At 38.9% G+C, this 105,854-nt stretch overlaps 7 protein-coding genes, 1 long non-coding RNA gene and 2 pseudogenes across 12 annotated transcripts; 7 read left to right on the top strand and 3 right to left on the bottom strand.

Annotated features, from left to right (window-relative positions):
* Positions 1 to 4,252: 4,252 nt before the first annotated feature.
* Positions 4,253 to 10,621, top strand: LOC144667183 (uncharacterized). Of its 2 annotated transcripts, none has more exons than XM_078528600.1 (2): positions 4,253 to 9,149; positions 9,651 to 10,621. In XM_078528600.1, exon 1 carries the CDS (start codon positions 4,300 to 4,302, stop codon positions 6,019 to 6,021), a length of 1,722 nt encoding a protein of 573 aa, XP_078384726.1. In that variant the 5' UTR covers positions 4,253 to 4,299; the 3' UTR covers positions 6,022 to 9,149; positions 9,651 to 10,621. The 2 variants fall into 2 exon arrangements, with proteins under 2 accessions (XP_078384726.1, XP_078384719.1); XM_078528593.1 differs by having other exon boundaries at positions 9,647 to 10,621.
* Positions 10,622 to 17,473: 6,852 nt separating this feature from the next.
* Positions 17,474 to 19,335, bottom strand: LOC144650463 (uncharacterized protein KIAA1958-like; annotated as a pseudogene).
* Positions 19,336 to 27,338: 8,003 nt separating this feature from the next.
* Positions 27,339 to 30,228, top strand: LOC144667177 (octopamine receptor beta-2R-like). Its single transcript, XM_078528582.1, has one exon. It carries the CDS (start codon positions 28,061 to 28,063, stop codon positions 29,057 to 29,059), a length of 999 nt encoding a protein of 332 aa, XP_078384708.1. The 5' UTR covers positions 27,339 to 28,060; the 3' UTR covers positions 29,060 to 30,228.
* A 6,048-nt stretch (positions 30,229 to 36,276) lies between these two features.
* On the top strand, positions 36,277 to 37,419 carry LOC144650458 (uncharacterized). The gene is made up of 2 exons (XR_013570110.1): positions 36,277 to 36,685; positions 37,118 to 37,419. It is a non-coding gene; the product is annotated as an uncharacterized LOC144650458 (long non-coding RNA).
* Positions 37,420 to 42,933: 5,514 nt separating this feature from the next.
* LOC144628219 (octopamine receptor beta-2R-like) lies at positions 42,934 to 45,818 on the top strand. The gene has a single exon (XM_078486290.1). It carries the CDS (start codon positions 43,391 to 43,393, stop codon positions 44,387 to 44,389), a length of 999 nt encoding a protein of 332 aa, XP_078342416.1. The 5' UTR covers positions 42,934 to 43,390; the 3' UTR covers positions 44,390 to 45,818.
* Positions 45,819 to 47,748: 1,930 nt separating this feature from the next.
* On the bottom strand, positions 47,749 to 57,936 carry LOC144627913 (outer dynein arm-docking complex subunit 3-like). 2 transcript variants are annotated; one of them, XM_078485945.1, is made up of 13 exons: positions 57,756 to 57,936; positions 57,373 to 57,494; positions 56,703 to 56,783; positions 55,946 to 56,125; positions 53,180 to 53,530; positions 52,612 to 52,648; positions 51,588 to 51,793; positions 51,135 to 51,193; positions 50,646 to 50,699; positions 50,405 to 50,507; positions 49,079 to 49,234; positions 48,440 to 48,527; positions 47,749 to 47,998 (listed from the first exon to the last, which is right to left on the bottom strand). In XM_078485945.1, exons 1-13 carry the CDS (start codon positions 57,820 to 57,822, stop codon positions 47,868 to 47,870), a joined length of 1,635 nt encoding a protein of 544 aa, XP_078342071.1. In that variant the 5' UTR covers positions 57,823 to 57,936; the 3' UTR covers positions 47,749 to 47,867. The 2 variants fall into 2 exon arrangements, with proteins under 2 accessions (XP_078342071.1, XP_078342065.1); XM_078485939.1 differs by having other exon boundaries at positions 51,588 to 51,796; positions 57,756 to 57,935.
* Positions 57,937 to 58,041: 105 nt separating this feature from the next.
* On the top strand, positions 58,042 to 65,832 carry LOC144628435 (uncharacterized). 2 transcript variants are annotated; one of them, XM_078486535.1, is made up of 7 exons: positions 58,042 to 58,219; positions 58,405 to 58,497; positions 61,181 to 61,217; positions 61,722 to 61,840; positions 62,685 to 62,776; positions 63,522 to 63,597; positions 65,696 to 65,832. In XM_078486535.1, the coding sequence occupies exons 1-6, from the start codon at positions 58,164 to 58,166 to the stop codon at positions 63,584 to 63,586; spliced, it is 462 nt and encodes a 153-aa protein (XP_078342661.1). In that variant the 5' UTR covers positions 58,042 to 58,163; the 3' UTR covers positions 63,587 to 63,597; positions 65,696 to 65,832. The 2 variants fall into 2 exon arrangements, with proteins under 2 accessions (XP_078342661.1, XP_078342655.1); XM_078486529.1 differs by lacking the exon at positions 65,696 to 65,832 and having other exon boundaries at positions 63,522 to 63,651.
* Positions 63,487 to 71,122, bottom strand: LOC144628189 (uncharacterized). Its single transcript, XM_078486256.1, has 9 exons — positions 70,757 to 71,122; positions 69,587 to 69,656; positions 69,123 to 69,230; positions 68,934 to 69,007; positions 68,464 to 68,512; positions 67,624 to 67,676; positions 66,681 to 66,753; positions 66,282 to 66,438; positions 63,487 to 65,967 (listed from the first exon to the last, which is right to left on the bottom strand). Exons 1-9 carry the CDS (start codon positions 70,964 to 70,966, stop codon positions 65,682 to 65,684), a joined length of 1,080 nt encoding a protein of 359 aa, XP_078342382.1. The 5' UTR covers positions 70,967 to 71,122; the 3' UTR covers positions 63,487 to 65,681.
* A 5,622-nt stretch (positions 71,123 to 76,744) lies between these two features.
* On the top strand, positions 76,745 to 79,782 carry LOC144650448 (uncharacterized). Its single transcript, XM_078510137.1, has 2 exons — positions 76,745 to 76,872; positions 79,048 to 79,782. Exons 1-2 carry the CDS (start codon positions 76,865 to 76,867, stop codon positions 79,667 to 79,669), a joined length of 630 nt encoding a protein of 209 aa, XP_078366263.1. The 5' UTR covers positions 76,745 to 76,864; the 3' UTR covers positions 79,670 to 79,782.
* An 8,113-nt stretch (positions 79,783 to 87,895) lies between these two features.
* On the top strand, positions 87,896 to 93,662 carry LOC144667172 (uncharacterized; annotated as a pseudogene). The gene is made up of 3 exons (XR_013573290.1): positions 87,896 to 90,321; positions 90,777 to 90,986; positions 92,431 to 93,662. The product of XR_013573290.1 is annotated as an uncharacterized LOC144667172 (transcript).
* The last annotated feature ends 12,192 nt before the right edge of the window (positions 93,663 to 105,854 follow it).

Below are 105,854 nucleotides of genomic sequence, written 5' to 3'. Positions count from 1 at the left end.
AACGGAAGTAAATCGAGAAAGTTGAACTATTTCTAACACAGTATCGACGGAACTGGAGCTGGTGTTTATCGAAGCAACAAAAGTAACAAAAACGTTCTGCAGTTACCAAAAGAGAGAGTTAACAAAAGAGCGTTTAGTGTTTTGATTTCCTTCAGTCTCTTCCTTGAGCATACTGCTATATTGGTTTTAAATCAAAGATCTTGTTTGCCTTCCAGGATTCCGCCTGTGAAGACTGCGTGCGTTTGTCAGTTGTTGTTTTGCAGACGACGGCGAAGAAATTTGCATAATGCACAACGCACGGACAAGCTATTGTTCTGTTGATAAAACATTTTGTTTGGCAACTTTCGTATATTTCAGAGGCTTCTCGCTGACAGCGCATCTTTTCATGATAGATTGCATGTTTTCGAGCAAATAATTTTTTCCTCGTCAAATGGCGGTAATATTAATTAAGACGTTAAAGGCCACACCGGTCAACTCTATTCATCGATATTCAAAAGGTGTAATTAGCATTTCGGCGACTCAGCTCGTGCACACAATTCACGTGCACACAATTGTACAATTCCTTTTTATCAGCCAAACAACAACGCATAATGTTCAAATTCTGCGTTATTAGTTATTATTTTAAACTAGTAATACGTGACTCGCAGGGCCTCGCGAAGCTCTGGGTTATTGTTGCCTAGTAACGGACAAAATACAGTAGACAGAATACAAACAGAAACTGAAGAACAACGAACTGCACGATTACAGAGACTTCGACAAAATACCGCGGACAGAATACAAACAGCAACTGAACAACAACGAACTGCACGATTACAAGACTTCGACAAAATACCGGGGATAGAATACAAACAGAAACTGAAGAATATACTAAAAAGAACAAATTGTGTATCGCCATACAGCTACGATTTTTGCCCCCGCAGGGTTTTGGCCCAGAGGCCAAAACCCGAGGAGGCACCCTAGGACTCCCCGCGTGTATACATACAAGGACAAAGAATATTTGTTGAAAAAGTAAGAAATGTGTTTGTAATGGGCGAAGCGTTCTCGATTTGACAAAACTAGGCGCGCACGGTCGTGACGGGTAATATTTTAGCAAGCGCGCACGGTGGTGTCGGGTACTTGCAACCACGAGGTCGCGTTTGGTCACCTTCGCGTTTCGAGCTTCGCCATCTGCTAGCAGCGTTTTGTTTTCCGGTTTTGGCCTACGCGGGTTCACAGATTTGTTCGAGCGGTTTCTCTGCTTTGGTTGTGTTAAGTGATATTTGAAGCAAATGTTAATAATACGTCGAAAGATTTCGAGCAATTGGTTTCGTGTTCTTGGCTACGTGCCGGCTACCTGTGTTCCAAGCGTTACATTTGTAAGGTTTGCTTTCGGAGGTTTGTTGTATCGTATACATCTTACAAGTTACAACGAGTAATAAACAAACGCGTGAACTTTGTCATGTAGTACAAGATACAACGTAATTCGTATCGCTAACAAACTGTCAGATTATTTGATCCAAAGAGTGGGTTGTTTTCTCGAATCTTTGAATGTGCCATATTTTGTTACTCGTGGAATTTTTTAGGCTTTTTGGCCTGGAAATTATTGTAAGTTTATTTTGAATGTTATAAGCCCGGGAATAAGCTTGTGTGTTGTCATCACGAATAATGTGTTATGTGTTATTTCCGCTAGGTGTTATTTCCGCGCGCTAGGTAATATAATTCGACTTGAACTTGTGAATATTTTTAGGACGCAACGGTGTCACACAACAAGAAATTCCGCATGACACAGTAAAAAAGAAGCCTAATTGTGCAGTCCATCGGCATTAATAATTAAAGGCGACAAAAAACAAATTATAAAAAAGCGGGGGCAGCTTTATAGTGAGAACTATTACTAGTAATAAACTACATAGGCCTTTCGACCGTCAAGAAGAACAACGAACTGCACGATTACAGAGACTTCGACAAAATGCCGCGGATAGAATACAAACAGAAACTGAAGACACAAGAAAACAGAGATTACAATTACTGAGACAAAATTATACAGACAGACTTTTAGTAGAATCAACTGAACAGCTACAGGATAGATTACAATTAAGAAGGGAAAGTGATGCAGCGCGCTTACAATTAGAATCGGAGGAGGAGAGAAATATTCGATTACAGTCTGCTCGAGAAAATAGTGCCACGCGTAGACAAAAACAATAATTACAGCAACAGCAACAGGAACTAAACAGAGATGATTATCTTTCCAATGGATGGAGAAATCCCGATCAGCCTTAACATCAGCAACAATGGGTTCAGAACGTAATGGCAAATTTTCATACAACAATGAACAGTTTTCAACATCAGCAGTTTATAGCCTAAATAGGCGTTGAGGGAGTATTATGTGGAAATCAGTGTTATTTTAATCCGAAAAAAAAACCGATAAAAATGAAAGGCTCGGGATTCGCCCCACAAAAAAAAAGGAAAAAAAAAAAACCCTAGCCGGATTCGAACCCCCGCCCTCAGTCCCGAAGATCTGATTTGAAGTTCGACGCCTTACCATTAAGCCACCAGCGCGCGGCGGCCGTGTGACGTCATTTCCGCCACACACCAAGCTCACAAATAAATAAATAAATATATATATATGACCGTAAACTCCACACGAGATTTCATCCCGCCTGAGCCCTTTGAGGGACAAAATTATACACCCCGCTTCGCGAGGAATCAAACACTGTCTGCGATATTCATATTTTCAACCGTAACGGAGATTTGAATGAAAACAGTAGTTCTAGCGAGATTTGTAAGTCAACTATAAATTGAGTTTTCAATCGACCTTGTCCTTGTTATTGTTGTTTTAAAACTCCGTTCAGAATCGACTAGTCGACGCTTAAAGAAAGACCTTTTTTTATTCATGGCCGAGCGTAGCGGGGTGTATAATTTTGTCCCTCAAAGGGCTCAGGCGGGATGAAATCTCGTGTGGAGTTTACGGTCATATATATATATTTATTTATTTATTTGTGAGCTTGGTGTGTGGCGGAAATGACGTCACACGGCCGCCGCGCGCTGGTGGCTTAATGGTATTCATGGCATCTTAATGAGAAGGGAAGAATTAGAAAATAGTTTATGTAGCGCCATATCACGAGTTCTTAGGTGTTTTCCAAAATTAACCTGATACTTTTGAACATTTGACCATGGAAAACAAAAAATGTTTTTCCAGGGTTTCCGGTTTGGTTTACTTCCGGGAAAGATTTTCAGACTTCCGTGTTGATTTCTATTGTTCTGTGAGGACCAGTAGGCAACTGAATTATTATTCAGTTTCCCAGAGTGAGTCCCGGCGACCCTGCCGCTGACCAACCGCTGACGGATCGCGGAGCCGGGGTCACTCTGGGCTCGAGATTGTCTTGTCGGTGACCAGACCCATATTCCCACTCGGCCAACTCGTCGGCCAAGTGTCGTACCCAGTCGCTTCGCTCGATTTTTTTTAGCGGCGCACAATGCATCAAGGGAATAGCGAAGGAAAAGCGTTACTTTTTCTCTCTCTCCTTCCTATCATATCAACCTCTTAGCTCTTCGTTTGCAGCGAAAAAACGAGTAACGACTGGGTACGAGTCGGCCGTGCCATGAATCACGCACCGTTATTAATGGAATGTGTTTACGTCGCAACTTTCCGATCTTTGCGATTATCGTTATTCTCTTGACCTGCCAAATCGAAGACAGTCTTTGCTTTATCTACGATTTTTCGAATATTTTTATAGTTTTGGAGTGAAAAATGAGTAAGCCCCCCTGTGCTTCTTCACTAATTATGATTTTTTATGAGCAGAAATACGGTAAAACATTTTGCAGCGCGGTAAAAACTTCTAAGAAGTTCTTGTTGGATAATTATTTGAGTGTCGAGGGAGTTCCACGCTAGGCACGTATCAGGGTTTTCAAATGAAATGTAAAATGGACCAGATTGTGGTAAACAAAAAAACAAAAAAAAAACATGACCCGTTCGTTTGCTTCAACTTGGTTCATCAGGTTTAGCTTAGGTGAACCAAGTAAAAAGTTGAAGAGCAATTACACGAATCTTAGATACTGAATTTTTTTTACTCATGAAGTGTTAAAATAAGTTAACAGTTGTGGTTAAGGTTTGATAATGTGGAAATCGGTAAACTCACTAAAACACGTATACAGTAATTTGAAAAGATAAACAGTCTTAAAAGGTCGCACACCCGGATGGACCCATGCCAGATTTGTCTGTCCGGTATGCAAAACACGCAACGTATCAATTACATAAATTGTTGGGTTGGCAAGTTTTTATGCAGTGCATGAACCGAAGCGCAAACCATCCCAGACTATACAATGGTGCCGCCGACAACTTCATTCTTCAAAATCAGCCTGGCTGTGCGAGTAGTCATCTTCGTCATCTGCTTAATGGAAAACAGCATCGCTATTTTTATTCTGTACAAGGGCATCAGGAAAGGGAGAAAAACGTTTGCTCGATGCACACTGCTCAGTGTGGCGTGTGCTGATATTTTAAGCGCCCTTCTTGACTACCCGGAAGAGTTTGTCAAGTTTACTCATGGTGATTTCGTTTGGCTCGTTCAAGGTCAGACTGGGGATGTTCTGTGCAAGATTTATGCCTTCCTCGCTCAAATTCCTGGCAAGGTTGTTGTTCTTTGCTTGGTTGCTCTGGCGTGCGACGTGACTAGAAATTTGTCCACCAAAGGACGAAGGGAACACACACGGAAATTCAGCGCAATTTTAATGGTTTTCTTTTGGATCATCGCCGCTGGTCTCTCGGCTATGTACTTTGTAATAAGCAAGGTTGAATACAAATTGTGCAACAGTGATCCTGCTAAGCACGTGGACTACATGAGGGCGTTCATGATAGATTTATTTCACTCCATTGTCTCCTTTATGTTTGTTTTTCCTCCGAACTTGATTCTGATGATTTTAAATCCCATCATCTTACACCGAGTTAGACGCAGAAAAAAGGAACTGATAACTCGTCGAAGACGAAAGCCAACGAGGCCTGGAAGGAACAACGTACGACGCCAACGAAGGCGGACCAGAGGCTTCGTGAAAAACGCCAAAGTTCCGCAATGGACAAAACATATCCAAGAGATGGTTTTGAGCCAAAGCTGTGACATTGTTCTAACAGAGTTCGCTGCCGAAATCAGCAACCCTGAAACCTTGATTGAGATGTCCACAGCTGAAACTAACGGAGGTCTCGACAACAGTGATGTCCATATTGATGCTTCGAGCTGTACCGACCCTGAAACCTTGACTGAGATGTCCTCAGCCGAAACTAACGGAGGTCTCGACAACAGTGATGTCCATATTGATGCTTCGAGCTGTACCGACCCTGAAACCTTGACTGAGATGTCCTCAGCCGAAACTAACGGAGGTCTCGACAACAGTGATGTCCATATTGATGCTTTGAGCTGTACCGAGCCTGAAATCTTGACTGAGATGTCCACAGCCGAAACTAACGAAGCTCTCGGCAGCAGTGATGTCCATATTGATGCTTCGAGCTGTACCGACCCTGAAACCTTGACTGAGATGTCCTCAGCCGAAACTAACGGAGGTCTCGACAACAGTGATGTCCATATTGATGCTTTGAGCTGTACCGAGCCTGAAACCTTGACTGAGATGTCCACAGCCGAAACTAACGAAGCTCTCGGCAGCAGTGACGTCCATATTGATGCTTCGAGCTGTACCGATCAGTCTTCACCAGAGGAAAGTCTCGAAATGACGAAAGAAGAGGCGAAGATCGAAAGTGCAACATCGTTTCTTCTCGTCATCATATCAATTACGTTGTATATTTTGCCGTATGTTTGTGATGGTCCTGAGTGTAGCGAGTATGTGGTTTTTGCCATTCAGATCGCGGTGAACATCTATGCGGCTATCAAACCTGGTATTTACGCTATTGCCGATAAGGAATTCAGAGAGAGATACAAACAGTTATCTCCCTTCGCCTGCTGTTGTTTTAGACGGATACGATGCCACACAGTGCCACAACAAGTGGGAACTACAGGCAGTCTTTCTGGCAAAGAACACAGGCAATGTGTAAACACATAAGCTGACCCACGATGATATGCAGTCCTAAGCAGTCAACTCTCATCCAAGGAACATGATCGAAACTGATTTTTGCCCTGGAACAAATCAATAGTCGCAGCAACCATAATCAAAAACTCACTTGCCTACCATGCACATTTCACTTAGTACTGATGAAAGTGTATCGTAAATTAAATTAATTATTTAATTAATATACCACTGCCATGTAACAAAGTTTTGGATTCATTTTTGACATCTTTATGACAACTTTGTGATGGCCTTTGTTGGAACTGGCCAATTAAAATGCAATAGCTGTGAGAGGCAGAGTTGTTTAGGAAAGTAAACATAACAAGTGTACTCGACAAGAACCCATCTTGGTTAGGGTAAGGGGGCTATGCAAGATACAACCTGTCTGATTAGCCAAATGGACACAATTTATTGGCCTCAAAAGTTGAGTTGAGACTTAGGTGTGGATGAAGGTTGCATTACTAAAGAAATGCAACGAGGAGGTTTGAATCTTTTTCTTAGTTTCTACTCTGACAGAGTGTGGGTTATACAAACAAGACACCTTATTTTACGGTGGGGAAGGGGGGTACATGAAGAGACCACCTGTCTTTCTGCAGAGTGGTGGGTCCTGTCTGAGTACAATAGTCTTGACCATAATTTTCCCTTAGTTCCACGTTCGCTTTCTGGCAATAATTAAATTGTCAACTTCGTCTCCCTCACTTCTCGCACATTGATTGGCCCGTTCAAATTAAACGACTGAGCCATCCGAAAGCTGTCAAAAATTAATTAAAAAACTTGTTAACGTGGGTAAAGTCTATGTTCCGGCTTATCCTAGTTTGCATAGCATTAAGCAGTTAGGAGTATTTCTACTTTTCGCTGGATGGGATGCTAGTCCATCGCAGGGTTACCCCAGTATTAAATTCAAATTTGCCAATGTCCGCTTTAAGCTTAAACTAGTGGTAACCACAGGTTAGAAAGTGCGGGCCTAGATGCACCTTCCTTCACCTCCATCTGACAGAAGCGTCGATCAGTTGACAAATGTTATTGACACTTTCTTCGCATTCTAATCGAAAACGTTTCTCAACTTCCTGTTTGAACGACATCATTTTCGGATCCTTTTGCAATTTTGAAGAACCAATTACTTAGGTCACCTCATTTTTACGCTGGCAATTATTCCGACAGGTCGCGAAAATTTCTCAGAAGTGTCGATAAATCGCTTGATAAAGACAATTATTATTCCAAGTAACGCGTCACGCAAGGAATGCACGATTTAATCGAGCACGCGGTGTACACAGGGCGGTGTAATCGAGATGTGATCTTGTTTGGTCGGTGAACTCGCTATGTTGTCAATGTTGTAAGGAATCATTCGTTTTGTCGTGGTTTATCTGTGATACAATCACAGTAAATCTTCTCAAAACCAACGCCTAAACAACGTCGGCCAAACGTAGTTTCCAATCTTCCATGTGACAGAAGGCTTGATCTTATGAGACAAACTGTTGAGATTGACTTAAATTTTGCATTATAATCGCTCTTGAAGAACAGATTTTCAACTTCCGGTGTTTCGACAAACTGTTGTGATTGACACATTTTTCGCATTCTGATCGTTCTTGGTGGAAGAACAAAATTTTCAACTTCCGCTTTGCAGCTAGCCTTTTAGAAACGTGGCGCGCATGTGTTATACGCAATCCGCTGATCACTGTCAAGATTAGGGTTGCGGGCCTCTCTTGGGCCCGCAACTATTCCTTTATTGATAGTGAGTACAAGCGATTGAAATTCACTTTTCTTTTTAATTGCTTCCCCTCATGTATATACACAGTTGTGCGCATAAAATGATTTAAGTGAAAACGTTTAAAAAAGATAAACAGAATGCTTTTTTCAATATCTTCAAAACTGTTGGAGATTACGATAACTTTTTTAAATGGACAATTCGTGCATATGTTTTCTTAGTAGGCAGTCTTCCCTGCGTTTATTAAAACACAAAGTTTGTGTTTTGTGGAAAATTGAAAGGCAGGTTTCGCTTTATTATGAAAGTTCGCTGAATAATGCTTTTTGGCAAAGCTGAAGTATATTTCTGAAGTAAAGAGCTAGAAGTTTGCCATTGATGTTCTACTGCCCAGTTTTGTAATACTTAACATCCAATCAACTAGCTACGTGCGTCAAACATTTATGTTTGAAAAACAGTTAGTCTAATCTTTTATGCATTAAAATGGTCACTTGATCAGCAGTTCATACTTGTCATAATTAAAACTTAAACAAATAAAAACCTAATCGTCGTTTAATTAGAAATTAAATACATTAATGGTCCATTTGCTGTTTATAAGGAGTTGTCGGAGTTCAATGTTAAGACGGTGACGGATTGCCGAACAACACTGGAGTGAAAAATGGATGTTACGACTCCAGCTTACTCGTGGTCTTGGTCAACTGCCCCGACAGAGTTTCCTTTAAATCTTTCCGAAGTGCCAACCATCCCGGACTATAGTTACACGATGCCATTGGTGCCGCCGACAGAGGAACCCAGTATTTTCCACACCAGAATCAGCCTGGCTGTTCGAGTTGTTCTCTTTGTCATTTGCTTAATTGAAAACAGCATCGCTATTTTCATTCTGTGCAAGAGCATCAGGAAAGGAAGAAAAACTTTTGCTCGATACACATTGATCAGTGTGGCCTTTGCAGATATTTTAAGCGCAATCGTTTACTACCCGGCACAGTTTGTCTGGTTTTCTCATGGTGAATACGTTTGGCTCGTTCAAGGTCAAGCTGGAGATGTTCTGTGTAAGATTTATGCCTTCCTCGCTCAAATTCCTTTCAAGGTTCTTGTTTTTTGCTTGGTTGCTTTAGCGTGCGATGTGACCAGGAATTTGTCCACTAAAGGGCGGAGAGAACACACACGACAGTTCAGCGCAATTTTAATACTTGTCTTTTGGCTAATCGCTACAGGCTTGTCGTCCATGCACATTGTAATAAGCAAGGTTGAATTTAATATGTGCGTCGTTGATCCAGTCAAATATGAGACGGCGGTCATGATGAATTTAATTCACTCCTACATGCTTGTGATACCCGCTAACTCGATTCTTGCGATTCTAAATCTCGTCATCTATTGCCGAGTTTGGCGAAGAAAAAAGGAAATAACTCGTCGCGAACGAGAGGTAAGGAGGGCTTGAAGAAATTTTTTCATCTTTAATAAAGAAAGAAGCTTTAACATGTAGTTTTTTTTTTTAATTTTGGGTTTTTTTTATCTGGAATATTGTAAGTGGAACCGTTTTTAGCGGAGCTCCCCCGCGACCCGAAGTGCCGCGGAGCGGGGGCCCCATAACAATTGAAAAAGGACAATCATGAACGCATTGAAATAGGAAAAGACATAGAAATAGGAAAACCATGCACCTAGGTTTTCATGTATGGTCATCAAGGCTAGCGGCAAGGATCGCAGGCGCGGGCGCGTGGTCGCGTGTTTTTTTTTTTAAGTTTCTTTAAGTTGACCGCTGACTAGGTAACGGGTTTGCCATTAGATCACAGACTCAAGTCCTATTTTTTTCTGTCTGTGATCAGTCAATTTAGGTTTACTTGAAGGGCAAAGTAAATTTTTAAGGCTTGGCTAAATCTATTTAATAGTTTTACTTAGAGCGCCACGAATTTACTTACTTAGAAAGTACGACGCCAGAGGAAGCGGACCAGAGACGAGACTGACGCCGAAGTTCAGCAGTTGGCAGAGGAAGCCCAGGAGATTCTGTCGAGCAAAAGCTATCAGCCTGGTGAAGAAAATTTCTCTTCAAGCAGTGCCGATCAGTCTGCACTGGAGAAAAGCTTCGATATGACACGAGAAGAGGCAAATATAGAAAGAGCAACATCATTTCTTCTCGTCATCTTATCAACAATGTTCTTAATTTTGCCTTATATTTGTGACGATCCTGGGTGCAGCGAGTACGTATTCTTTGCCATTCAGATCGCGGTGAACATCTATGCAGCCGTCAAACCTGGTATTTACGCTATTACTGATAAGGAATTCAGAGAGAGATACAAACAGTTATCTCCCTTCGCCTGTTGTTGTTTTAGGCGGATAAGATGCTACATAGTGCCGCAACAAGTGGAAACTAGAAACAGTCAATCTTACCGAGAAACCAGTGTGTGAACATCCTGAAGCTTACCCACCGATGGAGTGGGTACACTATCGAGCTCGGTTGTTCATTTTACTACCATGCACATTTCACTTGGGAATGCTGAAGGTGGATCGCAAAATAAGTAGGCTCTGAATAGCATGCAACATCGATACCAAGTTGAGGATGTTGTAAATAAAGGTGACGGGCCTACACGACTCCTATGTTCGTGACATTTGTACCTTTGCCGATCTATGTTAAGTTAGGTCTTTCGACCTTATTTACTTCTGACTTCTTTCTGAGGGTACTGTTTTTATTTGGAGGTTTATGTATTGAATAGAGCCGTAAGGTTGTGGCCAAGGAACTAGAACTGATTTAAAACTAGCTTAGCAATAAAATACCACTGGAAACTAGACACAATCAGGCTTCCACAAGCCACTTTTAAAATAAACACCACGCAATGCATGCAGAAGCGATGACGATTCACGAGGGGGTCTCATAATTTTCAGGATATTTGTCAAAAAATAAAAAAAAAGTAGCTGACAACTTCTGTGTTAAATGATTGTTCAACAAAAGCTGCGTTATCTTGTAGCGTAACTTCCGATATACGACATACGATACTTCTCGCAAGCGAGCAAGGTCAACGTAGTTGTTTACACAAACCCTTTGTATTAAAAGAATGTATAAATTAATTTCTTTTATGAATCTAATAGAACTCATCAAATATAATTTGTCTCTTTCGTTTATACTTTGTATAGGTCCTTTATAGCTGCACGGGAGTATTTTGATTTGTGTTCTACGCCGCGATTTCTTGTTGAGTTAAACTTGATTTCTGTTCACGAAACATTTATTCCTGTTGTTAGTTCCCAGTTCTATTCGGTCGACCGCGCGCAACAGAACAGTCCATCGCCTCATGGCATTAAGCGTTTTAACTTCATCGTCATCGCTTAACCCTCGGACGTACAAGCAAACTCATACCCCACTAAACCTCGTTCCCAGGGCTTTTCCCTTGGGGCTGAGTAGGGTGTATTTTATGTTGCAGTTTAAATTCCAAAATAACAAGGGAAAAGCCCTGGGAACGAGGTTGACCGACCGGTTGACCCCCACCATCGTACAGGGGGAGGGGGGGGATGGAACCCCACCCCAGAGTTTTCGTTCTATTAATGCGCAGCGAAATTATTTTGAACTGAGTAGAAACCCTCACAAGACCATAATTTTTGTTCGCTGTGAGGTCATTAGAGCTTTGGATCCGCCATGTTGGATTTCACCATTTTCTTAGAAAGTCACAAAATAACGGAAATTGATGCAAAATCAAGCCAGAATGCGCAAGGAATGTTAAAATAAACAAATCGTACAATTGTGTTTCAAAAAAAAAACTGGAAAAAATAAAAAAATGTTAAAAATGACGATTTTTGGCCAGCCTTTAATTTTCCGGGCCTCGGCGCATTAAAAGAGAAGTTCATTCCAAAATGACACTCTTTTTTCTTCACACCAACGGAAAGGTAATACAAAGATATGTTTTTAACCAAAAGTTCAGCTTCCAAAGAGTATTCAAACGCTATGAAATCCTTGTCTGAAGTAGTCCAAAACTTGAGAGCCGGCCGCAGCCACCTTGGAATAACTTAGCTGCCTAACATAACATAACATAACATGAACTTTATTTCAACTCGAATTGTAGAGTAGCCTGAAAAAGGCTAATATCTTCGAGAAACAAAAATTGTAAAAATGAAAATTTACATTTAAAATCCATTTACATCTATTTACATGAGGAAAAAAAAAAAAATGTTAAAATATACCATTATGCCTGAAAGGAGATTCCTTTTAGGAGTCTTTTAAAACCAGTTAAAGTAGGTTCAGATCTTACATTATTAGGTAAGGAGTTCCAGGCCTTAGATGCTGGTGATGTACTTGGAACTGAGCGGTAAAAAAAGCCAAAAAAAATGACAGTAAGGCGATTTTCTTAGTCTCAGGACCAACTGCTTTCACTGTAGTTTATAAACACAATAGCTATGAAAACAGCAGATAAAATATTTATAAAATACACGAGTAAATGTCAAATAGACCAGGATTTGAATAGCTGCTTATAGAAATGGTTATCTGTTTTAATCTTTTGTTACTGTTAAATTTTCTTGAGATCTTTAGTAATGTTTAAGTAAAAGTAAATTTACCTTAATGTACCATTTTGTTGTCATAATGTCGCCATAAAGTTAATAGTATTTCAAAAGGTATGTTTGCTGTTGTTTCTGTAAAGTCAAACAAAAAATTTACTATGATATTCTTTTGACGCCTAAATGAATTAAATAATTGCACTGGTTTTTCAGACTCTTTGGCAAGGAAAGTGAAGACTCTGCATTGTTAGGATCCTCGGAGTATCTTGGGTGCTTGATCATTATAGTTTTCTTTTCCCCACCCCACATGTCCCTTGATCTTGTCGCAATTCTCTTATTTGACACTTAAAGTACACGGGTAAATGCCAACTGGACCAGCATTAGAATAGCTGTCTATAGAAATGGTTTTCCATTTTAATCATCTGCTACTGTTAATTTTTCTTTAGATGTTTTATGTTTTAGTGCAAGAAAATTTACTTTGGTGTGTCATTTTGTTGTCATAACGTCGCTATGAAGTTAGCGGTACTTCGGCAGTGTATTTTAGTCGAATTCATGTGCTTCAGTCGATAAAACTTTAGAAAACCGCGGAAGGGATGGGTAGGGGTTAACAATATTTACAAGCATGCGTTATAGATTAGCTCAAAGCATTGTAAAGACCCTAAAAATACTCGCCATAAATTCAGGGATTGCAACTGAAAAAGGAGTAATTCTTCCCTTAAAAGCAATTCTTAATTGTCCACACTTTTAAACAAACTTAGCTTGATTAAACACTTTTTCTTTTGTGTCCATTAAGCACATTATTTTTTAAAAGCGGTAACTCTTTACTCCACTCACGAAATTAAACAATCTTAATGGCTCTGAAGTTACTATTGTTAGCGGCTACTAAATTTTAGCGATTTTAGCGAGTTAAACGAAAATCGCTAAATTTAGTACTCGCTAAAATTTGTCTCGGTCAAATTTAATACTCGACTAAATAGACCTCATTAAACAACTTGATTGCGATAACAATTTAATTGACCCAACACTGTTCCTAGGGGTACGTCATACGGCATATTTTGAACAAATGTTCATCATCAGAGAGGTCAACTATGATATGTCGGAAAAAATCAAATGCCCCGAGCGGGATTCGATCCCACGACACCCCGATCTCATAGACGGTGCTGTAACCACTGAACTACCGAGGCAACCACAGTGGAATATTTGCTACAAAGGAAACATCGATTACCAGACATTTGCTCCCAGGCCTCTCGGACTGGGAATTACTGGGCCTGGGAGCAAATGTCTGGTAATCGATGTTTCGTTATATGCATATCAGAGTAGACCTCTCTGATGATGAACAACACTGTTCCTGTTTTCATGAATTTTCAGTTGGGAATGAATTCAGAACAAGGAAGATGAATATCGCAGCAATCATGCTGCTAACTGCGTTGACCCACCGCACTTGCCCAATGAGCTTGTCGTGATTCTCTACTATACTCTCATTTGACAATTTTGTGAAAACTTCTACTAAAAACAACAACAATCAATCAATCGATGAATCGATCGATCGATCAATCAATCAATCATTTATTTACCCGCTAGAAGTTAGTTCGAAATACGTACGAGCCGATAAAAAAATGAAAAATATAATTCATATAACGACACAAAAACACAAACGACTTTGCAACAGATTAGACTAGGTCAAGACATATATCTTAATAAGAGATTTATTACACGACTGGAAACTTTGTGTAGTGAGAATTACTACCTAGTAGATGTCGTGGAAAACAATGTGCGGCAAAACTTTTACGCGCGCTAAAAAAGTTATAATTATTTCTGTGTAAGCCGGGTCATTTCATTTTCAAAGCAAAAATCTTGCGCTTAATCGCCCGGGAATTAGCGCGGGATCATCAGGGACAAAACCCGGTCCGATACTTGGAAAATATCGGCCCTCGCGGGACCGGAAATAAAGTAATCTGATTGGCTGATTTAGTTATTGGCCCTCGGACCGCCTTAGTCGTGTAATAATAGGGCTTATTGCCTGCTTGTCAAATAAGTCGCGGACGGAGAAAGCAACAAGATTGCCACGATATTCATCTTCCTTGTTCTGGATTCACCCACAACTGAAAATGCGTAGAAATTAAACAGCAACAGCGTTGGTTTTATATAGTTATTGCACTCAAGTTGTATTAATGAAGTTTATTTAGTCGTATTTGTATATACTTCAGAGCCATAAAGGTTGTTTAATTTCGTGAGTGGAGTAAAGAGTACCGCTTTAAAAAAAATAATGTCGGCTTAATGGTCACAAAAGAAAGTGTTTAAACAAGATAAATTTGTTTGAAAGTGCGATTTTCCGAAAATTAAAAAAAAAAAAATTGTGCAATAAATAAATGTTCAGTAAAAGAACAAACTGACTTGAAATTGAACGAACATTTTAGTATAATTGCCAGAGAGAACAAAGTTACTTGCATAAAGAATTTTTCAAGTTGACTATGTTTATTTTTTTTATTTGGGATGGGACGGGAGTACCCAGTATTTAAACATAGATTTCTTAGTACCTGCTCGTGTTTCAATTATATCTACTCATCTGCGGAAAACATGGATTTCATTCATGAGTTAAGTGTGAACTCGCGTTACAACTAGGTGAGAACAGATTACTTTAAAGTAACCTTTCAGTTTTATTTACTTTTGCGTAGCCGCTAAACGGTCACTCATACTTATCAAAAAGAATCCTTGTTTCAACCTTATTTTATCTTTACCTTTAAAATAATTTCGGTTAACCGCTGTTGTAAACTTTAAAATTTAGGAAACACGTACACTTTAGAAAAGATATTTATCTAGCTTAAAATCTGCTTTCTATTGTAGCTTATTGCAAAACTGATTGCTTTCCGCAAGAGGTGTTTTCAGCTGCGAAAATGATAATTTTGCCGAAACGAACTACTGTTATTAAGTTGGGAAACATTCGCACTTTTACAGCTCAACCTCACATATTGATTAGTTTTACAGCTCTCATTAAAACCGCTCGCAAGAATTGACACCTCCCATTCATTCTTGCGGCTTCGTTGACTTCGGCTTTGTACGTTTCATTGTCTCGAGCGGGGCGAGAAAGTCTTCTTTAAATTAACGAAATCCTCACTCGATATCCTATCTTGAAATCCCGGCTCGAGATCGACCTCGAAGGATTAAGAAGAGATATATAGGAACCCTTTATTGTCTGAGATATATTTACTGTTTGTTTGTTTTTCTGTCCAGTTTCATATGATAAAGTCGAGCAACCATTCACAAACAATACTGCGCTGATCCTCAGTTTAGTAACACCCCGGAGTCCGATGATAAAGGAAAGTCAAGGTTTTTTTTTTTTCGAAAAAAGTTTTTATCTCTGTTTCTTTTGTCTTGTCAGACATCTCCTGGACTGAATGTGCTAATATTTACTTCTCAATTTATTAATTAATTTATCAATTAAATTATTTAATTGATTAAGTTATTGATATATTAAAAAAGTTCTTTCTTTATTTTATTTATTTTTTTTTTTTGGTATCCGCATTTTGTCATCCGCCTCTTCTTATCCGCCTTTTATCATCCGCCATCCGCCATCCGCCGCCATCCGGTTTACAGAGACCCGATTCAACCATACCAAATTAAAACGAGAAAAATTGCTAAAGCAATATTACAGTGAATGCCACTGACGGATTTTTTCGCGCGTTGCTAATGAAGTGAAAAATCGCTTCCGGTGAATGACACAAGCAATTTAACAGCCAATCAGAAAACCCCTGCGAGAACCCACAAAAACGGCGGCAAATTTGATTAAAATGTCGCAAATTGTCTTAATTTAGTGTTGCAAAAATATAAGCAAAAGAGACACAAAAAGAAAACAACAAAAGAAAGAAAAAAAGAAAGAGACAGTAAAGATGTCGAAGAGTAAGAATATGGTCTAATTCATGTTCGGCAGGGAGCAAACGAAAAGAAAACGGCGTGCCTTGGAGGCTGTACGTAGTCGGTGGTCGCCGCCTTCGCCAGGCAGAAGAGATTTCAATTGCCAAGTAAATTTATTGGCAGAGCAAAAAAGTTCGAGCTCAATAATAGTAGCAAGACATTTAAATTTTGAAATAAAAAAGTGGGGTCACTAGATTCGTTAAGGAGCAGGAAGACCTTGTATATTCCATATATAATTCCTTTGCGAGTACTGCCAAAGTACACGTTTTTAGCGATAATTTATTTTTCAAACATAGGAATTGATCTGTTTTCATTTTACAGAAAGAATTTGATCGCTACACCCAAAGTATGTGAAAAAATTGATAGGTCACCAGACTCGTTTACGAGAAAGCGACAATTAATTTCTCTCGCGGACTAAGCCACATAGAAAAAAGCCGCCATTTTGTTTATGTACGCGCGCTTATTACGCGTAAAATTCTGTGTAGTAAGGATGCGCAATGCAATACAGGGCAATGACCTTAAACCAAATGAAACGCGATCGTGTATGAAAATATACCCAATTTTGCCGAGTTTTACACTGACTACAATTCCTTGGAGTCAAAGTAGCGAACCAAATTCATGAAACATTGACATCAAATAGGCCAGCGCTTATATCTCCTGTTACAGTAGCATGAAGCGACCAGAAGTGATTCCAAAACATCCCCTCTCTCTTGGGAGTTCATTTAGTTTCATATATATCAACAGAATTACCTAAAACTGATACCGTGAACTACATTCTTAAACGGAATAAAAAGAGAAATGAACCACCAACCCTCCCCCCAAATCAAGGATAAATTCGCGCTAAAATCAAAACGCCCAATTTTCAGTTCCATCGTTGAATTGGAGGAGGGGTGATCTTCATTTTCCATTTCAATTGTCCAAGATTGTAGCTCCTTTAAACTGTCATAAGCGAGCTGTCTGTTGGGGCACACTTAACTGTCTAAAAGCATGGGAGGATATAGAGATTACTTCATGGAAAATGCGCGCGTACGATTTTTGTTCACGAGTTGAGTAGTGTCAGAAAACGAACGAGTGAGCGTAGCGAACGAGTGAGTTTTCTGATACGAATTAACGAGTGAATAAAAATCGTACAAAGCATTTTCCATGCTGTAATATGTTTATTTCATAGGTACTGAGATTTTCTTTTCCGTGCTACTGAGTAGACAAATTTATTTGCAAAAATAACAGAGTCCCAAAAATAAATGACACTGTAAAACCATTCAAGTGCTCAACAACTGAGTCAAAGATCTGCAGCATTCAAAATTTTTTAATTAAGTCAAATGTCTGTTAATAAAGGAAGCCATCAATAACAAAGTTAAGTCAAGAAGATAAATCACAATTTATTTCAGTCAATTTATTTTCCGTCGGTCGCAAACATTTTCGGCGGTACGGTTCTGACATCCGGCTACAGTCTGATCCCGTTCTAGTAAGTCTTATTTGTTTGTCTTTCATTGAACTCCAAGTAATTGACTCCGCTTGCCGTTTTCAGTAGCTTACTCCCCAGCACATATCACGATGTTCTTGGCACCCACGGAGTCCGAAGTGAAGAGTGTTGTTTAGCCAGAGCGTGTTTAGAAGTGCCTCGGGACTACACATACCGAGGAAACCCTTCTCGCACAATATTTTCAACTCTTCGCTTGTCAAAGCTACCGACGCTTTTGGTTTATTTCCTTTTCCTTGCTTTTTTAGCTGCTTTTGTTTAGACTGCAGAACTTTCCTGGTTTTCTCAAACACCAAGTCGTTGATTATGCTTACAGAATAGCTCTTTTTCTTCAGATGTCTTTCGAAGCTAGCCACTAAACTTCGAAGAGAAGTCGGCCGCTCGTATTTATTTCCATCTTTGGTGCGGACGGCAATGATGAATTGGCTGATGTATTCATTCAGCTCAACAGCCGGAATATCTTCTATTTTTCTGTCTTCGTTATCAAAAATCTTTCAAGCAATTTTACATCTCGTTCAGTTTTTTGAGCGGTGTTTTTGTTTTCCTGTTCTAAAATAAATTCTTCAACTGAAGAAACAGAAGCAAACCTTCCCTCGGCCATTTTTCAAAGCGCGGGTTTTCTTGTCGGCAACAGCTGTGTGATGACGTTTCCTTCAATACGTTCATTCATCACCAGTGAAAATTCGTCGCTCGCGTTGCTCATTGGACGAACGATATTTTTTCACAGTGAAATTTTGTCGTTCGTGCTCCTGATTGGCTAAGATCTGAATCAGTACGATTTTTACTCCCTACGATTTTCGTGAGTAAATAGAGATTACTCCATGGAAAATGCGCGCGTACGATTTTTATTCACGAGTTGAGTAGTATCAGAAAACGAACGAGTGAGCGTAGCGAACGAGTGAGTTTTCTGATACAACTTTACGAGTGAAAAAAAATCGTACAAAGCATTTTCCATGGTGTAATTTGTTTTATTTTATAGATACTGAGGTTTTTGAAAAGCAAATTAAATCGCTCGACTTTTTATCAGTTACGCGCGTGTTTAGGAAACCCATTCATCTGCCATAAACTAAAATAGCTAAAACATGTTTGTCTTTCAAAATCACATCTTTACTGAATGAAGTAGCACAAGAAATGAGACGTCAGTTTTATACTCTCACAACTTTTACAGAAACAACTTTTGATAGAAAACGTGACTAAGACTTGTACAAAACTTGCAAGTTCCAGTTCAATGTTTTAACAGAACAAAACAGCGCTAAACGCTGAATAACTCAACGCGAACTCGAGCGAACTTTTACCAAATTAAATTAAGAAAACAGTCTGCCAAAACCAAGGACAAACCTGCAGTGTCTTATAGTCATCATCTGAATCAAAACTCGCTACAATCCCTCGGAGTGAAGACGGCCCGTATTCTTGTCCTTCCTTTGTGCGAATTTACTCAAAGGTTTATTCAACTCGGCAGGAGGAATTTCGGTTATCTCGCTTCGTGTTTATCTTTTTGTTTGAAGAAACGTTGTGACAACAAGGCCGTCTTGTTTCGTTTTCTTTTTAGTGTTTTGGTTTTCCTGTTCTGCAATATAAACGAGTCAGTGGAGCCGTTAAAGACACAAACAAACCTTGAACGTGTCTCTGCCATGTCGCCGGTGTTTACGACGAGAATCAAAATGGCGATACGGTGTTGTTCACAAGTTGTTTTTCGTCGTTCGCGATTGTGATTGGACGAACGACGTTTTTTCACTAGTGAGTTTTCATCGTTTGCCTTTCCTATTGGCTAATGCATTTTACGTATCATTTAGTCTAGTAGGAAGGTGGGGTTCCCATGCACCCATATGATGTATTTTTCTAACTTACATTTTTGTAATCATGAGGACGTCTAGTGAACGAATTTGTATGTTCCCATCGCCAAATGTTGTCCCAAGGCCTCGTTTTTGGGGCCCAGATGGTAACCCTCATGGCGGCCATCTTGGCGGCGATCTTGAATTTTTGACAAAATTCTACAATCAACATCACTTTTGAACTGGACATCAAAAGAGGAAAAAAACCTTTATTTCAGTATATTTTGCTATACAAAATATATGGAGAGCTTCTCGTCACCATATAATGACCCTAGGTCCCGTTTTAGTAGCCTTCATGGCAGCCATTTTGTCGGCCATCTTGGATTTTTGACAAAAGTCTTCAATCGACAATATTGCTTTTAAACTAGACATCAAACAGAGCATTTTCCCTACGAAGAATAAATTGAGAGTGTTATTTTCATAGGACTGGAAAACCGAAAAGAAAAAACAAACCCTTCTTTACAATATTTTGCTATAAAGAATAAATTGAGAGCGTTTGATATGTTTTCTGCATGGATGATATGGCTGTCATGATGGCTTCAATGTTTTCGGGCAGAATAGGGCTTTAGCATATGCCTTTCACTAAAACAACTCAGGAAACCAGTGGTGTCAAGCTGAGCCTCAATTAAGATTTCAGCGTAGTCTGAGCCCCTGCATTTGTTTACATGTCACCATGCCCATATGGATATAATTCATTTCTATTTGGAATGGCCCTGGAATGACTCAAGATATAATGGTTCTTGTACTCATCTGAAAATTTCCAGATCAGGGGAAAGGCAATTATCCAGCCACCAAGATCGAAGGTGTTCTGCACATACGCCTGGCCGACCTACCTGTTGGCGTTCTCTTACCACCTCATGCAGCAGCTTCTTTATCACTGAGAACTCTGTAAAGAGCTGGTTGATGGAAGTGAAATGTTCACTGTTTATGGTGGGTGGAGCAAGCACAGCTCCCTTAAGGAAATTTGGTCCCAACTCGACTGTAGACGTGGATAGGAGCCAAGTGTTCTAGAGTATCAACATTTGGGAGCTTGTTGTGCTCCGTTTAGAGGGTACGATACTGTTTGTATCATGATCCTACTGGTGCTATTCGCAAAATTTAGGCGATGGATGTTTGATGTTTTTTTTTTGTTCATATTTTCCAATTCAAAGTGAACACTTTGTTGCATTTTCCAGTAATAATCTGGGAAGTGAGGGAAGTGGAAACTTCATCTAGGGCCTTGCTGTTTAAAGTTCTCAGCCGAAGTAATAAGTCTCACAGTGCTCAAATTTCCAAAGTATGGTGGTAAGTTGATTACTGCGAGATGGGTCTCGTACAGTTGCACAAAGGAGGATGTGTTTTGAAAACTTCCACTCTACATTCGTTTCAGCATGGAAAATATACTGAAAGGGCAAAAATAGCGACAAGCATGATGTAAAACTACCACAGAAAGTTAAATGAGCTGATAGTAATAGCTGAGCACGTAATAGAATGCCTGGTCAAAACAAAGAACGATACATACAGTCTTTCTCACGCCACTCTACACCTGAATTACCAGAGACGACAAAGCTCAGAAAAAATTCACAAGGTCGGACGGAAGGGAGTGGCTCATCCAATCATTTGCCTTCAAGCTCGTCGACTGGAGGCCACGGAAGTGGTAGTAGCCTCTAGCACCTGTTGGATTGAGCTGTGATGGAGCAGAGCGAAGTCCTTTTACTTGTCTTTTTATCCTGACTGAGTTTATATGTGTAGGCTATACTGAATTGCAACAGTAATGCTGGCGCTGTAGACGCTGTAGACCAGAAGTATGATACAATCTGTCATCTGGATTGACCTTGGCAACGGTGATCAACTCTTGAATAAAAAATGTCATGGCTCTCCAGTCGTTCAAGTTCTTTCAAAATCTCACTTCTGTACACTGCATTAGCGAAGCCAATTATCTGCAACTCTTGAATATGGAAAAGACAAAGATGTAAGCAACCTGTCTTCCTTCTGCCCAATAACGCAATCAAGGACAGCAGTGAACGCCTTCAGATGCACAGACACCTTACGATCTGTATCACGCAGGAAATTGGTTAGATGATTTGCGACAGGATGGGTGGAACTAGGCCTCCATCACAAACAGGTTTTCGTCTTGCACCTTGCAATCTTGGCGGCTATTACTTAGCTCAAGTGCTCGAGGTTCTATCTGTTCTCAGGTGGACTTCTTTAGAGCTTCGTCCTTGTCATTGAACATTGGGAACATGATGAGTTGCTCTGTTTTTCTACACGATTTAAGGTCAAACCTTTCACAGAAAATTTATTCTGGAGGAAACAGCCACAAAGAAGATATGGGTGATGATTTAAAAGTGAAGGGGGTCTTACAGCAGTATCATTTGGTGTTATGCTGCACTTCAGTTGATCATGGTGTTTGGCAAGCATTTGGTAACAGCCCCGGTGATAGCCTATTGCTGCCAAATAAATTTTTTGCACCAGCAAGTCGCTTGTGTCAATTAAGACAGCTTCTCAGTGACATTTTCTCTTGACATTACTGAGTGGTGTAAAGTTGCGATGCTGAATGCCATTAACATTTAACAAAGAAGAGCAGCTTACTCCCTAATTCAGTAGAACATCTTGTCCATCCCCATTAAAACCGGGGATGTCTGGCGGTTGTAACCTTTTTTGAATCTTGAAATTTCAAACTCTAGAGGGTTTTTCATTTTGGAAAATATGAATGCAAATGACCTCAAATCGTCCTTAGAAGCTGCAAGGATTTCAATTGTAAATTATCAGCATTTTTTATGTATCTCGAGTTCAAACTATTAAAATTGTATTAGGGAGCTAAATCCCGGAAAATAACACTGCCAATTGTTTCTTCGTAGAAAAAATGCTCTGTTTGATGTCTAGTTTGAAAGTGACGGTCCATTATAGACTTTTGTGAAGAATCCAAGATGGCCGCCAAAATGGCCGCCATGAAGGTATCCAAAACGTGGCACTGGGACATTATTTGAAGATGGGAAGCTGGAAAATTTCTTTTCTATAGCAAAAGTAATGAAATAAAGCTTGCTTGCCTCTTTTGATGTCCAAATCAAAAGTGACAGTTTATTATAGAATTTTGTCAAAAATCCAAGATGGCCGCCATGAGCGCCAACATGTAGGCCACCAAAACGAGGCCTTGGGACAATATTTCGAGATGGGAACATACAAATTCGTTAACTAGACGTCCTAAGGATTACAAAAATGTAAGTTAGAAAAATACATCATATGGGTGCATGGGAACCCCACCTTCCAACTCGACTAATTTGTACGCAATCGTTTTTTCGTGAGAAAATCTCAGTATCTATGATATAAATCTCAGTACCTATGAAATAAATGAATTTTAGCGCGCGCATATTGGAAGTGCGTCGAGAACCGACTTCCTCCTGGGTCGTCATAGTGGGAAGCAGCTCTCAAATATACGGATGGATGGATGGATAATCTTTATTTAAAACACGGTCAAATTCATCAGCTTACAATACAACAATCAAATTATAATATACAAGAAAGAGGGAAAATATAAAAATGTATGTATGATGTGGTATCTGTGGTTTAATGCATCAGTCAATTGAAACCCCGGCCCCCCGACCCCCGGGACTTAGCGGGGATTTAACGCGTCCAAAGCCGGGATTTAACGCACTTTTAACGGCGCGTTGGCTCCGGTGGTCGGTGGTTTTAACAAAATGTCAGTAGAGCGGGGCCGTGGAGCGGTGATTTAACAGCACGCGATCACCTGATCCGGGGACGGCAGCCGGGATTTAACATAAAGGACTAAATGCTTTTCTCAAAATGTTCGTTCTGAGGAATCCGTTCTTAAAAGTCTCCACGCTTCTTCCTTGATAAAGCCTTTAGCGACGCCTGGGTTTGCATTTAATGTGTTTGCACGATAAAAATAGACTGATTGTACTTGGAATCTGCCACCTTTGTACACTATCGTCTCCAAGAAAGTAGTTTCTGTTTCTGAGATTTCAGCCGTGAATTATATCGTAGGGTGAAAGCTGTTTACCTTAAGATGAAATTCTTCTATTTTGTCTCTTCTTGTGTCCCACATGAGTTTAAAAGACGTCGACAATAAATCGTTTCCAAAGGATAGCCTTATTCTATTTTGTTTTCTATTTTGGCCTTGACATGACAGCAGAAACTGCGCGATTGTCGTGCCCATGGCTGTTTGATGTGCTTATCAGTAAAAGATAATCTTTTCCATTGAATTAGAACGAGCTTTCTTGAAAGACCACACTGAGCATCTCTCTTAAAAACCTGTTAGTTACTGCAACGAAATCAAGATTTTTGTCCGTTTTTTTTCCTGAAAGTCGATTCGGATGCCCCCTCTATGCGGGGCTTTTAACAGACGTCTAGGCCCCTAGGGCGGGGAAATAAGCCGGGTTTTATCACTTGGTAAATGTTAAATTCCCCGGTAAGTCCCGGGGGTCGGGGGGCCGGGGTTTCAATTGACTGATGCATTAGAAAATTATACCGCCTGCTTATTTTTGTGAAGATGAACTATAAGCATCATTGGTTTACAGTGCGACGCGCTTACCGTGGCCACCCAACAAACTTTTTACAAGTATAATTTGGTAATATTATTATTGCCAAGCACGCCTCCTTGCAAAGTTGAATACGATCTCAGTAATGAATACTTGTTGCATCGTATTTATCAACGACACGTAGTGAAAACGCGAAATATTACAAGATAACACTTGTAAAAAAGTTTGTTGGGTGGCCACGGTAAGGCGCGTCGCACTGTAAGATGGTTGAGACCACTACTTAAAACGGATTTCATACAAGTAAGCTAGGTAAATCCTTTTAAGTCTACCTTATTATTACAGACCTCTCAAGTCTCACGATTTTGCCGTGAGACTCACCATTATTATCAATACGCGGCCAAATTGAAAACCGCCCTATTAAAAACACGCACTTTGCGGGCCGCAAATGACCCCTGGCGGGCCGTTAATGCATTAACGGCCCTGCAGCTGATTGGTTCTCGGTTCATCATCCGATTAATTTTAACCAATCAGCGTCGCCGACGCGGGAAAACCATTCGGCAAGTTCAGTTTGAAGCACAAAATTTTTTGATCAACTGAAAGTGGAAGAAAGGTCAAAGCTTTCGAAAATGGAAGAATTCAAAGATTCTAGTCAAAACTCAGATCTGAGAACGGAAGAATTGGATAAAATCGAAGCACGAGCTCAGGCCGAAAATACCAAAAGAGCCACTTCTTGGGGTATAAGGAAATTCGAGAAATGGTGCGAGAAACGACAGCTCAACGTCGATCTGAATTCCGTTACTTCGGCGGACCTCAATGAAGTATTGAGGAAATTTTATGCGAAGGTTAAGTCGGAGAAGGGCCAACCGTTAACCCCTAGTACCCTTACTGGCATCCGAGTAGCGATTCATCGACAATTAACTTCAGCCCTATTCAGCAGGACTAGAAAAATTTTACAAGACAAAGAATTTCTTCCTGCGAACAAGATGTTCGAAGCAAAATGCAAACTGTACACGAAAGAAATGAATCCTAAACCCATGCATAAATCGTCTATAGCAGCTGGAGATATGACGAAGCTACGAGAATATTTTTCTGGAGGTTTAGGTGCAAACAGTGATTGGACGGATCCAGAGCGACTTCTAGAGTTTGTGTGGTTTTCCATCTGCTTCTATTTTGGACGCCGTGGTAGAGAAGGTTGGCGTGAGCTCACCAAGCAGTCGTTCGGCATAAAAAAAGATGACTCAGGAGCACGGTATGTAACTGAAAAGCAAACTGAACAAACAAAGAACTATCAAGGAGGGTCAAAGCAAAAAGACCAAAGTTATTCCGATGTGCGTATGTACGAAAACTCGTCGCCGCTTGATCCCGTTGATCCCGTTGATCCCGTTGGTTCTTTCGAGTTTTACATGTCAGGCTCTGTTTCAAACACCTAACAAGCACTTCAGGAAAGAGGGATCACTATGGTTTCGAAATGAGCCTCTTGGCAAAAACAAGATCGCCAAACTCATGGAAAACATTTCCTTGAAAGCCGAATTGTCAGAAAAATACACGAATCATTGCATTCGTGCCTCCACAGTCACATCTCTGTTTCAGCGCGGCGTCGACGCCAAACAGATTTGCGAGATCACTAAACACAAAGATGAAAGAAGCTTGACTCACTACATTTCTCAAACTTCAAGTGCACAAAAAAGGCATTGCTCCAGGCTCTTGCAAGAAGCGTTTGACGGACATTCGGCCTCAGAAACCTCCCAAGAGTCGCACCGCTCAATAACAAATTCCGAAAGCAGCAACATCGCCGGTGCTAGTGCAATCACTTCAGTTTCTCAGTCACTGCAGGGTCAGTTTCTCTCGCTAGCCCAGCCATATCCAAACTGCACACAGCACATTCAAATCGGAACTTTAAACATTTATCAGAGTGCAGGTCCTTCTCATTCAACAGAAAGCGAAACCGTAAAACGGCGCCGAGTAGTAATCGAAAGTGACAGTGATTAGAAACGTGTACTGACTAAGTGGTTATCCTTGTATTTTCCATCTTTGTATCTTCTATTGTCTATAACTGGATTTTTCTCGAGACGTTTAGCTGTTTTCAGCCTATTTTCTTTCAAACACAGCTAATTTATTGGATTGAATTCGAAGTTAACTTGCGCCGGCAGTTAGATAAATTTGAGTTTATTTGAAGTATTGAGTCAACTTATTCAGAGCAAATTGTTTATTTATTAAAAGCCTCATTAAATTTGTCAGTTTTCTTAATATCATTTGGCCTTGTTTATTGATAATAATGATAATAAAATGCCTTTTTTTCGGGAATATTGTTTATTTGCACCCTTGTAGTGTCATTTGTGGCCCTTGCGCTTCGCGCTCGGGTCACAAATGACACTACGCGGGCGCAAATAAACAATATTCCCTCAAAAAGGCATTTTATTCCCTTATTATTTAGTTCAATCTCACGGTCTCACGATGAAACACAAAAACCTCTCGGTAAACAGTCACAAGCTGTAAGCTATATTTTCCATGTATAATGTCATTTTGGCTTACTAAGGCGATTGTCTTGCAGCAATTTTGTGTAAATCCGTAGGCAGTCGGTTAAGGTATTTCATTTGTTGGTTCGCTAGACACACAATCTATCGTCATATATAGAAGACGCAAGCCGTGAAAATAACGTTACTGTAATTTTTGTGTTGTTAAAGTACTTTACATGGGAAACAAACACTGTGTCTTGACTAGCACCTGGTCTAAGTTATTTTTATCCGTCAGTTGATCAATCGCCCGGTTTATACTGAAAGCTCCCGTTTTTTTTACCTCGATCTCCAGATTTATCGTTTTTTGTGGTTGAGCATGAGAGGTCTGTACATGTATATCTCCGGTGAAGTCACTAACTACATTTGAGCATCACAGGAGACAATGATGAAAGCTCTCATTTGACAGATGGGGTTGTCTTGAAGGTACTAGAAGTGGCTAAATTTAGCAGTTTACCCAAGGCGATTTTCAGATAAAACGCTTAATTAAATAAGCATTTTATTTATCAGAATTAAAGAAGTTGCTAAAAATATTGGGTCCATGTTATGGCGCATAAACAAACAAAATAACTGCGGAAGACAACACCCTAAAACAACAACGAAAAACAGAGAAAGAATGCAGTTCAAATATACGCTTGGCTTTCCAGAAATTTACCTGTTATTCATGTTGAGTGACCGTTCATCTATAGGCATGACAGTTTCTATTATTGCAGAGTTAATTGCGTGTTCAAGGAGTTCCATGCTAGGCACGTGTGTGACATCTGGGTTTTCGAATGAAATTGTAGGATGGAATTTTCTAGTCAGGAGATAATTCTATCTGATATGTCAACAACTTTTTTTACTTTGTGGCTATAAAAGATAATAACCCTATTTTAGTCTGTCTGTGAATGCTCTGTTTAACTCTAGCACGCCGGCGCCACTGGAAGTGGGCTGGCCAGTACAAGTCCAGTTCTCTCTTAAGCAAATCGAAATTCGAGAACTCGGATTTTTAAGGCTATACTGATCTTTACGCCGACCAGACTGTGGTAAACAACAGGACGGAAATATTTCCCATAATCACCCCAAATTCCGATCTAATCGCGAAAAAACAGATGGGCCATTCGTTTGCTCAACCTGGTTCATTCTTATTTAATGCGTTTAGCTAAACTGAGTTAAAAAGTTGAAGAGCAATGACAGGAATCTGGGATACATGTACTGAATTTTTACACACGGAGCGTCGTTTCGTTATGAAATATTTAAATCGGTAAATCTCACAAAGGAACACGTACAAAGCAATTTCAATCCGTGTTGAAAAGATTCATGCGTGAACGGCGTTGTCAAAAAAAAGTTACGTGATGAACAGACTTTAAAGGTCGCACGCCCCGATGTACCCATGACAGATTTAATTGTCCGGTAAAAAACGCAACAAGTCAATTTCATGATTGGCTTGGCGAGTTTCAGTACACTGAATTAGGCTTTCATACTTTGATTGACTAGGACGCGTCGCTCACCCTCTTCGGCAACTTTGCAAGGCACAACTGCAGAAGGAGATTGCATTTCTGCTATATTGAGGCTGAAATCAGAGCAAAGAGAAGAAAACTTTGTTCGTGTAGGAACATTTTTTTAAACCTACAGAGACTTGAAAGGAAAAAGCGGCTATAAAGATGAACAATACTTCTGAGCCTAACTCAAGCGCTACAGGACCTTTCTCCCTCTCAACAAGCTTCGTGTATCCAGTCGCGACATGTCACATATTAATCGTAGCAGTGGCTATCGTTGGAAACCTCATGGTCTGTTACGCTATACTCGCCAACAAGAACCTTCGCAAAATTCCAACAAACCTCTTTATTTTTTCACTGGCATTCTCGGATCTTCTGACAGTCACCATCGCAGTGCCATTTGACATAGAGGGACTTTTTCTAGGAGGGGTCTGGAAACATGGAGAAGTCATGTGCAAGGCCTGGATTACCGTGTACCTCATCACTGTACCCACCTCGATTTTGACCCTTTTGGCTGTCAGCGTTGATCGATACAAGAGCCTCAGTGATCCTCTGAATCGCTTTCGCCGCTGCGGATTCATGACTCGAAACAGAGCTTTGATTATCAGTTTCATAATCTGGCTATACAGTTTGCTGTTCGCTTTACTTCCCATCATGGGCTGGCGAACACACGACAAGTTCGTCTACAACAGCGTCTGTTATTTTCCTTTCACGCCGACTTATTTGACGCTAAGTTCTTCCCTGAATTTTATTTTACCACTGCTAATGGCCTGTGGCATTCATGTCAAGATTTATCGTATGGTGTGTGCGCAACTTAAGTCCTTCCAAAGAAATGAGAACGAGCCTTCCACAAAAGAACGAAAAGTTTATTTCAGAAACGTCCAAGCAGTTAAAACTACCACGATGTTTGTAGGGGCTTTCTTCTTCTGCTGGGTCCCATTCTCCTCAGTCAGCATTGTCGCTGTAGTTTGTGAGCCTTGTGGGTTAAACATCCCGGACGAAGTCAGAGTTCTACTGCTGATGTTCGGTTATCTCAATTCGGCGCTAAATCCCTTTCTTTTCGCGTTCCGCAGTAGACGGTTTAGAGCTGTATATCCGAATATGTTCAGCTCGTTCAGACTTCAGCGTCGTCCAGATGGTACTCAGGCTCCACCCTGCGGATAAAGAAGCCGTCACCATGGTTACCTATTTCAGACGACTCCAGTTCATTCAAACAAGCTGACCATTCTCGACCCCAGAGCTATTGTCTTTCATGCGCAAAAGAGAAGAGCTCTGGGGTCGAGAATGACAAGCTGACGATTTGGAGGAATGCGGCATGCGAGCCAGCTACGCGTTGCACAAGCCGGGAGAAGCATCTGGAGACTCTCTTTAAATAACACTGATTTAATTAGCATAAACACAGCGTGTGTGATCAAAGTCTCATTAACCTTCGCCGCAATAATCTGAAAGGTTGTAAAGGTGAAGGTTTTTGTACAAAATTTTCGATTCGACTTTCGTTATCTTGCCGACATCAAATTTGCGCGACAAAAAAAGGCGACAACTAAAAATTTCGTGTTACATGTATAAGGTATTTATACATCTGTCAAGAGAAAAACGTAAGATTGAGATCAACTGTAAAAAGTAGAGCGATAGATTGTAAAGATCGACCCTCGACAATTAGCTTCACTCTACTGTTGTCTGATAAATTACCCTAATTCTTGCGAGGTTTTAAATTTCAAAAAAATGTTTTAAAAGGTCTGTTTAAAATTCCGCGGAAAAAAATCCGCGTTATGCGGCAATGACCGGCTACCGTATATTTAACAATTATTCCATGAGCGCGCGTTGGATATGAGATGGTAGATAGCTTGGCGATAACTATCTCATATCCAACAAGCGTGAGTGGAATAATTGTTTTATTAAAAACACCATAGATTTACAATATTTGAGCTCCCGAGACCCCGAATGTTCTCGATCGTTGACGCATACACCTACCATTTTTGTGGTCCATGATATATGAGCTCATATACCATTACCTGTTAACCAATCAAAACTCAGGAACTGCAATATACCATTGCTAGTTTTTAATAACATGGCATAGCTAATGATTAATTTCTCTTACCGAGGATAAACTAAACGAAAACGAAGCCCAAGAAAAAATACGAGGCCGAGTTAGCGTAACTCAGATTTCACTCGCCAAGAGACTACTTTGCGGGCACTGTTTACTTACTTTGCCAATTAGCATCATTGTGGGCGTTGTTACTTATCTAAGGTAGCAGGGCCCCGTTGTGCGAAAGCTGATTAACGCTAATCCAGGAAATAAAAGTTAAACAAGGTTTTAATTTCTTTTGTTCAAATGTGTGTGTGATTTTTTAGTTTTGTTTTTTACGCTAATTCTCTAAATAGAATTCTATCAATGTTCTACTACAAATGCTCATGCTGTAGTTTGGCTGAGCATTCGTATAATATATCGTCATTACAGTGCAGTGACTAGATAGTCTGGGAGCAATGGTATTCCCGTGGGAATTTCGTGAAGATTTTTGCCGACTAGTTTAGAAGTGTTAAGGGGGACCTAAGGAACACGATAAATGTTGTCGGCAATCTTGTAGCCCGTGCAAAGGCCTTCGGAGGGGAATTGAAAAACATCGCCTATTTGGCTTAGCATGAAAACGAGGCTCAATGATGAACTTCACAAAAATGTGGTATTTATTGGTATTTTAGAATAACTATTAGCAGTTTCGATTGGCTGAGATGTCCAAAAGAATATCTTAACTGATACGGATAGTCTCGATCACGTGACCATGAAATCGAGGCCCTGCATTTTCTTGTGGTTCAATAAACCTGGAACGGCCCTGTAACCATTGTGCCTCCGTCCCCTCGCCATACAGTTTCCTAGTTATGTCAGTAGGAATCAATGAATATCCCGGCGTTGGGAAATTTAACGAAATTAAAAGGCTTTGCATGGTCTACTGACGCTAGTAAAAACCGTCTTTTCAATAGATGTAACATGTCTACAGACCGTCCCATTCCCCCTTCTCAGATTGTGGCAAGTTTTGTGGGTGAACTTTCTATGCGTCGCCACAGTCGTCCATTCCTCTTCCCTCTTTTTCCATCCGTAACCATCTGGCTGTGGCAAACAGGACTGTATACTCTGTCGTTGTTAAAAGCGATGATCTGGTATTGGGCGCCACAGAGAATTGCTTCCTAAAGTGCACTCTGCGTAGGTGGTAGCCTGTTTGATTGAGCCTGATTCTTTTTGAACATCTACCACATGAGGTCTTTATTATTATGATTCGAGATGCTTGTTCTGAGCAAAAAGTCTGGCAAGCATACTGCTCTATTAGAGCCACTGTCTTCTATTCTGGATACAGCGTCGTTCCAAGACATCACAAAGCATTAATTACGTCCTCAACTGTGTCTCTGGAAGCTTTTCAGCACGCAGGACTATTAGGAAAAAACTTCCAGTTATATTAGCCTGCGTAGTAGCGGGGGTGAATGAGAGGCGGCTGTATTCGCAGGCCACACATAGTGCTGCAATTTTAGCACTGCCAAGAGCGCTAGCAATCGACCCAAGTTCAATTACACGGTGGTTCTGGCCAGTGCCAGTGACTATGAACAGTCTTTGATACCGTCTGACCTATCAAGGTACTACAGTTCTGTCATAGCGTCAACAGCGGGGACTTATAGTTGCAGTTAAGGCCCGCGTCCACATTCATTATGTCATATTCGACATCTTCGTTATTCTGAGTAGCCGTGTTCGTTGTTCGTTCTCTGCTGCGATTCACCTCCGTGCTTGTAAATAATTCCCATTAACGAGCTCTTTGCGGAACAATGGAGCATCATACCGTCGAGTGCAAAAATAGATTGCCCTATCGCTGCCTTGACATCAACCTCAGGTCTGGCTCTTGCATACTATCATTAGTCTTGAAACACGACCACTTTAGCATTGCAAGATACTTTGAGTACCTTCCCGCTGTCTTTCCAAGGAAGAGGTTTGCGTTTATTTGTTCTGGGACCAGCGGTTCACTATGTTCGAGGGAATTCTGTCTTTAGCAAAGATCTTACACCTAAAGTGCCCTATCTCTGTCACTTTATGGTAAAGATCAATCTTCATTGCTTCAGGCATGATCATGACCACTTTGTTTACTACAATTGTAAAGTTCATTAATTTTTTCTTTTAACGGGTCAGCAAAGTTCCGCATTGTGGTCAACAACCGATCAATAACTCTGTCTTCGCGTTGTGAAATAAAAGCTGCATCAGTGAAGACATCCCAGCCATTTGCTTTGCCTTAGGAAAAACTGCTCTAGCACTAAGGTTTAGAGTGATCCCAATAAGTCCTCCTGCAACCTTCATACAACGGTTGATATGATCGAGAGTGGTATCCCATCCTATCGCGGGTTCTTGTTTACCTCCCTGTTACTATTGAAAATTTTCTATAGACCTCAAGGCTTCTTTAGCTAATAACAACGGGTTTTTTTCTACCATTTATTTTCAACCGGTTTTTACTACGTAGACATAAAAAGCAGTCAAGTTTTAAAACACCTAAGAAACAAAAGTTCAATAAATGATTGATTTTCCCCTCTGTCCAGAGCCGAAAGACTCGCACTTCATTCTATTAGGAAATTTTGCAAAATAATGGGCATCTTTGACCACTTATAGTTCACATCCAATAGGTTTCTGTTGCTGCAGTTATTCTTAATTCTAAACTTACTTAATATGTCGAGGTTTTAACAGTTTTAAAACAATATTCGATAGTAATTAATATCTAAGAATCTTAATTCGATATTGGAAATAAATTGTAATACCGTGTAATCAGTTGTTTCAAACTTAGCCAGTCAGGGGAGCTTTTTTTATAAAAAAAGAACTATGGATCCCCGACAGAACCAAGTTATGGATCAAGCCTCGGTTTTATATTTTAACCTATTATTATATTCAGATCGGGCTTTTTTGGACCTAAACTAATAGGATGTATAGTATGTCGAAACATGTATCTCTTGGTATACGTCACTGGGATGACTACTTATACGTCACATCACGTAGCTATCTTGGATCCGCCATCTTGGATTTCAAAATTTTTCCAAAACGCCAAAAAACAACCCAGTATTACTGCAAAGTACTCAAAATCAATAAAACTGTGCTAAAAAAATTGCATTAAAGTTAATTTTCATTAATAGAAACACAAAAATTCCAAATTTGGGAAAACATGCCTGTCAAAATGCCGTTGTCATGGTGATGTCAAGTTTCTGACACAACAATCTATCCTACCGAATTATTCCCGGATAAATTTTAGATAAACTCGCAAAGTTTGGCAGTGTTTGGTTGAATCTTGAAAACGTTATAAGCGTTCAAAGTCAGCGCGAGCGTTAAAAGCCCCCTCCCCCGGGTCTCAATATGGCTAAGTCCTGTGACCAGTATAATCAGTGCAAGCTATAGGATTTTATCTCATAACTTTAAGGACTAGAAAAATTTCGTCCTAAAATACTAAAAACAGCAATATTTCAACCAATTTAGAACTTGCGCGAAGCAATTAAGAGCTTGAGCCTCGTTTTCATGCTGAGCCTCATAGGGCACATTTCAACGCCCCAAACAAACCGTCTGCACGGGTTACAAAAGTGCCGACAACTTGTATCGGGTCCCTTAGGTCCTCCACAACACTTTTACAGTGGTCGGCAAAAATCTTCACGAAATTCCCACGGAACGTTTTTCAGCGACATTTGCTCCTGGACTAAGAGGTCGTCTACAAATTGGGGACGTTTTCTAATTTCTCGTGAAGCTTTCTGTTGGAATGTTGGGTGACTAGCCGTACAAGAGGCACCAGGACTTTTATGTATAGACCACAAATATGTAACAATCTTCTTTATTCGCGGGGCTTCATCAACTACGTCTGACTAGCTAACTTCAACCTCGAAAGTTCGTCAACTATAAAGCTAAATTGTGGACATGTTTTGGGGTCTTGGTGACCTCGGATAACTCGAGACAACTCTGAGACTAAAAACAACAATTAAAAAAGACCTACATGAAAAAACAACATAAAGAGTAAATGGCCAATGACTAATTCGGAAGAACCAAAACTATTAGATTAAGAACACGAAACTATAATCGGAACTTTTATGGGGTCCGCAACTCAAGGTCAGTAGACAAACCCAAACATGACCACCGATGGAAACTATTGTTCAGAGCTAAGAGCTCTTAATAAACTAAGACAAACAGCTTTTAAAAACTCTCTGTGCAGGCTGTCGGGGCCTTGAAATTTCACAAGATCCTCACGGTAGCTACATTCAAAATTAATATAAGCAATTGATCATGAAGTAAAATTACCGAATTTTAAAAATAATATTAAGCTTCATAACAATTCAATTCCCGCGAAGACTAAAAGGACAGTCACTGTTTAATACACGACAGTGCTGGCCTTGATAGAGTAAAAGAGCTGTCTTGTAAGGGATCATGGAAGGAGAGGAGGTACTCGAGCGGGTTTGCACGCTTTTGAGATTGGACCACTGTCAAGATAAGGTTGCGGGCCTTTCTTGGGCCTGCAATAATTGGATTTTGTATTTGAGGGAAATTTAGTAGATTACGTCACGCCGAGCTCCCGCGGTGCCATTTTCGATCATTTCGGAAATGTAGCCTGCAATCCAAATAAGTCGCGGACGGAGAAAGCAACAAGATTACCAGAAGATTACCACATATCAACCTAGTAAATGGCCCAGCTCACAACGAGTCTCTCGTAGCTCAGTTGGTTAGAGCGCCCAACCGGTATCTGGGAGGCCATGGGTTCGATTCCCGTCGGGGAATCAGAATTTTTTCTTTGTCCCATGCTCGTGTCATTGTTGAAAATTAATTTTCATTATTTATCACCGAGCTTAAAATCTACCATCTTTATTATTTACAAGATTACCACGATATTCATCTCTCTTGTTCTGGATTCACCCACAACTGAAAATGCGTAGAAACAGGAACAGTGTTGGTTTTATATAGTTATTGCACTTAAGTTGTATTAATGAAGTTTATTTAGTCGTATTTGTATATACTTTGGAAACATTATGGTTGTTTAATTTCGTGAGTGGAGTGAAGAGTTACCGCTTTTAAAAAATAATGTCGGCTTAATGGTCACAAAAGAAAGTGTTTAAACAAGCTAAATTTGTTTGAAAGTGCGATTTTCCGAAAATTAAAAAAAAAATTGTGAAATAAATAAATGTTCAGTAAAAGAACAAACTGACTTGAAATTGAACGAACATTTGTATTGACAGAAAGAACAAGTTACTAGCATAAAGAATTTTTCAAGTTGACTATGTTTATTTTTTTTTCTTTGGGATGGGACGGGGGTACCCAGTATTTAAACATAGATTTCTTAGTACCTGTTCGTGTTTCAATTATGTCTACTCATCTGCGGAAAACATGGATTTCATTCATGAGTTAAGTGTGAACTCGCGTTACAACTAGGTGAGAACAGATTACTTTAAAGTAACCTTTCAGTTTTATTTACTTTTGCGTAGCCGCTAAACGGTCATTCATACTTATCAAAAAGAATCCTTGTTTCAACCTTATTTTATCTTTACCTTTAAAATAATTTCGGTTAACCGCTGTTGTAAACTTTAAAATTTAAAATTTAGGAAACACGTACACTTTAGAAAAGATATTTATCTAGCTTAAAATCTGCTTTCTATTGTAGCTTATTGCAAAACTGATTGCTTTCCGCAAGAGGTGTTTTCAGCTGCGAAAATGCTAATTTTGCCGAAACGAACTACTGTGGAAACATTCGCACTTTTACAGCTCAACCTCACATATTGATTAGTTTTACAGCTCTCATTAAAACCGCTCGCAAGAATTGACACCTCCCAGTTTCCTTGTTCGCAGCTAAATTGCTTTTTGTTAAATTTCACATAGTTTTTCGTTAATAAACTGCAATCTTTTTCATCAGTGACAAACTTAATAGAAGACATCTGATAACATTCAAAACATAAAAAATTTAGACTTTTTCTTTATTGGACACGTGATCATGGGCGTGGCCCAATGACGTCATATTTGCGTTCTGGACTGAGTAAAAGATTCAACCATACCAAAACGAGAAAAATTGCTAAAGCAATATTACAGTGAATGCCACTGACGGATTTTTTCGCGCGTTACTAAGGAAGTGAAAAATCGCTTCCGGTGAATGACACAAGCATTTTAACAGCCAATCAGAAAACCCCTGCGAGAACCCACTAAAGCGGCGGCAAATTTGATTAAAATGTCGCAAAATGTCTTAAAGAGACACAAAAAGAAAACAACAAAAGAAAGAAAAAAAGAAAGAGACAGTGAAGATGTCGAAGCTTAAGAGTAAGAATATGGTCTAATTCATGTTCGGCAGGAAGCAAACGAAAAGAAAACGGCGTGCCTTGGAGGCTGTACGTAGTCGGTGCACGGCGCTTTCGGGACGGAATTTAAGTTTTTTTCGAGCCCGCGAAACATGAGCAGCGCTATGCGCTGTGATAATGAGATGCAACCTAGCAACACCTAACAACGGGTTTGTTTACTGTTCTGGTGTGGGTAGAGCCTTTGTTTTAAAACCAATCGTATTGTGCCACGTTTAGCCTATTATGAACGGGAAACAACGTGAGAATATCATCGAAGGTTCAAGGTAGTGATGGCCGTCGAAGTTGTTCAATTTCCGTCGCCCGTATTTGAGTTATTCGGCTCTCAAAAATCACTTTGGTGGTATTGCGCGATGCGTAAGGGTGCAAATTTTAAAATCTTATAGTGGATTTCTAGAAGTTTTCCCGATGAAACGAGCAGTTGAGAACAGAAGTTGGAAGGTATAAAGCTTCGTATATCAAGTAAGTGTCTTAGTCCCATTTCGTTTCTTCGCGCTATGATAATTTGTTTGGGAGGCAATTTGAACGCTTATCGCCGCCATATTGCGCTTCTTGTTTCACCGACCGCATCGATCCATGAGAAGTTTAAACTATTTTCTCCCTAAAATGAAGCGATCAAGAGGAGATGATATGTTAGTCGATTTATTGTTTACAAGTTGTGTGTATGGTGGAAGCTCAAATTTATTGTAGTTTATTTAAAACTCTATTCACATCAACGACAAAGAGTATAAATGCGGGGCGGGGATCTTTAAATACACATATGAACGCGTTAACAACATTGTTAAGCCTATATGAATTATTGAATTTTTAACCTTTTACTGTCTTCTAAATTATTAATTATTTGTTGCTCGTGTTGATTTCTCGTTTAGTTGAAGTTTCGCTTCTTTTTCTCAGGAATCATTCCCGTTCTTGGGGTGGACGGCAAGGTGATGATCTTCTATACTGCTTATTACCGGTAAACGGGAAAATGTTGAAGAAAGATGAGCGAATTCATGGTGAATACTTTCTCCTCCTTCGCCGTAAAAGCCCAATGAAAAGCACCTTAAAGCATTTTCGCATATAATTTCTTCCAGCATGTGCATTTTGGAGGAAAGAGGCATCTGGGAATGCCGACCTTTACAAACTCCTTATATCTTGTTGTGTTGATGAGGTAGACAAATTCAGAAATTAAGAGAAATAAAACAAGATTTAACCGATACATGCATCAAAGTTTATTGTGAATGGGCCGCGCTTTTTACCTAACCTATAACTCAGTGTTTTAACCGCTTCGCTGTAATTATATTTAGAGTGGCATCATTAGAATTATAGTCAGAAGAATCTCAAACTTCATTTGATCGCATGAGCTTCAAGGGATGAGGAGGTGCTTCGACCGGTTACGACTCTTTCGACATACATGTCATACATGTAGGCTCTTGATGGTCAGGAGTAGTCTGTGTGCTGTTTGAAGGGTCGGGCAAAACGGTTTTCTTCCCTTTCTTACCTTCTTGGGTCCTCTAACTTTCTTAATTTTAGCCAGAAGCATAAAACACGGTAACAAACCATGCAACTGTCGCCGTAATGTGTCGCCCTTGACGCTGGAACAACCGTTCGGTCGGGATGCGCGCAACACCCGTGTTAAAAATACCGTGGGTGAATTTCGACAACCTCCTTTTGTACGAAGATTTAAAAAAAAAATCAGCCATGAAATCCTTCCCTTTCTGATACAGGAACCTCGAACTCACCGCTCCCTTCGATTTTTGTAGTCTTTTGCCGCATACACGACAAAGGTCTTCAAGGTTTTTTCCGTGAAGCGAAGTCATTGTCAACAGAAATCGAATTTGGTAGTAATATTAAGTTGACTCAAATCTTGATTTCAAGAATTGGGACTACAAATCTCTTTACGGGGCATAATAATATATAGTTTAATGATTCGAAATTAAGATGTGAGATAGTGATGAAAACTTCACAGGTTTCAAAACAACGCTTTAAACTTTGTCCTTTTCCTCTCATGGATGTCCGCCATTACATGGAGTTGTGCAACTACGTGTCAATTTACAATGCTCCGAATTGCGCTAAAACACTCCTATGTCACATTTCTAAGAACTACGTGACCTGTAGATTCTAAATATACTCATTGCGCATAGTTATCTTTCAACACCGTGTACTACGCATTAGTTTTAGGTTAAACACATAAAACAGACCGATTGTGTAATAAGCCGCGTTAGGTATTAACCAGGAGTTAATATACCAGATCCGCCTTCAAGTTAATAATGCGCGGTCGCACAGCTAAGTTCCGATCATTGAGCTTTTGAAAGTGCCGTGGGTGGTCGCCGCCTTCGCCGCCCCCTTCGCCAGGCAGAAGAGATTTCACTTGCCAAGTAAATTTTTTTGCAAAGCAATAAAGTTCGAGCTCAGTAACAGAAGCAACACATACCTACTGGTTTATTACTTTTAGGGAACTTAAATTTTGAAATAAATAAGTGGGGTCACTAGATTCGTTAAGGAGCAGGAAGACCTTGTATATTCCATATAATTCCTTTATAATTCCTTTGCGAGTACTGCCAAAGTACACGTTTTTAGCGATAATTTATTTTTCAAACATAGGAATTGATCTGTTTTCATTTTACAGAAAGAATTTGATTGCTACACCCAAAATATGTGAAAAAATTGATAGGTCATCAGACTCGTTTACGAGAAAGCGACAATTTACTTCTCTCGCGGACTAAGCCACATAGAAAAAAGCCGCCATTTTGTTTATGTACGCGCGCTTATTACGCGTAAAATTCTGCGTAGTAAAGATGCGCAATGCAATACAGGGCAATGACCTTAAACCAAATGAAACGCGATCGTGTATGAAAATATACCCAATTTTGCCGAGTTTTACACTGACTACAATTCCTTGGAGTCAAAGTAGCGAACCAAATTCATGAAACATTGACATCAAATAGGCCAGCGCTTATATCTCCTGTTACAGTAGCATGAAGCGACCAGAAGTGATTCCAAAACATCCCCTCTCTCTTGGGAGTTCTTTAAGTTTCATATATGGGTAAAATCAACAGAATTACCTAAAACTGATACCGTGAACTACATTCTTAAACGGAATAAAAAGAGAAATGAACCACCAACCCTCCCCCCAAATCAAGGATAAATTCGCGCTAAAATCAAAACGCCCCATTTTCAGTTCCATCGTTGAATTGGAGGAGGGGTGATCTTAATTTTCCATTTCAATTGTCCAAGATTGTAGCTCCTTTAAACTGTCATAAGCGAGCTGTCTGTTGGGGGGCACACTTAACTGTCTAAAAGCATGAGAGGATAAAGCTTTTCTCTAATGGATCAGTCACAAGGTATAAAATTTTTAGCGCGCGCATATTGGAAGTGCATCGAGAACCGTCTTCGTCTTGGGTCGACATAGTGGAAAACAAAGAAGTATATGTGCTAGAAGCTCTCGAATGTACGGATGTGGTATCTGTGGTTTAGAAAATTAGACCGCCTGCTTATTTTTTTATGAAGATGAACTATAAGCATGTCTACCTTATTATTACAGACCTCTCAAGTCTCACGATTTTGCCGTGAGACTCACCATTATTTAGTTCAATCTCACGGTCTCACGACAAGACACAAAAATCTCACGATAAACACTCACAAGCTGTAAGGATACAATTTCTTGTATGATACCATTTTTGGCTTACTAAGGCGATTGTCTGGCAGCAATTTTGTGTAAATCCGTAGTCAGACTGGAAGTGGGCTGGCAGTATAAGTCCAGTTCTGTCTTAAGCACATCGAAATTTGAGAACTTGGATTTTTAAGGCTATAAATCTTCACGCCGACCAGACTGTGGTAAACAACAGGACGGAAATATTTCCCATAATCACCCCATATTCCGATCTAATCGCGAAAAAAAAAGATGAGCCATTTGTTTGCTTAACCTGGTTCATTCTTATTTAATGCGTTTAGCTAAACTGAGTTAAAAAGTTGAAGAGCAATGACAGGAATCTGGGATACTGAATTTTTACACACGGAGTGTGGTTTCGTTGTGAAATATTTAAATCGGTAAATCTCACAAAGAAACACGTATAAAAGACCGCCTGCTTATTTTTTTATGAAGATGAACTATAAGCATGTCTACCTTATTATTACAGACCTCTCAAGTCTCACGATTTTGCCGTGAGACTCACCATTATTTAGTTCAATCTCACGGTCTTACGACAAGACACAAAAATCTCACGATAAACACTCACAAGCTGTAAGGATACAATTTCTTGTATGATACCATTTTTGGCTTACTAAGGCGATTGTCTGGCAGCAATTTTGTGTAAATCCGTAGTCAGTTGGTTAAGGTATTTCATTTGTTGGTTCGCTAGACACACAATCTATGGTCATATATAGAAGACGCAAGCCGTGAAAATAACGTTAATTTTTGTGTTGTTAAAGTACTTTACATGGGAAACAAACACTGTGTCTTGACTAGCACCTGGTCTAAGTTAGTTTTGTCCGTCAGTTGATCAATCGCCCGGTTTTTACTGAAAGCTCCCGTTTTTTTTACCTCGATCTCCAGATTTCTCGTTCTTTGTGGTTGAGCATGAGAGGTCTGTACATGTATATCTCCGGTGAAGTCACAGGAGACCGAGGAAATTGGCGATAAAACTATTAACGCAGTCTTTCAATGATGAAAGCTCTCATTTGACAGATGGGGTTGTCTTGAAGGTACTAGAAGTGGCTAAGTTTAGCAGTTTACCCAAGGCGATTTTCAGATAAAACGCTTAATTAAATAAGCATTTTATTTATCAGAATTAAAGTAGTTGCTAAAAATATTGGGTCCATATTATGGCGCATAAACAAACAAATAACTGCGGAAGACAACACCCTAAACAACAACGAAAAACAGAGAAAGAATGCAGTTCAAATATGGCTTCCTAGAAATTTACCTGTTATTCATGTTGAGTGACCGTTCATCTATAGGCATGACAGTTTCTATTATTGGAGAGTTAATTGAGTGTTGAAGTTGTTCTATGCACGTGTGTGACATCAAGGTTTTCGAATGAAATTGTAGGATGGAATTTTCTAGTCAGGAGATAATTCTCTCTGATATGTCAACAACCTTTGTACTTTGTGACTATAAAAGATAATAACCCTATTTTAGTCTGTCTGTGAATACTCTGTTCTAAGGTATCAGTATACCGCAAAATTGACCATTTCAAAGAAAAATATATTTTGGTATTTTCGGATAGATCTCATTAAGACCTTTCATTCAAAAAAAAAATTATGGAAAAAGATTCACTCTACACAGAGTTATGAAGAAAAAACATTTCTTGCCATTAATTATAATTTATATTTTGATATTGATAGCTGTCAACACGTTGTCTAAAGGAGCGCGGCGATGCTACCGTTGCGTGACTATCAGAGTTCATGGTTTTCGACGAGTTGCTTTAGGTGTTTTGCGCGGGCAAACTAATGCATAGTTTTCCAGACGTCAGTGAAGAAAAATTTTCCCATTCCTATCTCAAGTTCGAAGAATGTTGCAAAAACGGGAAAGGACAAAAGATTTGGCAGATGCGCTAGTAGATAGCGACAACGGGTTTTTCGCCGCTTGAAAGGGTAACAGCACGACCTGGAATCACGACCCGCAGTTCCTCGGCTTACTTTGACAACTTTGAATTCTTGTGATTCCACGTTTTCGTTGTTTTTAGAAAATTGTTATAACGCAAGCGGTAGAATATGAGTATGAAATCATGCAACAGTCTGTTTCCGGCCAGAAGCAACATTTGACACCGCTTTGAACAAGTTCTATTGTTAAAGCCAATGAACCTTCATTCTATCGCTCAACGCGTGATCATTTTCACACGTCTTGTGTAATTAATCTCATTACACCGGAAGAACGGCCCAAAATACATTTTCGTTCGTATCTCGAAAACAGAGTTTCGAAGAGAGAGGCGCACATTTTAAGTTCGTTTTCAATGGAGTTTCAACAATTTTCGTTGAAATTTGGCAAGAATGTTGCCCGATAATCGAGCAACAAAACTGTGTCGGCGAATTTTTATTTTTTTCTTCTTTCAAAAGTTATGGCTATTTTAACGCAGAGAATAGTTGTTTCTTACACTCTTGAAGTTTAACTGCGTGTCAAAAACAAACCAGACAAGTAATCAATTTTCCCCGACACAGTTTTTTAGAGAAAGGTGTGAAGAACACATAGCGATGTTGATCGCTTCTTTCCGTTCAAAATTGTCCGGAAACGAACCCGATTTATGAGCCTCGGTACTTTTGGAAAAAACACGCTCTTTTTGGACAACATTAATATTTGAACTTAAAATAAATGTATCTTCGCAATCTACAATTCCTAAGCTTTCAGAAAATATATACTTTGCTGGGGTTTGCTTTAATTAACAGACGGTAAGGCAGCTCCAACGCGCACTGGTCATTTGGGGTATACTGATACCTTAACTCTAGCACGCGCCACTTAGCCAAGCATCAAGACTGGAAGTGGGCTGGCAGTATAAGTCCAGTTCTCTCTTAAGCAAATCGAAATTTGAGAACTTGGATTTTTAAGGCTATAAATCTTCACGCCGACCAGACTGTGGTAAACAACAGGACGGAAATATTTCCCATAATCACCCCATATTCCGATCTAATCGCGAAAAAAAAAGATGAGCCATTTGTTTGCTTAACCTGGTTCATTCTTATTTAATGCGTTTAGCTAAACTGAGTTAAAAAGTTGAAGAGCAATGACAGGAATCTGGGATACTGAATTTTTACACACGGAGTGTGGTTTCGTTGTGAAATATTTAAATCGGTAAATCTCACAAAGAAACACGTATAAAAGAATTTCAATCCGTGTTGAAAAGATTCATGTGTGAACGGCGTTGTTAAAAAAAAAAGTTACGTGATGAACAGTCTTTAAAGGTCGCAGGCCCGGATGGACCCATGACAGATTCATTTGTCCGAAAAAAACGCAACAAGTCAATTTTATGATTGGCTTGGCGAGTTTCAGTACACTGAATTAGGCTTTCATACTTTGATTGACTAGGACGCGTCGCTCACCCTCTTCGGCAACTTTGCAAGGCACAACTGCAGAAGGAGATTGCATTTCTGCTATATTGAGGCTGAAATCAGAGCAAAGAGAAGAAAACTTTGTTCGTGTAGGAACATTTTTTTAAACCTACAGAGAGTTGAAAGGAAAAAGCGGCTATAAAGATGAACAATACTTCTGAGCCTAACTCAAGCGCTACAGGACCTTTCTCCCTCTCAACAAGCTTCGTGTATCCAGTCGCGACATGTCACATATTAATCGTAGCAGTGGCTATCGTTGGAAACCTCATGGTCTGTTACGCTATACTCGCCAACAAGAACCTTCGCAAAATTCCAACAAACCTCTTTATTTTTTCACTGGCATTCTCGGATCTTCTGACAGTCACCATCGCAGTGCCATTTGACATAGAGGGACTTTTTCTAGGAGGGATATGGAAACATGGAGAAGTCATGTGCAAGGCCTGGATTACCGTGTACCTCATCACTGTACCCACCTCGATTTTGACCCTTTTGGCTGTCAGCGTTGATCGATACAAGAGCCTCAGTGATCCTCTGAATCGTTTTCGCCGCTGCAGATTCATGACTCGAAATAGAGCCTTGATTATCAGTTTCATAATCTGGCTATACAGTTTGCTGTTCGCTTTACTTCCCATCATGGGCTGGCGAACACACGACAAGTTCGTCTACGACAGCGTCTGTTATTTTCCTTTCACGCCGACTTATTCGACGCTAAGTTCTTCCCTGAATTTTATTTTACCACTGCTAATGGCCTGTGGCATTCATGTCAAGATTTATCGTATGGTGTGTGCGCAACTTAAGTCCTTCCAAAGCAATGAGAACGAGCCTTCCACAAAAGAACGAAAAGTTTATTTCAGAAACGTCCAAGCAGTTAAAACTACCACGATGTTTGTAGGGGCTTTCTTCTTCTGCTGGGTCCCATTCTCCTCAGTCAGCATTGTCGCTGTAGTTTGTGAGCCTTGTAGGTTAAACATCCCGGACGAAGTCAGAGTTCTACTGCTGATGTTCGGTTATCTCAATTCGGCGCTTAATCCCTTTCTGTTTGCGTTTCGCAGTAGACGCTTTAGAGCTGTATATCCGAATATGTTCAGCTCGTTCAGACTTCAGCGTCGTCCAGATGGTACTCAGGCTCCACCCTGCGGATAAAGAAGCCGTTACCATGGTTACATATTTCAGACGACTCCAGTTCATTCAAACAAGCTGACGATTCGGAGGAATGCGGCATGCGAGCCAGCTACGCGTTGCACAAGCCGGGATAAGCATCTGGAGACTCTCTTTAAATAACACTGAATTAATTAGCATAAACACAGCGTGTGTGATCAAAGTCTCATTAACCTTCGCCGCAATAATTTGAAAGGTTGTAAAGGTGAAGGTTTTTGTACGAAATTTTCGACTCGCGACTTGTAATTGACTTTCGTTATCTTGCCGACATCAAATTTGCGTGCGTAAAAAAAGGCGACAAATAAAAATTTCGTGTTCAGTTACATGTATAAGGTACTTATAAATCTGTCAAGAGAAAAACGTAAGATTGAGATCAACTGTAAAAAGTAGAGCGATAGATTGTAAAGATCGACCCTCGACAATTAGCTACACTCTACTGTTGTCTGATAAATTACCCTAATGTGTTTTATTCTTGCGAGGATTTAATTTTCAAAAAAATGTTTTTAAAGGTCTGTTTAAAATTCCGCGGAAAAAAATTCGCGTTATGCGGCGATGACCAGCTACCGTATATTTAACAATTATTCTATGAGCGCGCGTTGGATATGAGATAGTACGCACCGAGTTGGCTATAACGATCCCATATCCAACAAGCGTGAGTGGAATAATTGTTTTATTAAAAACGCCCAAAGAATTGCAATATTTGAGCTCCCCGGCTATTTTCGTTGACGCGTATTGGCTACCATATTTGTGGTCAATGGTGTATATGGGTTCATATACCATTGTCTGTTAACCAATCAAAACTCAGGAATTGCAATATACCATTGGTAGTTTTTAATAATATGGCATAGCTAATGATTAATTTCTCTTACCGAAGATAAACTTAGGGAAATGGTCAAAACTATTGTACTCAAACAGGACCCACCACTCTGCAAAAAGACAGGTGGTCTCTTTATGTACCAACCCCCCCCTCCCCACCCTAAAAGATGGTGTTTTGTTTATATAGCCTCCACTCTATCAAGAGTAGAAACTAAGAAAAAGATTCAAACCTCCTTGTGCCATTTCTCCAGCAATGCAAGCTTCATGCACACCTAATATGAAAGTCCCAACTTGAATTTTGAGGCCAATAAATTTTGTCCATTTGGCTAATCAGCAAAGCCCCCTACCCCTAAACAAGGTAGGTCCTCGTCGAGTACACTTGTTATGACCACTTCCCTAACGAAAACAAAGCCCAAGAAAAAATGCAAGGCCGAGTTAGCGTAACTTAGATTTCACTCGTGGGCACTGTTTACATCATTTTGGGCGTTGTTGGGCGTTGTTACTTATCTGTGTAGTAGGTAACAGCAACAGCAGGGGCCCTGTCGTGCAAAAGCTGATTAACGCTAATCCAGGAAATAAAAGTTAAACAAGGTTTTAATTTCTTTTGTTCAAATGTGTGTGTTTTGTACTAATTAATTTTTCATGCTGTAGTCTGTCTGAGCCATCGTTCACTGTCTCGTCATTACTGTGCGGTGGCTGGAGGTCCGTCTACAAAGTGGCGACGTTTTGTTGTTTCTCATGAAGCTTCGGAGGAAGATTTAGAAAGATCACTTGATACTTTTGTTGAAATGCTGGGGAACTAGCCGTGGAAGACGCACCAGGGCTCTAGATCACAAATCTGTTCGAAGCAAATATTGTTCGGATATTGTTCAACAACTTGTGTGGGCTGTCGAGCCCTTGAGTCACGAGGCTTTCTCGGTAGCTACAGAATTATAAACAATTGATCATGAAGTAAAATCATTGAATTCTAAAAATAATATTAAGCTTCATAACAATTCAATTCCCGGGAAGACTTAAAGGACAGTCATTGTTTAATGCACGACTTTAAAACTTAAATTGGATTTCGTTGTTTGAAGGAAATTTAGTAGGCTACTATTCCGCGCTCTCGATTTCTATAAGGAGATATCTATTAGGTTAATTTTATGAGATGATATCACCTCATAAGAAAATCTCGAGCTCATAATCTAATTGTCTTCAGGAGAGTTTGAGATTAACTAAAGTTAATCATACTAAAGGGCAATATATAAACAGAAAACCTCACTTAAACGTTGCAAAACTGGAAGCAAAATTCGCATGAATCCGGGTTTTCAGAAAACCTCTAGGATCAGGGTAAAGGAACACTGAATGAAACCGTATGCATGAATTTCCTCCAACGTACAATGTAGTCCATTGTCATTACAGGGTTGCCACTCATTAGACCCCCAAAAATTCCTGACTTTTCCCGGACCTGAAAACAATTTTCACTGACCTTGCATTAGGCGAATTATCAAATAAGCCAAATCCACTTTTACATTTGCTTCAGCTTCTTCTACAGACCATCGATATTCTTCTCTTCATTTTCGATCTCTTTACGTTTTTTACTAGACTGTCTACAGCCCTCTATTTTTTCGTGTTTTTTCGATCGATGAGCGCGCGTTGAGAACGGCCAGAGAACTAGACGCCAGCGCAAGGCGGAAAAAGCATTTTGCGTTAAAAAATATAGAGGCTGTGGACAGTCTAGTTTTTTACGGGATTTTGAACGCATGGCAGTCAAATTCCCTGCCTTGGACAAGAACTAAGATTTCCCCTGACCTTTTGCAAAATTCCTGACTTTTCCTGTTTTTCCCTGACCGTGGCAACCCTGGTCAAGGTGGGAGTTGCCAGAAGATTGTCTCTGTGTAGCAACTAAGATTAAAAGGAATGCATATGGCAATCAAAGGGGGCGAGTTAGGGGCGGCGCATTTTACAAATTATTGGATAAAAAACACACGGCAACCTGTAGAAGCCAGGTAAGGTGACTAAGCGTGGATTTGGGGGACACTTGCAGACAAATTTGGGGCTTTCGAGGCCTTATGGACCTAGTAAGATGTTTGAGCCAGGTTAACTCTTAAGTGAAAAAAAAATAATGTCATATTTTCGTAATCTAAAGCTCAAGCCACTTTCTGTTTTTGAGCCAGGGGAGGAGAAGAGCTTGCGTTGCGCAGCGACCTAAGTAACGGCTGCCCAACGAGGCTTCGAGTTGACTGGAGGGAAACTTAAGCCGTAAGAAAGCTTCACAGTATAAAAATGAAGGTGGCTTAAATCTCTTTAAAGTTGTTCATCCAACTTAAAGCTATCAATTTTAAGCGAACTTAAAAGTTCGCTTAAAATTTTAAGTCTCTTTAAGCAATCTTTAAACATGAGTGTAAAGATTGCGTTAAGCCGAATAAATTCCAAATTTACCCCAGCTTTACTTAAGCTTTACACCAGAGTAAAGTTTTGTTTTCGTGTCGTGAAGGACCTCGCAAGTTAGACAAGGAACTCAAAAGACATGAATAAATCGAGTCCACTTAGTTATAACTTTACTTTATTGGTGGTATAATACAAGAAATAGCCTCTAACGTAGTTAAAATGTAAGCAAATTTTACGAACAGTCCAAATAAAAAGTAACGCAGATTGTAATGAGTGTTCACTGCTTCGTCTTTCTTTTCCCCTTACGAGTTTTATGCTTTTTCGTCTTGGAATCCACTATTTGTTGAGAGTAGCGCTTAATAGCGTTCCTGGAAAGAACGTCTTCATCATCGCCGCTATCCTCGTCATCTGAAAAATAAAGTTTAAATCATGAACAACATGGTACGGAACGACTGTGAGCCGACATCAGCCAAGTTTAGCGACATTTTATGAACGTTACACCACATTCCTACGGGGGCTCACTAACCGCAGCAAAGGTATAATTAATGAAAACGTTTGCGCGAATATTGAAAGATGAAAGAGACCGATTTCTTAAGCCTGGTTTTCATATGATCGTCCCGATCGTCTCTGTCGCTTCAAAAAGTTTGCTCGCTCCAATCACCTCAGACTTTGCAAACGACAGAAGCGACAGAGACGATCGGGGCGATCATATGAGAACCAGCCTTTCAGAGTCATACGTGAACAAAGCGTAGTTACTTTGAGGAAATCGGCATGATCACATGGAAATTTTTTGGAGGGTAAAGCGAGGATAACTCTAAAAGTCAATTTTTCGCTTCGGCCCTAACTTACCGTCATACACGGCGAGTCGATCAGAAGTCATGGGTAGCTTAACTCGGGTGTTGTGTTGTGGCAGCTTGCCCTCCATTGTTGCACGGAACTGCAAAACAACAGGCACAATTAGCTCTTTCCTGTAGTCTCCCCTAGATGAACCAAATGCAGTCAAGTACAGCGGAACCCCGATAATAAGTAGGGGAACACAACCCCGGTACAACAAACGATACTCTTCGGCCCGGCCGAAGTTACTAACAGTAAAATGTATAAAAAACAAACCCCGGTATAACGAACCCTCGATATAACGAACACATTTTCCCAGTCCCTTAGTACTTGGATATATCGGGGTTTTACTGAAGTCGGGTCAAAAGAATGCAGGACATGAATATCTCAAAAAAAGACTATTTGAATGCAAAGTCTTTGTCATACTTGACAAGCATTGAGCACGTTTGAGCAAATTGCTTTTGCTTTCTTTCTTAATCGAGTTCCTGAGAGGTAATAAGTCTATGTATAGGAAGTTATATTCTGGTGGAGATATTTGACACTGAAATCCCTTTTTTACTCTGTAATTACTGACTTTTTTTTCCTGCCCAACAAAATGGCGGCCAAATAACCGCGAAAAACCCACGTTCATTTACCCAAGAATTTGCGCCTTACCTCAGCGTCTTCCATTTCCTTCATGACGTCATTAATATCCTTTCCTCCCAACTCATCCATCAGTTTGAGCAGCTTCTGTTCACAAGTGCCCAGTAAGTCCAGGATGTACTCGTCGGAGGTTGGGGACAACTGAGCTTGAGGCACGTGACCTTTGGGCTAAACAAACGAAAGTTCGACTTCAGTACAAATTGCTCAACATTCATCTCGTAAATACATGTCTATGGCTTATCAAAGCTTTTTTTTAGCCCAGCTATTCGATACTCATGATAGCAAATACCGTCATAAACTATTGCATTTAGGACTGAAAGCAAAAACAAGTAACAACCGCAAAAACAAGTTTCTTTTGCAAATAAATAAATAAATAAATAAAGAATTCTTTAGTATACAGTAAAAACCCGCGTATAAGAACCTAGGTTTTTTTCAAGTTAGCCTAAACACGTTCTTATATAAATGGTATTTAGTGTAAAATTAGGCTAACTAGGTTCTTAATTAGGTTCTTAACTTTTGTTCAAGAAATAAAGTAGAATTTTTAAATGATCTGGTCTTTAATGTCCAATAACAGTATTATTGGAGGCTTCGGTAAGCAAAATACTAAACTATTTTAATCTGATTCTGTTAAAATCAAACCTATACTGTAACCTTCACTATACCTAATTCCCAATAAATCTTGTAAGCAAAACAACATAACATGATAAAATGTCAAAGTTCCTCTTTAAAAACAGACTGTGTTATAAATATATTTTTGGAAGATTTTTTAATTCTATATTTTTGAGATTATTTTTTTCGTTTTTGAAAATAAGAACCTGTTTTAGAATTTTAGCCTAAAATGGTTCTTATGTGAAGGGTGCTTAAAAATGAAATTTTAGCCTAACAGGTTCTTAAATGTTAGGTTCTTATACGCGGGTTTTTACTGTAGCTGGCGTCACGGAAGAACGGGAGAACATACATTGTGCATAACGAGTGATTATCGCGGGAAAATATGTAACGGGTGGCATGTAATGGGTGAAAAGCGCGTGAAAACACGTAAGTGGTGACTAGCGCGGGAGAACGTGTAAGTGTAACTCGTCTCCAGCGCGGGAAAACGTGTAACCGATGTTAAACGCGGGAGAAGTCGCATGCCGGTTCCAGGTTTCTACCTTAAGTTTTGATTGGTTACTTAGGCTATTTGCGTTTGCTGTGGTTGTGATTGACCAGATCTGACAACTTTGGTCTCTGATTAACGACAACTCTAACTACCTTCCAAGATCAAATATTGGTTCATTCTTTTCTTTTCTTTTGCTTTTATTGTCAGTTTTAGAAACCGAGCCACATGCAAAGAGTTCTTACCGCCTTCAGGTGTTGCAGTTTATCAGCCAGATGCTCAATTCCAGCTTTAACGTTAACAAGAGTTTTGTTAGCTCGGTCCTGACGATCCTGTGCATCATTACAACTAAAAAACAAAAAAAGCGAATTAACAACACATAATTACATCATAAAAAAAGAAAAAAAATAACCAGGGAAGCTAATCATATCAAGGCACCTGTGGTTAATGCAAAAAAGTTTCAATTTACAAGTAACTTTTTTTTACCGTTTTTCCTCTTGAGCAAGGCGCTGCTGAAATTCTTCTAGCATTCTCTGTCCACTGTACGATAGAAACACAAAAGGACGTTATTATAATATATTTATTCGTGGTCTATCACGTTTCAAAGCCAGAAACAACAATAAATCATTAGTTAGATCCTTTCTTCCACTGCTTCAGCTAGCTTGTTCATGCATGAGTTGAATTTAAACTACTAGAACTAAAGTGTAAATTTATAAACCTACAGTAGGTAACTTGCACGTAAAACTTTACAATACTTAGCAACACACATTGTCATTGTACATGTAAATACGATATCTTTTGTTCACCATAACCGCCCGATATGACATACATTGTATATATGATGGCTGTGCGTTTTGTACAGCCTTGACAGTCAAATTTGTGAGAACAAAAATAAAAAATCCAAGACGACAATATGAAAGGAAGACTACATGTAAGTCTATAGTATGCAAAAGCATTTAACAAGATTTGTTGTACCTTGACAACTTGGCTTCTCCAGAATACTTCATCTCCTCATACTCCATTCTTAGCTTCTCCTAAAATGCAAATGAATGAAAGAATGGATGAAAAAAAAAGAAAGAAAGGAGGAAAGGACAGAAAGAAGGAAGGAAAAAATATTATAACAAATGTAAATTTGTCAGTTTTACACGAATCAACAAGTTGAGACCTCAAGAAGCTTCAAGAGAGGTGTTTCTCCAGAGGGAGTAGCAAAGCGTTTATGCGTGACCCGTGAAAAGGGCAAAAATTAGACCCTCAGATGTGAAAATAGCTAGAAAAGACAAGCGATTCGTAATTTCTGCTGTTTCAAGTATACGTGACACTTAAGAATTTTGGTTAAAATTTGTGCGTGAAATTGGATCACGGACCACTCTTTGCTACCCTCTCCAGAAAACTAAGAAATCCGAAATGTCCCACCCTTGTTACAAATACCTTTTCTTCCTTCAGCCTCACAAGCATCTTTTCGTTGTTAGTCTTGAGTTGTTCCAAGTGCTTCTGTGTTTCACCCTGAGATAGAAAACGCTGCACCACCTCTTTGATGTCAGACACCCCTGTAGTGTCCTTTATCTTGTTCATGGCCTCCTCATATGTGGTTATCTTGCGTTCTTGTTCCTCCCCAGACAGCACTGCTTTCTGTTCTACTGAAGGACAAGAAAACAAGTTTGGTTTATTTGCTTGCAGGTGAGAATATAGTTTGTTATGACACATAAAGCAATCAACAGACTGAACAGATATAAATAAATTTGAGTCGTCACTACCCTTTTGTTTGTCTGAGAATATTTTAAGTTGTTATATATGCATGTAACATCAAATGAGATTCACTCACATACTGTATTTTCCCACTGATTGTGGCTAGCTTAAGCTGAGATAGTGGAGGAGTGGACATGCAACCTGGGGGGTGGGGGGGGGGGGGCGGTGGCTTCTCCCATATCAGGGCTATATAGCTTTGTGCCACTGTGAAGGGTATGGTTTTCTAGCCATTTTTTCTCAGAAATCAATAGGCTATCATCTACCAGAAAATTGTCTTGACTAGGAATTAACCCTTGGAATTAAACGAACCTCACAAAAATGAAACTACAAATCATTCTGGCAACTTTAAAAGCAACTGTGATAGTGATGAAGTATCTGGAGAATAGCAAGTCATTTTTCTTTTCTAAAAAAGGGTTACAAAATGCAGTAGCTGCACTTGGTCTAGAATTTCCAGAATATTTCCCCCTCCAAAGCTGTGCTCTAGCAGAGTTTGAGTGCCACAGGTGACTTACTTTCGTCTTTGGACGACTTGTATAACTTTGCTATCGTGAAAGCTTTTAAGAGCTGGGCACCCAAGATTTCTTACATATTAGAGCTTTCAAGCACCCTGCAATTATACCTAAAGAACACAGCGCTTCCCTCCCGTTCAAATCCCATTTGAGCAACCTGAATTTTTTCAGTTGCCAGGTTCTAATATGTGACTCACCAGTGAGATCCTCCTGTTGAAGAGAGCTTCTCTGCAGCTGTTGGGCAGATAAACAGAGGATCATCAACACATATTAAATTACATTACATGTACATGCCAACAGTGAATACTTGGAATACAAATTATAAATATTTCATATTTTGGAAATTTGCGGACTTTTTTTGTTTAACGTTTTTAAGTAACCTTTTTTCCTTCAGGATTGTATTGCCATTTAATTTTAACCATTTGAGATAAAGCTGTATGAGCAAAAGGTGTTCAATGCAACCATTTTGATACCTGTACCTCTAAGTCGTAAAGAATGAATTAAATTGCATGCCCTCAAAGTGGTACTTTTAAGTGGTTCTTTTGAAAATTTCCAACATCATTAAAAGAGTTCCTTACTGTACTGTTTCATAGTGTATTTAAAACTGTATGATAGTGTATTGGAGAATTGTTATACTGTAGTTAGTTTTTCCGTTTTTTGTTGTTGTATATCGTCCTAGTTTTACTTGTAACATTTTATTTTGTTTGAATTTTTTTAAAAAAATTAAGTGTTCCTTAACAAACAGCAATAATTTACTCAGATTACCCTTTTTTCAACTTTCTCAGCATGATCTTTCTTCTCTTCTGCTTGTTTCTTATACTGAGCTAATTCCCTTTCTCTTTCCTTTTTCCTCTCATACACGGACTGTTCCAGCTTTGTGAGTTCTGCTTTTGCAGCTTCTCGAGCGATCTGGGCGTCATAGTTCATTGCATTCAGTTCCTTTAGTTCTTCCCTTTGAGCGTGAATGGCTCGCTCAAGATTATTCAGCTGATTAGGCCAGGTGCGACGCTCTTCCTTTAACTGCTCCAACAGACCTTCATAGATTGTTTCAATTTTCTTCGCCTCATTACATTTCAGATTCATTTTGTCCAGACTGTTCTCCAAAGCACGCAGTTTCTAGAACAATTAAATTTTTTTAAATAAATCAGGAATTCAAGAAAGAACTATTACAGTACCGCTCAAAAGTAAGTTACCACCTCTCGTCTCGTTTCTCGCGAGACGAGTTTCTCGTCTCGCGAGACGAGATTCTCGTCTCGCGAGACGAGAAACTCGTCTCGCGAGAATCAACGAGGCGGAAATGTCTGGCATAAATTTCGGCAATTATCTTACGAGAAAACGATTAATCTCTCGCGAGAGTTTTCGCCGTTTTGTCAACTAAAATTCGAAGTTTTTGCCTGATTGGAAAGATTGCTGATTTGTTGGCAACGATCGATTTGTCTTTTTTCACTGGTAAGAAAAGTTCCATTTGAGATGAATGTGTGTGCTAGCGAACTCAAGAGAGCTTTTCAATCGAAAGTCGTCGCTTTGCTGGTCTTTACTATATTCTTTCTATCACAAATGTAAATGGTGAATTAAAGCAACTCAAAAATCGAAAATCAAAAGCAGAGCACTTGCGTTACACTGCAACATCTTCACGGGTTTGTATTAAATGTTGCGTGCGTGCTAGCATGAGTAGCTGTTGAATCGAAACTTGTCGCGTCGCAAAAGAATTTATCTTATCAAAAATGCAAAACGTGAATGAAAGCACCATCAAAAAATATCAGAGGTTAAGACGCCTGTTAAAAGCACTACTCTAGCTTCAAACATGACCCGAAAATGAAGAAAGCGAAATCTTTCTGCCGTCGAGGTTTTCCTGTCTTTAGATCTTTATCTGACGGTGAATCTTCGCCGGTGTGTAAACAAAGGTCACGCTTGTTATAGTTCTTGACCTTTCATCACGCTTGCCGCCGAATCGTGGCTTCGAAATTGTAATGTGAAGTTATGAAAAAGAACACATTTAGTGCGAGCGTTTATTAAAATAAAAGTTTCACAGAAGATTGAGGAATCTTTTTTGCGGGGAATGTGTTATCTTTCGGGCGACGAACGCCGACAAAGTTGTGATTTATGCAAATGTCGGCTTCTAATCAACGAGAAGTTTATTTGCCGTTCAGCTAGATTTTTTACCGATTAGTACTATTTTGAGCGGAATGAAATAGCTCTTTTTCGCTCAATTCTATTTTTGACGCTGGATTCGTAATCAGTGTTACGATTTCTACGGCTCGAGTCCCGCCAACGTGCTCAAACGTCACAAATATAACTACAGTAATTTTACCGCCAACATCGCCGCTCGCGTGTGAAAAATGTTCGCTGGAACTCGTGAAGCAAGTTATAAAGTTTTCCGTGGCTGTAATAGCTTAACATATCGTAAACAAGAAAAAAAAAACCGAAGTCTTCAACGCTAGCAAAACATGGATAAAATTTTCATTTCGACAATGACGAAAGACATGCTGTGTAAATAAACAACTTGTCAATGTTATAATTTTCATTACGTGTAACTACGAATACGGAGTTCGCTTGCAGTTCGCTTGTTCTGTTAAGCCTTTTAAGTTCTTGGTAACGGTTAAATTTCAGTTTGGGATAGCATATGTAACAAGTATTCGAAAGTAGGCTTGTAATGAACCGATCAAATATAATTTCTTTGGCCGCTACAGGGTTCAGACGAAATTTACCGCCAGAAAGTCGTGCAAAGATTGCTCGATAAATTTCGAAGCGTTACTTTACTTGACTGAAAACCGTGATTTAGATAGCCACGGACGAAATGATTTCGATTTAAAACATACAACTTTGAATAAGACTTTTGCTTTGGAATACAAGCGATATTCGGGGAAGAAAGAACTCGCTTGAATGGTCGACATGTCAAACGCACATTTTCTGTTTTCAACCACAGGTAATCTTTGCTAAGCGATGTTCGCTCGCTTCTTTTTTCTACATGTATGGTTAACAATGGGTAATTAAAATCTCGAGAGAAGTTAGAGCCGTGAACTTGCAGTTTTTACAAGCGTCTCGCGAGACGAGTGTCTCGTCTCGAGAGACGAGAATCTCGTCTCGCGAGACGAGAGTCTCGTCTCGCGAGACGAGAATCGCGTCTCGCGAGAGGGTGGTAACTTACTTTTGAGCGGTACTGTAATAAAATTGAAATAAAAGTAACGTTATTATATAACCCATTTCACCTATGACAACATTCTTGTCCCCAGAGCTTCTTGTCCTTCTTAGCTGCCAAAGCCTGTGCATGAGAAACAAGTGGCTCTGGGACACATGATTTGATTGGCTGGATTTTAACAAAAGCATCAGCCAATCAAATTGAGCCGTCTTAAAATCCCTTTGTTTTTTGACAGTTTAAAATGGTTGGCAATAGATTTGAAACTCCCTTGGTTAAAATTATTCCAGCCAATCAAAACATGTGTCCCCAGAGCAACTTGTTTCTTGTGCATAGGCTCCAGGACAAGTGGCTCTGGGGACAAGAACGCTATGGTAATAGTTTTTGTTCAATACCTGTGCTTCAGCTGACTCTCCAGCATCTGTGCTGGACACTTCCTCAGCATCTGTGACCAACTGATTGTACTCAGTCTGCAAAAGTTCCAGTTTCTTCTCACGAGTATTTTTCTGGTGTTTCAAAGCATTCAGCCTCTTCACTGCCTCGCACACTTGTTGGTCCAGTTTTGTGATGGCAGCCTACATTTAAGAGCAGTAAACCATCACAAACTAATACAAGTAAATCAATGACAGGCTTATATGTGTTAAAACAAAATTAAAGTTACAAATCAGTAATTCTGTATAATGTTTCATGATCACTTTGCTAAGCAAGGATTTTTACACAAACACATCAAAATGTCAGTTTTGAAAATTAATGTGTGAGTGGAATTCCTTTTGCAAAATCAGTGAAACTTTGAAACCGTAATGGTAATCCATAACACCTTGTTTAATTTGTTTGTTCATAGGTTTTCTCGTGTCATGTTTCCTCTAGCAGCTAAATTCCGTACTCCACCATAGATAAAACAAATCCTGACCTCTGAGGCCAAAAAAAGTTATATAACTTGCTGAAGGGACGAGTTGCAGGGTTTGTCCCCTTGAGTAGTCACAGACTCTTACTGGTGCCAGTCCAAAAGTCAACGATAATAAAAATTTTGAAAATCTGTGAATCCAGTAAATTTGCTTTGATGTCTAGAAAACAGCCACGTCATGAGCAGAATGACCCAAAACATTAAAATGTTTGGAGACAGGTTTATGTGTGGAGGGAGCATTGCCATACCTTGCCTGACATGCCTCTCATTGCACAATGTCTTTGAGGATCTCTTTCTTTAAATGCATCATCGATTACTTGTTCATCACCCTTAAAGAAAAAGAGTACATAATTTTTTAAATTCGTATCGAAATGCATAGAGGATCCAGGGTGGCGGTTGAAGGAGTTGCACCCCTCCTTCAATGAAAAGTTTGTTTTCTTGACCTCCCTAGAAAACTGTCTCTTTGTCTCTAGAGGTTTCCCACCTACACTGTAATCAAGTTTGCACTGTCCAAGTTTGCACAAAAATTTCAGAGTACACTAAGCCGTATTCACTCCCAAATGAAATTAAAAAAACTAGGGAGTGAAAACACTGAATATTTCTCAAAAGTGTGACTACATTAGTGTTCAGAGGGTGCGAACTCGATTGGGTGCAAAACCTTCATAAAAGCCTCTCTTCATAGCTCATAATATATAATAACCCCATTTCATGGATCAGTCTCAGTCCCTCATATTAATAAGTGGATAGTTTAATAAACATTTATTATGGTGTTTAATAAGAAAGTTTTATAGGAATCATTTCTGTAGCTGTGTACGTCAAACAAAGTACATACATGTATTTTTTTGCTTTGGTTAATCCTAAGCCTTATAACAAACAAGATAGTTTATAAGGATCATGTAGTTACAAGCCTTTACTTACCGCCTTTTTCTTTGCCAAATCGGAGCGCAGACGTTTATTTTTCTCCCTTAATTTAGCGATTGTATCTTTGTTCTTTTTCATAGTCCATTGTGAACTTTCATAGTACGCTTTCCTGTCCCCATCTGAACAGAAAAAATCAATACTAGTAAAAAATATAGTTGAAATAACTCAAATAAAAATCGAGCAGATTGTCAGAAGCTTTTTTAAAAATTGTGTAGTACGATATTAAGAAAAAGATAAAGACCAGTATTAAGTTGTCACAACAGTAAAGTTTAGTCAAGTAATGCAATCATCAGTACTAAACAAATCGTCAGCCAGCCACTTCAAAGTGGACACTAAATCATCACATTCTGCGTAAAATGAGGTCGATCTAAAGAGCTCACCTAAAAGAGCAAGCTTCTTTCTGAGCTCTTCGATCTCTTCTGTAATAGGTACTGCTCCCTCAGACATATTTTCTGCTCTCTGAAATAACCCTCCGACCGATAAAAACTTTATGATAAAACGAAATGCAAAGCCAACTCCAGTTTGTTTCTCTCTACCAAAACTTCATCTCCTTGTCCGGTTGTCAAGACAACCGTACAAAATAACACGCCTGTGTTTGAGCGAGCAGTGACTGACCAGTCTTGAACGCAGTCACACGTCATTTTCTCAGCCAATGAAAAAGCGAATTTCAACACCGCGCTATTTTACAAAATGGCGGCAAAGGAGGGTGCCAAAAATTTGTGTTTTTGAACTTTTTGAAAGAGACTAATCTAGCAAATGAACCTCTAACTTCAGCCGAAATATTGAACATGTTCTCAAGTCCATCTCAACAAACTGAGATAGCTCTGGAAGGCAAACAACAAATGTAAGTTTTCATTCACTTGGCAAGATATAAGCTTATAAGCTTTAATTTGTGATAAGCTTGTTTTTGTTTTCAGATTTTCCTATTTTGGCTAAATTACATAATAAAGGGCCACTGAATTACCGGGCCACTTAATTATTTGAATGTCACTGAATAAGAATAACACCTATTGTATTGTGCCTCCTTAGAGATATTAATGGAAAATGTAAATGTGAAACGCAAAATACTCCAAAGCAGCTTACAACACCAGGAACGTTCAGGAAACGACCTTTGGTCTCAAGGTAGATGTTGCATGCTAGTTTAGATATACTATTGTACATATGATTTAGGAAATTACATAAATAATATGTAAATGTTATATCAACACCCACCCATCACAATGAGGTCGTTATAAGAGGGAGGTGAATAGGGGTATGCAAATCGATCTGTGCTATTTTTTGGCCAAATCAGTAAAACCGCCACTATTTTCGTTCAAATCCGAATCCGCATTACTTGAAAACTTTGTGTGGTAAAGTTTCACTGTGACAGACAGTAGATGTTGTTTTTTATGCCAATTTATTGAGAAGTTTCGTTTTATTGCTTGTTTTTGTTACAATTTCGCCAGCATATCGATGAAGACCGACCAAAGTGATCCAAATTTTGTCTATTATCCATGATCAGAGCTTCCTGGCATGAAGAACCCAGAATTCGCGCCAAATTCTCAGCTATCCGCTGTATTTTTGAAATCCGCGAATCCGCTCAATGTATTGCAAACAAGAGCTCTTAGAGCTTACAACTGCGCTGGTCTCGTGAGCACTTTAGGGGAGCCATGTGGGGGGAACAAAAAATGCACCCCCCTCCCCTTTTCCCTTTTACCTGCGTCAAACAATGTTGCGACTGACAAACAAGATGGTAAGAAAACACCTTGAGTGACATTTCATGGTTGACTAGTTCCATCCAAAATTAAACAGTTTTCTTATAAATTTGCTAATGGTGGCCAAATTTAATTCCCATGATCCTGATCCGTGAAACAAAAAAATCTTTTAAATCAGCATCCAGTGTTGTCTTGAATTACCGTTTAAAGATTGAATAAACAGCTCTGAAAATGGAATATTGGAGCAAAATAATTAAATCAAATTTGAGAAGAACACTAGACCTGTGTTTTGCTGAATGGGAATTCCCCGGGGAATTAATTTAGCAATGACATAACCCTTGCAAGTCAGGGCATGTTTGTCTCAGTGGTTTTCCATCAGATTTCAGAAATCCTACAAAGGACACAGCTCCAAAAATAAATAACGCTAAAAAGTCGAATATTTCACACTTAACATGCCAAGTTTAGACCAGAGGATTTGTTTAGTTTCCGTTTGTAGCAGATTTAAACCTTTCAGAGCATTGCGTGATTCTTGCCGATCAGTGCCTTGTGAAAGTAAAAATTTGTTAACGCCAGCACATTCCAGGACACAAACGTAATGTAAATAAATGTAAATTCTTGCCCGCCAAAGCGTGAAATTTTAGTATTTTCTTCGATTCAAACGCTTCAAATACTTCACACTGAATTTTGTAAGTAAAGATTAATGGATTTGCAAAGATTTGGGTAGCTGATAAAAGCTTTGAAAAATACGTGACTGAGGCCTAGCCGATCGAAAGTGAAACTTGTCATGTCAGCACATTCTTTTACACCAACGTAATGGTATTTATTCACAGATTCTGGCCCGCTGAAATATATTTTTCTTTCGACGCATGAAAATTTAGAATTTTCTTCGAATAAAACGCTTCAAAATCGAATAGTTCACACTGAACATTCTTTGTAAAGACAAAAAATAAGAAAATGTTTCCATTTGTTACTGATTTGTTGCTTCTAAACATCGCGTGACATGAGCCTGACCGAGTGGAGGTTTGGTACAGGTCACCGACAAAACGAAAAATAATAAACCCCGTGCAGAGCAAGAACTGCGCAGCGCAGTTAAAAATCAGCAATCTGGGCATGTTTTAAGGCCAAATCCGTCGATCCGCGAACCTATTCACCCCCCTCTTATTGGCTGAACATCACGTGACATACCTCCAACTAACATGATGGGAGATCTATCAAAAATGAAATTAATAATAATAATAATAATATTAATAATGATGATAACAATGATGATGAAATATTTATAAAAATAATAATAAGGTGAAATTATCAATTTTGATGCGCTTCACACTTCCTACCCTTTCTTCCCCCACCTCCTGTAGTCCTCCCATACCCGAGCACCTCTCCTCCCAGAGAGAGACTTTTTGGGTCTACAGTCAACTCTCTCTTAACGGACACCTCTATAAGACGGACACCTCCATAAGCGGGACACCTGGTTATGGTCCCTGCCGTTTTTCAGTCATTTTACTGTAAGAAAACTCTCTGTAAGACGGACACCTCTCTAAGACGGACAACGGACACTTTAAAACCGCCAACGGACAGGCACTAAAAGTTTTTTTTTTCGTGAATAATACTTCAAAACTTGTTATCGACATATAGCATAGCAGGTCAGCACCTTTGGAATACCAAATTTACCAAAAACAATCCGCTAAAACGCATTACTTCTCTGCTTAAACTTGTAGATTTAGTTTTCTACTTACAGTATCACCGTTTGTTATTAACAAACAAGTCGAATCTCTGATATTATTTTTGTTCCACTTTATAGGTTTTGCTAACGTAAGCGACTAAAACAGACGTGTATTCGTTGTGCATAGCCGTTTAGCTTTATTGTCTCAAAATTTCTGGTGTCACGTTACCTCGACTCTCTATAAGGCGGACACCTCTATAAGACGGACAGCTGGGGCCGGTCCCGACGGTGTCCGTCTTAGAGAGAGTTGACTGTATACATATCCAGGGAATAACTTCTGCCAGGGATAGCATTACAATCAAAAAATTTAGTTAACAACCACATATCAATATTGCAGATGATTTAAGGGTGTATAATACTGTCTCAATCATTCCTTGATCTTTTTCAGGAGCAATTCCAAGTTAAGACAACCTTTCAAGTCACCTGTAAGTAGATCACTCATTCTCATCCAAGGTTGTAGAATTCTTTTTTATTTCGACAGGTCAGTAGATATAACAATGTCGTGTGTGTCAGAAAAATGTGTCTGTGCAATTCCTTATGATTGTAATGAGGCTTGTTTCCATAATATAGCTTCTGGAGACTTGCGGGCCTTTCAACCAGAGGTTAATTTTTTAGGAATACCCTTAAACATAAAGAATGCAAGGGTAATTTGAGCTTCATGGGGTAAAAACATTTTTGTAACAAAATCAATGAGGAATTGGGGGGGGGGGGAGGGGGTGTAAAAGTAGAAACCCATGAGATGTGGGGCAGAAGACAGAAAGCAAGGAGCCCAAAATTGTGTCCACTGCCGAGGACAGCTTCTAGTTGACTTCTGATTGGATTAAATCTGCACGAAAGAATGTGAAAACATTAAAAGTGGTCACACTTTTGGGCTCCTTACTCCTTACTCCTTTTTGGGCTTCTTACAGTAACTGTACTTAACTTTTCAGCTTCAATCAAGACAACAGAGTACAGTGGTTGAAGACAAATCATCATTATTAGAAGAGATTGAAAGTTTAGAAGCAAAGTTAGAGATCCTAAACAAAGACATTGCTGAACTCAGTAAAGAGTGAGTAGTTGATTTCAAACACAAAGCCAGTTTCTATGATGTCTCTGTCTTTCTAAGGAGCTCATGTCACCAATGCATACATGATTAATCAAAATTTGCTGTTTCAATGACTTGGCGCTAAATAAATGCAAATTTTAAAAAAAGAATTTGATGCTTTTAAAAAAGTAATATAATGGGAATCGTGGTGGCCTAACGATTAGACTGCGTCGGACTCCGGATCGAGCGGTCCGAGTTTGAGCCCCAGCCGGGGTCACTTGTGTTGTGTTCTTGGGCAAGACACTTTACTCTCATAGTGCCTCTCTCCACCCAGGTGTATAAAAGGGTACCGGCGACATAATGCTGGGGGGTTACCCTGCGATGGACTAGCATCCCATTCAGGGGGGAGTAGAAATATTCCTAGCTGCTCAATGCTACGGAAACCGGGATAAGCTCCGACAGACTGTGGGCCGCATGGCTTGTGGCTTCACTTTTTTTTAAATGGTAATTACCAATAATTGCCCTCCCTTATATGATATCATTACGACAAACATCTCCCAGTTAAGGAAGGAAACATGGTTATGTAGTAAGTGGACAATATGCGGCTCTTCCCTCTCTTCCCTACACTGTACACTCTTTGTGGTTCTCTGTTGTCTCAATAAAATCTACTTTTAACCCAACCTAAGTTAGGTTGCCTTGGTAAAGGTACCACATAATTATTTGTCCCCTTAAAACATTTTAATTTGAAGCCAACCCAAAAAGATTGCACTGTTATTATTCCGTGCTATTGGAAAACATTTTACTTTGAAGCTGTACACCAAGAAGACTGCCTACTCAAACCACATTTTTTGTTGTCATGAATCACCAGATACAGTGAAGAAGAGCTTCAGCTGCACATCCAGAAACTTCATGAATACAATGAAATCAAGGATGTTGGCCAGCTTCTTATTGGCAAATTAGGTAAATAAGTATGATTCAGACTTGTGGGAAAACAGTGTCAACAATATCAGGGCTTGAGACTACCGATAGCCAACTAGCCACAGGCTAGTAGAAATGCAGTTTTGGCTGGTAGGTTCTGGGCTTTCACTAGCCAAAATGGCTAGTTAAAATTTCATGAATTTGATTGGAAGAAAACCATACATTGAAATCGATTCTGAGAGAACTGAACTCACAAGCTCACTGTCGTCACATATAAAATTATCAAAGACTGTGGACAAGCTGAAATTACCAAAAAGTAGGCAAAAATTAACCCTAAAGATAGTGATAACAGAGTCAGTAGAGATGGCAAACTGCCTCCTGCCAAACCTAATTTAGCTTGAGAATTCTGACAAGTAGAAAATTAGTTTCAGCTAGTGAAATCAAAGTTGTCACTAGCCAATAGGCTAGCTAGCAAAAAAGTTAGATCTTGTAAAGTACATTTTTCTATAAAATTCAAAAATTAAGCAGTTCAGTGAAATACAGTCTGCTAAACTTTGTAAAACTAATATTTTTTCACATGAACGTTAGTAAGAGTGAGGTCCATTCATATTCATGCTGGAAGGTCTGGATTATAGATTTCTCCAGATATTGAAGCATCAGGGAAGACTCACTTTGACACAGAGGCAATCGGCCTATAACTCAGTATTATTAAATTTACTACTCATATGCACTACTGCACTATAAGAAATGACTTTTCTAATTGTTATTTTGCATCCTTTATTCACAGCTGAGATAGATGGTACTACAACAAGAGCTATGTATCAAGAATTTGGATTGGATCTCGATGACTAGATTTCAGTCAGGTGAATACAACATCTGTCTTTAGTTGGAGAACAAGACAGTGTTGTTAATGGCAAATCCTTGGTTTTGTTAATTTGTGTAACTTTAGATGTTCCATCTGTCCCATTCCAGTTATAGTTGACTTCAGGATATGTCATATGTTACTTAGCAACATTATTGACAAAAGACTTGATAACTTTCTGGAGACTATTTTCCCCATCTGAACTAAGTTAGCCTGTTCCAGGCCCTCAGTTGGTGGGGCTATAGGAGTGCCGGGCAAGTGAGGAAGAAATGACGGGGATTGGGGAGGGAAGGGCGTGACCCCCCATGCTTCCGCTCTCTTGCATTGTTTGTGCTCTAGATACTGTTTTCATTTGCCACCACCAATCGATAGCCTGCGTTGCAGACGAACAAAACCCCGGTATAGTGCGTCTGCGAATTACCGCACAAAAGCTTGTTCCGGCCCCCGCGTGTTACCAGGGATTTCTATAATAACCTCTGATTGGCTTTTGAATTGGGCCGTTCTTTCGTGCGCCGTAATTGGATGAGTGGATCTCGTGAAACCATAGTTACGCGTTCGATGAATACCAGATACCAGATACAGTAAAACGTTCTTGTCATATATTTGTGCCGTTCTGTATTGGAATTGGTCATCCAATCTATTTCGCTTTTCACTTGTTTAGAAAGGGCACGATATGCTGTCAGTTGTATTATTTGGAGGCGTTTAAAGTTGAGTAGAGCCATAAGACATTGGTCTGCACGGCTTTCCGTTTGTATATTTTTCCCGGATATTTTGACACCTCTGTTTTACATTTGTCATATGTAATTACTATCGCGGTTAGTCTTGGAACATTCATATTTGCAAGATATTTTTTGAGCTTTTGAAATATTCCCTCTGGTCCTAAATTTTTCGTGAAGATGTCGACTACTTGCATTCTGCATTTGTAATGCCAGGTCCGGCTGTTTATTTTGTTGTCAAGGTGTGTAGCTTCTCATCATGGATGACGGATGTTCGTTGTGTGACATTCTTTCACCACAAGACAAATGTAGATTATTCAACATTTATACCATGACCTTTTTGCTTGTCAGTTGTGTATGCTTCTTGTCGTTATCGTTGTTTTCTTTTTTTATGAGATAGTTCGAACCGGCTGCTTTTTTACCGCTTCAAACGCTAGTTCTCACCGATCTGGTCCGATCTGCCGTGATCGTCGCCAAGTTTGTTTTGTATCTGGTCTTCGTCGAAAGCGTAACTATGGTTTCTCATGATGCACTCGACCAATTACGACGCACGAAAGAACGGCCCTATTCAAAAGCTAATCAGAGGTTATTATAGAAATCCCTGGTAACAAGCGGGGGGCCGGAACAAGCTTTTGTGCGGTAATTCGCAGACGCACTATACCGGGGTTTTGTTCGTCTGCAACGCAGGCTACCAATCGAGAGTTTGGAACTGGCTAGAACTTAGTTGAAAGGTGTATTACAAAAAGTCATTTAGCATGTTCCTGATACTTTGGTTAGTTTATAAAAGCTTAAAAACATTGGGCCAGATTCAAAATTGTTTTTATTGTACAAAAGTCTTATAAAATAATATTTTTCAGAGCTGTGTGTCTGACTTTAAGTCAATTAAGCCTTTATGCCTTTACCCCTTCAAAGATTACATAATTATTTCTACTTGTTTTGAGATAATAATATGGACCCTAACAAAGCTAAAAGTTAAAGTTACATTACCATCAAGGAAGTGATGCAAGATAATTAGATTAACTGGTCACATGTCAAATGGTGTTATTACACAAAATGGGTGCCAGAAATAGCACATCAAGAAATAATATCATTAAAGTAAGCAGTGAAAGACTAAGACTTGTACCAACAAAAAACATAACGTTTCTAGTCATCTACCATCTAAAGATCAAGGTTGAAATTTTCACAACATGGATACTAATTTAGACCTGCTTGTTCGATATTTGACTCCTATTTGTGCTAGCGCTAGGGCTTGGTCACACAATCAATATTTATGACAAAGGCCTATTGCCATGTTTGGAAAACTATTTTTTTTTATACAAAAGGCTTTTAGCCATTTCTCACTCAGCACACACACAGTGACTTCCTGTAACTATTGGTTTACAGCACAATACTGAATAGGCTTGTGAAGTCCCCACTCTGGATGGATGGTAAAATGCCGTCCATAGGCCTTGTGAGGCTGTGTGAACATTGAACTCTTGTTTATGGCACCATCACTAGCTACTTTGTAGACTGGAAGGTGGTGCCATGTCTGGAACTGCTGTCGCACATGAACTGGAAGACGCTGCCTGGCTTTCTGGTAATACGATTGTTTAGAGATGTCTGGAGCCCTTTTAGGATTGTACAGCAGTTTACCACGGGATAGAACAGTGTCCTCCCTGTGGAATACCAATAATAATAAGCAAGAGTCAGAGTATGGGAAAGACTTCAGTTTACATTAATTTAAAATAATTCAGAATTTAAAACAATGAGTAGCAAAAATTTATTGATGACTGCGTATAACAACACTCTTGCTAACAAAAGGCTAGTGAAAACATGTATGTCCTATGGTAATCTAAAAGATATGGGCAAAGACCTTGTTCACTGTTCTTACAACCAAATTTCAAGATAATCATGAACATGTACAGCTGTATTTAAATTTTGAATAGATCGCTACATATACATATAGACTTCTTGATATCATGTACCGTACCTGGCCAATGCCTCCAGAGTTTCCTCAATTCTTCCACTGTCGCAGATCTCACAGTTTCCCTCGGAGTGGTCATGGTTTAATTTAAGGCCAAGGGTACCCATCTTGTCTGTCTTTACTCCAGATAGGGTGCTAAAGAACTTCAATGCCAACTCATGCTCTTTTGTATAAAACAACAACAAATAAGATTTATCAGAATAATTAAATATGCCTCAAGTAACTTGTTAGTACTTGTACATGCTGTAATATTAAAACAACTAAGTTTGAGCATTTAGCATCCACGATAATAGTACTATTAATAAATATAATTATATGGAGAAAGTACTGAAAAGCAGATTGAGTATTCTGCAATATTTAGACACAAGGATAAAAAATAAAATACATTTTTTTAATAATATTAACCTTTGTCAGTAGCTGTTTTTAACCATTTATCCACTGCTTCTAGTGATTGTGGATGAATTGTCTTCTTGATGGACTGAAATATAAACAAGGTAGCATTCAGACAAGGGAAGCTTTGAAAAATAAGAATTGGAAAATTTTTATGAATTGGTTAGTGTACATTGTACTTGAAAATGCAACACTTACTATTTATTGTAAGCAGTTTGACTGCTCGCCAGAAAACACATGCATTCCTTCAGTGCTCAAAATTAGAAAAAAATCCAGGTTGCCCTTATGGCAAATGCCGGACAACCTAACCACTGAGTTTGGTTGCCCTGCTGAGGACTTGGTTGTCCGTATTGTTGCATGTTTTTTGGTTAAAATTCTTGTTCTCAGGCTGTGAGACGATAAGATTTATTTTACATTCACAGCAGTGTAAAAACAGCTCATCCTAAACAAAATTACGACACTTAAACTTACTTTTAACATTAATGAAAATACTCCTTTTTGCTTTGAGAAGCGGTGTAGTAATTTTATAAATCCCTATACCCGCAAAAACACACTAAAACCTTCAATTTCCTTTTTCTAAGAATCGTGGTTGATTCCATCGATTAGAAGAGAAGTATTTAAAGCTATTTTTATGTTTTAAATTTATAACTTCTTTTGTTTATTCTGTTGGGTGATCATGGTCGTGTAAGCTCTCTGGTTGTCCAGCGGTTTTTTCTCGGGCAACCAGGCCTATAATTTTCTAAAAAACTGGTTGCCCGAACGCACTTTTAGTTGTCTTGGACGACCGGACAACCGCTAATTTTGAGCACTGTTCCTTACTAAGCCACACCAGACAAATCCATCTACAAGACTTAGTATAGGTCATGTCCCCCATCACCATGTACAGGTGTAGCTAAATTATCATACAGAAGGTTGAAATGGTAGCTGTCCTTAGATAGAGTATTTCTATAGTATATACCTTCTCCAGGGCAGTCCTTTTTGCTTCTGCCAGATCTTGTGAAATACTTTTTTCTAGAAATTAAAGAACATTCATTAGAATTTAAATAATACTGGAATGCACAATATACAGGTATTCAATGTGGGATTCAGCAAAGTCCCTGATTATATTTATTTTGTGTTTATTAACCAAAAATTAACTGCAACATTTTGAAATATTTCTCAACTTTTCAAAGAAATGCCTTCTTTTGAACAATATTTAAAGTGCCCCTGTGATCAAATTTTTGATTTTCATTTTTTTACATTTTCGTGTGTAATTAGACTTTCTTACTCATTCTGCCAGTTTTCAATCCATTACGAACATCAGAAGTCGTTTTATTTTAACATTTATTTCCGAGAATTTACGGCCGCCATTAATCAACCTTGTTCCAAGGCTTGGAGAAAGTGATGTCAAAGGCTCAAAAATACCTCACGGGTTGAAATTATAATAACAATAAATATTGAAAATCACGCGAAAAGCAACAAAAACTTTGGACTTGTTTTTGTGCAATTTTCTATGCTGATTGTTGTTATAATTTCAACCCGTGAGGTATTTTTGAGCCTTTGACGTCACTTTCTCCAAGCCTTGGAACAAGAATGATTAATGGCGGCCGTAAATTCTCTGGAATAAATGATATAATAAAACGACTTCTGATGTTCGCAATAGATTGAAATTTGGCAAGGTGAGTAAGAAAGTCTAATTGTTCACGAAAATGTAAAAAATGAAAATCACAAATTTGATCACAGGGGCACTTTAAATTAAGGCAGTGAGGGTTCTGGCACTGTAGTTTTGTTTTGGTGTGTGTGGTAGTTTCCTACTTACCTCGGCCAGTTGACTCTTTGGACTGGTTTCCCACTACAGGCAGTGAAGTCTATATGTTATTAAGAAAGAAATAAAGAGGCTAGATTTAATGTTAAAACAGAAGGAACAAGGAACCCAACACTGATTTACACCCTGAGTAGAACAAATCATAGGTGGAGGGTACCCTGTTACATGAGCTATATCTATATAAGCTACTGTTTCTATTTAAAAAGCTGTTTAGTTAAGCAAGGGCTTGTATAAAATATTCATAATTGGGCTGAACAGGGTAAATGCTACAAGGAAACGCTTCTCAGCTGTGTAGTACTAAATTTGTTCATCATTTGTACATTGATACATCAAAATACAACACAAAGTGTCAATTCTCATTAGTGGAAGGGCTTAGCTCATTACATGAATTTTTCTTAAATAACTTTGGCGCTTTTCAATATTATTTATTAATACATCATTTTACAAGACAAGGAATTACTTACTTGATTCAGTGGAGTAAGTTGCCTCTGTAGAGGACTCTTCCTTACAGAATTAGCAGCAGATGCCAACCTTGGTACTACATTGGACATCAAATAACATTCTTGTTAGTATTTCCAGCCATATCATTCTCCTGCAAATTTGTAACATATTAAGTTATTACTATCAATAGTAATTACACTTCAGTGACTTACAATCAGCCATTCCCCTGGAGGGTGGAATCATCTGTGCACTGCCTTGAGATCTTCTACTCAGTGTAGACATTCTGGATCCCAGCTTCCCTCTCCCGGCATCATAACCACCTGAGTTTATTGTATTGATAAAAGGAGCAACAGAAAATGTAAGGTGCTTGCTGCAAACCCTCTGAGTAAACAATATTGCCTTAAGCTACAGAGAGAGTTACATTTGATAATAATTAATTTACACTTTTTTTATGATGATTTATTCATCACAATAACCAAGTTTCTAAGTCATGAGCGCTCTTAAAGTAACAAAGACAGTAAAAATAAACTTTTGTAACAAATCAAAAAATTAATGTTTTTTTAAAGAAGCATTAGTTTATGGCTTTCACGTAGAGAGATAAATCAGATGAAAGATCAGCAACAGTGTACAATCTCAAAGTGGAAAATCTTGAGATTAGATACATGTAAGCCCTTACCTGCTGACAAAGGCTGATCAGTTCTGTTTTGTTGAATCAGTCGTGATGGAACACGCCAGCCCATGAAACTCTGGAAATAAGGTGATATTTACATGTTTAAAATTTTACATGTATTTTATTGAAAATGAAGAGAGAGGAGAGAGAGTTATATTCCTGACAGAGGAAATATAGTTTAAGTGCAAAGGGGTTGTCTTCTTATATTAACAATCTTCTGCATACCTCTGTCTCAAATTAAAGTAGCCTGTTCCAGGCGTTCGGTTATTTGGGAAGCGCGAAAAACGGCGAGCGAAAAAAAATAAGGGGAGGGGGGCGGGGAGGAGAGCGCCGAATGCCTGGAACAGGCTAAAATTAAAGTAGTTCCTCTGCATTTTGGAATACACTTTTTCGTGTTTATTTTTTTTTTATTTATGAAAATTTTTTTAGTGTTACCAACAGCTATGCATGCTCAGGTGATTAATTCACTGGTTATAGCCACTATCAATGATTGATTTGCAAGTTGTGCGGTCATGACTAGGAGTTTATTTCAAGAGATGGATGGGAAGTCAGCTCCCCTCGCTTTCCCACTGATTCAAATTAATGCAAGTCATATTCTGAATTCTGATTGGCTAATGAGGTAAGGTAATGGATGTCTTGAAATGGCTTCCGTTCACTAATCATATGGTTGCACAGGCTCACTTCTTCGTATTAAAATGCTAGGTTGTATGGTTCTGTAGATAACATTTTTTTGTGAAGTGGGTAACAATCGCTTTTACAGAAATAATTCAAGCGTTTGATCATGAAATCGTGATTCACTCTGTATACTATTTATCTAAATATTCTGAGTGGAGCAACTCGTCCTATTTCATAAAATTTTAATTAGATTAATAAATAAACACTTTCTGGAATTTACATGTAACAGTTACACAAATTTGCCAAAGCAGAGATCATTAACACGGTCAATGTTTATCGTCAGTGTGAACTGAGAAAATTAAAGCAACACATTCCACAACTATGATCGTAATTTGACGCCTTATAATTTGACCCTCGCGTAGTGACCCGTGAATTTTCGCTGTAAACAAATCAAGCAAAAGCTCAAATTTTTGCCCTAGACAACACGGGCGACAAGAAACAAAAAGTCGAAGAGTCCTTGATAATTGTAAAGTTCGATTACCGAGTTATTTTAAAACATACCGGTACAGAAGACCCGCTAGCCGCCGAGCCAGTTCTTTGACCTTCTCCTTGCGTTGGAGTGGCTTTCGCGCCGGCATTGGTGGTGCTGTACGGGGTTCCTGGCGGAAAAACTCGGGAGGATTCTTGTTTGTACTTGATTTTGATCGATCGTAGAAACCCAGCCGGTAAGCTGTCCGTTCTCGAGTCGCCAATTAAATCGATAAGATCCATAGCTCGAAGTTTTCGAAGTTTCTTTTAGAATTCTTCGTTCTACTCACTCCATTTTATCGCGTTCGATAAAGCCTTGACAACGAACCTCGTTTTCGTTTTCCCTGGAAAGAAGATTGGACTGGACTTTTGGATCATAGAACAGTGGACAGTAGGGAAGAACGTGGAGCCAATGGAATGTTGGTGAACAACTTGTTATCCCGTAGTTGTGTTAGGTTAACGGGGCTTGTTTGTTTTTCAGGTAAACTATTTTTGATTTATCAGATATTGAAACTAAGTGCTTTCATAAACGAAAGAGCCTCAGTCAGTGTTTATAAACATATTCAGTGTACTTTTTAAACTTAACCTGGGTAGAATAAATTATAGAAAAAAAGTATACGCACTTAAGTTTGCTTGACTTCACCGTTCAACAGGTGAATGTAAATAAAGAAAGCGGGGATTATAGCTTAACAAGAAAAAAAATCATTACTAGTTGATGAGAGAATACTGTATTGTCCTGGGAGCTGGCGAGGGTTGTTATTCGAATTGACACTTGAAACTGCCATGTACCAGAATCCTGAAGTTTTTCGAGGCCGTGAGTTTCCATTGTCAGTTACAGACAGGTGGTAAGGTCAGTTCTTCAAGCGTGGCCTCCAACTTTAAGGTCTCTAGAACCCGATTTCACACTGATTCCAGACGCGTTACTTTTTTTCTTGTGAAAAAATTCTTTTATAAAATCTAACTGCAGTTTTACCAGTGTAAACTCCAAGAAAAGGAGGGTCATGGGACGCCCTCCCTCGCCCCGGCTCTTTGTTACGGCCTTAATCGTTTTAGTTATTACGCCGCAAAACAATGGAACGCACTTCCCTAGAACGTACGCTGCCTAGCTGGCACCAAGGATTTTAAACGCAACATTCGAAATTTAACGTTTTAAATTGTAAGTTTTATTTTTTAGGACTTTTTATAGCGATGTTAATCAATTAAGGATTTTTTTTTATATTTTTAATCATGGTTATTATATTATTTATAGTAGTTAGCATTTTTATATTGTATATATTTTAGTTAATTTAGCTTTTAACTGTAAATTAGCCGTAAAGCTAAGCTTCTTTCACGTTAATAAAGTATCGTATCGTATCATTCATTGCTATTGGCTTGTTTTCCATAACATCCGGGAGACTGGAACCGATTGATGCGCACAAAAGGCTCCCATTCAGCGTGGTTCTACAGTACACCTCTCTGTAACAGACCCAGTGGAATCTGAAAAAAGTCACTGGGTTGGTCAATTTCCCACTGGGTCGGCTTATTTGGGCTTGTTTCTAAATTAAGTTTATTCGACATAAGTCACAACGCACAGTCACTGGGGAAGCACAAAAATAGGCGAGTAAAATGAAAATATTCGATGAGTACCGGGGAGACTAAATTTTCACTGGGTAGGGGAAAATAATCCACTGGGCCGGGTTCCACTGGGTCTGTTACAGAGGGGTGTTACAGTCCAAAGTACAAATACCGTAAAAGCGAGATGTTTTTTTTCCTTTGATTTGGAGCTATTGGTCTCCTGTTCTACATTGCTTCGAGGTTCTTTCGGTTGTCTTAGTAGCCTGTGTGCAGTCGTCCCGCTCAGCTCAAAAGCGGGACTGCTGCACACAGGCTATTGTCTTGGTCGTTCTTTGTTTTACGTCGCTGGTGAGTTTCACAGGTTTAACACCGAGCCGGTATGAGCCCGAGATCTTAAGGCATCTGATGTGTTCAGTTAATCTTTGTTTTGAAGAGAGAGGGCAATGTCGTGGTGTATGGAATTAGCACTGAACACATGTCACTGACTCGACTGCGTAACCACGTCAGACGTAGGTGGCTCTTATGCAGGTCCTCTTTTTCAAATTAAATTGGAATTGCCAAGCTGGGATACCTGGAACAAGGCAAAAGAGCCAACATCATCTGGATCTCGTTTAGCAAACCATCATTAGATTGGCTACGAGAAGGCCTTCTTTTCCTACTCAATAAGGGAAAAATGGGACTGCTTGGTGTTCCAGAAGAAAGAGGTCAGCATTGGAAATCTTTTCTCATATTTGTAATGAGCGCTAGTAGGATGAAGTCATTGGCGAGGAGAGCTTCACTCAGAAGCTGCCCTAGCTAGTCTTTGACCTTTATAATATAGCCTTGTTTCTTGCATTTGATGGCACGTCACCTTTGTCCCATTCATTAGTGGCGTATGCTGCTTTGGGGGAGGACTAGAAGAGATTGAACTGTACTAGAGCTTTTCGAGAATGCGACAGCCTGGTTTTTGGAAATTAGAATTACTATTGGGTTTTGACACCTTGTAGTCGAAGTGAATATACTTCTAAACAGGCCTTGTAAGCTAGCCACAAATGGTTGAGTTAAAAAAGAAGGAATTACCACCAAATACAATAGTCCTTTATATTCCAAGCGTTCATAAAACAATGGTTGAATTCGCCTTATGGACTCTTCATAAGCATACTGGTAAATCTCTTACACGTTAGCTGCATTCAGTTCCTGCTTTGCTATTTAAATTTCACATTTATCATTGGCGTATATGCGGGAAGCTATCTGAACTTTTATGTTATAAATATCGGTAATGGAATAAAACAATAGTGCACCCCCGCAAGGACTTGTCTAGTCGAGTCTAGTCAGTCTTGTACCGGGGTCTTGAGAGACGTTTATTTATACAGCTCACAGTGCTTACTCTTTGCCTGGCCTGTACCACCTCAAGACAAACCTTGACCAAGGGAAACCAGCAAGACACGAACAAACGCTTTTTAATGATTTTCGTGTTTTTCGTCGGTTCAGCAAAGAACTGTAAGTTGCGTTGCAGGCCTTGCAAGATTGCGAAAATTTGCTGGCAAATCACGTGCTATGCCGATGCAATACGAAACTCTGGACAGTCTAGGAAATCTTCCGAGGTTTGACTGTAAACGTATTGCAGCAGGAATAGCCTGGTCATGTACCGTTCGCCAAGAAAACAAAGTCCTGATTTAGATTTACAGAAAATGTCAGGGTATATGCGGATTACTGTGAAAGCACCAATGAATGCAGTCATAATTCAGCTATCATTGAAGGAATGACTTTTCATGCGCTGTGCGTGACTTCAAGCTCATTTCTCACACAGGATAGTTTCGTCATATTTGCGTAATCTGGATCCTACAGGAAATAACAGGAAATAAAGTCAAGAATTCGACAATACAAGGTTATTCAAGGTCAGACTTTGTACCTGTGTACATGAAAAAAGAAATCAGCTGATTTCTGGGCACTTGTAACTGTCACAGGCTGCATGTAGCGAAGATGGCCTGATCCGACGGTGTTCCAGACAATAAAATCCTTTCTGCTCACTGCACGGACTCTACAAGGAACTGCACGTAAGGAATACGAGCTCTTTTTGCACCGCCGGTAAGTCAACATCTCTATTTATTGCAAAATCGAGACAACACTGAGGGTTTTTTTGCATTCGGGGGAGCAGGGATAGTGCAGTGGTTAGAGCACTCGCTTGCCACCAATGTGGTCCGGGTTGGATTCCCGGACCGGGCCGGCGTCATATGTGGGTTGAGTTTGTTGTCGGTTCTCGTCCTTGCTCTGAGAGTTTTTCTCCGGTTTTCCTTCCTCCACAAAAACCAACACTTCTTAATTCCAATTCGATCGGGAATTCGAGGGCCACAGGTTTGTCAGTCGAAAGACTGTTATGTGCAACCCTCGTAAAACAAAGTTGATTTATTTTTAATTTATCTTTTTTTCTCGCCTGCTGACTGCATTTTTGTTTTATCAAACCGTGCTTCCTGGTAACTAGAGCCAGAGAGTAATATTACGTTAAAGTTCAAATCAGCGACACTTAACATTTAACATTTTTAACTATTTATTTTTTGCGGGTGTTTTGATACTTTTTATTGCATTTTAATGATATTATAGTTGTTGGTTTTTTGTCGTTTGTCACTAAATTATAAACGGTTTCTTACAAGAGCGTTTGGACTTTATACCCTTTTACTTCCAGACTCAAACCTCGAGTCACGTAATGTTAACTTTTAAGATTATGAATGAAATCCAAGTATGCGACCATTAAAATAAAAGCTACCAAGTATACTTTCACAGGGGCTGTTTGCTTTTCAAGGCTTTTCAAAATGAAAATTGGGAAATTAATTTTTTTTTTCAACTTAGTGTGAGCTTGCGTTCCATTTAAGTGTACCCCTTATTGAAAAAAATTCTTAAGAAAAGCGCTGGTGCTCTAATCGACCTTATGGTTAGTGCGTTTGACTTGGAATCAGGCGGTCCGCGTTCGATCGCTGACTAGTATTTGCATTTGAAAAGATTACCGCATTAGCCTCCATTGCAAGCTAGTTCCAGTCCAATACCGAGAATACGAATACCGTGTTTTCTCAATTAAACGCCCCCGGCGTTTATTTCAAACTTGGCTCCGTGGATCCGGCGTTTATTTGAATGGTGCAGTTTATTGGAGCAAATTAAATCATTGTTTGTGACATGAATGTGATTTGCCATCATACCTAAAGCATATTACACTTCGAATAAATGCCTGAAAGGCTCGCTTACCACTCTAGCTCGAAGACCCGGCGATTATTCGGAGCCCGACGTTTAATTGAGAAAATACGGTATGGCCTATTGTCAATGTTAAGGCGCTGGCGAAGGGAGGATAGGGTGTGGGTAACCCGGGGGGGGGGGGGGGTAAAATGCTATTGACTGGCCTCCCATCTTGGAGAAGAATAGAAGTATTTCAAAACGCTTCATGTCCTTCATGTTACGACGGAAATCGACCACTCGAGCAACTTTTGGTCCTTTATGACAATTTCTTATTTGATTCCCTTTCAAACTGAATGGAGATAATTTTGTGTGACGTAAATGACTTGAAATTGTATACTGGCAGCAACAATGTGTCTGCGAACTGTGCAGTATCCGACAGATGATTAACCTGAATTTGGGTTTTTGTTTACATAAGCTTTGACTACAAAGTTTCTTGGTTTCCCAGATTAAAAGTCTTCTAGCTTCATGTGGCTTGCACAGTTCAGTTTAATTAATGCGGATTCGCGCTACCGACTATTCATGATAAATCACAGCTAAGTAAAAGCCCAACGCTTTCATTCAAAGATTGAAAAGACGCCGAAAAATATCTGGCGACGAGACTCCCTGGCAAGACGGGCAATTCCAGTTTTTTTTATTCGTGAGTGTGATTCGCTGCCTGGCTTACTCGTTGTTCGTGCGCATTACTTCAGCTTCATTCGTGTAGATTTGTGGATCAATGGAGGGCTCTTCACTTGTTGTCTTCCGCGTTATTGTATCCAATATAAAAGTGCGCTCGATCGACTTTTTAGTTACGTAATAGCTGAAGAAAACGTGTATGGTGCGACGCGGAACGTGAAGTGTGAAGAATGAGCGCGCGCAACGTGAGCGAGATGCGGATGGAGGCAAACAGAATCACACGCAAATTCGGCAGAACGAGAAAAGATAAAAAGGAAGAAGGTATACGCAATTGCTGTCGCGGTTAAGTTTGTTCCCATGTTCTGGGTATGGACTTGTTTCAAAATATTGACCTAGTGTAAAACGGAAACTGAATTACAAGTACATTTTTTTGCTTACAATGATTGTTGAACTAAGTGAACTCGGACCATATCTATGTCTTGCATAGATTTCAAAGTTCATTCTACGGCTTGTCAATATATTTCTTTGTATCAGTTGATCGACTTAACAGGCTTAATTTTTTCTATTTGTTACTTTGCCTTTTGTCTGTTACGTCTCGATTACATGTCGTGGAACTTAACGGTTTTTTTCCGCGGGTGCCGATTTGTTTTGTTTCTGACGTTAATTTCGAATCTCGTGCGGCGATCGAGCGTGCAGTCAGAAGCGTGCATGTCGTCTGTTTGAGATTTGATCGATTTCATCGAGGGTGATTATGCTGCCCCACATAACATGAGCAAGTAAGAGTAGTCATATATATTTTTAGCCTTTTGATAAAGATATTTCGTGTTTTCTTTATTTAGCAGCACTGATTACAAGTGCCACTATTTATAACGGATTGCAAAATACGTATGCGGTTCTTAGGAGAACTTGAAGTGTTGCTAATTTAAGCTGAAAAATGTTTCATTGATACTCATTCAAAAAAAGACAATTTAAAATTAAATTTAGGCCTACACCTCGGTTCCGCTGACGGTCAAAAAAGGTTAAAAAAGGAGTAGTTTTTAAGGACTGGCTGACCTAAGCATGATTTTTTTTTGTTAAAAAGGAATTTCAAAAGTTATTGTGATATTTGTGTTTTTGTATGTGTCATGACCTCAATTACATCTGTACTTTGCATCGCTATAGTCGTTTAGTAGTTTTGTTCAAAAGACAGGAAACAGTTAAGTGAAAGCCATGCCTGTCTGGGTCTGTAACTTATCAGTTTCATTTTTTTTTTGAAAACGATATTTGTTGTTTTGGTGTCCATGGAAACTGACGTTGTTCAAAACCGAACTCACAATTTGCACGCGCAGTTTGTACGCGGTTTTCACCAGTGGCACATACGGTAAAATTTTAATGTTACTACAATTATTTTGAAGTTGTTATAGTTCCTCTTTAACCGCTTTATCAAAAAGTCACTATCTCTAAAGGCAGCTATTTTAAAGAAGTCACCAACTCGAAGACGACGCTGTCTCAAAAACTCGCTGTATCTGTAAAAGCACCCTGCGAGCAGAGCCTCTTTTAACTTCCCTTCGGTTGAGATTTGGAAAGTAGAAAGAGGCTCTGCCTGAATCTTGTCATTTCTTTGAAGTCGCCGCAGCCCCAAAGTTTGGGCTGGTCAGCCCGGATTAAACCGGTTTTTGCTGCGCAGGCATAAATTTTTGGAGAAACTGACGGTCAAGACAGAGCCCACAGTACGCTCTTGAAAGCACAAGAGCTGACGAATGCTCTCGCCATCTGCGACCGTTAGTGCGCGCGTGCAGCTTTTGGATCATTTAAGATATCGGTTTTTTCGCAAACCAAGAAGAAATTTCGCTGTTAAAATCGCACATCTCTACCATAAATTCACTAATAATACCTCAAGCGGTACTTAACGTGTTTTTACTGAAGGAATTCAGACGCTCTTAAAAAAAAGAACTTGTAAAAGAAACACTTTGTTCACGCTGTCGTGTGCGATCCGTCACGCCATTCCGCGCGCGCATGCTAAGATTAAATCGTCCTCGCGCAAGCTAAACGCGCAAGCATCGCGTAAACCTCGCGCATGCTCAAAAAAGATTTTACATGATTCTTGCAGAGCCCTTTTCTTCTCAAGTGTATCAGTGGAAAAGAAAGGGCTCTGCTCGCAGGGTGCTGTAAAAGTCGCTGTTTCAAAAATGTGCTTTTTAAATATATCGGACCAAATGAACTTTTCTAAACCAAACAGTTAGCTCACACATAATATTAAGAGAGACAAGTTTCCGCATCTGATATGGGCGAATCTCTCTAAAGGGACACCTCTCTTTTATCGGCCGGGGCAAGATCCCTTGTATTTTCTTAAACCTTTACATCCTATATCACGATTTTTTACCTCTTTGTACGTGAAATCGTATGGTGCGCATTCGCTATGGCCTCTCTTTTAGATTTATTTTAACATACATCTACTGTGCATTGTTTCACTGAGCTTTTGACGCTTGATTTGACTCGGAAATCGAATCGCTCAATCACGGTAGCATTTTATGATTTAAGAAGGATATTACATATATTTGGATGTTGCTTATACGTAGCAATTTCTAAGAGGGGCAGGGCGTATCATACAGTTCCCAGCAACTGCTCTCTCTATCGGGTGTTTATAGGGGAAGGAATTCAATGAGCGATTTTCCTAGGACCGAAGTTTGATGGCCGTGAGAGGTCAGGATATATTTTGCAAGTTCGCTTCTGGAGAATTTGACGATGGAGGAAATAACAAAAAGCGCCCGCCCGCTCTCTTTTTTAAAGAAAATCGGACAAGAAACATTTGTTTTTTTACTTGGTCTAATGGATATGTAGCAAAATTTTCAAGTTGAGCGAATATTTAATCAGCCTAACACGATCGCCCCTAAGAACGACTGCGTGGGAGGCTAATATTTAATAAGAACATGATACATCTGTTAACCTTTTCTTTAATTTCTTTTCCACAGCAAATTACCAAACGCTGAAATAACCATGATAGCCTCAGTAACAAGGCATTCCAAGCAGTTCCTAAGTATGGCCATGAAGTGGCTGGGCACGGCCGTAAATCTTGGACCGAAACGACCCTTCATGTCTCTGTTCCTGGGCGCATTCCTGGTAACTGGTTTTCTACCCCTACTGGCGTACCTGGTATTCGCAAGCGTGGCTATTTGTTTCGGCGTTTTCCTATTGGTTATCATCGAGGGCGGGATCATCGCCATAGCAACCTTGACATTGATGGCTGCTCTAATCCTCCCAGCATGCATCGCTTGTGGATTAGCTCTTTTTGCTTACACGGTCTACGTTGCCCTTTCACGGATGAAATTCCTTGTAGAGTCTGCTGTTAATGCCCCGCAGAAGCTTTTCAGTGGAGATGGCGGTCACGACAGGTTCGACGAGAAGCCAAATTTCGAGGGGAAAGTTCGCTTCAGGCGGGCAAGGATTTCGGATGATCTTGACAATGAATCTGATAGCGAGGAAAATGATGTTAAAGGAACCAGATTTAATCTTGTGCCTCGACACCAGCAGAAAAAGGCTCCTGTTTTACCACAGCCTCAGTGGATGGACGATACTGACCGTGTTCGTGCTTAAATATCGAAGAAAGAAGAAATTATTTTTTTATGAAAAGAATTTTTCTTTTTCTTTACATGTACGTCTACCTTTAATTTTTCCTCTACGTGAATAAAGTAATTCAGTTTATCATTTTCCATTCTTGTTGAGAATTTGTTTGTCTCTCGAACAACAGGGGCACCCAACGAGAAAATTTTACTAAAGGTATCATAACACCGTTTTTTACTCTATAAGTGCCCTTTTTTGTGCGTTTAAACCCTTATTTTTAAACGCTAACAAAGTGTATCTTTTCGGATACACCAGCTGAACTTTCAAACTTCAGAAAATTTTACGGAACGGTATATTATTACCCGAATTTACGAGCCGCTGTTGCCTTCTCGAAAATCGTAGCTGGCCTTTTTGGTGCCTAAAACGGAACTTGTGTATACACTTATCTGCACCTAATCCTAGTGATCGGTTTTGTTTGTATACAGATATCATAGAAGTAGTGAAACACTTTGGTTCGTCTGACTAGTGAAGTAATTAGGGCTGGAATAATCTATGTTTAAGAGTACGTCTTCAGCGGAGAGAAATAGACAAGCTTTATATTGTGCATTAAACCAATCTAAAACATTGTTATAAAGGCCTAAAGTGGCGTGACAATGCAAGAAACTATGTTCTATCGAGTCAGGTTGGCCGCAATCTGTACATCTATCATAAACAATAATTCCAAATCTCTTTAGTTCTTTTCTAGTAATAAGAATTCGATGTAACAATTTGAAAGAACATTGCCTGAGCTCAACCCAGCGGGCATTATACCTTAACATGCCTCTCTTCTTTTGTTTCTCAATAATGGCCTGAAGTTCTTTCTAAGCATCTTCGTAGTCGTCCAGGGATAAATTTAATAAGGTCCATACTATTGCAAATGATGTGATCTAATTTTTGTAATTTGTCCTGAACCATTTTTTCTTTTTCTTTAAAAGCTCGCTGTTGCGCTTCGAATATATTATCGTTTTTGTCGAATCTCCATTTCAGTTAGTTTCCATAAGAGTTGTTTATTTTCGACGTCCTTATTATACTCCAGAGTGTTTTCAAGGCTGTCCTTGCTAAGTCTTTTGTACTCTTTATCTTCTCAGTAGCAATTGATTATAGAACTTCCAACTTCCTGGACCCCTGGTATCCAATTATCCCAGGCCTCCAAGACTTCCTTCCAGCATTTTCGTGCTTCTATTTTTGGAAATATTTTCGGTGAGATAAAGCTTTACCATCATTTCTGTTTACCATAGCGTTGCAAATGGAAAGATGGATAATGTCATTTCTCCTTTTTACGACCTTTTCTCTTAGTGTGTGCCCGTAAACTCGAGAAGAAAGAAACGCCGGAAAAATACGCCATACAAAGTGCTTACTCTTGATATTTCTTCCTCCTTGGTTTGTTCTTTACATTGTTTGTTTTGGTTTTGTTTGTTTTTACAGTGCCCCTTTTCACCCAGCTGTGACATTGTTGGTTCTCGGTGAATTGTTACTTCCCATCTAGTCGACATCCAGGGGTGTAGATCGCTTTCTTCTACATGCAGAAGCCGGGCTAAGCCCTGCTTCTGTATGTAGAAGAAGTTGTTATTTTGTGAATATTTTGGAATTAAATGGTCAATTTTACAGCCTTTTTATCATTTTAAGTTTCAACAAGAACTATAATCAGAACAATTCAATTTTAGAGGTGTCAGGGGCTATTATCACGCAACGGAGAATAATTTCTCGAATTTTAATATTAAAACCTTTTTTAATAATTTAAAACGGAGCCAAACAGTCGAACAACAATCACAAACAGAGCAGTATTACAGAGCATGTTTGAAAAGCACTGTGCTTTGATTTTTTTTCCATTGATCTCGCCCGTTACCTTGATTATGATGCACAGCTAAACCGTTTCAATTTTATATAGTGCTGCCACTTTGTGGTTGAATTTCACCTTTCTTCAATAATGCAAGCTGCAGATTGTAACTAATCTAAAATATTTTCAACAAACAACATTTAAGAAATCTGGTTCCTCTTCACATGTAATGTAACTTGAAGTGAAGCTGATATCAATTTGAATGAGAAATTAGCACACATAACGGCGAGCCTTTCGGGGGGAAACAGATTATATAAACTCGTATATTGTTGTGAGAGTTTGTAAGTTTTGGATCCCAAATTTTGAACACTATCGAAAAGAAAAGAAAAAGCTTTCAAGACAATTAAGCAGTGTTTCAACTTTTTTCTTCCATGAAATAAGCTTTTGACGGTATTTGTCGATTCCCGCAGAGATGGAAAACAATTTGCGCAAATGTTCAGCATGGAAACACGAACTGATTGATCTGGAAGACCCACGGAGTTTTTGTCATTCATCAATTTTGTTATTTTTACCATTGTTGATTCAAAGCAATCTGAATATAAATGCAGTCCAAAAGGGCGATAATATTTAGTAGCCTTCGAATCAAATAACAACTTTACTCAACTAACTGACTCGATCCTAGAACAAATCTTCCTTTTTTTGTTGACTAATACAATTTTGGGAGCGAAAGTTGGAACTTTGCGGTGATTTAATTTCTGCGTCAACGCTGTTTACAGAAAAATAAGTTATTTTAACTTACGAAGCTGTAGGCGCTAAATCAAAGTTCAGATTTGTGCTGTTTTATTATTTAAATCCAGGACAGCTGCCAGACCGGTAGTTTAGGAAGAAAATACACTTTGTTGAGAGAGTTTCAGTTAGTCCGATTAGCACGTTTTAAAATGGGTTTTCTTTTCATCGATCTAATTTTCCGGCACTTTCTATCCGCAGATTTGTGGTGAATGGGTTTCCAATTTTAGGGGTATTGTTCAGTGATCGCTCGCATCTGTTAAAAGAAATGACGACCCACCAAAAGAAATTACTTAATTAGGTAAACGGAAACCAAACAACATTAGAGTGAAAAAAGCCTGAGGTATCATGGCTTGTTTAAATGAAGGCTGAAAAAGAAAGCCATTGTAAAGCACAAACTACAATAAAACCACATCGCACTTAAATGGGTTTTTTCGTTTTTAAATGGTTTCATTTTGTTGATCTACATTTATACTGTCTACTGTAAAATAGAGGTATCAAAACCTTTTTTATTATTATTATTGTTATTTGTTATCGAAATAACCACAGCATCTGCTTTAAAATTGACAAAATTAAAATCATTGCAAGAAAGAGATTGAAAAATGTGTAAATTACCGTTAATTAATTGAAGCTGGGAATTGAAATTGACTGTTTTTCGTTGGAGCTTCCGTGTGATACTCAGCCTAATGTATCGCTCTTTCCATTCAGTGTGTCATTTCCCCTTACTCCTGATATCCGCCCGTCTCAGTCTCATTAATAACAAGAACATTTGTCAAGATCTTGTTCGTGCAAAAAACACCTTAATGCCTTCTTTTGTGTGTACTTAGTACTTAACTGCGCGGGGAGGATTATGCGACGGCCCTCTTATGCCCATTAATTTATTTATGAAAATATAAAACTTTACGGCACACACGCAAAGCTAATACTCTTCTTATTTAAACGCGACGCAAAGTGGATGATATCGACTTCACAATTATGACAGGTAAGTCCAATAAAGTACATTAGGTCAGCTCTAGAAAATCACATTAAAAATGCACCAGGCTTGTTCTGCAAAAAAATCATCTCGCGCACGGTATATTTCGTTGTCAGCTTTAATCAGAAAATCAGATTTCTAAACTTCTTTCTAAACTTTCACTAGAAGCTGAAATAGGTACATTTGTATTGGTAGATAACTTGCAAATCTTAAGGCTTTCATTTCTGGCGCAATAAAGCTTTGATTCACTTGTGGTTTTGATTTCAAATCATGTTCACTCCATTTCCGTGCTGCGGGCACATATCAATTACAAGTTTCTTAAAACATGCAAACTCCGTTTATTTTATTGTAGCTCATATATTCAGGTCACAAACAGGATCCGCATTAATCTCGGCGTCTTAAACTTTGTTTTCTGTAAATATTTTTGCCATATTTTTTCACAGATGTTTTTATTTCATGCAGAGTTTTTCATGCCAACGTAGAAATCCTTTCAGCTGAATCGTTCTGTTTTCAGATTTTTTTTCGCCTCCAAACTGAAGCAGTCTGCGTGTTTGTTAATGTTCGCAAAGCACCTGGTCTGTTCAGTGATGGTTTCGCTGTGCTGTGGAAAGCTCCCCTCGCCGAAAACAAATCGTTACAACTACAATGTTATCATTTAGCAAGTGTAACCACTATCGCAACCTCATACTGATAGTGGACCATAAAAGAAAACAAATCTAAATTTCTACTCCACATTTGTTCAACTGAGATTCAACGCGTAGCTGACGGAGGCATTGTATTAAATGAATACATATTATATGCACGCCTTTATGACCGCCTCATTCGCGCCTTCAGCCTTCATAGCGCGCGCAAATTGTACAAGGTAGCGTTTTATCTTGGTTCTTGTTGCATTAAATACGCCGGCCGCTTTGAAAAACAACCAGGTTGTGATTTTAGTCTCGGATCAGCTTTTAGTCTTAATTCAAGAGGGAACTTCGCATGTATCAGTCATTGAACACAAGACTCCTGTTGGCACAAACAGAAGGCAGCAAAGAAAGTAAGTAACGAAGTGTTTTTAATTCCACACAGCGTTTTTCCGTAATTTGTTTTTCTATGGGGGCCACTTCTGGCAAAGAAACCCTTTGAAAGGCACGTGCAGTCTGTATGTTCTCCCCGCTCCTAGAATGACATTTTGTCTTACTTGATAGCGTTGCTTCATCTCGAAAATCAACATAAGAAAAGCGGAGCTGAAACAAACTGCGCGCAAAACACAATTATTTATCTTTGTGTTTCATTTGAAAGACTTGATCTCGTTTTCAAAAGAAAATAAATTGTTCGAGAAGAAAACTTTTTAGTGAGTGCGCAATGCATGCTCTCTGCAGGCAAAAACGAGCTACCGGGTTATTTCGAAAATGATTCATTTTTGTCGCGAAATTGTGGTCGATCGAGATTCTCGACTGACAAAGAACTGCAATTAGTTCGTAACACTTATGGATCAATTGGAAAAAAGCGAGCGCGCATCAAGTAACTGAATCACTTAACCTGACGGCCCCTGTTAAAAGCACATTAACTAAACGACGAGCTATTCTGGGCGCCACAAGATATTAGAGGATGAGTTGAAAACCCTGGCGCCGCCAAGACGTGGACGAAAAGAGGTCTGTTGATCGCAATATTGTCATCTGCTGGGCTTCTGTTAGGCGTATTAACTCTTCAAGAAGCCCTTTGGCCTTTTAATGGGTCATCAGTGAATCGAAGCTTAGTAAATATTTCGCTATCGATTTTCTCATCTGATTGACTTCCTCTAGTTAAGTTCTGCTCGTGATCACAACCGGACAGTTTCCTGTAATACTGTATTTGAAATGTATTTTAAAGAAACCTTTATATGTTGGATGTTCGCGTGTGAATGTCAATTTATTTCGATTCTTGTCTGCTGACTGTTTTAGGACGCGGCACACGCCCGTGAAATCCACACAACTTTTCACACGGTCAGTGAAATGGTTTGTTTTTTTACTTCTTCCTTAAAGTTCAATTCCAAGTGGCTAAACATCGTATTCAAGCGTTGGTTTAAACACCAGAAAACATTTTCTGGTGTCTTTTAATTTAGTAGTCTATGCTACCAAGTAATTCGTCTTTTAGGTTCCAAGAATTTTACTCTAAAATTTAGAGCAAGAACTGTCAATTTTTCTCTCGCGTGCGTCATTACTCAGGCGAGTAAAGATTTTTAAAAATTAAAAATTCTGCTCAGTTCTTTAAAATGTCACACGGGCAGTATTCAAATTTATGTATTCGTAAGATGCCTGAAGCATACGACTCATATGATACACAGATGTTTCAGTCTTGAGGGTAGCTTTTTATTTCGTGTGAATCGCCGAAATATAATCAGCACTATATTCTGCGAAAAAAAATTACCACCAAGCTATACATTGACTTGTAAAGATAGAAAAGTTTATTAAACGTGCAGCTGACTCGAGCAAGCCATTCTCAAGAAAATTAACCAGTCTTTGGACTACATGACAAACTTGATAATTTCATTTCTCAAACTCAGCCTCTTTTGTACCGTGAGGGATGTTTAGCATGACAAAACCGAAATTAGCTGTACCTTTTAATTTTTCCAACGGGAGATGCATTGAATATGTTCTTCTGTAATTATTATAGTAGCAGATACGTGACTCAAACTATGGACTTTCACCTCTATTATTTAAGACAGCTAGGAAACACTACGATTGAAAGACTTACAGACAGAAGCCATTAAAGTTCAGTTTATGGTTAGAGCTGTCCGAATATTTACAGGGGATATCGCATTCGAATTGCCTGCTAAGTTGACAAACCTCTTTTGTTTAAAACCGAGTTTTTTTCGATTGTCGTAGTTATATTTTGGGTAAACTTGCTGTGGACGTGACCTCTATTTTCAGCGTTAAAATCCTCCAGCGATGCAGTCGAATTTTCACTGCAAACCGGGTAGACACAAAAACAAAACAAAACTGCGCGTAAACGCTCAATGATGGGCGAAGAAAAAGCAGTCGATGAAACTGGAATTGGCTTAGTTTTTTTATATCTCCGTCCTTGTAGAATGCCGGGCTTGGTTCCCATTCGAATGCGAGCAGATCTCTCGAGAGCAGTCTTTTTTTCATCGTTTATATAGGTTCAATTGATAAGGATGTGGGATTTCAAGTGGAAGTCGCTTGAACTTTTTGCTCAGTTGAGCATGGTATAACTTATAGAGCTTGAGAATAACACATATAAATTATACACAAGCAGAATTTTTGATGAACACTGTGCGTTTAATATACCAGTATTTTCTTTCATTTTGTTTTAGTACACTATAGTTCAGTTGGGGGTGGTAAAATGAAACGCCTTAGTTTGAACAAAGATTCGAAGGCTTTATAAATATCAATTCCTCATTCAGGGTTTATTTCATGCCAGCTTGTTTGCTTAACAAACTTTTGTTTGATGATCAGTTGGATTTTCCTTTCAGTAAACTCCACCAGGGAAACCCGCGGAGTAGTTTTATAACGGCTTATTTTAAAATGTAAACTGGCCGCAGGTTTTTTGCCAGATAATTAAACCCGCATTACTTTTAATAATGCTAATGTTTTCATCAGCGTTTTGACACCGTTTACTCTGTATTTAGCTGACAGCAGAAGAGAGAATTATTCTGCCGAATCCTTTGAATGTTTTGTTTTGTTAACAAAGTACAATGTTCAGTATTTCAGTTATTTTCCATTTTACAAACGGCGAACGCGCACAATTCAAAATCAATAAAGGGTGAATTTTCCTCTTGACTGAAGACAAGTAGCTAGAAAATAAAAACGCAAAAAGAGAAAGATAAGCAGACATTTACGCACGCAAGGTACGTTTAGACAATTCCACCATTCATTGCTGTTTCTTTTGATTGCAATATCGCAAATTATTCAGAGAAGATTTAGAACTTTTATTTCAAGAAAAGGTGAAAAGTTGCGCATAATTGCGAGGCGGTCGGTTCACCAATTCTGTGAATTTCTTATCGGGTGAATGGCGATTTCATAATCTGGCAGCTGCTAGCCACATTGTCGAATTAGAAATTTCACAAAAAACTGTTAATTATCCCACTGTTTAGGGGAACGCGAACGGTTATTTAGATAAAAAGATAAAAGATAAGGCTCTGCCATTTATCCGAGAAAAAAATAAGCTGGCTCCAGCGAGAGGAAGAGGTTTAGAGACTATTGTTGATGTAATCATACGGAACGATATTACGCACGATCCAGCGAAAAAAATACATAAAAATAACTCAAATTAAAGATCTTAGAATTTGTTCCAAAAAACTATGTTTCTTGGCTAGTTTTCACGGCAGTTGCGATAATATCGGATTACAAAGGCTTTTTAAAAATAAAATTTGAATGAAAAAGACTTCCATCAACGAAAATATAAACATCAGAAGTTTAAGGTACTGAGTCTGAAGCACGAGGCGTCTCAAATTAACTTGTACTTAACAGGCCTAGCATTTTTAATATTTAAAACCTTTATGATAAATCTTTGCAAAATGACATTTTGAAATCGTCAGTTTGGTCTGTCTAAAACAAAACACCAAAGCCGAACGATTCACGATTTAAGCGACGAAACTTGCAACTTTTGTTTTCTTCATAAAATTTTTTTTTTGACCTGTTTGCGCAAATGGAAACTTTCAGCGGCAAACCTGTCATTTTCGGTAATTTTTTCTGGGTTTTATGATTATCTGCTAACATTTGTCAGTCGAAGGTAGTTCCAATTTGAAACTAAATCACCTGTAAATAAATATGGATGTTTAATTTGAAGTCTCGGGCAGAAATGTTAGAGTTTCACATCACTGAAACAACTATATTTTAACTATTGTTTTAATTCATGCCATTTGCATGAATTGAATGATTAATAGCGAGTGGAGAGGGCCTTATCTCAAGAATACAAAGGTACCGTTTTGTATATATTATTTTTTCGGCAGTGAAATCGGTTTCGTCCTAATTTCTCTCGAGGAAACAACTTTTAGAAATAGCACATGATTATTTAATCTAGATGGCATCTTGTTTGGTTTTCTAGTCGTGTTAAGTAGCTTAAGTGCTTTTAGCAAAGAAATTGTTTGAGCCATCACAGTTTTGCTTATTAGTCAAGATTAATAATCCATCATCCGTGCGCTGCCGAAGAATGGGCTCACTCCGGGACCCATTTCATCATAATAACCTGTTTTACTCATTTGAAGTTAATTTTTCCCTGAGGGGGTCGCCGATAATAATTCGAAAGAAACTCACAATTGCTAGTGAAAAAGAAAGAAACAGTTGTTTAACAGAGCCGTCGACAATAATATCTTCAAAGAAAGCATTCAACTCGGGGAGGGACACGCCAGCTTTTGCGTTGAATAGTAAAACAAAAAGCTATCGCCGGGGATCGCTCTTAATCGCCAGTGACTCAAATTAAAAAGGCTGTACACAGTTTAGTCGCAATGAACTGATTAAAAATCCAAAAAACATTCACTTCCGAAGATAATTTTAACATCTTGAAGTGAATTATTCAAACGAGGAAAAAATAAGGAAACCGGTGGTGGGTTCCCATGCTGTGTGGCCTGGAAAGTTCGCGAGTGCGTCACACTTAAAACATTTTTTCCATTCATTAACAAATGCTTTTCGGTTCGCTTTGACAGGAAGCAAATCAAAACGAAGAGACAATATGACGGAGATTTGCATGTCTTACTAATGGACGCTGTTAAAACGCTTCGTCGCGCTAAATCTGAAAGCAATTACGAATCAGTTTCTTGACACATCGAGCACTTCAATTCGCAAGTTCTTAAAAAAAGCCTGCTCTAATTTGCATTCGTTAGCGATTTTTTTTATTGCACAGTATTTTGTTATTAGCTAGATAATACTGTACCGAAGGTGCGCGCGTGTTTTGGCGGCGAAATTCGGCGGAATAGTTTTTATTGGCACGTTATAAGGTTGTACTTCACTACAGTAAAAACGGCCTAAGGAGCAGAGAATTCACAGTTCCTTTCTATAACTGATCGATATTATCACAGCGTTCATTAGCGCTAGACAGGCAAAATGATTGCAAACAAATCGCATCCTGTCGGGATTTTAGGGCGCGTAAATGTTTCTAAATTTAATCGTCACTTTACACAACTTAGCAACGAACTCAAAACAAGGCTTGCAAGGCATAATTTTGATTTCGGAACACGCCATTAATCAAGCGAGTTAATTCGATTTAATTTCTGTAAGGGAAACCTGCCTGCACCTGTTAAGTGCTTGATCAGAGTATAATAAGCTTTCTCTCACTTCCCGCGTAATTAGCACGTCAACATTCTCCCCCACGGATTAAAAAACGACTATTTCAAGTCACATCACCCAAGCTGACTGTCTCGAACACCGTTTATTGTGCGAGTCAATGATTGTAGCACGTGCCAAATTCATGGATAAACACACACCAACAACCTAATTGATTGCATTTATAATTTATGCATCAAGATTTCTTTTCCCTTTCCAAGCTCGCGCGGAAACCGACCGATATGCCCATGATTAACGGAACACGATTGAAAATCGGCGCGATACAAACGGCACCACCTTTTGTAAAAATAACACGATTTGCTTTACTGAACAGCATTATTTATATAATACTGACTCTTCCCTCAATTCCCCTCCCCACCCCTCCTCGCCGGTTTAGCCTAAACCCGGAAAAACCAGGCGTATTTGAGCGGGCAGAGAACAATTAAAATGTTTGATTAAACTGCTAATGACGAACTCCTTCTATACTTGGCCACCGCCGATAAAAGGAAGCTCAAAATCTGACAATGCAAGCGAAGGCCGTTAGCCAATCAAATGGTGGCCCTCTGCATCGCGCGCGTGCGCGGCGGCTCACTGTTGCTATGGTGTTCACCTGTCGCAGCTGCCACCGTTGGGATGGGTTTTGTTCATGACAGGTTTAAAAAGCCATGACATCAAAAAATGCCTTTATTGTAAAACGACCGCTTCAAGTCGCTTCTTCACTCGAGACATCACTCAGATTTCACCAAGTCGGACTCCGCCAAGCGCGATAACAAGATGCCTAAGTCTTTCTTGGTCAAAAAGCGGGTAGTGATAGGAACTTGTAAGGAATCGCAAGATCTTCCGGACGCTGAAATAAAACATGAGCCGGGTAAGCTGCTTGGAAAATAGTTGTTCTTTTAAAGAGGGCTTTTTACTGGCAATGATTTATTTTTCATTCTGATCGAATTGGTCGAGGGTGAACCTTCGGGATTTCAATTTTCCAACAGGTTTTCTTTTAGGTAAAACTTTTTGAGCTAGACCATGCTGTGTAGCTGACTTTACGTAAACGTGAGATTCTAATAAACTGGCTGAGGAATTTCTGTCAGAGAAAGATTTAATTTTGCACTGAATCGCAAGCTTTTTTTTTCCGTTTTTACACCGACAGGTAAAATTAATTGCAGATTTTTTTCTTTTCGAGATTGCACACAAATGCGCAGTGTTCTATGCTAACTAAACGCGGCAGATTTCAGCCGTTTTAAATATTCAGACTTTTGAATTTGCCATCTCGAGGGCATGATGGTTTAAATGCGCACTAGTTAACTTGTCGAGTTTTTATTTCTCTAGGGCAAACGGCCGAAATGGCGCGAGATGATCAAGACGTAAAGGGCACGAAAGACACGAAAACTACTTCATCCAACCGTCCATTCGACATTGCTAACTTATTCGCACCAGACAAACCGGCGAAAAAGCAGATAACGTCCTCAGAGTTGAGACCTTCAGATCCTTGCAGAGCCAATTTCGCCCTCATGGAACCGGCTGTGCTTTCTGCAAATGGTAATTACAGTATTTGACTTGCTACACTTTTTTGATAGTCGAAGAAGCGCCATAAAACGACAGATTACTTCTTGCGCAAATGCGTGCGCTTTGAAATCAGAGCAAAAATATTTGCGTCACATTAGCAGTAACTCTTATCTTGAGATTAGAATATTTTTTCTTAAAAAACAAAACAGCAGAAATGGTGGTAAAACAAAAACTTTAGCGCCGAAGACTGATAAAAATTTAGGAACGCGCTTTTTTGCGAAATTTAAATATGCGAAGTACTCGCTTTATGGAGTTTAGTTTTAATTTCGGAAATCAGAACTTGCGAATTGCCGTAATAAGGCACACAGGAAATGATCCCGCTTTCCTATAGACTTTGCGTGTAAATAGCGCGCATTTTCACGGCTCGATCATAGACAAGATTTAAAATCTGCAAACAAACCACTGCAAATGGTGTAAAACCGAGCGGAACGCAGTTTATTTGATTACCAATCGCGTGCGAGTTTGCGAGATGAGAACGTTATTCCGCGTTATTCACTATGTTGGGTTGTCGCAGATCATACAGCCGCGAGACATTGACAAGTAAATAAGGATTAATTAACCCGAAGAAAACCCTAACAATACCACAAAGACTGTATGTTTAACTCGCTGGAGTTTAATTGTTCAAACAGTGTATATATTTCGGCCTAGTGTTGGGTTTATTAAAAATAGCATATCAAGCTAGCGCCACTTACAGAATTGTCTTCGTAAATTAAATTGAAGCAGAGTGGCTTACACCCGCCAGAACGGAAAATAAAAGCTGCGATCAAAACCGGAGGAAATGGAGGCGATTTTGTTTTAGTACTTTCTTTATTTTTCCGTTCAGATTAATCGACGCAGAAGCTTAATTACACCTCTTATTTAGAGGAAATACTACACAAAGTCATTTCTTTTTACACTCCTTTTCGGGCATTGTTACAATTTGCATGGTTTGTTTCTTCCTCAATCAGGACTAAAAAACACCCTTTTAGAGTGCAAAATGAAGCGGTATCTACAAAGGGTTTTAATTTAAGTGAATCATCACTTGGCCGTACTGAATTGACCAAGACTCCACTGAAAAGGAAACAACAATAGATCTCTCTAAACGAATTTTACATTCAAATTTGCAACGCAAACACTCTATAAACACTAAAAAGGAAAAAGTTATTAAGCGCGCAGATTGCCCGGTTCTTTTCGGATTTTAAACATTTATGAGATCTTTGTATTTGAATAGCCCTTCCGAAAGCACTTTTAGTGTTTTTTATTTGCTTGAACCTGGTTGTAAATCACGAAAAATTATCGCTTTGCTGCGCTATTAATCACCACGGCAAAACAGGAAAAAAACACGAAACTTTCCCTTAATTTTTTTTATGTACGGTGTATACGATAGAGTTGCAAAATTCACAAAGCTAACATATTGTTTCTTTTCGTTATCTTTTAGGTGGCAGACCTTATCTCCCTCGTTTTCCAAACCAATTGATGCCTGATGTATTCAACCCATTTCTCGGCCTGTCTCCTTATGTTCGCTTCCCGCCCCAACCGTTCTTAGCTGACCGCCGGTTTCCTTTTCCCTACTGGCAGTCCGCCTTCTTTGGAAATAATTTCCCAAACCCATTCGCGCGCATTGCTGACGAAGCGGACAAAGTTTTCAAGCCAACTTTACGTGGAGAGCCCCAGACGAGTGCAAACGAGAAGAAAAAACCTGAACAAGCGTACAACGGTCAAACGTTTGATTGCCTGAACTGCAAAAAAGTGTTTAGCACGCCGCATGGTTTGGAAGTGCACGTGCGGCGTTCGCATTCTGGACGGCGCCCGTTTGCTTGCGACGTGTGCGGTAAAACGTTCGGTCACACCGTCAGCCTTGAACAGCACAAGAACATTCACACGAACGAAAGAACGTTCGAGTGTAAACAGTGCAGCAAGACCTTTAAGCGCTCGTCGACGCTCTCCACCCACATGCTCATTCATTCAGACACTCGGCCTTTCCCCTGCGACTACTGTGGCAAGAGATTCCATCAAAAATCAGACATGAAGAAACACACATACATCCACACAGGAGAGAAACCCCACAAGTGCTTGCAGTGCGGCAAGGCGTTCAGCCAGTCATCGAATCTCATCACACACAGCCGCAAACATTCTGGTTTCAAACCATTCTCGTGCCGTGTTTGCGATCGAGCGTTCTACCGTAAAGTTGATCTTAGACGTCACGCTTACACGCATGAAATGGATCCATTGACAATTAAGGATTCTTAGAAAGTGACATTTTCTGCTTCATCTTTTTTATCATGCCATAACCTAACTTTTTCAAAAACAGATTAAAATATGAGAATTTATAAGAATTATATTTATTAGCTCACCTCAGAACGAACTTCAGATTTGTAGAACTTTTTTGTGACACTTTGGGATTGGATTTGTCGCATTTATTAGAATAAAAAAGACTTAAAAACATAAATCTTAGAAAAAAAATTGTGAAACGTTTTCATGTTAGACTTAAAATTTAATGCAAAGCATAGTTTTGTTAACATTTCGTTAATGTATAAACTTAAGTTAATTTAAATAAAATTGTAGTTTTTCTTTGAAAAATGTTAACTTATTCTAGCGATGTATATACAGATATAGAAGAGGCAAGACATATTGTGTATAGTAAAAACTAAGTTTGTAACAATCTTTCATTAAAAATGACACTCAAACTCAGCGGTGCATTCTCCTTTGAAAACATTCTGTTTTATATTTTGTTTTCGCTAAAAAGAAAAAAAAAAAGAACTTTCATTGTTTTCTTGCTTTGGTTTTCACTGCAAGCGTACTGATTAATTTAACAATCAATTCTTAATAAAATCGAAACTTAACTTTGTTGAAATAAAAGGAAGATATTCAATAAACATAACATAGACTACAGTCTGCCAAATGTTGGCGACAGATGACTCAGTGTATGTGACATATCGTATGCTAACATTTTACTCAGTTGAGAAACAACGGCAAAATTCAAATCACATTATATAACACGGATTTCTCTTTCTTTGTAGTTCAAGTCAATTTCAATTTTAAAGAACGAGATTAATAAAGAGTCTGAGTAATGAGGAAACCATATTGTTATTTTAACTTGAGACCCTTTGCTCGAAATGAATTATACCCGTGTTCGAAACATGGAAAAATAAGACAAAAGGTTTTTGAAACAGCTATCATTTTTGTGGCGAATCTTTAATCGAAAATTGTAAAATACCAGATGTAAACTAGACATTTTTGTATAAAAAGTTCTGGAAAAATATCAAGTAAACCTGATGGCCTTAATTCTCATTTCTCTTACATATTCTAAAAATATTTTTCTTATTCTTGAAGTTAAATATGTTTTCATTTAACAGATGCTTACAGTGTGTAAATTAAGAACCAAGACGACCAAGACAAACACAGCGAGTAAAGCAGACGGTCGAATAGAATATACACAAACTTTAAACAAATTGTCTGTCAATAGCAGTTGAATCTAAATAGCCGAAATTTCACTTTGCTTGTCAAACGCCTTTTAATAAACTTCTGATTAACACCAAAGTAATTATTGGTTAACTAGACTTGAAATATGCGGAGGTTAGCGGCATTAATGCGAAAAACCGTCGCAAAATTCAGTTGAAAGCGGAACTTTTTTTAACACAAAGCGTGCCTGTAGCTGACATACCATAAAGAAGAAGAAGAAAAAGAAGATTTTAAGTTTTATCGTTGTTATACGATCTTTATGATTCAACCGAATCTTAAATTAACAAATGTTTTAATAGCAGCAGTTCGCTGTTTAATTTGCAAATATATATCGCACTTGCTGTAAAGTATTTTAATCGCCTTTTATACAATTTCATTTTCAATTTTGTTTTCAGCTCTTGTTTGCCGCTAAGCTTGGAGAATTCGCCATGTGATTCAGTTAATATTTCAGTTTCGTGCGTGTTCTACTGACATCTGTTTTTAAAAAACGCTCGAATTTCCAAAACAAAATTAAATTTGCTCAAATTCCTTTCAAGAAGTCTGTACTGATATCATAATTCTACATTTAGGACACTAAACAGCTTGTTATTCAGTATTTTTTTATTCCTCAAATGAGAAAGTGTTCTATGACAAGAATTATGTAGGCCTCGGTCTTGAGTCTCAGTTTTGTTTTAAATAACTATATTTCTGCTTTTGTGGACGAAAAATGGCGAATGAAATAAACGAACGTATTCCTGGAAGGATGTGAACCCATTGTTGCGTTTAAAACTTTCTGATTTACGAAACAAACTCTAATTTTTTAATCAGAATTTTCAAACGCGCTTTTATTGGTTAGCAAAGGCTGTTTTAAACTCTACACTCGGTGACCAAAATAAAACCTTAATCCAAACGGCCTTCGGAATTTCCATTACAGCTTTGTATTCAGTGCATAATTAACTCTCTTCAGCCGGTCGCCTGCGTATAGCTGACAAAAAGAACGGTCGGAAATGCACGATAATGAAACTGTGAAATCCGAAATAACACTTTACTTAAAGTAATGGTTTTCCTTCATTTCTTGACAATACAAAACAAGTATTCGGAAACCGATTGTAAAGCTCGTCAATGGCCTTTATCTAGTTTAAGATTGAGAGAGTTGCGGATATCTCAAGCGCAAGGTGGCTGTCTTCCGCGAGAAACGCAACCTTGGCACGAAGGGAAGCCAGAAACACTTTTCATTTGTTACACGAGGGGTGGTATTCTGTTTTAAATTTTATCTGTTAGCGGTAATGAGCAATCTTTGGAAAACCATCACGTTTAATTTCCTGCAGGGAATCGGATGTGTGGTAATTCTCTATTGAAATCAAACACCGGAAAAATGAATTTCTAATCATCGAAGATTCACTCACTCACTTGCTGATTTTCAAAGAGAGGTTTGGATAAAAGGCTCAATTAACGCGCAGAACAAAACTGCGATTTATTAAGACGCAGAGGCTTAAAATTTAATCAATTTTTTTCAAAAGGACTGACCGTGCTTGAAAACTGTATTATCTCTGATTGATTTTTATGGAACTACAAGCTCGCATACACCAATAGAAACTGTCGTAACACTCGGATATTTAAACGTGGTTTGCTTTCGGCGCGCTACGATATCAAAATTAACGATTATAGTTTTTTGTTTAAAAGATTCGGTAGATTTTCTATTTCCGGCCACAATAGTATTTTTGATCTGCTTGCTCATTAAAACAAAACTTTGCTTTCCGTTCTGTTTTTTCAGTGTTCATTGCCCTTGATTTAAAATTTAAGTTTCACGTCGAGAATGCGCGCTGTTTTCATGAATCAGTCATATTTAGTTATTTAAATGTGAGGAGTTTTGGTCGGTTAAGATAGCCGGCGTGAACCTTGTACGTTTTATAAAAAATCTTGTCGAAATCGAGTGCTTTGTGTTTCTCTAGTAGATGTTAACTCTTGCATATTTACAGCAATTTTTAATCATTCCCATTTAACGAGCGATTTCCTGACCACTGAAAATCGAGTTAAGTCTAAAATTCACCGACCTTAAATTATTACCAGCTCTTTTTTTCCTACATCGAGGGATATTTTACAGTGGTACACAAACACAGGACTGAATTAAAATCCTGTCATTAAAGATAAATAACTAGTACCTTTTGCTTAACCAGCGTATTGATAAAGCAACTAAATGTGTTTCGAGGAATTAGATGTGGGGAACATCAATAGTATTGAACTGTTCTTCGTGCGATAAAAGTCGCAAAATTAAATTCTGTTTGACAGATTTTTGTACCCGATCGGCCGAACCGTTGCCTTTGGCGAGGACTAACCATGAACTCGCGTTTTTAGAACTCTTAGCACACAAGTATATCTGCTGTTCAGGCAGTATAGTGAGAACTCAATAAAACTTCTCAGTGAAATGTACATCAGTTCCACTTTACGAATCGTCTGCGGCAATTTACTAATACTCAGTCTTAGGATTTTTCCGATTTACGGCATCAGTTTTTGGGGTTCTTAGTTGGTATTCAAACAACTATTTAGTGCGTTTGAATTCTGTACAAGTTTTATTGGTAAGATCGACCTTTTAAAATGGTATTACAAGTACTTCGGTACACTGTCAAAGTTTTGGTTCGGTGAGGTGGATGATCATATAAAAATTACAAAAACTGTTGCACCATTCATCACAGTTAACTACTTTGTTCGCTATTTTATTGTTTTCACAGCAGAAAAGGGAGAGACTATGTTTACCTCCCGATAAAAATGGTTTGCAGTAAAAATTAAATAAAACTTTTCCGCGTTGAAAATTAGCAATTCATTTACATTCATTCGTTTTATGAGTTGGGCTGTACAAACTCTAAATGACTGTGAGACAAATTTCAATTCCTTAGCATCTACAGTGGAACCCCGGCATAACGAAGTACCATTCAAGACACTGGGAAAATTTGTTTGTTACAACGGGAGTCAGTCGTTAAATATCGAAGTTTTGCTACATACACTTTACTGTAACATAATTTGGCCTGGCTGAGGAACATCGCTCGTTATACCGGGGACGTCGTTATATCGGCTTTTACTGAATGGGAAATAATGTCATATCTGACCTACGACAAAGTAGATATTTGCATGCAAATGTGAACTCGCGACTCCGCCATTCACTGCAATACGCTATTAAGAGTTAATACAAAGGAATTTTAGACGGGTAGAAATATTCAATTCAGTGAAGTCTATTTCAGTTCGGCTTTGATTAAGAGAGCGTTTTAAAATAAGACAGACAGAGGTTCATGCCTAATACATTTCACTTAAAACGTTGACATTTTAAAAAGGGCGGGTATTGAGCCACAAAATAAATGCATAAACTCTTGGTTAAGTTTTTTTGACAATGTAGTTTCCCATGCACCTGCACTTAACAAGTTGTGACATTAAAATTTCTGGCAGATATGTTTTTTTTTTGTTGGATCAAAAATGAATTTGAAATTCAAACCATTTAATGTCAGTAGGAAAAGCAGTTTCCCAGGGACTTGAAGACATAACAATGCATGTTTAATTTCAATATGTGTTAACTTTCTAAAGATCTTGAAAGGGTAATACGTTTCGCCGTCCCTGTCAACCATTATTGTCAGTTTCACGCGGGATATGTAATTTCAGTTTCATTTCGAGTCGTTATAATTAAAGCGTGTTTAATAAGCAATTTTTCATCTATGTCGTTTTCACCTGCTTTTATACTAAGCTAAACGAAAAGTGGGTTCTTTGGTTGGAATTGTTTGTTTTGAAGGTCATTATGTATAACTTATAGCTTTTTAATAGTTAACGTTTCTTAATTGCAGCGCTGTAAATGTTACTGAGTATTGAGCGTTTTGGGAAATTCCCGCAGGCGGAGTTTTCATCCGTAGTTTTATACATCAGCCAATTAAGCTTGAAATGTGTCAGGCCAAAACCTATGGCTTTGCGCGTAAAGTTACTTGAATGCACATTAAATTTCTTGACAAAACATTTGACAGCTCATAGTACAATCTTTTGCTGCATATTCGTGCCAAATGCTTCCAGCATTAACTAGCACTCTTTTGAAATTATGTTAATTGTTTTCAATGGAGCCCTGGAGAGATCTTTGAAAAGCCGACTGTAGAGGAGAGACGTTTAATAACCCTTTCGAACACAGCAATTTGTATAGTGAAGAAATAAATCATCTTCATACTCGTTCAATATTACTATAGAGCTGGGAAAAATTAAAGAAAAAATTATTTTTATATTCGTTCCATATTCAAAAGCCCCCGCGCTGTATCACTTAATATTTACACCTGTTCTTGTTCATCGGCAAGGTTTTTAAGACACAAAATACTAATTTACTGAAGATATAGGTGATAATCGGACTTATCCGAAAGCATGCAGTTGCTTCAGAAAGAGGAAATGAATTAGAAATTCTCCCGGTGTAAACGATGCAGCAAATACCAGTATCAGTTTTTTATTCAACGTTGCATGAAGTTTATAGTTATCATTTAATGAAAAAGCTTACAAAACTACTGTTCTTTGAAGACAGTTAAGATGTTCAAAAACCGTATTGGGAACGTGTTAATGAGTTATTCTACTCAGTCGATATCACTTTTTCTAGGGTGAAAAGTTTAAACAGTATTTCTTTCTTTCTTTATTTTTTAATAACGTGCGTGGAACCAAGGAAAACTCATTTATGCGAACAAACAGCGCTTGTATGAGCTAATAAGACGCTTATTCGCTTGCATGTACAGGCGCGAGAGAACAAAAGCACTATAAGTACACCTTCAAAGCACCGCCCAGCAACCAAATTAGCACAAGTAAAGTCAGAGTGTTTATACATGGACTGTTTTACTATGTGGGTAAGATGAAATTCTAGATAAAGCCCGACTGCAAATGTTTGTGTTAAGTTAGTTTGCAGGTGATTAATATACTACTGTTTTGAGCAGAAGTTATCTTTAGAGCACACTGCATAATGCAAAATGTTTGCGGTGTTGTTGTAATTGAAAGGCTTTTGTTATAAATGTCATTGATCCTGAATTTTTAAACACGGTGTTCCTTCGTTAATTTTCGGAATAAAGTTGGATGGCACCCTTTTACTGCATGCAAGCTTTCTCAGTTGCTAACGATCTCGGCCGAAAAACTGGCCTTAAATAGAATGAAAGAAAACAAAATGGCTGAGGCGGACTAATGTACATCGTGAACTAATAAGCATCAAAGGGGTGTCTCATTATATTGACTTTGTTAACATAATAAGCCACAGTCCCACGGACTTTACAATGTTCCTAGCTTTTAACACCGTTTAAAAACAGTGTTTCTGTTTCTGTTTTCCTTGTCGCTGATTCTCGACCAGACGGGCTGTGAAACAACAAGACAAAAATGACTGTGGAAGTTCCTGTGTGACGTCTTAGAGTACTCGAATAATTAAAAGTTCGGTTTCCAACAGGCTGTGCATAATAAAAGATGAAATTCGGCAAGGATAAGTTTGCTTAGACTGAACAAGTTTAGTAACCCTGATAGAGGCATCAGAGCTGTAAACGACTTGGTTTTTTTTGTTTTTGAAAACTAAAATCCTGTTTCAATATCGGCTGTTTTGTACAAGAAATTTCAAATGCGATGGTATTTGACATAAATGTAAGCTTGTTCATGCCATAATCAGCGCGAATTCTTTATTACCAGGCTTAAATTTCCTCAGTTTGGCTGAATACAGCGTGCGTTTAGGAGTTGGTTAATTATTCTGCCGAAAAAGTGTACGTTAAACTAAATTGCCTTACGGCGGCTGGCCTTGGATGTGACACTGACTATAAACGCACATCATTGAGTCATCACTACAACTGACAGAATGTCAACAAAACTAATGAGCTAATAACTTAGTGTCAGTGACAACTTCATAAGCCCTTGTATATTAACATTGAGCATGATAAATTGGTCTCGATTATACACAGCCAAAATATTACAATTAAGTCGGCAATTATTAAGCGGATCGGACACCTTTATACAACCGTCTAATTAAACACAAATTTGGGCTTCTTAGGGTTTCTTTTACAGTCAGGGTTTTTATATTTTAAAACTGAAAAGCGTTCTTGCTATTACTTTTTTTTATAGAAAAAAGTGGTTTTATTGAGTGTCTGAAATGGCAAGGATAAAAGGTGACTAGTTTAGAAATGCGGCTTGCCTTACTTAGACACGTGTGTGCCGAAGAGCGAGGCAGGTGCGTTGTTTGGCAGATGTAGGATGAAGGGAGCTCAAACTCTCATAAATATCTCAAGCCGAGGTATTTTTAACAGCGATATTTGTCGCCTACAGGCAACTTTGTTGGGCTTCACACTAGTAATGAGGTTCTCATTACCCAATTTGGACACGGTCAGGCGCAATAGTGTCATTTAATCAATGAAAGCGTTTTAACTCGTGAATAGCGAACCACGTTAAATTAGAGCACGGAAAAATTATTCTGATCCAAGGTTGTGAATCGCCTGTCATTACTGTCTATGATTTAGGCAAAACCGTTTAGTCAGTGGCATCAATTTTCAAATGGCAAGTACTCAAAAGAGTTTGTTCAAGTTCCCGCTGTTTGCAAATAAAAGAGGCGGCGTTGAATTTATTATCTGCATGAATAAAAAAACCCCGCTTTTCGGCTGGTTGTACGAGATGAAACTTCTTGCGGATTCAGAAAAACACAGTTGTAAAATAATTTCTTTTTTCACTGAAAAAGTTGCCATCGGCAATTTAAAAATATAGATATGTGGTTATTCACGCCACCCGTCAAAGCACTTTAGCTGTTTTCGTTTTGCAAACAGCAGCAATTCAGAACTATTAGTTTATTTTCATAACCCACAGCAAGATTGTCTGAGCAAAGTCACGAAAGCCTATCTTTAAGCGCGCGCTAGATCTTGAAACAAAAAAAGTAAAACTAAAGAGCGTTGTTAGCCAACAATTTTATGTTGTGCGTGTCTGCATAAGACTGATGTAATGTGTTGAAGCTTTGTTAAAGCTAAATTCGAGTTATCGGTAGCGATCGCTGGAGAACAGAACAACGCACATAGTCCTTTTTCAGCCTATTGAGAAACCTATTGCAAAACATAGGTAAAGAAAGCCTCTCCCAGTTTCACGATAAAGACCGATTGCTTAAATTTTTGTTTTATTGAGATATAGAAAGATCAAACTTGAATATGCGAATTAAATCAATAAGGCTTTCCTTCGCTTTTTTGTCTTAAAACAATCAAACAGATAAATTAAAGGCTTCTAGCTCGTGCTGCATAAAAAAGTAAAGATAAGGCGTTCACGATTGTTTAAGAATCACACGCAGTAGTGGTCAATCTTCTTGTATAGGTCGTCACGAGTGACCCATAGTGCGGATACTGCGCTTAGAGGACTGCTGTATTGTCTTTCGATTTACCGTTATTGCATGGCTGATATTGAGCATAGCTCCCTTGTTTGCTCATGCATAATAACCAGACAGCGAAGTTAGCCAACCGGTTTCTCATGAAGAAAATTTGACATTTTTATTATGTACTCTAGCCAGCGCACTTAAGTTAACTCGTTAATGACATCATCTTTAATAGGTCGCACACCTAGCGGCATGATTTTTGTAAAATGCATATCCGTGTATTTATATATGTAAAGGATAGTTCAATTAATAAACAAAGGCAGTCTTTCGCTATTGAAGAAAACCGGTGTTCTACTTGGACTATGGCAGGCTTTTTTGGTTAAACAGGGAATTAATTAGTATCCTACGCAGACCTCCTTTTGGGTTTGTCGTTGTGAGGAACCAAAGAGCCTCCGCATAGGAGGATCATGAGCTAATATGAATGGGCAAATATAATTATCATTGTTTGCTAATTTTATTTATAGAAAATATACAATTGTGTAGCTCCATGAAAAGGTGTCTATTATGTCTCTTTTTTGTTATTCAAATGCTTGCTAGAGCAGAGTTTGAACAATTTTTTTGTTAAAAAAATGAATCGAACCTCGCATCTGATGTTTTAGCTAAACTGTATTCACCGAAAAAGAGATCTTTAAGCTACAATTAGTCTACCAAACGGTACCCATGTTTCTGCGTGAAAAACGCAATGTCCTTTTTTATTTCATGTCCTTGAATTGCTTTATTACATGTTCAAAGGTTTAACTTGTCTATGGTTACAAACATTAGACGCATTAGTTTCTTACACTTGGGGTGAACCATGGTTGCCTACTTAGTTCAGTTGTTCAAACTGATAGCCTCAATGGTAAAAATCTCAAAGAAAAGACACCTTATATGCATCGCACGGCTGCAGACGTACTCGCTGAGTGCTATTAAATGAGGTCGGTTATACTAAACCAACGCGAACAAATGCTCTTGAAAAAGGAAAATGGTCGTGAGGATTACAAAGAATTTTATGACTTTAAGGCCGGGTGAACTAAACTATGCTGATCGAGAAGACAAGACCATTAGAGTCAGACAATACAATCGAACTATCAAAGTTGAAACTGGCAAACGTTTCACGTTTTACTCTGAATCGAAGCTATAGCAAGAATTAAAGAAAACCTCGCTGCTAAAAAATTCTAACAAGGAACGTTTAATAGTAGAAAAAGCATGCATACAACACGAATCGAATCATCCAGCTTGCCGGCTATACAGAGTCCTATAAACAATTTTAATACAGAATTCGAAACAGCTCAGCCTGGCCGTGTGTGCTTTAGACTCTCCTTCTATAATAAGAACCTAACGGTACACAAAACAGTTCAAAAGTCTCAGTAAAAAAGTGCCGTTTACAGTTACGAACTTTTAACCTGCTGATTGAAAATTTCCCTGATGCATGGCTACCATTTATATTCATATTCAACTCACGTCTCGATTCCAAACTGCATGGAGCTGGCTGAGTAAACACCGACGTTTTGTACAGATGTCTTCTCCATATATATATATATATATATATATATATATATATAATATAAATATATTTTCGCTTTTACTGAGTTCTATTTGTGCAGATTTGAATGAAATTTTTTCTGAGGTGATGGTAGGCGAGGATAAAGAATTCTTATAAGTGAACATTTCGATATACAATTTACTATAAAATTTAGCGAAATAAGGCCACGACGTTTCGAAGTCATCTTGACTCCATTATCGAGTAGATAAATATTCTAACATACTCTGTCACCTCAATTTCTATTTAATCTCTAAATTTGACCGTTATTTTTATCTACTTGATAATGGAGTCAAGATGACTTCGAAACGTCGTAGCCTAATTTCGCTAATTTTAATAGTAAGAGGATAAAGAAGTTAAGAATCTTAAAGAATACACAGCTAACTTGGATTCCAGGTTCCTAGAAAGGGGGCTTATGGAGGCTAGTTTTCAACCGGATGTTTTTATGACTCAGGTTGATAGTATATCTCCAAACAGGAGAAAACTTGAATTGTTTTGGAATTAAGCGCCAAGTTTATTTTACGCTAAAAGTACCTACGTGCTTTCAAGTTGCCAGTTTCACGCAAATATCAGTGATAGCAGGTGTTTTATTACGCCATCCGGTTAATTTTCCTCGTTAATAGTTAAAATGTTATCCTGTTTGTTTAATTTTTAGAACTTCCTGTTTTGTTTTCTGTGTTAAAACATCACTGAAAAGACTTCATTTGGATATGAGCATGTTTTCATGCCTCAAATATATAACGATCGGTGTTTTAATTAGCTTAGAAATTTTAAAAGACTGAATGCGTTTGACATCATCAAGGGCAATAACACTGACAAACGCGAGTCTTTCATTTTTTACCTGTTTTGTTTCATGGCACGGAAACTTTAAGATGATTCTTAGTATTGCGCATCCTTACTGCGCAGAAGATGTTTACGCGTAGTTAGTGCGCGAACATGAACAAAATGCATATGGCGGCTTGGCTCTCGGGAGAGAAAAATCGTCGTTTTCTCGTAAACAAGTACGGTGACCTATCAGCTTTCCCCCTGACTTTGAGTGAAGCGATCAAATTTTTTTTAAAAAAATTGAATACTGACCAATTTCCATGGCAGAAATATAAATTAGCACCGGAAATGGTGTACTCTGCCAGAAAAGATAATTGTGGCTTCGAACACTGCGTGCTTGGAACATATTTAATCACTGTCGATTAAAAGTGCGTGCATTTATCACGAAACATGTCTTATCTTAAATTGTTCCTTGACATCGATATACATTTATTGTTCTATTTCACACTTTGCTTTCTTCCTGCTTTTTTGCTCTTACGAAGTGTAAATTGAACGGCTCAAATATGAACGTTTTCGAAAGCTGATAAATTTATGGAATTTTGTAGTATATATAAGGTCTTCCTGCACCTAAACGAATACGGTGATTCCCCTTTATTTCAAAATTTAAGTTCCCTTGAGGTGAACAGCCAACAGACTTAGTTTGATTGAAAATATTTGGGTAGTTCTATTTCAGTGGAATTACCTGCGCGGTCGATATTTTGATTGTTAAGAACCAAAGGATCATGGGCTTTCACCGCGGTCAAACTACTCAGGCAGATTTTCTTTCCATTTCGGCGTTTTTTGTTCGTATTGAAGTGTTAGTACGAGCAAGGATAGATAAAATAGTTGCAAAGTTAAAGCATAATCACATTACCTCAGGTAAACGAGTGTTTTTACTTTTTAAATGTTTCGCATCCGAACCAAAGGTGCTCTGACAAATGGCGCCGACAAGTAGCTACAAGTCCGCTTATCGCTATTTTCAAACACGTAGAACTTCTTTAGTAAAGCTCCAAAAAACTTAGTAAACCCTTAGGATACCGGTTATGTATCGAACTTTGAACTGTGAAAATTAAAACCTTATCTTTGCAGTACTTTTCTTATTTTTTGCATATTTCTGTCGTTTGACCGCGGTGGAGCATGGGCTCAAGGATAAAAGACGCGAGAGCCTGGGCTAAAGCATAAGGGAGGAGACGTGAAAAAGGCCCTAGGTCGGTCTGGGACGCGTAGTCTAACGAAACTGGGAAATGCTCTGTCAAACGGCCTGCAAAATGCTTACTCCTATCAGATAAAATGACCGAAAAAGTTACTGACATTGGCAATTCCAGATAACGTAGTTTCTATTGGTTATCTGAGTTCTATGCAAAATTGTAACGTTTCTTTTTTGTAGTTCATTCCCTGAAGAAGTCAGGCCTTGCCTGACAAAATATTCAAACATGTTGTATCCTAACTGAACGGTCAACTATTCTTCATTGATACTCTGGGTTTGCGATTTGTCAAGTGAATGGCGTCAGCCACCGTTTGAGCAACCGGGACCTTAACCGAAGAGAATTGGCTTTTAAGAAAATTTTATTTTGAATAAGATTTCTTTACTGCCGGTTTTTAACCAGCTTCGGGAAAAAGTAATCTTTACTTGGTGGGAAACATCAATTGTGTGCCCAGACAGAGGGCAAAGGTCTGGATTGGAGTGCCGGAATCTCAGGTACCCGTTTTAAAATTCTTTGAC

Source organism: Oculina patagonica, chromosome 1 (genome assembly GCF_052425735.1).
Source record: "Oculina patagonica isolate OP01 chromosome 1, crgOcupat, whole genome shotgun sequence".
Classification (NCBI taxonomy): domain Eukaryota; kingdom Metazoa; phylum Cnidaria; class Anthozoa; order Scleractinia; family Oculinidae; genus Oculina; species Oculina patagonica.
The sequence above is the reverse complement of the archived record's forward strand: the minus strand, read 5'-3'. Positions and strand labels throughout refer to the sequence as shown.

Excerpts from the sequence above, each read along its gene's own strand:
- LOC144667177 (XM_078528582.1), top strand. The coding sequence starts at position 28,061 with ATGAACAATACTTCTGAGCCTAACTCAAGCGCTACAGGACCTTTCTCC.
- LOC144627913 (XM_078485939.1), bottom strand. The coding sequence starts at position 57,822 with ATGTCTGAGGGAGCAGTACCTATTACAGAAGAGATCGAAGAGCTCAGA. Across the intron at positions 53,531-55,945 it reads GAGAGTCAGCTGAAGCACAG|AAACTGCGTGCTTTGGAGAA; the intron begins GTATTGAACAAA and ends TAATTGTTCTAG. Across the intron at positions 50,508-50,645 it reads CTTGCTCAAGAGGAAAAACG|TTGTAATGATGCACAGGATC; the intron begins GTAAAAAAAAGT and ends TTTGTTTTTTAG.
- LOC144628189 (XM_078486256.1), bottom strand. The coding sequence starts at position 70,966 with ATGGATCTTATCGATTTAATTGGCGACTCGAGAACGGACAGCTTACCG. Across the intron at positions 69,231-69,586 it reads TGATCAGCCTTTGTCAGCAG|GTGGTTATGATGCCGGGAGA; the intron begins GTAAGGGCTTAC and ends CAATAAACTCAG. Across the intron at positions 66,754-67,623 it reads AAAGGACTGCCCTGGAGAAG|TCCATCAAGAAGACAATTCA; the intron begins GTATATACTATA and ends TTTATATTTCAG.
- LOC144628435 (XM_078486535.1), top strand. The coding sequence starts at position 58,164 with ATGTTCTCAAGTCCATCTCAACAAACTGAGATAGCTCTGGAAGGCAAA. Across the intron at positions 61,218-61,721 it reads GACAACCTTTCAAGTCACCT|CTTCAATCAAGACAACAGAG; the intron begins GTAAGTAGATCA and ends TTAACTTTTCAG. Across the intron at positions 62,777-63,521 it reads GCTTCTTATTGGCAAATTAG|CTGAGATAGATGGTACTACA; the intron begins GTAAATAAGTAT and ends CTTTATTCACAG.
- LOC144667183 (XM_078528600.1), top strand. The coding sequence starts at position 4,300 with ATGGTGCCGCCGACAACTTCATTCTTCAAAATCAGCCTGGCTGTGCGA.
- LOC144628219 (XM_078486290.1), top strand. The coding sequence starts at position 43,391 with ATGAACAATACTTCTGAGCCTAACTCAAGCGCTACAGGACCTTTCTCC.